The 144,179-nt window shown below is 43.8% G+C and overlaps 4 protein-coding genes across 4 annotated transcripts in view; all 4 read right to left on the bottom strand.

Moving 5' to 3' along the window:
- The window catches only part of LOC122931173 (matrix metalloproteinase-18-like), a 4,546-nt gene extending 3,832 nt beyond the window's left edge, over positions 1-714 (bottom strand). Inside the window, exons 1-2 of the mRNA XM_044285179.1 lie at positions 501-714; positions 1-129 (exon numbers count right to left, since the gene is read on the bottom strand). The exon at positions 1-129 is cut by the window's left edge and continues 113 nt beyond it. Of these exons, the coding sequence (XP_044141114.1) occupies positions 1-129; positions 501-605 (234 nt within the window). The 5' untranslated portion in view covers positions 606-714. The remainder of the gene's footprint in view (positions 130-500) is intronic.
- A 45,661-nt stretch (positions 715-46,375) lies between these two features.
- LOC122930997 (matrix metalloproteinase-18-like) lies at positions 46,376-54,449 on the bottom strand. The gene is made up of 10 exons (XM_044284832.1): positions 54,202-54,449; positions 52,299-52,543; positions 51,539-51,687; positions 51,326-51,451; positions 50,258-50,419; positions 50,040-50,157; positions 49,086-49,219; positions 48,827-48,983; positions 48,083-48,186; positions 46,376-46,718 (listed from the first exon to the last, which is right to left on the bottom strand). Exons 1-10 carry the CDS (start codon positions 54,304-54,306, stop codon positions 46,618-46,620), a joined length of 1,401 nt encoding a protein of 466 aa, XP_044140767.1. The 5' UTR covers positions 54,307-54,449; the 3' UTR covers positions 46,376-46,617.
- A 13,154-nt stretch (positions 54,450-67,603) lies between these two features.
- On the bottom strand, positions 67,604-116,479 carry LOC122931327 (matrix metalloproteinase-18-like). The gene is made up of 13 exons (XM_044285391.1): positions 116,467-116,479; positions 110,994-111,436; positions 110,427-110,901; positions 89,728-89,852; positions 88,226-88,407; positions 79,770-79,918; positions 78,988-79,113; positions 75,757-75,918; positions 74,092-74,212; positions 71,648-71,781; positions 70,944-71,097; positions 69,628-69,731; positions 67,604-67,735 (listed from the first exon to the last, which is right to left on the bottom strand). Exons 1-13 carry the CDS (start codon positions 116,477-116,479, stop codon positions 67,632-67,634), a joined length of 2,292 nt encoding a protein of 763 aa, XP_044141326.1. The 3' UTR covers positions 67,604-67,631.
- Positions 116,480-139,860: 23,381 nt separating this feature from the next.
- LOC122931167 (collagenase 3-like) overlaps positions 139,861-144,179 on the bottom strand; it is a 23,457-nt gene continuing 19,138 nt past the window's right edge. The window contains exons 9-10 of the mRNA XM_044285173.1: positions 142,777-142,880; positions 139,861-141,133 (exon numbers count right to left, since the gene is read on the bottom strand). Of these exons, the coding sequence (XP_044141108.1) occupies positions 141,033-141,133; positions 142,777-142,880 (205 nt within the window). The 3' untranslated portion in view covers positions 139,861-141,032. The remainder of the gene's footprint in view (positions 141,134-142,776; positions 142,881-144,179) is intronic.

Here is a 144,179-nt window from a genome sequence, read left to right as displayed (position 1 = left end):
AAGTTTTCCTGTCACTTTTAGACCAAGAAATTGCTGCATTTCCTTGATTTTTAGGGTCAATGGATTTTCGCCTTTTTTTCTTGACTGTCGTACATTGTTCTGAAGATTATAATATCTCTTCAAATATTCCTACAGATGAAATAATGGTAAAGCATTAAAAGAATATAAACATATAATACAAATTTCTAGCCAAAAAACAAAATTGGTTGAAGGAAATCAACTTGTTCTACATTGTCTATGTGAGGCACTGTAACTGAGTAAATATAAGGGACATACTGCACTTTATGATCCACTAATCCACCTTATTACACACCATCATATCTGAGATCTTAAAGAGGCTACCTGACTCTGTAAAGTGCCTACACTCCATCTGTGATCTAAACCTTGTGCTCACACACCTGGTAGATATCACCACTAGATATAATAGTAATACTATAAGAGCAACAACGTAAACGTCTAATGAGGGGTTATATTATAATACCCGGCATTGTAATACTTACTTCTGCAAACTTGGCATCATTCTCCTCGTTACCTCTTGGAGGTTCTGCAGGGAAAGCTGAAGTGTAAGCTACAGAAAGTAGCAGGACGAGAAGTAATTTCTTCATTGCTTGATCTCCTTAGGTCTATGTGACTTTAGGACTTTCTTCTGGTCTCTGAGTCTCTCAGTGCAGAGCGAGCCCTTTATATACTGTACCTGGTGCCTCATCCCGTCTACAGAAAGTGACTCACTGTTTACGACTTCCTACAATCACAGCAAAAAAGCTTGTGCTTTCACTGCCAGCATGTTATGACAAAGTGCAAACTAAGTAAAGCCCACACTTGTGCAACATTGCATGATTAATGATCAGGAAGAGGTTTTGGAGAGAATCAAAGAAAGACACTTTAATACCACATAACACGTGTGCTAGACGGCGTTTTTCTCAAGGTAAGTGCCGTGAAAATAATCAATGAAAAATAAAATATATATATTAATAAAGTTGAACTGTTAAAGTGGCCGGTATGGAAGCATTACAAATGGCATTACATATGGTACTACATCTGTATTGAGAGAAATAAGTAGGAGCAATGCTATTAGGGTACGGCCACACAGTCAGGGATTCTGGACGCAGTTTTGGAAGCCAAAACCAGCAGTGAATTCAAAAAAGAGGAGAAGTCATACCTGTCCTTTATACTTTCTCTCATTTTATGATCCACTACTGTTTTTTTATTCAAAAGCTGCATCAGGAAACAGACAGTGTGGCCGTACCCTTATGGAATATTCAGTGTCCCTACTGCCTTATAGGGGCTTCGTCAGCCTTCATAATCCACCTCTTTTAGGGAACCTGCACACGGGTGCGGGTAAACATGCAGAAAAACGACATGAACTTCTGTGCGGATTTCTGTGTGTTTCAGCAGCCAAACCAAATTTTTAATTGCCTTTTTTGGTTGCGATTAAATGCAGTTTTGCTGCAGACCTCACCCTTCATTTAAAAATTGGAAATCCGCAATAGGGAACATGAGAATGGTCTGTTCTGATACACTTGGCTGGTACTCCAATACGTTTTTTGTTTCTGCATGGGAATCCACACGGAAAAACAGTGTGTAATCGGCATTCTGTGCTAGTACCCCCTTAGGGTATTTGGATGCATGTAATAAATAGGGGGGCTCCACCCAGGACCGCTCCTTGTTAGCTGGAGCTATACAGGTACTCTCCCTATGAAGAGACCTCATCTGGACACATTTTTATTTATTTTATGCACTTATATAGCGCTACTATATTCCTCAGAGCTTTGTCTTTGAAGTGTGGGAGGAAACCAGAGAACCTGGAGGAAACCCACACAAACATCGGGAGAACGTACAAACTTCATGCAGATGTCCTTGGTCAGATTCAGACCCAGGACCCCGGTGCTAACCACTGAGGCACTGTTCTGCCCATTGAAACATTGTGATAATGGTGGATGGTTGGAGAGAAGGCCCCAGAAGCATCATTGTGGAACTCTTCTTTCACCTGGGTAGAGGTCCAAACTGGATAACCGATATTTTATCCTGTCGCTGCAGGAAAGGTAACAAGGAAGAAGTTACCTAACGGATCATTATCAGATCATTTCTGGTAATAGAAGAATTTTTGGGAATTGCTGTACATGCAGTTTCCTAATCTCTGGGTTCACTAAGGTTGTGGATTGGTATCCATGGAGCATTGTGCTAATAAGGCTGTCACCAAATGCAGAAAAGGGTTGAAGGGGTATTCCCATCTCAGAACGGGCCACACCCGAAACCTACTCCCGCCAGTTCTAGAGTAAGAAAACAGCGGGGAGGGTGGACAGTGCTGTTTTCATAGCTCCTATACAGAAACAACGTAGCAGAGTGAGCTACACTTTTTCCATAACTTGTGAGATTCACAAAAAGCAAAGCTCATTGAGCTGTTTCTGCAATGTCTAGTCACTTACATGGGGGCTACAAAAAAAAAAAAAAAGCAAAGCACAGTCTGTTCAGATGTTTAAGCAGTTCTGACCATCCGTGGCCATTGTAAACTGGATGGCGAAGTCTGAGATTATTAAAAAGTTGTTAAGAAAAGACCCACTCACTTCAATGGGAGAAGAGCTGCATCCCCTACACAATGGACAGAGCCAGAGGTGTAAATATAGCCATAGCACTTGTTATAGGGCTCAGAGGTTGGGGGCCCCAATCAGGTGCAAGGATATTGTACCTTTTTTGTGATGAATAACAATATGGAATTTTTTTTGCTATATTGTGGGTTTTCTCATATGTTGTGCTATTTTACAGTACCTAAAATTATTGCTACTTATGCTGCAGTTTTAGCTTTCTTACACTAGATGATGGGGCCCTATGAATTATAGTTACGCCCCTGGAAGGAGCTGTGTAGTTCTGGTGTTGGAGCTACTGAAAAACAGTTCATTACTGGGGATCAGACCCCTGACAATCAGATATTTGATGACTTATCCTAAGAATACATCCGACATCCTCCACCGTATGCAAACATTTTTTTTGCTGGGGATAGTCGTTTGCTGCGGTCCACATGCGGTGGGGCTGCTCCCCCAATGAAAAACACGCTACAGTGTTAGGGGTTGAGCAGCTCCCCCAGATTTGCCACTATATTTCTGTGTTTTTGTCTTGTTTTATATGTAGTGTATGTGCCTTTACCTGGCATTCAAACACTCTCCTTTGCACCTGGTAGCCTCCATCACATGGTCTGGTATGGGTGTGGCTCACAGTCTGGCTGTGTTCACATTGCACTAGTTGTCCTGCTAGGCGGTTGTGTGGAAGCTTGGCTGTGAGCTGGATTACATCACCTTCAGACCTTGTTCACACCATAGGTAGCGTAGTGGTAGGACCCCTTGCCATGCTGAGAGCCGTGACGTGGTGCATGTGGGCTCCGATATCTTCCTGACAGGAATATATTGGCAAAAGTCTCAGCTTTTAATATCTGCATTTATGACTAGCCAGTATAGTCAGTGGCATATCCGTGTGGTGCATTTCTTCTGTGATTTATATGATTATATTTTCATCCGCACAATGCTCCGTTTTGTGTAGGATGCCTTTGTGGTGCATGTGGACCGCGCCGACATCCTCCACCGTATGCAATTTTTTTTTTGCTGGGGATAGTCGTTTGCTGCGGTCCACATGCGTCCAATGAAAAACACGCTACAGTGTTAGGGGTTGAGCAGCTCCCCCAGATTTGCCACTATATTTCTGTGTTTTTATCCTAAGAATAGGTCATCAATATAAAAGTCCTGGAAAATGCCTTTAATGGTTATTAGTCTGTGCACTATACGAACAGCACAATTATTTAATTAATAATTGTGTAATGCTTAATTTATCCTGTGGGGGCTCTGCAGTGATACTAAACACTTCTTGTCAGGTCCCCACACAGATTATAGCTGATCGGTTTATCATTGAGAGATCCTTCTAGAAGAATGTATTGCCCAAATTGCAGAGTCAGACGACACAATGGTTGCTTGTAGTCTGTTACCATGGAGACCCATAGGTCTGCATTGGATTTGTATGCACTTTTAGCAATTTTACATTTTTGTAAAATTTATTTTAGATGCATTCATTAAATAAAATTGGTTCCAAAGGTGGATATATACGGTAAAGAGCAGGGCATAAACTGTAATATACATCCACATCAACACTCTAAAGGTAGATATCTGAGAAACTGCTGATTTCTGATATTTAACCCCTTGTATGCTGCAGTTATGCTTTTCACAGCATATATGAGCAGAAGTAAATTGTGGGGATGCCTCTGGTCATGTCACATGCGATTCCTGTGACATGATTGCTGTCTATACAATATATAGTCAGACAGCCTAGAATCTTTTAAAGGGAATGTGTCACCAAAACATTTTTCTGGCAGTTTCAACCAGATAGTGACACATCCTTTTTTTCTAATCTGTTTTAATTTTCTGATTGTAGATTTTTTTTATAGAGAACCTTTCAAGTTTTTTTTAGTTTAGATAAATACATTTACTGATGCTGTCACCCTGCCTGCTTTTTTCAATTATCGCTCCTACGCCCCGCAGTGTCCCCCTGCAGTTTTCCCGCTCCGTATGCTAATACTGAGCATCGGTTAAGGGAGAAGGAGACGCCAGGGTTTCTCAATGGGTGTCTCCTCCTCCCTGGCTGTGCCGCGATCCAGTCACAGCGGAGAGCGTCACAGCCAGGGAGAAAAAAAAGCTCACCTTCTTCCTGGCTGTGACGCTCTCCTTTATGATTGCACCTCGGCACAGCCAGGGAAAAGGAGATGCATGCCAGGATAAGAAATGAGCAATTTTCAGTCCAAAAGCCATTTTAAAAATCCCTGATAGTACAAAATTAAAAATTAAAAAACATAATTTATAGGCTCATATATGAGCTTCAAAATCATCACACAAAAAAAGAGCAATTTTGTAAAAATAATGGATCTAAAAGACCCATGATTGTTCAGAATTAAAATAAAAGAATATTCCAGGCTCAAATATGAGCTTTAAAATCATATAAAAACTTTTTTAAAAACCTTAAAAAATATATAAAAAATGTAAAAGTTTAAAATCACCCCCCTTTCCGTTTAATTAAAAAAGAAATGCCTAAATAACAATAAATATAAACATCATGGGTATCACCGTGACTGAAAACGCCTATACTATTAAAATATAAAAGAAACTTTCCAATATGATGAATGGCGTATTGGAAAAATGGGTCAAAATAGCTGATTTGCCATTTTTTCATTGCTTCTCTTACCCAATTCTTTTTTATAAAATGTGATCAAAAAGTCACGCACACTCCAAAATGATATCAATAAAATCTACGGATTGTCTCGGAAAAAATAAGCCCCTAAACAACTCAGTAGACATAAATATAAAAAAGTTATGGGGGTCAGAATATGGTGATGTAAAAAAAACATATTTTTAAATGTATTTTTACACTTCTTAGACATAAAAACCTATTTATATGGGGTATCGTTGTAATCATACTCACCCATAGAATGAAGGGCATGAGTCAGTTTTGCCGCAAACGAAACGCCGTGGGAACAAAACCCATAAAATGGTGGAGGAATTACGTTTTTTTTTCCAATTCCACCTTATTTGGAATTTTTTTTTACTGCTTCCCACTACATTTTATGCCATAATTATTGGTGGTATTTAAAAGCACACCTTGTCCCGCAAAAAATAAGCCCTTGTACAGCTATGTGAACGGAAATATAAAAAAGTTATGGCCCAAGGAAGATAGGGAAGAAAAATGAAAGCGCAAAAATGAAAAAACCTCCGGTATCCTAAGGGTTAAACATGTTTAACATAAAATATCATTTAGGCCCCTTTCACACGGGCGAGTTTTCCGTGCGGGAGCGATCCGTGCGGCGAACGTATGGCACCCGCACTAAATCCTGACCCATTCATTTCTATGGGGCTGTGCACATGAGCGTTGTTTTTAACGCATCACTTGTGCGTTCAGTTGAAATCGCAGCATGCTCTATATTGTCCGATTTTGACGTGACGCAGGCCCCATAGAAGTGAATGGGGTGTGTGAAAATCGGATGGCATCCGCAAGCAAGTACGGATGCCGTGCGATTTGCACGCACGGTTGCTAGGAGACGATCGGGATGGAGACCCGATCATTATTATTTTCCCTTATAACATGGTTATAAGGGAAAATAATAGCATTCTGAATACAGAATGCATAGTAAACCAGCGCTAGAGGGGTTAAAAAAAATAAAAAAGAATTTAACTCACCTTAGTCCACTTGATCACGAAGCCCGGCATCTCCTTGTGTCTCCTCTGCGCTGAACAGGACCTGGGGTGAGCTGCTCCATTAAATACCGGTTAAGGACCTTCGATGACGTCACTCCGGTCATCACATGGTCTTTTACCATAGTGAATCACCATGGTAAAAGATCATGTGAAGTACCATGTGATGACCGGAGTGACGTCATCGAAGGTCCTTAACCGGTATTTAATGGAGCAGCTCACCCCAGGTCCTGTTCAGCACAGAGGAGACACAAGGAGATGCCGGGCTTCGTGATCAAGTGGACTAAGGTGAGTTAAATTATTTTTTATTTTTTTAACCCCTCTAGCGCTGGTTTACTATGCATTCTGTATTCAGAATGCTATTATTTTCCCTTATAACCATGTTATAAGGGAAAATAATACAATCTTCAGAACATCAATCCCAAGCCCGAACTTCTGTGAAGAAGTTCGGGTTTGGGTACAAAACATGCGCGATTTTTCTTATATGCAACGCATGACAATGTTTTGCACTCGCGCAGAAAAATTGCGCATTTTCCCGCAACGCACACGCCTCTATTCCAGGCCAAAAATATGACGCCCGTGTGAAAGAGGCCTTAAACAATGTCATTTTCCGATGACACATTCCCTTGAAGGACCCCAGGTACATGTAGCTATGCTATGTAGTTATGCATAAATAAACAGTATGGCGATAAATAATAATAATAACAACCCCTTTGTGTTTATTTAAAAAGTATAAGTAAGTAAAATAAATGAAAAAGTATACTTTTTTCTATAAAAGTTTTCTCAAACTTTTGAGAGACACATACTAGAGATGAGCGAAGTTCTCTAAAATTTGATTCAGCTGCTTTGCCGACTTTTACCCAAAAATTGCTTTGTGACTAATTACTTCGTCACAAAGTGCATTTCTTTGTAAATAGCGGGTGCAATGACAGTGAACGGCGATTGCATCGCCCCTCCTTCATTGAACCCCTTAGATGCCACGTTCATCACTGATTGCATCGATAGATCGATATTAAAGCGTTATAGTTGTTTTTAATAAAAAATAAAATAATTGTGCTTACCTCATCAATTTGAGCGTGAAGAGGCTGCCACAGCCATCCTGCTTGAGGATCCAGTGTAAAATCTTGCGCTGCATGTGATGACGTTATAACATCGACCGGCATGGTGACGTGTTACGTCACCACGCACTAGTTTTTGCGTGGGATCTTCAAGCAGGATGGCCGCTGCAGCCCCTTTGCGCTCAAATGGATGAGGTGAGTATGATTTATTGCTTTGAGGTAAATTAAATTTTTTATAAAATTCGGATCAAATTGCACTTCGTAAACTTCGATTCGCTCCATACTAACACACAGAAACAAAAGGGTTTGCAGTTGATAGACCAGTCTACTCTTGTGAAATATCATCACGTTCCAATAGATGGGATTCTAACAGCTGGGTCCTCCACTTGTCCTGAGAACATGCTAGTCCAAGTTCCAGTCATCATTGAATTGAATGGAACTTGTAAACCTGTAAGTCAGAGGCAACCATAACTCCTATTCATAGTAATGACGGCTCACAATTAAAATTAGGGGCAAGGGAACTGTTTGGTCTTGTTCTTCTTCTGGGCCATGATCAACTTTTTGTAGAATGAGCTCTTCTGAGACTGAGGTGGGCTTGTGTTTCTACCCAGCAGCCATTCTAAAGAAGCAGAGCTGCAGTGGGATAAGAGAGCGGTATGAACCAATGATGAGACAGGAAGTGTGTTCCAGACTACCGGAGACTCCCTGTAGGCATTGCAGCTCAGTCGTAGTCACAGATCACAGCTCTGCCCTGAGGGAGCTGAACTAACGGATAGTCAAGCAGTAAGCACTGAGGAAATAAACAGCAGGTGACCATCACCTATAGATACTGACTTACTTATCATTCTAAGCTCACAAATGGACATCCCTTTTAAGTGTTAATACAGTAAATTGTAAGCATATTTACACAAGAATTGTATTTTTTTTACCATTGATGGATCAATAGGCAGTCCTATGTATACTGGGTTAACAATCGCACCAACTCTTCTTTTGCGGACATATCATATCCTATGAGCAACCTACGCATTTCATGTTACTCATGGTGTTTCATCACCTTCCCCCTCAAGCTGTATAAAACAAGCTATATTTTAATTATGAAACATCTTTGATGTAAATATTCTCAGTTCTCCTTTTTTATTTATTCAGTAGATTTTTTAACTGTCAAAACTAAGACAATCCTATATACTGGTTGGATGCTATCTTTTAACCTTCTAAGGTCACTAAAATGTTTTTTTTTTTGTTTTTTTCACGTAGCAGTGTGAGGTTTTATTGTTTTCCCAGGGTGGGTTGTATTTTTATGACACCATTTTAGGGGTAGACGTAAATTTTTAACATTTCATTTTTTATTGTGTTTATTCTTCTTTTACATTTGTGAAATTCTTATGTTAGCTTTCAAGGGGTTTGTTCAGTGTTTTTCCATTGATGGCCTTCAATATCAGATTGGTGGGGACCCAACAACCCACACCCCCACTGATCACTTATTCTACAGTAGCAAACAGTCCTCTGAACCCCACAAGTAAGTAACCAACTCCGTCCACTACACAATGGTTGATCTGATTAAAACACTGGTTTTCTTTTGTTGATCCGAGGCTCTGCTCCGGGGTTAGGATACTTTTTCTTAATACGCAAATTAAGCACTTTGGTGAAAGGAGGGCATCACTATTACTCTTGTTGCACCCAAGCCCCACCGCTTTCTGTGGCTAGCCCATTCCTGGCTTCTTTACCACTGCCTGGCACAAAGAAGACAGGAATGGGCTGGCCACCGAAAGGAGCGCAGCTTGGGTGCAACAAGAGAAATGGTGACGACCTCATTGCATCAAAGCCATATTTTGCATATTAAGAAAAAGTATCATAACTCGGGAATGGAGCCTTGGATAAACAAAAGAAAACAAGTGCTTTAATCAGATGAACCATAGCTGTGTGACTATGCAAACATTGGGACAGGGAGGTTGCTGGGGACAGATTCCCTTCAAGTTCGGTTCCGTAAAAGTCTTACATGTCTGTTGAAATGAATGAGTGTTACTGGTGTGCAAAAGCTGAGAATTTGGGGGGAAAGTCATCAGCTAACATGGCAGTTGAAGGATGGAACTGAGCATGTGTGTCCACTTTAACGAGGTGGACAGAAAAATAAGGAAAAGAGCAAACAGCTATACAGATACATCGTATTGAACAACTTAGTGGCTAAACAACATTTTTAATTACATGCAATTACAAAAGTATTCAGATCCAGGTGCTGGTTTGAAAACGACAGAATATTTTTCATGGGACATCCCCTTTAAAGTGCTACTGTCTTCGTATTATTAATTTAGTCAACTACAGGATCCCCCGGGAAAGCTCCTCTAGTGGATGTTTCAGAAGAGTATACAATGCTTGTCTTCATTAGAAATTTTGCTATAGGACCACATATTTTCCATATTCCTACCAAGTACTGGGTATAAAGCCCATAAGGCACCCCATACATAACAGTAGCTTGTGGTTTGCTAACAGGAGTCTGTGCCACATAATACATTTCTGTATTTTATTGCAAATTCATCAGGCAACGATAAAACTTCAATTATTTGCAAAACAGGAAATTTGGGAATTAACGTTTTGAAGAGCTTGTGAGAATTTATTTGGCAGCTGGTTCCCACTTCAGCCTTCACATAGTGTGCAGAATCCTGTGGTGGGATGGAAGGATGTTGTGGGCCACACACAGAACAATGAATCAAAGGCATGACCAGCGTATTGTCGAGTCGTTTCCCCTCCCAATCTCCCCATTCCCAACCCAATAAAGACACAACTTCGCAAGTGATTTTTATTGGCCACAGCAGCCATTTTATTAATAACATAAATACAGGGTGAGCCATTTATATGGATACACCTTAATAAAATGGGAATGGTTGGGGATATTAACTTCCTGTTTGTGGCACATTAGTATATGTGAGGGGGGAAACTTTTCAAGATGGGTGGTGACCATGGTGGCCATTTTGAAGTCAGCCATTTTGAATCCAACTTTTGTTTTTTCAATAGGAAGAGGGTCATGTGACACATTAAACTTATTGGGAATTTCACAAGAAAAACAATGGTGTGCTTGGTTTTAACGTAACTTTATTCTTTCATGAGTTATTTACAAGTTTCTGACCACTTATAAAATGTGTTCAATGTGCTGCCCATTGTGTTGGATTGTCAATGCAGCCCTCTTCTCCCACTCATCACACACTGATAGCAACACCGCAGGAGAAATGCTAGCACAGGCTTCCAGTATCCGTAGTTTCAGGTGCTGCACATCTTGTATCTTCACAGCATAGACAATTGCCTTCAGATGACCCCAAAGATAAAAGTCTAAGGGGGTCAGATCGGGAGACCTTGGGGGCCATTCAACTGGCCCACGATGACGAATCCACTTTCCAGGAAACTGTTCATCTAGGAATGCTCTGACCTGACACCCATAATGTGGTGGTGCACCATCTTGCTGGAAAAACTCAGGGAATGTGCCAGCTTCAGTGCATAAAGAGGGAAACACATCATCATGTAGCAATTTCGCATATCCAGTGGCCTTGAGGTTTCCATTGATGAAGAATGGCTCCACTATCTTTGTACCCCATATACCACACCATACCATCAATTTTTTGGTTCCAACAGTCTTGGAGGGATCTATCCAATGTGGGTTAGTGTCAGACCAATAGCGGTGGTTTTGTTTGTTAACTTCACCATTCACATAAAAGTTTGCCTCATCACTGAACAAAATCTTCTGCGCAAACTGAGGGTCCTGTTCCAATTTTTGTTTTGCCCATTCTGCAAATTCAGTGCGCCGATCTGGGTCATCCTCGTTGAGATGCTGCAGTAGCTGGAGTTTGTAAGGGTGCCATTTGTGAGTAGCTAATATCCGCCGAAGGGATGTTCGACTAATGCCACTCTCCAGTAACATGCGGCGAGTGCTACGCTGTGGGCTCTTGCTGAATGAAGCTAGGACAGCCACTGATGTTTCTTCATTAGTGACAGATTTCATGCGTCCACATTTTGGCAAATCCAACACTGAACCAGTTTCACGAAACTTAGCAAGCAGTTTGCTAACTGTAGCATGGGAGATGGGTGATCTCGTAGGCTGTCTTGCATTGAAATCTGCTGCAATGACCCGGTTACTGCGTTCACAAGACATCAACACAATTTCTATCCGCTCCGCACGTGTTAACCTCGGCGACATGTCAATGGCTGTAAACAAAGAGAAACTTGTAAATAACTCATGAAAGAATAAAGTTACGTTAAAACCAAGCACACCATTGTTTTTCTTGTGAAATTCCCAATAAGTTTGATGTGTTACATGACCCTCTTCCTATTGAAAAAACAAAAGTTGGATTCAAAATGGCCGACTTCAAAATGGCCGCCATGGTCACCACCCATCTTGAAAAGTTTCCCCCCTCACATATACTAATGTGCCACGAACAGGAAGTTAATATCACCAACCATTCCCATTTTATTAAGGTGTATCCATATAAATGGCCCACCCTGTACAATAAATAACATAAATAATAATAAACCAAAGGCCTTTCCACCTGAAGGCCCGCCCAAGAACCTTCCCAAGAACACTGAAAACCCTGAGAAAACATGACAGCACGGAGAAGGTCCTTGGAGCCCCGTAAATCTGACGGGTAACTGGCCTCTAGCCAATAAACGCCAGCTCAGAAGCAGAAACCGGTAACCATGGGCACCAAACGTGGGCAGATACACGCCATATCACACCCCAAAATCCAACACCTGGGGAGTCCACAGCCCCCTTAGCTCCCTCCCCACCACGCCAGAGCTACCATAACCACCAACACCAAGGACCCACGACGAAAGGGGGGAAACCTCACCTCCTTGCGTCCTGCCACACCCGCAAAGCCAACTTAATCCCATCCTGTAAACCCGGACACCTTAAGTCAATATCCACCGCATTCAGATGTACCCCATCCCCCCTCCAGAAAGCCCCCTCTCCCGCTTCCAGTTCCCTATGACGAACCGCAATACCCTCATTCCTCACCACAAAATGACCTAACTTTTATCCTCGCTTTGTTCAGCCTCCCCACTGACCCACCATATCCGACCAGACCGTCACCATTCCTGGAAACTGAGCCCACAAGCGCAGCAAATCAAATTTAATATCCTTTGTAAGCTCTCGAAAGGCGCGCGCCCCCAAATCATGACTCTCTACATGCACCCCCGGGGACATATCTACCCTCGCAAACTTGTGAAACTCCGGAAGAACCCGACTCCACAGCATTCCTCTCATCCCCAATCAGCGAATCACCGCCACCTCTCTTGGAAAACCCAGTTGTCTTCCGTCTAGCCTGACAGCCGCTCGCAATGCTCCCCAGAACACGTAAGAGTGCCCCATAATCCACACCAGGCATGCTGAACCACCTGCAAGGCACACAAAATACAACACAACAACAAAAAATGGCCCTCAACATGCCCCCTTTATAACAATGTAGGTCTAACATAGGACCAGAACCGGATAGACTCCCATCGACCAATGCGACGAATGACATCCTCCCCCAACCCCCTTCTAGCCGCTTCAGTGACCGCGCCGATCCAAAAAGAATAACCCCCAAACAACAAGGGGTCCCTATCCAACTCTTTTAAACAAGCTCGCAGTACCACGATAAACTGGAAACGAGAAAGAAACTACCCATCCTCATGAACCAACAACGGTCCATCTTCTCCCAAGCTCTCGCCCCCCAAACTCCCTAAGACACCGAACCTGGCACGCGGCCGACCCAACCACCTGATATAAAACCACAGGACAGCCCTGACCCAACTGATCCGTTTTTGACCCACTAATACAAAATTTCACTCTATCAGACTAACCAATTCCCCAATGCGCAACGCACCAAAGAAAGCAAAAGAAAAGGCCAACTTAAACAACCTAACCTCACCAACTGACACACAAACCCGCCCCAACTGTTCCATCATATCTACCAACAACGCAAAAGAAACAGACCTAGGCTGATCCACCCCCGGTGACCGCCTTCTCCAACCCTTTAATGCCTGCAACACCAAAAATGATTTTGTCACATCCGATGTAGCCCGACACTTACAACCAAAAGCCACCCCTGCCATAAACGTATTACTTCTGGACATTAACCATCCCTCGTCTTTGCAGTGCCCCACAAAAAACAACATCAAAGTCCCTTCCTCTAACCCACACCCCTGAAAACGCTGCTTCCATTCTTCCCATAACCCCCGTGCCTTCTCATACATCGCCCAGGTCCCTGCCGACAAAGATCCCCTCACCAACTCTCCAACCGACCAAATGGCAGATTCCCCAGCTCCTGGGGAAAGCTCGCTCCCAGCTCGACCGCCTCCGGTGCCAGCACCCGAAACCCGTCCCACTGAAAATGACACAAAGCATCCGCAATTGAGTTACTCACCCCAGGAACGTGGGACGCTACTGTCCAAGCATTCAATGATAAACAACTCAAAACCAAATGCTGAAGCAAGCACACAACTTGCGGTGACGAAGCCAAAATGCGATTAATGGCCTCCACCACACCCAAATTGTTACAATGGAATCGCACCTTCCTATTTCGGAAAAAATCCCCCTAAATAGACACCACCACCACAATGGAAAAGAGCTCCAGCAACACCAAATTCTTCACCCAGCCTTCTTTCTGCCATCGCATTGGCCACTCCCCTACACACCAACGACCTTGTAAATATGCCCCAAAGCTGTACCCCCCGCCGCATCCATAAACAAGTCCAGATCTGCCGCCAACACCCCATCCTCCATCCATAGGGACCGACCATTAGACCTTTCCATAAAGGACGCCCACACCCTCAAATCGCCTCTTAGTTACCGATTAAGCCGCACAAAGTGATGAGGAGCCTACATTAAATCTGCCCCATGGGCATAATACGGCACGCAAAATTACGTTTACCCAATAAGGACTGCAACTCGTGAAGCCGCATTTTTTGTCGCCCACACGCTGCCAACACCCCCCACCGTAGATCCTCAACTTTGTCCTCAGGCAAACTGCACTCCATAGCCACAGTATCTATGACTATCCCCAAAAAACTCAACACCGTCGTAGGGCCCTCCGTTTTTTCCAACACTAAGGGAACCCTAAAAAGTTGTGACATGGCTTCAGAATAATGCAACATCACGGAGCATCCCTTCGAACTCGGCGGCCCAATGAACAAAAAATCATCCAAAAAATGGATAATAGAACCCCAATCCGACCACTCTCGCGCCACCCACTCCAAAAATGTACTGAACGTCGCACGAACCGAACAACCCATGGGCAAACACTGATCAACCAAAAAAAAACATCCCAAAAACAACCCAGCAAGTGCTGACAATCTCTGTGCACCAGCAAAAGATGAAATGCCGCCTCAATATCCACCTTAGCCAACAAAGCTCCCTGCCCATAATTCTGAACCAAAGGAACCACCTCATCGAACAATGTGTACACCACCGAACACAACTCCGGCGCAATCCCGTCATTAACCAAACCCCTTTTTGGAAATGAAAGGTGATGGATAAGGCAAAATTTATTAGGCTCCCTCTTCGGCACGACCCCCAACGGTGACACCCGCAAGTCCCAAAAGGGCCCTGCCATGTGACCCAACTCCACCTCTTTCCTCAATTTTTCAGTAACCACCACTGGAAGCTCCCTTGCTGACCTCAAATTCTTTTTCCCTTGCCAAAACTCGTCCTCAACGCACGGGATATGAAAACCCTCTCTAAAACCTGTCAATAGACACTCCGCCTCCTCCGCATTCGGGTACCTATTTAGAAAGGGCTCCATCTCTGTTACCCGAATTGGCGTCCTCCCCTTTTCCAGCTGCATTACCCCAACCCTTTCCTTTACTACCTTTGAAGCCCCTCTGCGCTCCATGATTCCCACCACATGAGGAACACTCGTGCTTAAATTTGCACTTGTCTCCATACTTGCATCCACCCTCGTTAAACAGGAAACATAACCCCTTTTGCGAGGCCGCCGAGCACTCTGATATCCCCGGTGCCCCCTGGAAAGGACTGCCCCGTCCTGACCAGAGCCATCACCTTCATCCACAAGCCAATGTCCTTATGATCCCACCGAATTTTTTTTCTTCACCTCCAGCCGCAAGTGAGCCCCCAGAGCCCCTTCAAAACAAACATATACCTCCCCTCTTGCCGCATCATCCAAACGCGGCTCCCCCCCGTCTTTTTCCTTAACCCCCTCCCTCTCCTTAAACCTGTCTTTATCCACCGACCCTTGTGGCGATGCCCCTGATGACCCGCTGGCCCCCGTACCCACAAGCCCACTATCCCCTGACCCTTCTGCCACCACTGCCCCGCTACTACCCATTTCTCCTGACCCTTGTAAACCCCAAGCCGCCAACGGTGACCTCGTCCCTGACCCCGTTCTTACCAGCCCTTTTACTAACTCTCATAACCCCAATAACAACTACCCCAGCCCGCCTGCAACAGACACCACTGGGACTCCCCCAACCCCCAACCCCGGGAGCCCCCCCAAGACAAGCAACTGTTAATGAGGACTCCCTGCATGTTTCACCTCGCTGCATGGACGCTGTGATTCCACCAGCCGAATCGTGAGGTAATGGAACTTGACTGGCGCTGGTCTCTCCTCTGGCTGTCCTCCGATCTTCAGCACCGACTGTGCCCCCTCTTGCTGCTGCCAGAGCCTGCATTTCTGCAGCTTCACCACTAGAGGCCGCCATTGCCAAAAATGGATGCCGACACTGAGCCAGCCATTCGCTACCCGATAACTTAACCCAGCACAGGGCCGCCATCTTGACCCCACCGTCCTGAAGAAGGAGACTGGACCTCTCTCCTACTCCGGGCAAGGTGAGCCCGGCCTGGCCCACCTGCCGATCCTGGTCCCGCCGACTGTATCTGAGGAGAGGGTGTCCCATCTCCCCCACCCAGGGTCCCGCCTTACTACAGGATTCCTCCCGGCACGCGACCGCCTGGTTACCTTGTTCCTATCTGCGGCGCATGCTGGAGGGTCCTCGGAGGGGTTCCTCACCCTGTGTGCCGGAGGCCTAGTCCTTCGTGGCCAACAAATGGGAGAAGCCGTGGAGGCCGAGTCCCCTGACCCCGGAAGCAAGCCCTGCACTGAAGCCTGCAGCCATTCGGATCCCCTGCTCTCCGCTGCCGCCCGAAGCTGCGCCAGCAGCACTTCCACTGAAGACATCTGGGGAGAGAAATCTGCTGTCCCCACAAAAAGGCCCCTTTCCCATCCTTGCCACCTCTTTATAAACCCCATACCCCTCCCCTAGCGCACCGCCCCCCACCATCAATTAACCCCATAGGTCCCGAAAACTCCACTCCCTCTAAGACTCTGTCATGCCAGGCCTACCCCCAGGCTTGCAGCCCTAAGTCCGGCCTGTAAACCTACGTGAGGACTGATTACAAAAGAAAACCAGTATGGAGCTCGGAGAGTGAGAACTTGATCATAATGGTAAAAGGAGTGTTAGGGTACAACCAGGCAGCCTAGTCATGACACGGTTGCGATGTTGAGGTCAAGTACCGCATTGCCGTTCGAGCCACAGAAGGTTCTATTTAACTAATTAGGACTGCATTGATTAGTCATTGCGCATTATTATTGGCCACGCGGTATTGTGGGTGCCACATGGCCATTAACAATGTAGAACCATTAAACAGTGCAGTCCTAATTAGATTAATGGAACCCTCTATGGCTTGTAAAGCCATGCGGTACTTGTCTGCAGTGCAGCCACACCGCAACCACATCACAAGTGCGCCATGTGGCCGTACCCTCACAGGGGTTGCCATTAGTGTTGAGCCGAATTTCAGGATAAATTTGATTTGCTGCGAAGCAGAATTTCCTCATGCTTCGTGGTAGCGAATCAATTTAACCTGAAATGGTACAAAAAACAAAACAAAACAAAAACCATACAGTACCTGCCCCATTTGCTCGTGACGGGCCGGCCGCCGCCATTTGGCTTGCAGATCTCGCACAAATCCCATGCGCGATGGCGTATGACGTTACCAAGCCGGCCGGCATGATGACGTCATCTAGGGCCGCACAAGATTTCACGCCAGATCTTCAAGCAATATGGCGGCGGCCGGCCCGTCGCGAGCAAATGGAGCAGGTAAGTATTATTTTAAAATGTTTTCAAAATTTTACACCGTGTTATGTATATCAGATGCCGCGATCATATATGAATGTGCCATCTGAGGGGTACAATGATGGGGAGTGGTGCAATCGCGGCTCCCTGTCATTGCACCCACTACCTACAAAGAAATGACCTTTGTGACTAAGTAATTCGTCACAAAGTGATTTTGTTTTGTAAAATTCGGCGAAGCAGCTGAATCAAATTTTCCAATACTTTGCTGATCTCTGGTTGCCATCCATAAGTCAAAGTTAGTCACCTCAGACAGCCCCATTCACTGAGGGGGCAGCATTTTGGTAGCGGTACAGACCACCAAGCACTTTTACTTCTTCAGTTATTGTGCCACATGCTTCCTTGTACATTGTAAGCTCTCACCAGCAGGGCAGCCAATCGGAGGAGGCAGAGCTCCAGAAGGGAAAGACGAAGAACCAGTCTGAGCCAATGGTAAGGCAGGAGGCATGTCTCAGACTACCTCAGAATCCCTGCAGGCACTGTAGTTAGCTGTAGTCACAGCTCAGCCCTAAGGCCTCATGCACACGACCGTGCCATTTTTTGTGGTCCGCAAACCGCGGATCCGCAAAAAACGGAAGGTGCCCGTGTTGCCTTTCGCAATTTGCGGAACGGGCACCGGCAATATAAATGCCTATTCTTGTCCACAAATCGCGGACAAGAATATGACATGTTATTTTTTTTTGCGGGGCCACGCATGCGGACAGCACACGGAGTGCTGTCCGCATCTTTTGCGGCTCCATTGAAGCGAATGGTCCGCATCCGAGCCGTCAAACAACGGCCGTGTGCATGAGGCCTTACCGAGCAGCAAGCACTGCAAAAATAAACAGCAGGTAAACATCACCTACAGATACTGACTTACATATCATTTACAAGCACATGACTATAGAGTCCCTTTAAGTGCAATTACAGCAAATTGTACACATTTTCAGCAACTGACCAATAAACAGTCCCATGCATATTTCTGTGATATTCACACACCAATCACTCTTCTTCCGCTGATATAACCTATCATATCCTATGAGCCACTTACACAACCCATGTTACTCACCGTGTTTCACCACCTTCCCCCTCAAGCTGTATACAAGCAGCTATTTTAATTGCGAGGCATCTTCGTTGTAAATATTCCCGGTTCTCCTTTTTTAGAAGATGCCAGCATGAGAAGTCTCATTATTCATACAGACGGTGAAGGAAGTCCTGTGAGAAAAACCACAAAAATGTTGCTTATGGCAGATTTGCATTTATTTACAACACTGTCCAAGAAGTTTTTTTCATTTATGTATTCAGTAGATTTATTGCCAGCTTTAAGATGATATCTGTTAACTTCTTAAAGGGGCGGTCTCACTTCAGTAAATAGCATTTATCATGTAGAGAAAGACACAGCTCACTTCCAGGGGTTATGACCACCCTGCAATCCAGCAACGATGGACGTGCTTGGACAATATAGGAAAAAGCGTTGGGCTATGCACACTCCTGCAGGTCCCGGCTACCAGAGACGCCAGTGCTTTTTTCCTACAGTGTGCAAGCACGACCACCGCTGCAGGAGTGCAGGTGGTCGTGACCCCTAGATACAAGCAGTGTATAACGTGATTGAAAAATTAATCCTGCCAGGGAAGGAAACATTATGGATAATAACAATAAATTAATAAGTGCCTCGTATTAACTTTCTCTACATAATAAATACTATTTGCTGAAGTGAGACAACCCCTTTAAGGCGGCATTGCAGCAGTACCAACTGTTTTCCATGACGACTAATGCTTTTTATGTCACCCTTGTAGCGTTCACATAACTTTAGTTTTAATTCACGTTTAATTTTTTTGAGTGAATGTGGCATGGGCTATATTCGAATTCGCAATATTTCACAAATATTTTGTAGAATATTCGTCATATATTCATGAATTTCGAGAATTCAAGATTATTTTATTGAATGCGATAAATCGGCAATGTAAAAATCGCGTAATGCGAATTTGTAACGCAATGTACAGGCGTGGGTCACTGTGGCTACATTTATCAAGCTGGTATAAGTTTCCTGAGACTGGGGAAAATGGACGGCACGGCAGAACATTACAATAGCTCTATATGCAGATAGAGTCAAGTGCTCCAATATATTCGCGATTGCGCTTATTGGCAGTAAATAGAATATTTTTTCGCACTACGTGCAACTTCACATTGTAGCAGGTCTGACTACAGATTACTGATTGGTGCACTAAGTATTGTTGTGAACTTGACATTGCTTCCTTCTCATTGGCCCACAAGCAAGAAGCAGAGAGGAATCATGTGTTCAGATGGGAAAAAAATGCTGAATATTCGATATAACTAATATATAGCACTTTATTCTAAATATTTGTGATAAATATCTTATGTTTTTACCATGTTCACTGTGTACTGCTTACAGGTTATTACGGTTATGAGGACACTATTCATGTACATTTGAAACATTTTGGAACTTTTATTAATTTATTTGTTTATTTATTTAGCATTTAATAAAAAATCTGTCCATTCTTCTCCTTTTTATGTTAAAGAGTAGAGGATGTCTCCAAGTGTTTAATACTGATAACTTATCCTCAGGATAGGACATCGGTATCTGATCAGTGGGGGTCTGACTTCCAGCACCCCTGCGGATTAGCTGTTTGAGGAGGCTACAGCGATTCATTTGCATCCTCCTCGTAGCAGACCAAACACATGGCCATCCTTAGCCATCCTTAGCCCCATTTACTTGAAAGAGACTGTGCCATTTACTTGATATCACTGGCCTGGAAAGATGCCACAGTGCTCACTGGTCGTTTCAAACAGCTGAAGGGGAAGTCGGACCCCCACTAATCAGATACTGATGGCCTAGCCTGTGGATAGGTCATCAGTATTAAATACTTGGAAAACCCCTTTAGCTTTTAATTCCAACTAGGGGCATTATACATTCAAACCAGAATGCATTGGCGTTATGTATGTATGATGTATGTATTCCTAGGCATCTGTTAGCAGGGGCAAACACGAATGCGGCATAGGGCCCCTGTGCAGGAATAGTATATTGGTCCCATACTTAGGGTACTTTCACACTAGCGTTTTTCTTTTCCGGCGCTGAGTTTCGTCCTAGGGGCTCAAATCCGGAAAAGAACTGATCAGTTTTATACTAATGCATTCTGAATGGAGAGTCCGTCCCTCAGGATGCATCAGGATGTCTTATGTTCAGTCTTTTTGACTGATCAGGCTTTTCAGAAAACCGTAGCATGTTGTATTTTTACCTCCGGCCAAAAATCCTGAACACTTTGACTGAATGCCGGATCAGGCCTTTTTCCCATTGACTTGCATTAACGCCGGATCCGGCGCCGTGTGTTCCGTCAGAACGGATCCGGCTTTTGCATGTTAAACCCGAAGAATAGGAAAAGAAAGTTAACGTCCATAAATGGCGGATCAGTTTTTTCCAATGCATTTTTCCATTGTGATCAAAATCCTGATCAGGATTCAAATGTAATCAGTTTTCACACGTTTTTCCGGATCCGGCGGGCAGTTCCGGTGTCGGAATTGAAAGCCGGATTCAAACAACGCTAGTGTGAAAGTAGCCTAACAATAGCAAAGAACCCTTTCATCTAATAGGCCCACAGGCAGCTGCAAAGGCTGCACATAAGGTCCTTCCACCGTTGTCTGCTAGGACTTACTTAAAGGGGTTTTCCAAGTTTAGAGCTGAACCCAGACATGTCCCCATTTTCACCCAGGCAACCCCTACACGGCCCCACACCCCCATCTGTGAGTGTGTTTGTGTGTGACCTAATGCCCGCCCCCAGTCTTCTCAGTGCCAGGCCAAGCAGCCAGATTCATCAGACCGCAGGCTGGGTCTATGGGGGCGGCAAGAAGTGGTGCAGCAAGCAAGTAGGACCTGCTTCCAGCTCCATAGTAACTTTTAATGAATGTTAATGGTGGACAGCAGGGCAGTGGGCACTCAGAGCAGCAGTGGCAGAGAGACTCACTAAGGCCAGCAGCAGCCATTTTAGTCCGATTACAGCCACTCTGCAGCTTTGGCTCTAATCTGACTGAAATGGCTGCTGCTGGCCCCAGTCTCTCTGTCACTGCTGCTCTGCCTTTTTCCTTTTTTTTTTTCACAGGTGCAACTGCCCAGCACACCAAGTGTGTTTGAGCATATGGGCGGTCGTCTAAGCATGGGGCGGTCATCTGAGCATGGGGCGGTCATCTGAGCATGGGACGGTCATCTGAGCATGGGACGGTCATCTGAGCATGGGCGGTCATCTGAGCATGGTGCGGTCATCTGAGCATAGAGCGGTCACCTGAGCATGGGGCAGTTATCTGAGCATGGGGCGGTCATCTGAGCATGGGGCGGTCATCTGAGCATGGGGCGGTCATCTGAGCATGGGGCGGTCATCTGAGCATGGGGCGGTCATCTGAGCATAGATAGGTTATCTGAGCATGGGGCGGTCATCTGAGCATGGGGCGGTCATCTGAGCATGGGGCGGTCATCTGAGCATGGGGCGGACATCTGAGCATGGGGCGGACATCTGAGCATGGGGCGGACATCTGAGCATGGGGCGGACATCTGAGCATGGGGCGGACATCTGAGCATGGGGCGGTCATCTGAGCATGGGGCGGTCATCTGAGCATGGGGCGGTCATCTGTGCATGGGGTGTCATCTGTGCATGGGGTGTCATCTGTGCATGGGGTGTCATCTGTGCATGGGGTGTCATCTGTGCATGGGGTGTCATCTGTGCATGGGGTGTCATCTGAGAAATCTTGAAACACATTGTGAAAAACAAAGATTGCCAGAATCCTCACTAAACTGATCTACATTACAGGTAGGAAAGGTGGTTTAAATGCACTTTTAAATGTTTGATAACTCAATTGCAGTAATACTGTCGTGTGCACGCATATTTGTGTAAACGGATCGCTTGTGGCTCCTGGCAGTCATCCGATTTTTTTTTCTGGCTCTTTGTGTCTGTAAGGTTGGCCACCCCTGCCCTATGACATGCGCTGAAACACAGGGAAAATGCTTTTTTGGCGATCCAGTGACGTACCGGGCTCTCCATGGGTAAAGCTAGGTGGATGCTTCTGCCTAGCAGTGAGTCCGGTGATGTCACCGGCACTAATGGGCAAGCTGAAGCCCACCCATTAGTGCCGGTGACTTCTCTGGCAACACTGCTAGGCAGAAGCCTCTGCCTAGAAGTGTAAGAAATATAATCAAAAAGTCCTTGCCCTGCGCTGTATCCGATGCTTATATCAGAGGGGCTGCCTTGGTGAAGATGGGGAAATGTCCGGGTTCAGTTCTGAATCCGGACAACCCCTTTGGCCTTTCACAGGACTCAAGCTGTTCATTTAATATAATATTCCCTGACATTCACAGTATTGATTCCAGGAATAGACCTAACAGACGGAATTCCAGCCATTGCTGCAGGTGGTAAATAACAGATGCCTCCCAAGCTGAACTGCTGCGCCAAAGAGACCACTCTGACGCACTGTATGTACAGTAACCCTTAGCTGGAACATACCTGAGTGGGGAAGGATAGGAAATGTATTTATACCCAAATGAATTTTCTGAAAACGACATTTGCATTTATGGCTATATTCCAAAGAGAAGTAGTTTTGACTTTAGAAAAGCTGCAGAATTAAAGGGGTTGTTTCACTTCAGCAAATTGCATTTATCATGTAGACAAAGTTAAATGGGTTGTAAATATTCTACATTTTTCAAACCAGCACCTGGCTCTGAATACTTTTGTAATTGCATGCAATTAAAAATGTAGTATAGCCACTGACGCTGGGTTCAGACCTGAGCGTACTCGAACGTACGCTCTGTATGCGCGATTGTACGGAGCGTTTGCAATCGCGCATACAGAGACAAGCGAATGCCCATTGTCGCGCGTTCCCGCTGAAGTCTATGTACGGGAACGTGCGACAAGACGCCCCAAAGAAGCTCCTGTACTTCTTGGGGCGTCGGGCGTTTTACAGCGTGATCGTACGCGCTGTAAAACGCTCAGGTGAGAACCATTCCCATAGGGAATCATTGGTTCTTGCCTGTTGAGCGTTTTACAGCACGTAGGAACGCGCAGTAAAACGCTCAGGTCTGAACCCAGCCTGAGTGATCAATCTACTCAAAAGCCCTAATAGAGACCCTCGGGATGTAAATACAAACACTCATCGGTCGATGAACCGAAAAATATCCCTTTAGGGGTCTCTACTGAATAAGTATAGGATAAAAAATGTATTTCTTCACTTAATGTCAGTGTTTTAAATGAAGAAATAAAGATATAATTTTTTATCCTATACTTATTCAGTAGAGACCCCTAAAGGGATATTTTTCGGTCCATTGACTGATGAGTGTTTATAGCCATTGAGTTATTTAATAAAATGTACCTGTATAACGCCACCTGCTGTTTGCTCTTTTCCTTATTTCTTGTCCACCTGACTGAGATGGTCACACATGCTCAGTTTTAAATCTTCAACTACCACCATCCCTATCTCCTGTTAGAGCCTGTGGTAGTTTGTCACAAACTTACCTGTCTGGGCTCTAGCGGTGAGATCGCCAGCTTTAGCACGACTCCAGCTTTAGCACGACCACGCCAGGAGAGATGCGCTGCTAAGCCACGCCCCCTGGTGGTGCAACAGCATCCTTAGCAACAGGATACAATGCTTTATTTCTTCCGACAGCAGGCTTGTGCTAGAGGAGACTAGCAGGGGGCTAATTGCTCAGCTGCTCTATTCCTGTGTGCTTGTGCTCTGACTAATGGAGCGCCTGATCCTGGAACTCAGTGCTCTATCTAAATCCCTTCCTGGCCATATACCAGTGCCAGTGATACTCTTGTTTGGGCTCACTAGCTAGGCTCCTGGGTCTTGGATTCATTTGGATTAGTTTTTTCTTCGGCTTGTCTTTTCTCTGTCTCATGTGATTTGTACTGTGCATCCCGTCTGGTATTTCATGTCAGCTTGTCTATTGGCTACTCTCTGTCTCTCATTTTTGCACTGCGTTGTCCGTCTGGTTCTGACCCATTCATGTACGACTATTCCTTTGTGTTGTTTTTTCTGTTGGTGTTTTTCTGTCTCGGCACCTTAGTAGCTTAGGGACCGTCGACCAGTTGCAGTCTTGCTACCTAGGGCTTGAAGTGCAAGTAGATATGGAAAGTGGGCTGGATTCCTGGTCTGGGCTCACTGTACGTGTCTGTCCCTATCTCCAAGCATTACACAGTTACAGGGAAAGGGATACAACAGAAAGGACATGCCCCCAGAGAAAGGAAAAACACTCCCTGAGCTGCCAGCCTGAAATAAATCTGACGGGGAGATCTCTATTTCTATGTGAGGTACAGGGCTGGTTCTAGCTTTGTTGTCATGTATTATATAAAGTCTGATTTCCATTTTTTACATCAATCAGGGCATAACCCCTTTAATACAAGACACTTACTAATGTATTGTGATTGTCCATAGTGCCTACTTTGCTGGCTTGATTCATTAACCCATCACTTTATACACTACTTGTATCCAGGGGTTATGGCCACCACTGCAGCACAGATACGAGGTGTGTGGGAGAGGCGCTGCTGTGCATGCGTGCCTATGTGGGCTCCTATGTTCTGGCCACCAGAGAGGCTGGTGCCTTTTCCTGTAATGTGCAAGCACGGCCACCTCTGCTGGATTGCAGGGTGGTCGTAATCCTTGGATATGAGCAGTTTATAATGTGATAGAAAAATTAATCCAGCCAGTAAAGAAGGCAATATGGACAATCACAATACATTAGTAAGTGTCTTGTATTAACTTTCTCTACATGATAAATGCCATTTGCTGAAGCGAGACAACCCTTTTAAGTTCGGTGCAGAAAGCTGTGTGTCGAGTCTTGCACATTTCCTATCTAGATAAGGGGCAAAAACATAGAAAGCAGAGAATACTACAATGCCGGGCAGCATGACCTTTCTCCTTGTGTTCCTCCACCCCACCCCTTATCACAGGGACCACGAAAGGGTAAATATCCACCGCCAACTCCATACTGCTCATAGGCATCATTATTTAAAGTGCTACCATCTCATCATTATTTCAGTAATTAGGCCACCTACAAGATGCCCTGGGAAATCTAAGAATTACAGATGGATGGCCCAGATAACGCATGCCATTCCTTATAAACACTTTCAGCCTCACATGACTCCTGAGGAACACTAGTTATGACTTGCACATGATCCATCTCGGTATCTAGCTGGAATGTCTTCTATTGCACTAAGCATTGGATGCCACATTATTTTTGGGAGAGAATGAATAGGTTACCAGAGCCCACTCTACCGACGGTGCACTATAAATGAATACAATTCGGGGTTATAAACTTTTCTGGTATCGTCAGTATGTCCAGGAGTCAGCTAATCAGTCGATCTTCCTCCAGAGTCGCTGTAAGGGGTGCAGAGGAAGAAGTTGCTACCAGGCTCTGCCTAGGGCGACCAAAAGACCCCCCTGCACATAAGAAAATACCAGTATTATAAACCTGGTCAGTGGGGGTCCTGTTACAGATTTTGGCAATGCTAATTTCACTTGCAATTTTGAAGTTACCACCCAATGTTGGTGTCCAGAATTTCCCTGTGATTGACAGTTGTTTGGAGAAAGAAGAATCAATTCTTTTGTTCTAAAGGAGATAATTCATTAAAGTAATCCGGCAGCGGCTTTATCCCCTTTCCGCATTCAGAACATACAGTATACGTGCTTAGCCAAGCCAAAGAACTGAATGCAAATAGCCGCACATTTGTGGCCACCTCTCCGTTTACAGCAAGTACACGACAGAGCCCCATTTTCAAGATAGGTGTAGGTTCCAGCAATGGAACTCCCACCAATCAGACCTTTATATGGCATGCCATAAATGTCTAGATGGGAATAATCCTTCAAGTTCTTCTCAAATGCAATTTATTAAAGGGATTATCCAATCATAAATAAAGCTCCCCTATATGCCGGGTCCCCCATGCTGAATATACTTACCTGACTCCCCGCTCCCTGCGCCACTCCTGGTCCCCGCACCTCCACTGCTGCTTCTCCCCGTGCACAGATAAAAACATCCATTGTCGGATGGGGGGCAGCCAATGGCATACGGGAACGAGCCTCCCTAGTATCCCGTCCCCGCCTGCCATTGGCTGCCCCCCAGCCAACACTGGATGTTTTCATCCAAGCACGGGGAGAAGCAGCAGCGGAGGTGCGGGGACCAGGGATGGCTCAGGGAGCGGGGAGCCAGGTAAGTATATTCAGCGTGGGGAGTCTGGCATATGGGTTGGCTTTTTTTTAGGATTGGATAACCCTTTTAAATTAAATGTATCAAGAATATAGTAGTTGACATGGATCTCTACCAGAGGGCACAGATCACTCTCAGTATCTCCTTGCATGAAACCCATCAAATGGGCTTGCAGGATTTTACTATTGAAGGCCTATCTAAAGTATAGGTCATCAATATCTGATTGGCAGGGGTCCAAAACCCCATTTTTTAAAATCTGTTTTTGATTATCTCCAGTGCCAGAACTACACTGAAGTGGAAGGAGCTGGGTGACCTCAACACTGCTCCCATTCACTTCAATAAGAGCAGCACTACAGTAACCAGCTCTATCCACTACACAGCGAACGGAGATGTGTCGTTTTGGCACTGATTTCCTGCACTGGAGCTACCCTGAAACAGCTGAGTCATAGGATAACCCATTTAAGTATGTCTCCAATCTCGGGGTCATCATCTAAAATGGGAAGATACATATGAACCAGTTGGACAACTTCTCCATATTCCAAGGAGAAATTGGTAGAAAAAGTAACCAAATTGGTGTCGTTAGTGATCTTATGATCTTATGATTATTCTGTAGAAGAAACTGTCTGCTAAGATGGTATTACGTGATGTCGGATTGTTGGTTCTTACCTGAAACGCGTAATCTTTTTTTTTTGTTATGTTCTGGGTATTAATAAAGGCTTTTAGATTTTTTTTTAACAAGTGATGAACAAACTAACATTTTCCCTACCAATACATAATTATGCTAAGTCCTTCAGAGCAAGAACTGTTCCTTCTGGTGACTCTCTCTTCTTCCCAATAGTGGAGGACACCCATGATGTTCATATCATATGTCGTAGTAGAGCATATAGTCAGTCGTTACCGCGATGGGGCAACCATATTAAAATTAATCTTTTATTGAGCTGTATTGGTTTGGCCTTGAACCTATTTCCCCCAGATATGTCTGTTTTAGGTTACCAGGTTTGCATTTCGTATCATACTTTCCAATCTTCCATCACATGTCTTAGAGTTTGCATTCTTCCCTATTCCAGTTGAAGTACGTGTTTGTGTTGGGTAATTTACAGTATATACATTGACAGAGACAAGCCCTGAGGCACACATTGACTAGATCTACTCTGCTCAGTCTGTAGGGATTTCCTAGAGAACTTGTATACCTTGAAGCAAGGGATGGATAATGTTACTGGCAATGAGTCTTAGCTATGAGCAAAGCGGGAATTTTTCCTACTGAGGGTTTACAGAAATGTAACGCTTGTCTTTGCCAAACACAATAGTGCACTCTCTACCGAGCTTTACAAGCAAATGAACACCATACTTTACTGTGAATTTATCCACGGGAAAACACCGCTGGCAAGCACAAAGAAAATGACTAATTAAGTTTTAAACTAAATTTGAGTTATTTTTTCCGTATTCTGTTAATCAATCCTAATGCTCCAACTGCACATTTTGGATGTTGCTAACACATTTTAAAACTTCACAAAGCTGTAATTTCAAGCTACTGGGCCCCAGTGCAAAATCTGTAACAGGCCCCCACCTACCATGTGCCATTTATATTACTGGGGTCTTCTATGTGGTCGTTATTAGGCTCCCAATCTGCTGTGACAACCCGTCAGCACTCCAAGGTTATATTGTGAAAGCACTGGTGGGGTAACAGAGGGAGCCCCCTCCTTAGATACCACAGACATAGCTCCTGAGCAAAGTGGTTAAAGTATATATGTTCCTCAAGGTAACATTTCATAATAAGCTGCCATGTGTGTGTACATGAGTGTGCACTATATCTGGCCATTATATGACTGCATTTTTAGCAGTGTCCCCCCTGTTGGCTGTATCGCTAATTCTCATTTATCTCTCAGCTACTGGCTGGAGATTAGCTACTATGATGTCTCCGATAGACTCCACAAGGAGAAAAGAGGAGATTCTGCTTCTTACATGTCTCTTGCTCACTCAAAATCACTCAGAAGCGTCATATAGGACAAAAAAAATGCATGGAGTAAAACAGTTATCAATAAAGCACTTGGGGAGAGATGGAAGACTAGCAATAAGCTGCAACAGCCTTCCCCTCTGTGTCTTTCTGCTGGTATGCCTGTAGCCCATCATGATCTCTCAGTATGGATTTCTCACAAATGTTTCAGATGCTTGTGTTTGAAGAACTTGAATGGGAAAATATTTTTGAAAAGAAATGCAGGCCTCAAAGTGGATGGGAAGCAGAAGGGAGCGGGATGTCCAATAAAACTCTGCACTATTTAAAGGGATTCTCTGGGCATTTGGTCTAATCGCAAGATTATGGCGCTCTAGCTTTGTGACGTTGGGGAGCAAGGAGAAGATTCGGAGGATGCAGGGCGGTGCTGGGCTCCTGCATGCTGGACTCATCTCAGGGACAGGACTAATCTAAGGTTAATTAGCATATGTATCAATTATAATTTTTTTTGACACAATAAAAGCACAGAGAGCTACTGGGACTGCATATTGAGGATGTGCTAGCGGCGATCTAGCAGCCCATAGGACCCCAGGACCAGCTCTATTCACAAAATCCAGGTGACAGGTTCCCTTTAAAATAGCAGTCAGCACCCTGTGCTACATTGTAAGGAGGAATGGCCGCCACCACTTACAGAGCTGCTTAGAGGAGTGAGGAGAAGGAGCCTCAATACACACTACACTGCTCTACAATATATGGTAATAATGGATCCTACCTACGATATGCCATCATGGCTGAGCAGCCTGACAGGAACACTAACCAATGTGCATTATATGCCAGAGTGTAGTGCAGCTCGGCACCCTCACCCCCATAGGCAGCTCTGCAGGTGAAGGCAGCCAGCCCTGCTCATATTCTAGGACAGGTTGTTCGTATCCATTTTAAATCATTCCCGGAGGAGGCCTTTAAAGGCTGTGAACATGCAACATTTTTTATTGCATAAGTGTATTTTAAAATATAAAAAATAGGCTTACTTATTGATGATTGCGAAGGTTCTGTTAGTATTCTTTTAAGGTTGCCATACACATAGATGGTGAATGTTCATTTCGTACACATACCCATATACATTTTAGTCCATATTGGCCGTTACAGTTGTTCAGACTGCCCATAACATGTTCAGTGAAGTTAGGTGATGGACGAATGGTCTTTCAATAAAGAATGATCTTTCTTTGAATGAAAGATCTTTCGTCCAACTATCTTACAGAAATCTTAAACACGGCCGACTTCTTTTCAAACGATAATAGCCTGTCATCAGTTGGCTAAAATCATTGTTGTTGTTTAATTTCAACTGACCGTTCATTTGGTTAAAATAATCTATTTTGATCAACTTTAGACTAATATGCATAGCAACCTTCAGACCATGTGGCCAGTGATGATAAATTCATAGGTGATCTTATCTTTTTTGGTAATTTTCTTATTTTGTTAAGTTATCTTCCCCCGCATAATTGTTGTAACCATATTAGGTCACATTGGTAGATATCGGTACGAATATGCAGCTGTCAGAGACGTCTGACTAATCTGGAAGTGATATCAGTCACTTTTGACAGTTTTATGCCAACCATAAATTTAAGGGAAGTTTCATCACTCGTCCTCCTTTATATTACTGTACTACAAAAATGTGTGTAAAGGCTTGTATCCAATGCAGCGACATCTCTTCCCCATAGTGTTCACTACACTGATTCATTACATCTACATGCAACGAATAAAAAAAAAACTAAAATGAATATAATCTTTATCAAGTCTCTCTTTATTGTCAACTGGCCCACCAGAGTAACACAATATGGTCCAGCAGAAGACAGTCTATTTTACATCGCTATGTATTTATTTTGGATTGATTCACAAGCACGCTATTAAAAGTAGTCATGCATATGTTCTGGGTCCTTGGAAATATTTCCACTCATGGTCCTAAAAACACTAGTCTGACATTGGTTTCTTCCCCTTCCGTCAATATAGTGCATGTGCAAATCTCAATGCAGGGATGGCCCCCTGTATCCTCTTGTCCTGCTGCTCCTCTCCTGGCTCCAATCTTTAAAGGGGTTTTCCAACATTTTTATACTGATGACCTGTCCTCAGGAAAGGTCAACAGTATCAGATCGTGGGAGTCCGACACCTGGGACCACTGCGGATCAGCTGTTTGAGAACGGAGTGGTGCTCCTGTGAGCCTTCTGCTTTTTTTAGGCCAGTGACATCACGTTCTTCGTTTATGTGGCCTAGGAGCCACTCAATGCCATACACATAACATTATGGTAGGTAAAACAGTCTTGCTTGAGCAAAGTAGCTGAATTAAATGATCATGGCATACACTAGTAGTTTCAGCTGCCAATGGGTAAAATGACTTTTAGCAGGCAATAGGTCTAATTTTTGGTAAAAAAGTGTCTGCTGTTGGAATATAACTTTGAAATTTTGAGCACCTGAAATGGCCAAGATCTGTCATTTCGGGCCAACTTTTATGTTACTATTATTCTTCTCATTATTTTGCATAATTATGTTATGTGCATGGGCAGTTTAATAGGTTGACTGCAATGGCGTAATTCATAATTGCCATTGATTTCAATGGAGTGATGGGATTGTTATTACTGACACTGGTGGCCCCCTCCACGGATGTAGCCCTTCTACCTGTCTGATTGCCATGTCATTAAACTTGTATAATAGTGGGCAGGATATGGAATGTACTGAATGCTGCGTCTAGGGGCTCATGCACATGGTAGTGACACGCATGCAGGCTCTAGGATACGGTAGGTTGTCTTGCTTTCATACCTATGGAGTACAGTGGAGCAATGCACATTCGTATTGAGTATTGTCCTCACTTACAGGAATACTAGAATAATATTGTAAAGATGCAATGTTTGCCACATTGCATTTCATTCAAACCTTTTTGCAACACAGACCACCCTCAGATAACTCAATACGTTTTTATAGAAAACAACCCCAGGCTTTTGATACACGGATTTTCAGTGCGCAATGGACATTACGGGGCTTGTCAGGAATGTAGCGGAGCCTTTACATGGCTCTTGTTTAAACATCAAAATCCTTTAATAACTATGTTAAGCCTTTGTAAAAAAAAACATATCGTTGATACTTGCCTGTTTTCATGAACTGCATACAGCATATTATTATCAAAATGGGGGAAGGGTGAAAAAGGCATATTTAAAGGGGTGCTATAGGCTGTAGCTAATAAACACCAGGCATTTATAACAAGCCATCTCCCCTTACGTCATGACAAATGGTCACAGGACACAAGGAGATCCAGTCACGGCGGCCAGTGATTGGCTACGGCAAAGTCAAACCAGATGTTGAGATTGAAGGAGTCCAGTGGAGCCTCTCAGGCCTGCACGAGAAGGAGTGGGAGCTGGCACTGGGAAGCACGTAAGTCATCTTCCCTTTACAGGTATAGGAGGAATTTTCCCAACCAACCCCCCTCCCCCCCCCATTCTTTCACAACCCCATTAAGGCTGCATAAACCTCATTGGGGTGGCATCGTGGGAGGCAATGTCACACCCTGGAGGTGTTAGCACTGGACACATCATACACTGGGAAAGGTTGTCAGGGACATAGACTGATGGTTCCCCTGTATGGCACTAATGTATGTGATGATGTCACAGGGTTAAAGATATAATGGGGTGGTAATGTGACAGGTTGTGACATCAGAATGGACACTGAAAAAAGATGAAGGCAGGACAAATAGACCCTCGCCTACCCACGTCACACCCACTATTTTAGACCTGGAGCGAGTGGGGAAAAATTGCAGATTGTGGCGCAACTACGTCCTTGATATTTCTTAACATGTCCACTTTAAAAATCCAGAATGGATGGTGATGGCAATGACATGACGAAGGATGCCTTTTTCTATCAATTAAGCTATTGTATCCCCTGTAATGCTTCAAAGTGGGTGATTATGCCATGAATGTGATTTCACAGGTCCTGACATCATTACTGATGATGCTATCAGAGGGGTTGTCAGGGACATGGGCAGGTGTGAACACCCGCAGTGGTTTTCTTCCAGTTGATTCTCAGCACATTTGCCAGAATGAGGCCAGATCTCCGCCAGTCCCCATTATAGTTAATGGGGCCGTACGGAGACTTACAAGCGTCCGTCAATGCGGGAATGTAACGAGATCCGTCAGGCTGTTCCCTGTTGGAACAGTGTGCTAGATCTCTAGCGCTAGTGTGAACCTAACCTTAATGATGTCACAAGGAATACCGACTATATTAATTGAATAGACGTAGATGGCTACTTGAGAAACCTTGACGTGGTGCCCGGGCTTAGACATGTTCTACACCGTAGGACATGTTGACTAATCTCTCAATTTTTAGGCAAAATCTGTTGTACCATTCCAGTGAAAAAAAGAGTTTATTATATGCAAATTAGGGCTTCAGTGCACCAAGGAATGGGCCCTAGCCCTTGGTGCATCTCAACTCCTCCTCTTTCCATCATTTACCACAATTTCCTCCCCTTGACTTAAAGGGCCAGGCATTCAGGCAACATCATTGTCCTCTTGCCTTACCTTACCCTATAATAGTTTGTATGATAAGCACATGCGCAGTAGATCTCCCTCTCTGCCAAGATGATTACTGTGCATGTGTAAGGGTGTAAGCAAGATTTACCAATGTTATTGAATGTAGAGTGTGAATTGCCTGCTATAATTCGTTTGGTCAGTAGATGGCAGCAAAGGACTAATCTACACTGAAGTTTACTATACAGAAAATTCATATATACCTTGTATACCTTGCAAAGTCAAAATACCGATAATTTAGGGGCAGGCTAGGACTCTCAGAAGGGTTATGGCGAACTGTAATTGCAGTTTTGAGACTGCACTTGGCAAATCACTTGCTGCATCACACTCTCCCCAGGAAAGTGAGGAGTTCCGGTACAGAGCAGGAAGGAGAGTGAGTCTCTGCCTGTGTAATGCTGAGGGCGTCAGGAGGGACTTGCTGTGGAGCTTGAAAGAGGAATTTTGGCTTACAGTGGATTCTCACTACAGCCCCAAGGGAAGATTCACCGCTACGAATGGAGTGGACCAGGGCATCAAGGAAAAGTACCAAGTACCAAGAACTTACCAAACTACCCAAGGAAGTGTAAGTGCGGCTCTGCCGTGTCACACCTCGTTGTACTGCACCAGTGACACTTTGGGGACATGTAAGAAAGCAGCAAGATACAGACTTCACTTTGTTGGATTACAAATAGTATTAAGGGTGCACCCCAAAGACAAAGCTCGCTCAGGAACATTCAGGCGCAGCCAGGCTGTTGTATGGACTGTGGGCAGATGTTCGTCCATCACTACTGCTGGGTAAGAACCATTGTCTGTGTGGCATCATGTACACTCTGTACCTGTGGACCTAGCCCTCAGTCTTCTTTCACAATCTACAGCGTATATGAATGCAATAGATGACCGGGTATAATAACATGTCAACCTCTTAATTGCTTACGCATCAGGGCCACTAATGCAGACTCACAGTAAATGTCATATTAATGTAATTATATTAGGGACCAAAAATTGAGGGGGACAAAATTTGATTAAAAATATAAATTTTCAAGTTTAATAAAAAAAATATATATTTATTTAGGCACACACCAACGAGTTAAAATCTCCACAAAACACAAGACAGAACGAGGGAGACACCTGGTGGACAGGAAAATCGTGCAGCATCCACAACTAAACGAGTGCTATATACAGTACAGACCAAAAGTTTGGACACGCCTTCTCATTCACAGAGTTTTCTTTATTTTTTCCTGACTATGAAAGCATCAAAACTATGAATTAACACATGTGGAATTATATACATAACAAACAAGTGTGAAACAACTGAAAATATGTCATATTCTAGGTTCTTGAAAGTAGCCACCTTTTGCTTTGATTACTGCTTTGCACACTCTTGGCATTCTCTTGATGAGCTTCAAGAGGTAGTCACCTGAAATGGTCTTCCAACAGTCTTGAAGGAGTTCCCAGAGATGCTTAGCACTTGTTGGCCCTTTTGCCTTAACTCTGCGGTCCAGCTCACCCCAAACCATCTCGATTGGGTTCAGGTCCGGTGACTGTGGAGGCCAGGTCATCTGGCACAGCACCCCATCACTCTCCTTCATGGTCAAATAGCCCTTACTTTGAAAGTTTTCCCAATTTTTCGGCTGACTGACTGACCTTCATTTCTTAAAGTAATGATGGCCACTCGTTTTTCTTTACTTAGCTGCTTTTTTCTTGCCATAATACAAATTCTAACAGTCTATTCAGTAGGACTATCAGCTGTGTATCCACCTGACTTCTCCACAACGCAACTGATGGTCCCAACCTCATTTATAAGGCAAGAAATCCCACTTATTAAACCTGACAGGGCACACCTGTGAAGTGAAAACCATTGCAGATGACTACCTCTTGAAGCTCATCAAGAGAATGCCAAGAGTGTGCAAAGCAGTAATCAAAGCAAAAGGTGGCTACTTTGAAGAACCTAGAATATGACATATTTGCAGTTGTTTCACACTTTTTTGTTATGTATATAATTCCACACATGTGTTAATTCATAGTTTTGATGCCTTCAGTGTGAATCTACAATTTTCATAGTCATGAAAATAAAGAAAACTCTTTGAATGAGAAGGTGTGTCCAAACTTTTGGTCTGTACTGTATATACACGTAATAGTAAAACGTCAGTGAGGTCCCAAAGTAAAATGCATACAATATATTACAAGTAGAGATGGGCGAATCTATTTAAAGTTTTAGATTTTGGTATATATCACAATTTTTGTGATTCTTCCCTCACAAATCTCTCAAAATGGCGGGCACCATTTTACAGATCAGATGACAGAAAAGATGGGGAAAGATGATAGGACCTCAGGTGGTGGCCTCGCAGCTCGTCCATAATGCCTTGCAGCCAATCATGAGGGACTACAGGTGTGAGTCAGGGATGACTGAGTGGATGAGTTATAGCCACCATAGAACATCGCAACCAGGAAATTCTGGTGTTTAGTGGGGATACACATAGGAGAGAGAGGACGTCAGATAGAGAGAGACGGTAAAACACAAAATACAGATAGTTTAGTATCAGAGAGAGTGTTTCACAGTGAGAAGAAAACAGATTTACAATTAAATGATAGACGCTGGGAGAGATTTATCAAACTGGTGTAAAGTAGAACTGGCTTAGTTGCCCATAGCAACCAATCAGATTCCACCTTTCATTTTCCAAAGGAGCTGTGAAAAATGAAAGGTGGAATCTGATTGGTTGCTATGGGCAAATAAGCCAGTTCTACTTTACACCAGTTTGATAAATCTCCTCCAGTGTCTCCACCATGTCCTTTCTCTGTCTGGAACTCAATTTTTGAAAAACTGAGCTACTTGTTGTTTCCTCCATCTACTAACCTACCTCAACCTGATATCTCCATCTCAGTGTGTGACACTTCCATCACATCTGGGCAGTGATATGTGCGACACTGATCTTTCCTTCACCCCCTATATTCAATCTCTCGCCCGCTCATGTCGCCTGCACCTTAGAATCTGCCCCTTCCTTACTGTGGAAACAACAAAAACTCTCATTGTTGCCCTGATCCATTCCCATCTTGATTAGTGTTACTCATTATTAATTGGTCTCAGTGGTGTCCCCAAGGTGCACCCAGGGCAGGTCCTTTATCTGGCACCTCTCCCTTATTTTAAGACATTGTGCCCCCTAAGGCCTCTTTTACACAGGCGTCAGTTTTTTTGCCCGGATAAGAGCCGGGTGCGTTGCGGGAAAATGCGCGATTTTCCCGCGCGAGTGCAAAACATTGTCATGCGTTGCACTCGCGTGAGAAAAATCGCGCATGTTTGGTACCCAAACCCGAACTTCTTCACAGAAGTTCGGGCTTGGGATTGATGTTCTGAAGATTGTATTATTTTCCCTTATAACATGGTTATAAGGGAAAATAATAGCATTCTGAATACAGAATGCATAGTAAAACAGCGCTAGAGGGGTTAAAAAAAAAAAAAATTATGTAACTCACCTTAGTCCACTTGATCACGAAGCCCGGCATCTCCTTGTGTCTCCTCTGCGCTGAACAGGACCTGGGGTGAGCTGCTCCATTAAATACCGGTTAAGGACCTGCGATGACGTCACTCCGGTCATCACATGGTACGTCACATGATCTTTTACCATGGTGATTCACCATGGTAAAAGACCATGTGATGACCGGAGTGACGTCATCGAAGGTCCTTAACCGGTATTTAATGGAGCAGCTCACCCCAGGTCCTGTTCAGCGCAGAGGAGACACAAGGAGATGTCGGGCTTCGTGATCAAGTGGACTAAGGTGAGTTAAATTATTTATTTATTTTAACCCCTCTAGCGCTGTTTTACTATGCATTTTGTATTCAGAATGCTATTATTTTCCCTTATAACCATGTTATAAGGGAAAATAATAATGATCGGGTCTCCATCCCGATCGTCTCCTAGCAACCGTGCGTGAAAATCGCACCGCATCCGTACTTGCTTGCGGATGCTATGCGATTTTTTACGCATCCCATTCACTTCTATGGGGCCTGCGTCACGTCAAAATCGGACAATATAGAGCATGCTGCGATTTCCACTGAACGCACAAGTGATGCGTGAAAAACAACGCTCATGTGCACAGCCCCATAGAAATGAATGGGTCAGGATTTAGTGCGGGTGCTATACGTTCGCCGCACGGATCGCACCCGCACGGAAAACTCGCCCGTGTGAAAGGGGCCTAACAGTTCTTATGCCTTCATTTTTCACCTAACAGTAATTATGTTCTAATTGTGAACCCCCTCACAGTAATAATGCCCTCATTGTGCCCCTTCACAATAGTTATGTCCACACAGTGTCCTCTCACAGTAGTTATGCCCACATTGTGCCCCTCATGGTGGTTATGCCCACACTGTGCCCCCTCACAGCAGTTATGCCCTACCTGCACCCCTTCACAGTAGTTATGCTCACAGTGTGCCCCCATCACAGTAGTTATACCCCGTCACAGTAGTTAAGCCCTCCCTGTGCCCCTTCACAGTAGTCATACCCACATTGTGCCCATCACAGTAGTTATGCCCACATTGGTCCCCCGTCACAGTAGTTATGTCCCTTCACAGTAGTTATGACCTCCCTGTGCCCCTTAAAAGTAGTTGTGCCCATATTATTCACCCGTCACAGTAGTTATGCCCACATAGTGCTCTCTCACAGTAGTTATGCCCACATTATGCCCTGTCACAGTAGTTATGCCTGTATTGTGCACCCGTCACAGTAGTTATGCCCACATTGTGCCCTCTCACAGTAGTTATGCCCACATTATGCCCCGTCACAGTAGTTATCCCTTCATTGTGCCCCTTCACAGTTGTTATGCTCACATTGTGCCCCCTCACAGTAGTTATGCTCACATTGTGTCCCCTTACACTAGTAATGGCCTCATTGAACCCCTTCACAGTAGTTATGCCTACATTGTGCCCCTTCACAGTAGTTATACCCTCATTGTGCCCCCCTCACAGTAGTTATGCCCCCATTGTGCCGCCTCTCACAGTAGTTATGCTCTCTTTGTGCCCTCCCGCACAGTAGTTATGTCCTCTCTGTGCCACCTTCAGAGTAGCAATGCCTTCTCTATGTCCCTCAGCGCTAATAAAATTTTAATAAAAAAAAAAAAATGTAAATACTTGCCTTGTCCCATTCCTGGTTATCAGATCAGCTTCAGGACTCCCCAGCAGGCACAGGGCTGACTGTGCCTGCAGGGCTGAATGGTGAAGCAGGGAGCAGACAGTTGGAGGAGGGAAGGAGTGTGGGGAGCTGAGAAGTCAGTAAGTGAAAGGATCACCTGCTCCCCGGCACTCTAGCAATCAGCTCTTCCATCTGAAGCGCTCATAGCATCCATCATCCCCCTGATAGCTGGCACCCGGGGCGGACCGCACCCCGCATTCCCCTTGGCATGCCATTAATTGGCCTCCCCCTGACCAGACTCTCCCCTCTCCAATCTATCTTGAATGTAGCAGCCAGACTCATCTACTCATCTCTCGTATCTGTCTAACCGCTACTCTGATACCTCTGCCTGTGCTAGTCATTGCTCTGATTGCCCATACAGTGCAGAATTCAATTTAAACTGCTCATTCTCACCCACAAAGCTCTCCACAGTGCTGTATCCCCCTACATCTCCTTGCTCATTTCTGTCATTACTATCCTACCTGTGTTCTATACCCTACAAATGATCTATAACTAACATCCACTATAATCCGAACCTCTCACTCCTATCTCCAAGACTTCTCCTGAGCTGCACCAGTTCTCTGGAATGCTCGACCCCAAGAAATTAGGTTAATTCACAACATCCACAGTATTAGGCACACATCTTTTCAGGGTAGCCTATCACATACCCTAAGCTAACTCTTCCCCATTCACCCCCCACCCCAACCTCATTCTACTGAACCTCATCCATCATCAAACACTATCTACCACACCCCATGCACTCAGAAGCACTACAGATATTGGCTCGTAACCGGTTCATGCAGCTTTATATCTACACCCCTATTGTGTTAAGATGGCCGGACCATTATACAAATCAAGCCCTTATTATCTACTCTGTCACCCCTATCTCCTCATAGATTGTAAGCTCTTGTGAGCAGTGCCCTCACTGCTCTCTTCTTAATTTTTGACCTGTTTATTGCTATGTAATGTATGGTTTTGTTTGTACATGAACCCCCTGATTGTAAAGCGCTGCGGAATATGTCAGCATTATAAAAAATAATATTTTTATTATTAGATGATGATAACGATCACGAGGACTGTGTGTTGGCCAGGACCTTGGATGTGGATCAGGGTGATGAGGAAGTAATGATGACATCAGAGGTAGAGGCTGGTGGCATAGACAAAGAGTGGAGCTGACGTACGGCGAAAACATAAAAAAAAAAACATTGCCAGGGTTAGATCTGCTTCTACTGTGGTCAGTTAATGAACAGGAGGTGTCACTGTTTTGTAGGCTCAAAAGCTATCAGACCTAGACCAAACCTGAGTGATAGTTTTCGTGGAAGAAATGTTTGAGCATTGGCAGTGGTGGCTCTGTGCAGGTGTTCCGTGAAAATTTGGTACCTGTAAAAAGTTGGTACCCTCCTCACTTCCGGTAGTGACGTAGAGGCATCGGAAGGCTCAGAAGGAGGTGTGTCGCCGAGCTCGCCACCTCAGTGGCTGAAAAGAAGGTGTGTTAGCACCTGCGCAGAACTAACTATGGTACCAAAATTTCACGAATGTGAATGTGAATGTGAACGCGCCGACGGGGGGGCGTTAGGTTAGATTTATGGCCCACGCGCATGCGTCGGAAGCCTAAGCAGAGAGGGTAGGCAAAAATTATGGACCAGTGTGCACGCGCGAGTTGGGTACCAAAATTTCACGGCCAGTGCAGGTTAGATTTATGGCCCATCGCGCATGCGCCGGGAGCCTCAGCAGAGTTGGGGTAGGCAAAAATGACGGGCCAGTGCGCACGCGCAGCGGACAGAGAGATCTATCATAACGAAAATGTTTTATTAAATCTCACTACCGCTCACCTGATCATCGAGCATGCTGACTGTTTTATCAGGTCAGTCTCTCCCTGCTTCCAACACTCTCAGACATGTGGGGTCTGCACAGTATATGGGGGGCTGCCTGCGCACATTATATTGGGGGGGTCTGCGCAGTATATGGGGTGCTGTCTGTGCAGTATATGGGGTGCTGTCTGCGCAATATATTGAGGGTGTCTGCACAGTATATTGGGGGTCTGTCTGTGCAGTATATGGGGGGCTGCCTGCGCACATTATATTGGGGGGGTCTGCGCAGTATATGGGGTGCTGTCTGCGCAGTATATTGGGGGTGTCTGCACAGTATATTGGGGGGCTGTCTGTGCAGTATATGGGGTGCTGTCTGCGCAATATATTGGGGGTGTCTGCACAGTATATTGGGGGTGTCTGCGCAGTATATTGGGGGTGTCTGTGCAGTATATTGGTGGTGTCTGTGCAGTATTGACCTGATAGAACAGTCAGCATGCTCGATGATCAGGTGAGCGGTAGTGAGATTTAATAAAACATTTTCGTTATGATAGATCTCCCTGTCCGCCGCGCGTGCGCACTGGCCCGTAATTTTTGCCTACCCCAACTCTGCTGAGGCTCCCGGCGCATGCGCGATGGGTCATAAATCTAACCTGCACTGGCCGTGAAATTTTGGTACCCAACTCGTGCGTGCGCACTGGTCCATAATTTTTGCCTATCCTCTCTGCTTAGGCTCCCGGCACATGCGCGTGGGCCATAAATCTAACCTAGCCCCCCCCCCCCCCCCCGTCGGCGCGTTCACATTCGCTTGCCGTGAAATGTTGGTACCATAGTTAGTTCTGCGCAGGCGCTAACACACCTTCTTTTCAGCCACTGAGGTGGCGAGCTCGGCGACACACCTCCTTCTGAGCCTTCCGATGCCTCTACGTCACTACCGGAAGTGACGAGGGTACCAACTTTTTACAGGTACCAACTTTTCACGAAACACAGGCATCTCCCGTGTAGTGATTTTACTCTGCACTGCCAGGAGACAAAACCATGACATTGTGCAAGCTCTGCAGGTAGAGGGTAAGATATGGCATGAGTTGTGTTATTTTGGGTTTAGGCAGTTGCAGCTCATCAAAGACACCTGTCATCTGTCAGGCCCTTCAAAAGGTTACCAGATTTGTAGGGACAACAGCGGCATTGAGGATAGCATCTCTTGATATTTATATTCAAGCAAACACACTGATGCTATAAGGGATGGTGGAAGAAGAACAGCTTCCACATCTTGATCGCTGCCCTGTGGCTGTTGAGGACCTGCAAGGATGATGATGCATGAGGAAGTGGAAGAGGATGATAAGCTGAGACTTCATGAGGAAAATGACAATAAGTTGGTGGTGCAGGAGGACATGGATTTTTCACAGGCACAGGTAGGGGATAAGGTTGATACTCATTATGGCAGACATGATGATGATAATGACCATGACACTGGCTATGAAAACCGTTACAGTGGCGGAGAGCAAATCAACTGGATCCTCTGACACTCTGGAGAGCATGGCAAGCTGTGTGTTTGGTTGCTTATATGCTGACAAGTGTATTGTTAGCAGCAAGCATATGGATGACTATTTAATAGCCATGCTTTTAGACCCCTGCTATCAACGCAAAAAAGGGGAATCTTTTGCTGCTTGTGAGTCAAAATTGATGTAGCACCAGGATATGCTCTGTACCCAGCTTCCGCAGCTTTTTCCAGGCAGATGCCTGCCCATCTCCACTCACTGCTGAGTCGCTGCTGCTCTGCCTCTGCCAGCTCTACTATAGAAGCGCAGAAACCACAGCAGCAGCCAATACAATCTGCAGAACATGATGGAACAGCTTTTTCATCTGCTGTGCCAACCTGATGCATATCAGCAAATGGATACACAGATTGGAAAAGTGTCAGGAACAAGCCCGGTTTGCCATGGGTGTACAGTCTTATCCACCTCAAGTGTACTGTCAGAGAGGGTACTCAGCACAGCAGGTGGCATCATCTCAAACAAAATTGTCTTATACAAGAGTGAAGAACATTTGTGAAAATGAATCAGGCATGGATCCATGAGGATTTTCACACACCTCAGCCTGATGCCAATGAATAGATCTGCAATTGCCAATAGTGGGGACTGGCTAGTTATCACAAGCCCAAAGAGGTCACTGCTGCTGTTTGCCTATCATGTTCCATACTGTACTGCTGTTGCTGGCACAGCTACTGCCCCCGCTTCTACTGCTACCAATATCCCTACACAACCACACATCTCCATCATGTTCTATACTGTACTGCTGCCGCCGCTGCTGCAGCCACTGCTGCCCCTGCTGCTGCTACCTCCATTCCTACACAACCACACATCTCCTGTCTTATCCATCATGTTCTATGCTGTACTGCTGCTGCTGCAGCCAATTCTGCCCCTGCTACTGCTACCGCCTACCGCTATCCATACACAACCACACATCTCCTGTCTTATCCATCATGTTCTATGCTGTACTGCTGCTGCCCCTGCTACTGCTACCTTTATTCCTACGTGATACATTTCCTCCTTAGTGCCCAATGAAAATACAACATTAGATATGTGCACTGTATATCCTGTGGCTTCAAGTATGTACAGCCATGCTGGTTAAGGAATGTGATGATGTTATTGTGTCACGAGCAAACATGGGATTGTGTGATGTCAGTGGGGTAAAACATGATAGGGGGCAGGGGCGTAACTAGAAGTGACTGGGCCCCCCAGCAAATATTTGTAAGGGGCCCCCCCAGCGCGCTTCGCACCTCCCTCCTCCTGTGTAAACCCCACTCCTTTGGCACAGTGTAGAGGTATACTGTATATTGTGGGGCACAGTGTAGCGGTATACTGTATACTGTGGGGCACAGTGTAGAGGTATACTGTATATTGTGTGGCACAGTGTAGCAGTATACTGTATATTGTGTGGCACAGTGTAGCAGTATACTGTATATTGGGGGGCACAGTGTAGCGGTATACTGTATATTGGGTGGCACAGTGTAGCGGTATACTGTATATTGGGTGGCACAGTGTAGCGGTATACTGTATATTGTGTCGCACAGTGTAGCGGTATACTGTATATTGGGTGGCACAGTGTAGAGGTATACTGTATATTGTGTGGCACAGTGTAGAGGTATACTGTGTATTGTGTGGCACAGTGTAGCAGTATACTGTATATTGTGTGGCACAGTGTAGAGGTATACTGTATATTGTGTGACACAGTGTAGAGGTATACTGTATATTGTGTGGCACAGTGTAGAGGTATACTGTATATTGGGGGGCACAGTGTAGCGGTATACTGTATATTGGGGGGCACAGTGTAGCGGTATACTGTATATTGGGTGGCACAGTGTAGCAGTATACTGTATATTGGGTGGCACAGTGTAGCGGTAAACTGTATATTGTGTCGCACAGTGTAGCTGTATACTGTATATTGTGTGGCACAGTGTAGAGGTATACTGTATATTGTGTGGCACAGTGTAGAGGTATACTGTGTATTGTGTGGCACAGTGTAGCGGTATACTGTATATTGTGTGGCACAGTGTATGCTATATGTGTATAACATAAACATATTTCATATGAAAACTTACAGTTACTTGGCTTGGCCCTTGGGGGACTCGGCGGAGCTGATGTTGTGCTTTATCCTAATGAGAAAGATTTCATAATAAGGATTTGGAGAAGGGGCAGAGGGATAGCAGAGCAGGGAGAGGCTGGTGCTGCTACTAGGGGGCTCATACCATGGGGAGTAATAAAGCCCACCATAATGCCCCCCCAGTAGAAATAATTCTCCTTATAATGTGACAGTGCAAAAAATACCCCCTTGTAATGCCCCCATTGAGCTAATGTCCCCATAGTGCCCCCATAATGTGCCAGTATAAAATACCCCTATATAGTGCCCCCAGTAAATGCCCCCATAGTGCACCTCTCCCCCCTCCCTGCTAGTGCCCCCCATAATGTACCAGTATAAAATGCCCCATATATAGTGCCCCAGTAGATGCCCCTCAGTGTCCGGCCTCTGATAGGCTGCCGGCCTAGTGTCCCCCATAATGCCCCCCAATAATGTGCCAATAAGTGTCCCCATAGATGCCCCCCATCATGTGCCAGTATCAAGTGCCTCTCCCCCCCCCATGTGCCAGTATCATAGTGCCAAACCCACCCATGTGCCAGTATCAAGTGCCAACCCCCCCCCCCACATGCCAGTATCAAGTGCCTCTCTCCTCACCCCCCTTGTGCCAGTATCATAGTGCCAAACCCACCCATGTCCCAGTATCAATTGCCAACCCCCCCACATGCCAGTATCAAGTGCCTGTCTCTTCCCCCCCATGTCACAGTATCATAGTGCCATCTCCCCCCCCCAAAAAAAAGTGCCAGTATTAAGTGTCTCTCTCCCCCCATGTGCCAGTATCATAGTGCCTGCCAAACCCACCCATGTGCCAGTATCAAGTGCCAAACCCCCTCCCACGTGCCAGTATCAAGTGCCTCTCACCTCCCCCCATGTCCCAGTATCATAGTGCCATCTCCCCCTTTCCCCCCCAAAAAAAAGTGCCAGTATCAAGTGCCTCTCCCCCCCATGTGCCAGTATCAGGTGCCAACCCCTCCCCCCTCCCCCCATGTGCCAGTATCAAGTGCCTCCCGCTCCCCCCATGGCAGTAACAGTCGGGTATTAAAAAAAAATAAAAAAACACTTCTACTTACCTTCATGTCAGCGATGTGATGCAGCCTCTTCCTGTATGTCCATATATGGAGTCAGTGCTTGTAGTTCAGAAAAGTTTCAGCTGGGATTCGAACCCACGACCTTCTGTATCAGAGGCAGAGCACCTAACCACAAGACCATAAAAGCTGCCTTGCTGCTGACTGAAAAAATATGAGACTTCTACTGTTATAGCTGGCTAACCGTACATCTATACACATGACAGCTGCCCTAACACACCCATCACTGCTATATCTCTATATGACAGCTGTCCCAGCATACTCAGCTCTGCTATATCTCTATATATGACAGCTGCCCCAGCAAACCCAGCTCTGCTACATCTATGCATATGACAGCTGCCCAAACACACCCAGCACTGCTATATCTCTATATGACAGCTGTCCCAGCACACTCAGCTCTGCTATATCTCTATATATGACAGCTGCCCCAGCAAACCCAGCTCTGCTACATCTATACACATGACAGCTGCCCAAACACACCCAGCTCTGCTATATCTCTATATGACAGTTGTCCCAGCACACTCAGCTCTGCTATATCTCTATATATGATAGCTGCCCCAGCACACCCAGCTCTGCTACATCTATATATCTCTAAGTATTGCTATACAGTAGAAAGATATATAGAGATATAGCAGCGCTGAGTGTGCTGGGGCAGCTGTCATGTGTATAGATGTAGTAGAGCTGGGTTTGCTGGGGCAGCTGTCATATATAGAGATATAGTAGAGCTGAGTATGCTGGGAAAGCTGTCATGGTGTATAGATGTAGCAGAGCTGGGTGTGTTTGGGCAGCTGTCATGTGTATAGATGTAGTAGAGCTGGGTTTGCTGGGACAGCTGTCATATATAGAGATATAGCAGAGCTGAGTGTGCTGGGACAGCTGTCATATAGCAGTGATATAGCAGTGCTGGGTGTGTTGGGGCAGCTGTCATGTGTATAGATCATGTACACATATTTTTTCAACCAGTTGCAATGCAGCCTTTATGGCTGTGAGGGTAAATGCTTTGCCACTGATACATTATTTTTTCAACCAGTTGCAATGCAGCCTTTATGGCTGTGGTTGTGGGTTCAAATCCCAGACACATCAGGAGACAGTAAGATAAGATCACATTAGCGAGAGGGGCCCTGAACTGAGACAAGAATCGATCATATTTAACTAACTTGAAAATAACTAACTTCCTGCAACCACCACTAGGGCTGCTGGGGCGCCGGTATTTACGGCTGCCTGTGTGTAGTGTGTGTCAACAGAAGGCGGCCCGGACAGGCCCCCAGTGGCGTAGGGCCCCATAGCCACTGCTATGGTTGCTATGGCGATCCCTACGCCACTGATAGGGGGTATTGGCCATCAACAGTCCCCAAATGTAGAGCATACCAAGGGTGACACTGTGTTTACATGTCTGGTAGACCGTAACGTAACCTATAACAAAAATGGCAAGCTTACAAATATAACCTGTAAGGGTAGGTTCTGCCAACCCTTACAAGCCTAGTGATTTCAATAAGAAAGGTGTAATGTTTCCTGCCTCCCCTTGTGTGATCAGTTTATAAATGGGGCCTTTCAAACATAAATAATTATTGTAAGTTAAGAACCCCCAAATTACCAAAAACCTCAACAAACAGTATAAAAAACACACTTTATTATCATGTCAGTATAAAATATGTAAACTATATATTTCAGAATGTCTATAAATACGTTGCTACATACAGCTGCACAGTTGTCTTGATGGCTAATGTCCGGAATACTTTATAAGGCTTACGTAGGCTCTTTCACAGTTGGAAATATCTGCACTGGCTAAATCACATGTAAATAGTTACGTGACGTGGAGCGGACGCTACAATATACAAGTATTAGGCAAAACATGTTTCTAGCACCCGAGCCAGCTGTTACTTCTGAGAACTTGCTTGATTCTCTTGGCCTCAATGCTATATTCATACTGGACGTTTTCTTGGAAGAAGTAAAGAAGACCTGAAAGAAAACAAAAAAACAATATAATGAATGTGGTAGTTTTTTTATGTGCATTAGTAATAATATACACAATTGTTCCAGCTAGATCATGGGCAGAGTCTGAGTCGGGGGATGATCAGGATCAGGGGTTTTCTGGGACTAAGCCCGTTCAATGTGTTTATTGTCAATTGGAGCTCATTCTGCCCAAAAATGGGACAGTCTAATAGGGCCCTTATCTAGTTTTACAACCCTCCTACCACAAAAAAGTAGGAAACAAACACTGTAATATGCTTATAATCAATGTTCCTTAAAGGTTCTTCACCAACGGTCCTCAACCCTGATGTGACTACTAGGTCCCAATGATGCTGCATCGTCCACAGTGAACAGAAGGTGTGATTTTATGTCACTATGGGTTCATTTTTACTGAACTGATGAGAATGTTCACAGTATTAGAATTTTTTCATAATTTTTAAAGGTGTGCACCATAGAGGTTTGGGGCTTGGTTCCTTGTTAAAGAGCTTCAAATCCTATACCTTCTTTTACTTAACCATGATGGCTTCCTGCAACCACCACTAGGGCGGAGCTTATTACATAAAAACATATAGAAATGGGTTGGCCAGGATTCGAAAAACATGGCTGCTTACTTCAAAAAACAATCCCCGACCAGTCCATAGGTTGCACCTGGCATTGTAACTCAACTCCATTAGTTTCCATGGAGCTTAGCTGCAACATCAGGCAAAGCCTGTAGACAAGTTTGGGGGTGTTTCTGTAAAGAAAAAATAGAGACTTTTTTTTAACACCACACAACTCTTTTAATAGGAGCTCTATAAAGCTGTGTAAAGTGAGGTAATGGAGGAGCCAGGCAGGCAAAATTTATCTTTTAACTAATGTTGGGCTTTTGGGAAGTGCCTGACTGGCCAAGTGGTGAGACCATGCTGGACAGAAAAACTACCGTATATTGATCAATATTAATACAGATGGTTAATATTTGGATCATTGTATTTGATGATCCAAATCATCATAATCTGAGTCTCACTTCCTTCTGGGATTCGCGTCCCCACCTACCCCTTGGTTGAACTTGATGGACTTATGTCTTTTTTCAACCGTATTAACTATGTAACTATGTAAGTATTTTTGAGCAACTTTAGTTGCCGACTGTCTGTAAAATAATGACCTTCTATAAAAACTGTGGACAGTTCCTGTAATATAAATTAGATACTGTATGTCTGCCGCAGTAAATGCTGATAATTAATATAGTATCTCAGATATAGGAAATATATTAATTTATCATTCAGTTTTGGTTTTCAAAAATGTTGCTGTGATTTTTTACTAAGTTGTCTAGAAAAAAAACTAAGTTGGCAACCAAAATTGGTAGCTATATTTACCTTTGTAATAAAATGCTGCATCAATGTTTGGTCTCATTCCCGGGAAGTCTTTGGCAATAAACTTTGGAAATCCTTTATCCATGGCTTGCTTGTCTTCATCATAGCTGAAAGGGAAAATGATACCAGTTTTACATTGCGGTCAAGAGTAAGCAGTTGCTATGAAGCTTACCAAATATGAGGATCAGCTCACAACCATGTAAGTGCTTGTGGCAGCCATAATAATGAAATGATTGTATGGTGTAATTTTTATCCATAATACAGTACAAGTCATTTAATCTGCCAATAGCCCATAAATTCAGACTTTTTTCTTTCCAGCACGGAAATGAAAATAATTTGGAATATGAGCAAACCGGAAGAAGACTGAGCAGGGACACACTAGTAAGACTATATATGTTGCTATGGCTGTCCAATAATACAAAACATTTGATAATTTGGCTTCTTTCCATGACAGGCTCCTTTAAGTAAGAGCATCTCTTAGATGGTCTACATGGAATAGCTCACTGGATGCTTTTGCACTCATTAGTACCCTAACTCCCAAAAAAGCCATCAGATTTATGAGTGTCTTGAATGGGGTCACAGTGGGCCAATTTATATATGGCTCATGTTACAAATGAGTGGTTCTAACATGAGTCAAAACTGCTCCAATTTACAAAGATAGATTTGATTAACCATTTCCATCCATTTTAAGACAATTATGTCCAACACACATGCTAGCCTCCTATTGATCACTGCTGTAATTCTTACCTATAGTACTTATTATTCACAAAGAAGTATGTCTTGCCCAGAGTCTCAAAATGAACGGCGGCGTCAATCTTTTTAACATTTCTAGGAAATCCAAGTTCAGTAATGCTTCTGGGTCCTTGGGACACATCAAAGCCGTCAAGAGTCCAATATTTCTTTTCTGGAGTCAAAAAAGAACATTGCAGTCTCATAAATCACATAACTTCAAACACATTTTCAATTTTTTACCAATTTTAGTAATCTAGTAAAACATTTATGTTACCTTTAAAAACAAGAATTTCCCCAGTAATTGGATTCTCATAGGCAGAATCAATGTCACTTGGCAAAGTTGGCCACAGTTCCTGGATGAAAAGAAGGTCAGATTCACCACCTCGAGGATGTTTGCGAAATACAAACCTATCAAATAAAGATAAGGAAAATTCAGTCTCAAAAACAAAAGCCAAGGTCAAGAACCCATAACTGATTCTAGTGGAAAGATAATTGTACGCATGCAATATAATTCATTCCCAGTTCCTGACACCCTATAAAATCCTAAAGTCTTTTATGAAAAATCACTTTACAATGGTTATGACCTTGACCTATGAAACATTTGCAACTCAACAAGTAGTCTTTCAGGGACCTTTAGGCTTCTACTTTCCTTTAATACTCAACAGAGTGTTTTTGGTTCTCTTGATCCCACATAGTATTTAACACCCAAAGTTATAACATAAGGGGTTCTTATCATTTAAATATTTTCTGTCTCTGTGGTATGAAGGCTACATTATAAACAATAGAGTTAACCTATGTGCCTGGCTCCCGAACACCCATTACAAAACCCAGTTAGGGAACTTTGAATCAATAAAATGGGATCAAACTTTAGGACCTTCTCTCTGGAGGACCCAGCATGTCCATGCTTTACACAGGCAACCAATTGATTTAATTAGAATCGGTGTAATGCTTCATGAGTCCTGACAGATTACAGCTGATTGCTGGGGGGAGGGGTTCTGTAACAGGGCACCCTGTGATCAGAACCCTAAAGGCTTGCCTAAACAAGGCAACCCCTTTAAAATCAGACATGTTCTATAAAACATGTTCTTCCTACTAAATAAAATGTTTTAGCTATATTCATTTGTTCCATTTTGGCCGGTCCAATAGTTGCAGACCTGGTAGTCCTGTTTTGCAATACTATTATAGTCCAGTAAAAGAAATGACTATAGAAGAAGGATTTACCACTTACCTGTTTAAAAAGAAGAACAGTTCTCCTCGAAGAGTGGTGACAGCATTAAATACAATGTTGGGGTCACATTTCGAAGGTGTGGTAGGCCCAGTTGGCTGAATGGAATTTGAACTCATTCCTAAAAAAAATATATATATTTAATAAATAATCTATAGAACCACAACTAAAATAATGATATCTTTGGCCCAGTATAGATAAATCAATGACCTCCTCCTTACCATAGAGAGATTGTATGGCATCAATATCGTCTTGAGGGAGTCGGAAATTATCCGGGTCTGTGCTTGGGTAAGTGGGATACATTAGGGCTCCCTGGTCCGTGGAGTGATGAAGGCCAAGAGCGTGGCCAAATTCATGAGCAGCCACCAGAAATAAATTGTACTCTAGAATGAAATGATGAGAAAATGATTACTACTGACACTTACAATAGAATAGCTCAATACCCCAACTGAACCAGTTTTCCCAACATATAACATGATGGGTTGTTGCTAGTATAAGACATCAATATCTGCTTGAGAGGGTGCCTTAAAAAATGCAAAAAAGACAACTGGTCTGCAGCACTAGGTAAAGCACGGCAATGTTTTTGACTGTCCTACACATTGCCAATTTTAGCCAGTGCCACAGCCGCTTCATTCTAGGCATCATTGGGTGCAACATTGTTGACTTTTCCTAGTTCTGTCCTTCCTTACCTTTCCTCTGGTTTGAAGATGAGAGGCATGAAATGGAATAAAAAAGCGTTTGCATTACTACTCTGTTGGGCGTTAAGAATAGCTCTAACGTTTTCTTTTTCAAAGCTGGTCATCCCATGACACTCATCTTGGGATATCTCAAGCCAAAAGGAAATGTATGGAAGGACACATCTGTAGGTCATCAATATATGTGTTGTTTAAATCCCTGTAATGGATAGCAGGCTTTGAACTAAAGGGATCTTTTTGTTTGCTTGATAATGGTCCTTCCTCAGGGACCCCTGCTGAACTACAGAATGAAAGACCAGGGTGCTACTTAGGCCCTTCTACAGCGGCTTATCCACATGAGCTGCTGTGCCAATCACATAAATTGGACTAATCTGCGCTGCCACCCATGTGGATATGATGCTGTGCCCGTGTAGACAATGAACTGGACAGAGGACCAACAAAAGTTCCACAGCCCTTTTATACTGCTTAACCCCAGTGATCAAGCATAGATAGCCTACCCAAAGAATATACCTCAGCGTTTAAGACTCAGAATCTTTGTTTAACCTTCAGTAGTGAGATGTTACATGTGTCTATAAAATAAGGCCCATTACTTACGTTGGCTGTTTTTTGTAAATGTTTCAGCATCATCAAAATGAGTATCACCCCCAATAAGAGGCCCAGGCTGGAAAGCATGTGCTAAAATTCCATCAGGTCCATCAAATGGACTGTTATCACCGTGATCTATAGAATGAAGAAGACAGTCATTAGCGTTGGGGATCATAGCGCACAGTAATTGTTGGCAATCATATTATAAATATTTCTTGTTACCTCCAGAAACAAATTGGATTTCAATATCACAATCTCCTTCATAGACCCTGGTGAAAGTCAGTGGGGTCACATCACTCCAGACTTTGAACGCTCTTCTGATGGAGGACTCCACATCAGCTCTTGGAATGTCGGGTGTGAAATTCACAATTCTTGGATAGAAAAAATAATTATTTGGATAAGAATGAGTTGTAAACTTTTAGTTCTGATCAGATATATACATAAACAGCGTAACAGAACATACACTATATAAAATTATAAAATACAGTTCAAAAATATTGCTATGGGGACTTAACATCTTTGAAAAATACTGGATAATATTAAACATCTATGTGCCTTTGTAGAGACCAGCTGCAAAGAGTGCCTGCTGCTTTGAAGGACTCGATGTGTCTGTGCATTACAATATCAATTAGAATTGTGTAATGCTTTATTTCACCTGTGGTGGCGCTGCAGGGAAAGTAAACACTTCTTGCCAGTTTCCCCCACAAATTAAAGGGGTTGTCCGCTTTTTACAATTGATGATCTAGCCTCAGGATAGGTCATCAATATAAGATTGGCGGGGATCTGACTCCCGGCACTGCCAGTCACTGCATTCTCTGCTCTGTTTACCTCGTATGAGTGCTGCTTCCTCTTTAAACAGGTGATCGTCGGGGGTGCCGGGAGTCAGATCCTCGCCAATTTGATATTGATGACCTATCCTGAAGATAGGTCATCAATAGTGAAAAGCGGATCACACAACACACGGCATAAAGGAAATGCTTACTTGTAGGTGATGTCATTTTTCTGCCAGGCAGAACTTTTATCCACTGTGCTGTACTCCCCAATGTCATGGACACCACAACGAGGTTTTTCCATCATTTTTACAGTCTTTTGGTCCAGTTTTCCTGTCACTTCCAGACCAAAGAATGCTTGCATTTCTTGAAGCTTCTTAACAAATGGATTATTTTTGGTATTTCTTCCAACTGGCCTTCCAGTAGTTTTCATGTCATAGAACTTCTCCAGATATTTCTTGGGAATTAGAAAAATGTGAACCATTTAGAACATATACATCAAAAGACAGGGGTTTACTATGAGATTATATATGCATAGTGTTGCTTGTCAGTCTAAGGGCTCATTCACACGACCGTGGTTTTGGTGCCTGGTTTTGCACCTCGGGTGCGGACCCATTCACTTCAATGGGGCTGCAAAAGACTCTGTGTGCTGTCCGCATCCGTTGCTCTGTTCCGTGGCCCCACTGTCGTATCCTATTCTTGTCCGTTTTGCAGACAGAAATAGGCATTTCTATAAAGGGCCGCAAAACAGGGCACGGTCGTGTGAACAAGCCCTAAGGCTGAGTTTATATCACTGTTATTTTTCTGTTCTTCAGATCCATCCGAACAGAAAAATAAAGGAAAAAAATCAGTTATGTTCGTTATGCACATCTGGCAAATGTTTTTGCCGTTTTCGTCAGAGATCTGTTATTTTAGACAGAAAAAAAAGTCCTGGATGCAGTACTTTTATCTATATAAAAAAACGGATCTCAGACAGAAATGGGTAAAGCAGTAGCCAAATGTGCAGACTTTTCTTACAGGATACTTTTTTATTTATTTTTCTGTTCTAAAAGATCAGAAGAACGGAAAAATAACGGTGATGTGAACTCAGCCTTAGTCTAGCACTTTCTCTGTTGTGTTAAATCTGTTAACCCTTTTTAAACATGATAAAATTATAGATAGATAGTCACAGCCACTATGTGAGTAGTGTAGAGAAAGTAATAGACAATTGTACCTCTGGATAGGTTATCAGTATCTGATCGGTGGTATTCCACCACCCTGGACCCCCGCAGATCAGCTGTTTGAGAAGGCAGCGGCGCATGCACTAGTGCTCATCAAGCACAGTTCTGTACATTGTATAGTGACTGTGCTTGGTATCGCGGTTCAGCCCCATTTACTTCAATGGGGCTGAGCTGCGTCAAGGCCACGTGGCCTTGGCAAAGCTATACGCACCAGTGCCTTCTCAAACAGCTGATCTGCGGGAATCGTGGGTGTCGGACCCCCATCGATAAGATACTGATGCTCTATTCAGAGGATAGGTCATCAGTTAAAAAATCTCAGAAAAACCCTTTAAAGTGAAGAAATAAAATGGTATATAAGATAACAATAGAATATAACATGAGAATATAACATAATAAAATATAACACAATAAAGTAATAATATAATAAAATAATAACAAAATAGAATATAAAATAATTATAGTAAAATCTAACAGAATAATAACATAATAGCAGAATATTACAAAAGAATATAACATAATAAAATATAACACAATAAAGTAATAACATAATAAAATAATAACAAAATAGAATATAAAATAACTATAATAAAATATAACACAATAATAACATAAGAATATAACATAAGAGCCTAATAAAATAATAACATAAAATAATAAAATAGAATATGAAATCATTATAATAGAATATAACATAAAATAAAATAGACTTAACATAAAAAGAGAATATAACATAAGAGCCTAATAAAGTAATAACATAATAAAATAATAAAATAGAATATGAAATAATTATAATATAACATAAAATAGACTTAACATAAAAAGAGAATATAACATCATACAATATAACATGATAATAGAATATAACATAACAATAAGCCGTCTTCTGCATATTTACCTGTGCCATTTTTCCATATTTGCCTTCCAGATCTTCCTCAGATGCTGCTGGGAAGGCAGCAGACAGCGTAGCCCAAGACAGCAGTAGGACAGGGAGGCAGTACATTATTGCTGTAGCTCAGGTTGTTGTGGGATACTCACCAGGCATTGAGTCTTGTCTTTATATAGCCCCAGGACCTCTCATAAAACATGAGTCATATTAACATATGTGGATCCGTTCCAGCAATGTGACACAACAGCAGTTAAGTAATACCACACAATCCCTGTGTACAGACAGGAAACTCACTGCCCCAAGCCTTCCAGGTACTTATGTCAGGAGGACTATTAACCAAGCTGAGGTTACTAGGATCCACGTGCTTAGCTATGGCAGCAGGGGGGGGGGGGGGGGGGGGCCGTGGATTGCCAAATCACTTGGGAAAACCCTTGGATGGACATTACCCAATTAAAATAAAAAAAACTGTGGTTATCTTAATCACTGAAAAGTCATGTTAGATGGAAAAAAGGATAAATTAGTTTGGTTTCAAAGGGATGTCTCACATCAGCTGATGGCATTTATCACGTAGACAAAATGAATACAAGGCACCTACTAACGTATAGTGTAATATGCAAAGGAAAAATGAATCAAGCCAGCAAAGGAGGCAATTTGGACAATCACAATACATTAGTAAATGCAGGGGTAACTTAAAATAGCCCTGGAAAAAAACTAGAAGTGGCCCCATGTTGTAGGCAGGACTAAATTGACAGAAGCAGGACCAATACAAATAGACGGAGCCAACATTACCAAATTGCGGGACATAATACCACCCCAGTAGAGCCAAATACCACAGTGCAGCACAATATAATGCCTGAGCAACACAAAATACCCCCCCAGTATCTACCTCTTTGTGGTGGCCAGCACCAGCTGCCATGTTCTGTCCTCCTACTCCACTTTCTTCAGGATGGCAATACAGTTGAATTCAGGAGTGAGGAGGGAAGTGTTAGATCATTACTTATCTGACCGGTGGCCCCCTGGACCTCGGCCCACCAGGAAGTTTCATTGTAAGCTATTTGGCCAATCCGCCCCTGAGTAACTTTGCATTAACTTTCTACACATGATAAATGCCGTTTGGTGAAGTGAGACAACTCCTTGAAGGAAAGAATACATTTAATATATTTAAATGAAAATAACTTCTAAGGAGAAATTCAAAATTATATATTCTCATTTGTACCACAGAGGGAGGGACACACAGCTGCCATGGTAGCCCAGCCCTAGAGGAACCCATGTCATTGCTTTTGGATGGAGAATACCCACACAAGACTCCCCTCTCCAGAGGAACTGCATTTCTCTCAACCAAAGGGGTAGGGAATTGACCCAAGGGTCCTAGAAGCAGAAAGAAACACCAGACCTTTCTGTCCTCGGTAGCTCTTTTTGCAATGAGGTCTCCTTGTGTTCACCACTCAATCTAGCTACACCTTGGGTTATCCTATTACAATATTTTACAGGGCTATTCCCATCATGTAATGTTATAACATTCTGCCAGTGCTGGGTATAAAGGGGTAGAAGCCTCTTTGGGTTTATCTCTGTTCAGGAGAACTCCCAGCCAACCAATGCTGGGAACTATAACACACCATCATTGGAGTGGATGGGGCTGTGAGTATTATAGTTACCTGCAAAAATGGTAATCTGGAGCAGAAAATGAGGTAGGAGGAGGGTTACTTGGTTTTCGATAGCAGCTACCGTAATGTCCCTATGCCGGCGTGGTGCTTTCCTGCAGCACTTCCGGTGTCTAGTTGTTAAAAGACAGGTCAGGAATGCAGGAGAGAGAGCGCCGATCACAGGCGGTATGCACTCACTGGCCACAGGTTGCCCGTGACTGGTCTTATCCTCTGCATTACCACACTACTGTTTTTCTGTTTGAAGTTGCTGCTGGATTCCAGACATCAGCTTGTACCCTGACTCTGACTTGGGTTTGACACTCTTGGATTTGACATGATCTCCTGGTTTGGATCTCTGGCTACCCCTGGTTTATGCTACTGGTTCTGATTCTGGTTTGGACTCTCCTGGTATTGACCTCGGCTTGGTACGTTTATGGTTCTGTCTTCTGTGTCATTCTGTCATTAGTCATCTTTTACTTTGTATCACGACCGGTGTGCCGATTAAATACGTGACGCAAAGGAAGGGAAAAGGAAGGCCCTGTCTAAGGGAGAGGGAAAGATGGTGACCCCTAACTCACCTTGAGGCTAGCACCTTACTGCCCTGACGTCCTTAGATGGGTTTCTCACCCGTACGCCGATCACGTACCTAAACCCTGCCTTTCCCTAAGATGAGCCCTACGTAGTGAATAGGGCGATGGGAACACTAGTCCGCACCACTAACACTAAAGGGAAACACTAGGGAGAGGACAGACTATACTGACAAAACATATAGTCCCAGATGGGCGACAACAAACAACCAACAGGGATCCGGAGGGTAATGCTCTGGTACGACAACCAGGAATCACAGCTACACAGCTCCAGTGGGTCAGTATAGAAGTCCAGGCAGGAAGCTCTATATCTGGCAACCAGAGTGGGAGAGGGGAATATAAGGAGGTTGGGATTGCTGGACAAGAAACAGCTGAGGAGAAGAAGCTACGGATCCCTGAGTGAGACAAAAAGGATTGCAAGGCAAACACAGAAAACTATCATTAAGTAACAGCGCTATCTTTAGACATAGAACGCGCAGCCACCCGCTGCGATTTCCTGACCCCGGGTATAACAGAGTCAGACGTGGCTCTTGACACCCTCGTGACAGTACCCCCCTTTCCACGAGGGGCCTCCGGACACTCAGGATCAGGTCTCTCAGGATGAGAGGCATGAAAAGCCCGAACTAACCTGTCGGCGTTTACCTCTGACGCTGGAACCCACATTCTTTCCTCGGGACCGTAACCCCTCCAATGCACCAGATATTGAAGAGAGCGGCGGACCCGACGAGAATCAAGAAATTTGGATATTTGAAACTCTAGATTACCATCAACAATAACAGGAGGGGGTGGCAGCAGTGATGGTTTTAGAGGTGGAACATACTTTTTGAGTAACAACTTATGGAAGACGTTATGGATTTTAAAAGTTTGAGGTAGCTCCAGGCGAAAAGCCTTACTATTTTGTAAGGACCAATGAACCTAGGACCCAGTTTCCAAGAGGGAACTTTAACTTAATATTCCTAGTAGATAACCACACATAGTCATTCACTCCTAGGTCTGGACCTGGCGACCGTTTATTATCAGCCATGCATTTATATTTACCTCCCATATTTTTTAAGTTAGCTTGCACTTTCTGCCATACAGATGAAAGAGATGACGAAAACCGTTCCTCTTCGGGAACCCCAGAAGACCCACCCTCTTTGAAAGTACAGAATTGGGGATGAAAACCATATGCACCAAGAAATGGTGACTTGCCAGCGGATTCCTGACGGCGATTATTTATAGCAAACCCGGCTAATGGCAAATATGATGACCACACCTCTTGGTTTTCAGACACAAAACACCTTAGGTATGTCTCAAGGTTTTGGTTGGTACACTCAGTCCAGTGGCATAACTACCGGGGAAGCAGCTGCTTCGGGGCCCGGCGCCTGGGCAGCGTGTGTGACAGTTTATTTTCAAGCTAGCTAAATATCGATTCTTGTCTTAATGTTCCAGGCCCCCTCGCTAATGTGATCTAATCTTACTGTCTCCTAAAATCTCCTGATGTGTCTGGGATTCGAACCCCCCACATTTTTTTCTTTGTAGTATATATTGGAGGCGTGGCGATCTCCAAGCAGTCATGCACACCTGACCAGTTAATCTGCCCTGGAGGCTGGTTTTAAAGTCAGTATAAAACTGAGTCTGCTTATATAGCACCTACCAGTAGCCATTTGGCTCCAGGAGAAGTTTATAGTGGGCTCAGCATGCATGTTGGTACTTGCATCCCTGGATCCGATGAAAGCTGTAATGGCACCGGATGGGGTTAAAAGCAGAGTGTGCTTGGCGTGCATGCTGTACCTGCGCTCCCTGGACTTTGTGTGGCTGTCGTGGCCCATAACAGGTAGGAACTAGTGTTAGGGACCACTCATGAAGGCGACCTTGACGTGGTGAGTGGCTTATTACGCTTTGGCCAAAATGTACACCAATGCCTTATTCAACATCCAGCATAAAGGCAGGGCAGAGTGCTGGTTTGCAGAGTGCGATTGCATTAGTGTTTTTGCGTTTGTAAGTGTACATCTATACACATGACAGCTGCCCCAACATTTACCCACACAACCATAAAGGCTGCATTGCAACTGATTGAAAAAATATGAGACTTCTACTGTTATAGCTGGCTAAGTGTACATCTATACACATGACAGCTGCTCATATATAGAGATATAGCAGAGCTGAGTGTGCTGGGACAGCTGTCATATAGAGATATAGCAGTGCTGGGTGTGTTGGGGCAGCTGTCATGTGTATAGATGTACACTTAGCCAGCTATAACAGTAGAAATCTCTTATTTTTTCAGTCAGCAGCGAGGCATCTATTATGGTCTTGTGGTTAGCTGCTTTGCCTCTGATACAGAAGGTTGTGGGTTCAAATCCAAGCAGAAACTTTTCTGAAATACCAGCACTGACTCCATATATGGACATACAGGGCGGGACACAGGAAGAGGCTGCATCGCATCGCTGACATGGAGGTAAGTAGAAGTGTTTTTTTTAATACCTGACTGTTACTGCCATGGTGGGAGCAGGAGGCACTTGATACTGGCACATGGGGGGAGGAGGGTTGGCACCTGATACTGGCACCTATGGGGGGGAGGGGGGTTGGCACCTGATACTGGCACATGGGGGGGAGGCACCTGATACTGGCACAAGGGGGGGAGGGGTTGGCACCTGATACTGGCACATGGGGGGGAGAGGCACTTGATACTGGCACTTTTTTTGTGGGGGGAGGGGGGAGATGGCACTATGATACTGGGACATGGGGGGGAGGAGAGAGGCACTTGATACTGGCATGTGGGGTTGGGGTTGGCACTTGATACTGGCACATGGGTGGGTTTGGCACTATGATACTGGCACATGGGGGGGAGAGAGGCACTTGATACTGGCACTTTTTGGGGGGCAAGATGGCACTATGATACAGGGACATGGGGGGGAGAGAGAGGCACTTGATACTGGCATGTGGGGGGGGGGTTTGGCACTTGATACTGGCACATGGGTGGGTTTGGCACTATGATACTGGCAAATGCGGGGGAGGCACTTGATACTGCCACTTTTTTGGGGGGGAGATGGCACTATGATACTGGGACATGGGGGGAGAGAGAGGCACTTGATACTGGTGCATGGGGGGTTTGGCACTATGATACTGGCACATGGGGGGTGGGAAGGAGAGAGGCACTTGATACTGGCACATTGGGGGGGAGATGGCACTATGATACTGGGACATGTGGGGGGGAGGAGAGAGGCACTTGATACTGGCACATGATGGGGGGCATCTATAGGGACACTTACTGGCACATTATTGGGGGGCATTATGGGGGACACTAGGCCGGCAGCCTATCAGAGGCCGGACACTGAGGGGCATCTACTGGGGCACTATATATGGGGCATTTTATACTGGTACATTATGGGGGGCACTAGCAGGAAGGGGGGAGAGGAGCACTATGGGGGAATTTACTGGGGGCACTATATAGGGGTATTTTATACTGGCACATTATGGGGGCACTATGGGGACATTAGCTCAACTGGGGGCATTACAAGGGGGTATTTTTGCACTGTCACATTATAAGGAGAATTATTACTACTGGGCGGGGCATTATAGTGGGCTTTATTACTCCCCCATGGTATGACCCCCTAGTAGCAGCACCAGCCTCTCCCTGCTCTGCTATTCCTCTGCCCCTTCTCCAAATCCTTATTATGAAATCTTTCTCATTAGGATAAAGCACAACATCAGCTCCGCGGCCAAAGTGGTGAAGTGGTGTCCGAGATCCCAAGGGCCAAGCCAAGTAATTGTAAGTTTTCATATGAAATTTGTTTATGTTATACACATATAGCCTACACTGTGCCACACAATATACAGTATACCGCTACACTGTGCCAAAGGAGTGGGGTTTACACAGGAGGAGGGAGGTGCGAAGCGCGCTGGAGGGCCCTTACAAATATTTGCTGTGGGGCCCAGTCACTTCTAGTTACGCACCTGGCTCAGTCTGTCCATTCGACTGAGGATAAAAAGCTGAGGAAAAGGACAAGTGTACCCCCAAACGGGAACAAAAATCTTTCCAAAACTTAGAAATAAACTGGGTTCCCCGATCCGAAACAACATCGGAAGGGACCCCGTGAAGTGTCACGATTTCACTGATGAATACCTGAGCAAGAGTCTTAGCATTAGGTAGTGCGGGTAACGCAATAAAGTGTACCATTTTGCTAAACCTGTCCACTACTACCAAGATAACTGTTTTACCCGCAGACAAAGGTAAGTCAGTGATGAAATCCATTGACAGATGTGTCCATGGCCTATTGGGAATGACAATTGGCAATAAAGACCCTGCAGGACGTGTATGAGAGACCTTAGCGCGTGCACAAGTAGAACAAGTAGACACTAAATCCATACATCCTGACGCAACCTTGGCCACCAAAAATATTTCTCTGAGGGACAAGAGACCGGGGCGTCCCCCTGGGCCTCTAAGGCCCCTTTCACACGGGCGAGTTTTCCGTGCGGGTGCGATACGTGCGGTGAACGCACTGCACCCGCACTGAATCCTGACCCATTCATTTCTATGGGGCTGTGCACACGAGCGGTGATTTTCACGCATCACTTGTGCGTTGCGTGAAAATCGCAGCATGCTCCTCTTTGTGCGTTTTTCACGTAACGCAGGCCCTATAGAAATGAATGGGGTTGCGTGAAAATCGCATGCATCCGCAAGCAAGTGCGGATGCGGTGCGATTTTCACGCATGGGTTCTAGGTGACAGTCTATTCACTGTATTATTTTCCCTTATAACATGGTTATAAGGGAAAATAATAGCATTCTGAATACAGAATGCTTAGTATAATAGTGCTGGAAGGGTTAAAAATAATAAAAAAGTTAACTCACCTTCTCCTCTTGTTCGCGTAGATCCCGGTCTGTTCTTTAGCTGTGGGCTAAAGGACCTGTGGTGATGTCAGATCACATGCTCCATCACCATGGTGATGGACCATGTGATTGGAGCATGTGATCTGACGTCACCTCAGGTCATTCAGCCCACAGCTAAAGAACAGACCGGGATCTACGCGAACAAGAGGAGAAGGTGAGTTAACTTTTTTATTATTTTTAACCCTTCCAGCACTATTATACTAAGCATTCTGTATTCAGAATGCTATTATTTTCCCTTATAACCATGTTATAAGGGAAAATAATACAATCTTCAGAACATCAATCCCAAGCCCGAACTTCTGTGAAGAAGTTCAGGTTTGGGTACCAAACATGCGCGATTTTTCTCACGCAAGTGCAAAACGCATGACAATGTTTTGCACTCGCGCGGAAAAATCGCGCATTTTCCCGCAACGCACCCGCCTCTTTTCCGGGCAAAAAACATGACGCCCGTGTGAAAGAGGCCTAACACCTTCCCCTCGAGAACAGAGTGTACAGCGGAGACAACCACTCCTCTTTGTAGAATGGGTACTGGATCACCCACATTACCCCCTCCAGGGAAACTACGAGATAATGCGTCTGCCTTGGTATTTTTTGCCCCAGGACGATAGGTGATGAAAAAGTTAAACCTGGTAAAAAATAGCGACCACCTAGCTTGTCTAGGGGTGAGACGCTTAGCTGATTCGAGGTACAAAAGGTTTTTGTGGTCCGTAATCACAGTGACGGGGTGGATTGCCCCCTCTAAAAAGTGACGACATTCTTCAAACGCTAGTTTAATAGCTAATAGTTCCCTATTGCCAATATCATAGTTCTTCTCTGCTGCAGATAGTTTTTTAGAAAAGAAAGCACAAGGACGCCATTTGCCAGGAGACGGACCCTGAGACAGCACAGCCCCCACTCCCACCTCTGACGCATCGACTTCAACAATAAAAGGCTGGGAGACATCAGGTTGGATTATTACAGGTGCCGAGGTAAACCTCTCTGTTAGAGAGAAAAATGCAATTTTGGCAGCGTCAGACCATATAGAAAAATCAGTCCCCTTCCTAGTCATGTCAGTAAGGGGTTTAACGATCACAGAATAGTTTTTAATGAATTTTCTATAGAAATTTGCGAAACCCAAAAACCATTGCAGTGCTTTAAGATTCTCAGGAAGATCCCAATCTAAAATTGCCTGGACCTTCCTAGGATCCATACGGAAACCTGAAGCAGATAATAGATATCCCAGGAACTGTATTTCCTGAACGGCGAAAACACACTTCTCAATTTTCGCATATAATTTATTCGTCCGTAGGACCTGCAGTACCTGTCTGACATGTACCTCGTGTGTCTTCAGATCAGACGAATAAATTAAAATATCATCTAGGTATATTACCACAAACCTGCCGATAAGATGACTAAAAATATCATTAACGAAATGTTGGAAGACAGCAGGAGCATTGGTCAGACCGAAAGGCATGACTAGATTTTCATAATGCCCCTCCGGGGTGTTAAAGGCTGTCTTCCACTCATCCCCTTCCTTGATGCGAATCAGATTGTAGGCCCCCCTAAGATCAAGTTTGGAGAACCACTTAGCACCCACAATCTGATTAAACAGGTCAGGAATGAGAGGAAGAGGGTATGGGTCTCGGATGGTTATCCGGTTTAGTTTGCGGAAATCTAGGCAAGGACGCAGGCCCCCATCTTTCTTTTTAACAAAGAAAAACCCTGCAGCCACAGGTGATGAAGAGGGTCTGATGTGTCCCTTAGCCAGACTCTCGGAGATATAATCTTTCATGACTTGTCTCTCGGGACCCAAAAGATTAAATAACCTGGTCTTGGGTAATTTCGCACCGGGAATCAGTTTAACCGGGCAATCATAAGGACGGTGAGGTGGTAACATCTGACACCCCTTTTCAGAGAAAACGTCCTCAAAGTCCGAAACAAAAGTAGGTAGCATAGCTTTGGAGGCGACTAAGCAATTGCTATTTAAGCAATTTTCTCTCCAATGCTCACTCCACTCCAATATCTCCCTGACCTGCCAATCCACCACTGGATTGTGCACTACAAACCAGGGAAGACCCAATACCAGAGGAGTGGGAAGCCCCTCCAGAACATAACATAAAAGACACGCGTTATGGTGGTCCCCTACCCGAAGGTGTAAGTTATGGACAATATGAGTAAGGTTTCTCTGAGACAGAGGAGCAGAGTCGATAGCAAAAATGGGAATAGGTCTCTGTAGTGTACAGAGAGACAAACCCATAGGGCCAGATTTGTCATGACTCTGACAGCTCACTCCATTTTAACATATGGCTAAAGTCAGTTTTAGCCAAGTCAGATTTATGATCGGCCCTTTAAGACTGTAATAAATGTGGTTTGGCGGTAGCAGTTTATCTGTCAGTAAGCAGCTTTACAAAAGTCGCACATCTTTACGAAAAAGTCGCAAGTTTTTTTTAAAAAGTCGCATGTTCTATTAAAAAGTCTCATAAGATAAGCATGGTCCTCACTGGAGTGAAATTGCGACTTTTTAGCGACTTTCTTGGGACTTTTTAAATAGTCCCAGTAGTAAATCTGTCTAGAGATTCATTTACATAAGAAAACACGCCCACTTTCAGAAAACTGGCGAGCATAGTGCAGAGCAGAAAAAAGTCGCAAATTTGTGCGCAGTTTCAGCGTTTGGGACTTTTTTGGGGACTTTTTCACTCCATTATTCTGACCTGAGCTAATGATAAATCTGGCCCATAGTCTGGGCAAACTGGGCATCTATCAAATTTACTCCTGCTCCACTGTCTAGGAAGAAAGAAATAGTCTCTGTCTTAACACCAAAAACAACAACCGCTGGCTTGGATTGCGGGTCCCCCTAAAGCAGGGAAATAACAATCTCCACCCGCTGTTCTTCATTACCAGAGGAGTAGGGGCGCAGCCTAAAATATAACTTACAGGCCTCACGGAACGTCACAAATTTGTCCCTTCCCCCAGAAAATCTGTCAGGAAGAACAACCTAGGGTTCCGGAGCAACCTGGTTACCCATAGCAACCGCTGGGCTTGCGGTCTGCTGCAATTGCTGCTGTTGCTGGAGGACCGACGCCTTCAATCCTGCCACCTCCAAAGACAGGCCTTGAAGTTGCTTTGTCAAAGCAGCAATAGGATCCATACTGGATTCTAAATAGGCAGAATCTAGCAAAATAAGGGCCAGATATAATATCACGACCGGCGTGCTGATCACATACGTGACGCAAAGGGAGGGAAAAGGAAGGCCCTGTCCAAGGGAGAGGGAAAGATGGTGACCGCTAACCCACCTTGAGGCTGGCACCTGACTGCCCTGACGTCCCTAGACGGGTTTCTCACCCATACGCCGATCACGTCCCTAAACCCTGGCCTTCTCTAAGATGCCGTACGTAGTGAATAGGGCGGTGGGAACACTAGTCCGCACCACTAACACTACAGGGAAACACTAGGGAGGTGGGCGACAACAAACAACCAACAGGGATCCGGAGGGTAATGCTCTGGTACGACAACCAGGGATAACAGCAACTCAGCTCCAGTGGGTCAGTATACAATTCCAGGCAGGAAGCTCTATATCTGGCAACCAGAGAAGTGGGAGAGGGGAATATAAGGAGGTTGGGAGTGCTGGACAAGAAATAGCTGAGGAGAAGAAGCTACGGATCCCTGAGTGAGCCAAAAAGGATTGCAAGGCAAACACAGAAAGCTACCATTAAGTAACAGCGCTATCTTTAGACATAGAGCGCGCAGCCACCCACTGCGACTTCCTGACCCCGGGTATAACAGAGTCAGACGTGGCTCGTGACACTTTGTCTGCCAGCATTCCCTTTCCCCATTCGGGCTCTGCACTTATTTAGGAAGGGACTGCTGTCCAGTTGTGGGCCGCCATTTAGGCCGTTTTGTTCAATTAGGTAGGGGCAGTGGTAGGCAGAAGTACAGGGCTCACTGTTCTCTACCATGACAGCTACATCCCCCTCTTCCTTCTCCTTCGTGACTTCATTTACTTCATTAAACAGAGTATTTCTGAGAACTTACATACGGTAAGCTCTGTCCATTTTCAGCACAGGACAGCCTGAATTTGCCAGGACTGGCTCTGAAATTAGGGATAGCCCTTGCAAATTTTGGACTGTTGGCAACTATGTGACAGTATGATGGGAGTGTTCAGTCACTATGTAGTGGTAATTGTAGTGGTCCTGGTGTGGTGGTATTTTTTGGGCCTTGTATTGTGGTATTATTAGTAATATCCGTCTATTGTATGGTGAGTATTGTTTCGTTACAGCATGAAGGTAATAAGAAATCACTGTATGGTAATATTTGGCTAAGGCATACTCTGATAACGATCTACATATATACTTTCTTTTTTTTATGGATGGGGGGCATATACATTGAGGCTTGTGCCCCTGATTGTATAAGACCCTAGGAACACCCCTGAAAGTGAAACTGAATGAATGTGATTGTTAGTATGATATTTTAACGTTTAGGGCCCCACTTTTCATTTAGCCCAGGGCCACAATTTGTCTAAAGCTGGCCCAGCCAAGATGCAAGCGGTACGATAATAATGACATAGAAGGACGGGCATTATTGAGATAAGTGTGGATCCCAGAGGTGAGACCTGCAAAGGGGAATACCCCTTTAATATGTAACGTAATTAGAGTTATTACATTGTTTTATGTAAAGTGTATATCTTATATTATTATAAACATGGCTGTGTTTTCTAGGTAGGGAACTTGGTGTTGAAAATTTGAGCCTCGTCCCAGGGAGCACCATATGCCAGACTATATAGTTTACAGCCATGGGGCAGCACTATGCCACCACACAGGCTCCATGCACATGGTTATATACTATATACTGAGTTAAGACATTAGGGGTATGTCTGTCAACAGGAACTGGCAACATTGTGAATGCAGCTCTGGAGTATAATACAATCTGTCCCTCAGGATCTGCATAAAATTAGTGATGTAATGTACACTCACTGACAAAAAAAAATAACACACCCAGATAGAAATGTCAGATTGGTGCAAAACTTGGCATGCAGTTATGTAAATGATAACAGGTGTGATATGATTGCACTCTGGGTCTTGCCACAAAAGGGCTTTAAACTGCTTCCCTTATGACCTATAAAAAGGCCTTCAGAGGCTACTTTAGAGTAGTGGACCTCTTGTTGAGAGATCATTGTTTGCAAGACATTCCTTTACGATGCACTTGAAGACATTTTGCTCAATTGACAGATTTTGAGAGGGGGTGCATCATTGGACTGAGAGAAGCAGGATGGTCATTTTGATGAATTGCCCGCCATCTAGACTGTTCTGACCTAGCTTTTAGGAGGTGTTGGGAGCAGTAGTTATGTAAGGGACCATTTTCAGGCAATTAGCAGAAGGAAAGTTGATGTCACAGCACACATTATGTGTCCTGCCATTCACGCCCAGCCAAGGTCGCCTTCGTTTGCAGTAGTGCCGTGAAAGAGAACCCTGGACTGCTATGAACTAGAACCATAAAGTCTATAATGACAAATCCAGGTTCTGTTTGGGATGTGATGATGTTTTGGTTCAAGTATGGAGACTTCGTGGTGAGCCCTTCAATCCTGCCTTTCTGTGCAGCAACATACTGCCCCAACTGCTGGTCTGATGATTTGGGGAGCCATCGCATATGACAGTCAGTCATCCCTAGTAGTAATACGAAGGACACCAACAACTCAGAGATATGTGCAGGACATCCTGCGGACACAAGTGTTGCCTCTCACGTTAGGGCTTCCTGGCATTTTTCAGCAGGATAATGTTTTCCCACACACAGCAAGGGTTTCCCATGAGCATCTCCACCAGATTTCAACACTTCCTTGGCCTGCTCGGGCACCAGCTTTATCACCTATTGAGCAATTATGTGACCATCTGGGGCACCAGCATTGGCAAGCTACAAGAGTGCAGGATCTACAAGCCCAGCTGTGACACATGTGGGGAAATGTGCTGCAGAATAAAATGCGGAACCTGTAACCCTCCATGTCCAACCGTACCTCATCTTGTATCCAGGCTAGAGGTGACCCAACGGTCAAAGAGCCTCCTTTCAATTGTACAGTTTTCCCCAATAAACTTCTCCCTTTCTCTAATATTGTAATCACAGTATATCATCATTACATCACACATTAAAAGTTTCATTTGATTCTAACAACTACTTCTTGGTGCATTTTTTGTCAATGGGCGTATTCTATAGCTCTACAGAAGATGTAGAAAGTGAACCCAGGTTCAAAAACAAGACACTAGACATAACAAAAAATAAATATGGTCGTGTTATAACAATAAGAAATCTGGATTTACAGTGTTTAGAGGAACTCAATAAATTACAGTGATTTATATGAAGGCCTTTCATTTTCATTTGCATCCCATCCAGCTGGTAATACTTGTAACCTGCTTAATTCTCCTTGTATCCAGACAGAACTCATATTGCAGATGGTCTTTAAACAAGTGCAATCCACCTGGAAAAAAAGAGCAATCGGTGTCTATGGAAGTCAACATGAAGCAGAATATTTCTACCATCATAATTTGTAAGGTCTCAAACACATGGTGAAGCTGTCTCAATAGAGTACATGCGAATGCGCAGTTAAGTGCACCGAGGGTGGCCTCGAGCCACTCTGTGCACCATTGTTTCTTCTGCTTCCTCGACCAGCCCCTCCCTCTCCTTCTTGATTGACAAGGTCAGGGAGATGACTATGCAGGAACCTGGCCTTTTCCATCAAGAAGAAGGGGTTTATAGAGAGAGCAGTAGGAATAAGGATGCACAGAGTGTCATGGGCCCACCCTCATTTGTATATGGGTTAAAATAGCTTTTTCTCCAAAATGAAGCAACAGATCGCTAAGTGAAAGGTATCATTGCATTCAGCTAAGTTAGCCCTACAAAGCAGTGTGCCTGGGTAATCAGTGAATTTCCTGGTGACTGATTAGACAATAAAATTCTTTCTGTTTGCAACGACCACCAGGGGGCACTCTCTGTATATATATATAGTCATACAGCTTGCATCACATTGGGAACAGTGAAAGTGTCAAAGCACTCGACAATAATTCTGTTGAGCGTCCCATTTATTTGTGACATATATTCATACAGCTATCAAGAAAGGCAACCTGAGCAAATAAACACAAGTGCTGCACGCCCCCACTAGTGGTCCCACAGGCAGCCTCTCTGCAGGGAGACTCCCAGACAATTCAATAAAATCTATCTGTATAGCGCCACCTGCTGTTTTCTTCTTTTTTTATCTCTTTGTCCGGGTCACTGAGAAGGTCGCACATGCTCAGTTTCATCCATTAACTGCCTCCTGAGCTGTGATAGGGAGAGAGATGCAGCAGAATGGACACGCCCCCTGAGCTGTGATAGGGAGAGAGCTGCAGCAGAATGGACACGCCCCCTGAGCTGCAGCAGAAAATACACGCCCCCTGAGCTGCCAGCTTGATATTGAATGTGGAGCTCTCTGGATCCATGTGAGGTACAGGGCTGGTTATAGCTTTGTTAGAAATAGATTGCCATGTACTATATGATGTCGGATTTTAATTTTTTACCTTAATCATGGGAAAACCCCTTTAAATAATTTCAGGTGGGTGAGAATTTTTTTTTTTTTCTTTAGAATATTAGACTTAATATCAGAATTATAAACTATTTTATAGTCATCATGTCAAATTTAAAGAAGATCGTTTTCTCTCCTGACACGTCTGTTTTAGTAAATACTTGTATTCACCTGTAATAATAATGCTGGAGGATCTTTTCGAATAAGAGAACATTTATCATTTGCGGTTGTTTTTGTGTCACTTTTAAACTTCTCTTTGCTTTGTGTGTCTACTCTGCACCAAATTTAGTAAATGGACCTTAGGCAATAGTGTATTGTGGTTTACACCTACAGTATACTGTATGTGTAAAAGGAGACCAAGGGGTTGCCTGCCGTACAGTAGGTTGCGACTGTTTTTTTTTTTTTTCTAAAAGTCACACATAGTAAATGAGCCAGGTCACTGTTAGCCCTTAAACATAGACCACTTTGATCAAATGTCTCCGAAAACAGCGAAATCACCAAGACTTGGGACCTTATTAAGCCACAAAACTGACTTGAGTGAATTTGCTAAAATAGTGAGTTGATTGGTCTTCTTCAAAGGAGCCGTCTAGTCCAATCTAATCTGTTTAACAAGATCTTTTATATGTAGGGGTCAGAATGAGCCCATAAACCTGGTGCAGTTACCATCACCACCACACGAGTGTTCTGCAAATTCTCACGCCCCGTATAAAAATCACTTTTCTCACCAGAAATGTGACTTCTGCATGAGTAGCTGGCAGAAATATTACACAGATTGTAGATACAGTGTGTATCTAATAAGCAGATACCCTCACCTTTGTAGAACACTGCGCCATTGATTCTTGGTTGAATTCCTGGGAAATCATCTTCTATATTCCTGGGGAATCCTTTATCCATAACCTGGGTATCTTCATCATATCTATAAGTGGAGTGCCATCAGTCAATATAAGCAATGAAAATATAGGGGCCATAGGTGGCAAGGATAGAAGTATTATTGGCCTGATGGGAGATGATAACATAACAGGTAACCAAGGGCCGTAGTGTATGATATGTGTATAGTATTCTTATGCTTGATCCAGGTTTGGACTAGCCCATCGGAGGGTCCAGGTGGTCTCAGGTTCTAACCCAATATTAAGGCCCAGCCACGAGAGCATCCATAGAATTCATCACTAGGGTCTATCACTTTTTTTGATATTTCATTAAAAGAAATCTGTCGGCAGATTTGTACCTATGACACTGGCTGACCTGTTACATGGGCGCTTGGCAGCTGAAGGCATCTGTGTTGGTCCCATGTTCATATGGCCCGCATTGCTGAAAAAAATGATCCTCTAGAAGCAACGGGGCGTTGCTGTTACACCTGGAAGCTCAGCTCTCTCTGCAACTACGGCGCCATCTCCATTTGGACAAGGCAATTGCTGAAAAAGCCGAGCCTCTCAGTGTAACGGCAATGCCCCTATTGCTCCTAGAGGCCTATTTGCACATATTAAAACTTCATTTTTCTCAGTAAGCATTGAACATTGGACCAACATAGATGCCTTCAGCTGCCAAGTGCACATGTAACAGGTCAGCCAGTGTCATAGGTACAAAACTGCTGACAGATGCCTTTTAATACATCTGTTTTTGCTCCTATGACCTCTGTGTGTAATGCAATGAACAGTGAATAAAAACTTGTACTGACTAGCTAATGGTTGAGTCGTTATAATAATTTAGTCTGGTGGACCCAATCTGACTCTGGCACTGGCTTGATCTCATAGAGTTGAATGGAGGGGCAGCATGCATGTCTGACCATCAGAGCGATGGTTCAAATGGGGGAACATACGGGTCCCATTCTTGTAACTGGCATGGACCCCAGCGATCAAACGGGGATACGTCTTTGAAATGGATCAACCATTTTAATGAGGATCCCAGAGCAATGCTGCATTGAGAAGGTTGCACTGACGCTGGCACCAATATACAAAGTTGTGATAAGTCAGTACATTAAGAGGGTGGACAATACCTTGATATTTTTACAGTTTATCGGGGTTTATATTGGTTGAGTATAATTTAAAATTAGAGTCATTAGATGGTATAGGCCACATTAATACCTGCAGCTCAACTAGAACATATTGTCCTCTACCAGTGCCCAACTTACCTCCAGTACTTATCATTCACAAAGAAGTAAGTTTTGTCCTTGTCTTGAACATAGGCCGCTGCGTGAATTGACTTGACGCTCTTGGGGAACCCAAATTCATAGATACTGCCTTCCTTTTGAACATTTAACTCAGAAAAACTCCAGAATTTGGTTCCTAGTAAGAAAATATTTAATGTCATTTTAAGTGGCCAATCATCTACATTGCAGGAAAAGCAAGAAAAGAGGTTAATGTGTATTAAAGGGATTGTCCTATGAGACATATTCTACATTTTGTTGTATAGTCAGTGAGTTATGGCCATCTCCACTGTATTTAATGGAAGAAAACTAAAACAGAGATTGCTGTGGCTCAGTGGTCAGCACTGGGCTCCTAGGTTCAAATCCAACCATGGACAACATCTGCATGGAGTTTGTATGTTCTCCCAGTGTTTGTGTGGGTTTCCTCCAGGTACTTGGGTTTCCTCCCACACTCCAAAGACATACTGATACTGAAGTTACATTGTGAGCATAAAATAAATAAAAAATAAATGAAATATGAGGCTTCCTATTCACCTGCAAACATGGAACCACTAGTCTCCCAATAGGGGTCTCAGAGATAAAGCCCCAAACAATGAGACATTTATGGCATATCCTGTCCCCCTGACATAAAGTAGATGCTATGTTATCTTAGACAGTCCATGGTGACCTAAAATTCCCAACAAACCTACCTTTGAAAACAATAACACTATCCATATAAGGGTTTTCATAGGCGGCATCAACATCATTCGGAAGGAACGGCCAAAAGGTCTGGATGAATTCTAGTTCCACTTGTTCCATTTCAGAAACTTTTCGTAACACAAATCTGCAATATTAATATCAAGACATGTAAGACAGAATAATACAATGAGGGTCTCCATTCGGTATCACATTAAGATGGTTCGTTCCAGGGTTTCCTTGACCAAGGTTCTGTTGAGCCCTGGTATTTTTTGGAATCTGGCCAATAGTTCAGAGGGCATTAGCGGCAAACTTTACCCATAGTGGTGACAAATAGATTTCAGTCAGAAAAGCTTGGCATGATGGCACTGGACATAGTGGACAAACCACGTCTTATGCAATATCTGCCTGCCCATGTATTGAACTTTTAAAGTTAAACAATTGGAGGCAGATTCTGTAAGGTTGAAGAATCCGCACCAAATTCTGCAACCCAAAGACCCCATGTGAGCAACTCCTTAAACTGACTTGCTGTGGACTGAAAAATTGGCTTTGCAGGTCAATTTATGCTCAGACAGTTTCATCTCATCTACTTAGTTTGTACTGTATTAAGGCGGGTTTACACCACACAATGATACAGTTGATTGTTGGGAAGGAAGCTCTCCTTCCTGACAGTCGGCTGCTCGTTCGGTGAAGGAGACCACTGCATTTACTGTATATGCAGCAATCTCCTTCACAGTATGACGATACACCAGGACTGGGATTCAAATTTTTAACAACAGATTCCCTACTCAACGGCAGACTTGCGGCTTCACAAAACATGTTTACACATACATATACCATATATATGCAACACACATAAATACACCATATACATGGTACACATACATTAATACACCATATATACACTACACACATACTACCCAACTTTTAAAAAGCCTAGGAGCTAAACTATGAAATGGTAGTGCTCATCTCCAGCTGCTGCTGTAATTTTAACAACCGGATCTGGAGAACCAGAGGGAACTGGCTGAATCCAATGCCTGGGATACACAATAGTGATGCCTCGTCCTCATACAAAGCCATTGTTTCTGGGCAGCAGATAGCTGTTTAGACGGCACGATCTGCTGCCCAGAAATGATGATTGATGTGCCTGCACGAACGACAGGATCACCCAATGAACGTTTTGCTTGTTCATCGGGTGATCGGCATGCACATTTAGATGGGCAGATTGTCAGGGACGAGCGTTCACAGGAACAGTCGTTCCCAATAACCTGCCCGAAAATCGTGCAGTCTAAATCCACGTTTAGAGCTCATGCCGCATTTTTTGTGTGCAGATTTCCACTCTGTCTCCTTGCTGAAAACGAGGGTTATCAATATGAGTCTCTGTCACTGTTCATATCGCCACAGATTTCCAAGCGGCTTTTCGGAACACGTCCTTTCCTTGCACAGTTCCTGTGCCTACACTGTGCTGATTAGCCCCATTGAATGGGAATAAAGCCAGCGACAGATCTGCTGCATTCAAACTGCAAAGTTACAGCAGAAACCCAACCAAGTGAAGGCGGTGGCACCATTACGCTGTGGATTTCCCCCCAAAAATCAATGTGGAAAATCAACGCATAATATACACATACACACAGGTAATAGTCTATAAATAGTCGATAGTCAATGGGCCATTTCTCATGTGTGATGTCTGTGAAGAAAAATTCAGGCATGCACCATCCAGCTCCAATTTTCAAGCAACATTCACCCATCTGATTGAATGGGCGCTCAATAAAAATGGGCAGCACACAGATGCAGTCCATGTGTGCTTCGTTTAAAAACTCGTCCATTTTTAGCAATCCAGAACATGGACAAGTTAACATTACATTTCTGAGATATTATGTTCATGTGCGAGGATGGGGAATATGCTTTTAAAGCCCAATGGGGCATCTCTAAAGAACTGGCCTAACATGGTTTAGAAGACTTGTCGGTAGTGCTTACCAAATTGATAAAGTTTTGCAAAATTTTACAGCTATCAATAGCTGTAGTTCTGTTTGTCCATGTATTGGTGAATGCATAATCTATAGATGAAAGTTTTTAAAAGGGAGCCCGTAAGGAGTCTGGAAACATCTCATTTAGGAGGAACCTGTCACTTTGTACATGGAGTCCTATCTATGGGCAGCAGATTATAGAGCAGGAGGATCTGAGCAGATTGATATATAGCTTTGTAGGAAAGATTGAGGAGTCCGGTGGTCAGTCCTATCAGTGCTTGACAGCCATCTTGGTATGCAGCCTTATCACTGATTAGAACCGCCCACTTGACTCCTTCGCAAAGAAAGAACAGAGACTTACATGAAAAATTAAGGTATAATGAACTATTTCCCATAAAACTATATCAATCTGGTCAGTTCCTTCTGCTCTATAACATGATGTCTGCAAATCAGAAAAAAACACATCAGGTCCCTATAATTTTAGCAGTTACCTCTGTGTGAAGTAAAAGAGATCCTGGCGAAGAGTAGTGACAGCATCAATCACAGTGTTGTTATCACAAATAGATGGGGTTGTCGGACCGGTCAGCTGAACTGTACGCTCTGGAGAAGGACCTAAGACGAGTTATACGATAGAGATACATTTTTAAGTTAAACGTAGAATAATAATCAGTGCATACTGTATGTATAATATTCTGTGGAATTTACTGTATCACAGAATCGAAGGCTTGTCTTATAGAAGGTATTATGTCAATGATGTGTTAAAGATCAGCCAAAATGGCTGCCTAAAGTTTAGCCTACAATATGGCTGCTCAGGGACATTGTATACAACCTGTATTACCAAAACTCGTGGCCCAACCTGTGGCCCTCCAGCTGTTGCAAAACGACATAAGTTTTCTCCCTTTCTATCCCTCTTGGCTTGACATATCTCAAAATGTGTGGCACTAGGTGACTGGTTTTGAAAAAAAATATATGATTTTGCCATAATCATGTCAGGAGATGTTTATGCTATTGGGGTCATTTATCAAACTGGTGTAAAGTAGAACTGGCTTAGTTTCCCATAGCAACCAATCAGATTCCACCTTTCATCTTTGACTGCTCCTTGAAAGGTGGAATCTGATTGGTGGCTATGGGCAACTAAGCCAGTTCTACTTTACACCAGTTTGATAAATGACCCCATGTGTGGCCACCTAGTGGTTGTGATATGAGCTGCAGCCTGTTGAGGGTTTCGCTTAAAGGGAACCTGTCACCGGGATTTTGTGTATAGAGCAGAGGACATGGGTTGCTAGATGGCCGCTAGCACATCCGCAATATCCAGTCCCCATAGCTCTGTGTGCTTTTATTGTGTTAAAAAAAAAACGATTTTATACATATGCAAATTAACCTGAGATGAGTCCTGTCCCTGACTCATCTCACAGACAGGACTCATCTCAGGTTAATTTGCATATGTATCAAATCAGATTTTTTACACAATAAAAGCACACAGAGCTATGGGGACTGGGTATTGCGGCTGTGCTAGCGGCCATCTAGCAGCCCATGTCCTCAGCTCTATACACAAAATCCTGGTGACAGGTTCCCTTTAAACCCTTGATAAAAAAAAGATGGAGACTCCTCAGTGGTTGACACCTTTTAATGGCTAACTGAAAAGATAATGACAAATAATTGAAAGTTAAGGATAGACACAACAGTATATGGTGTCCTGGGTAGGAGAGGAGCTGATGGTCTCCCTAGAGCACTAGGGCCCATGTCTGGCTGCGGCCTCTACTCCCCTATTGCTAAATCTGCTGTTACGTCATCTTTTGTGCTAGGTCAACATGAGAGTGTGATGAGATGTGATGAGAGGTCGCTTGGTACTGCTGGAGGCCTAAGAGGGATCCCATAGGGTGTGAACATCTGTGACAAACTATTTTCCTGCCCCGATTGACATTTTTAGAGTCACAATTTCAGCTCTGATAGGACTTTGTACTGAGATGAAGACACTAGTCATTTTTATTAAAGCAAGTCCTCTATGGTTGGTATGGAAGGATTCCTATCTGTATGGTCACCAGCCCTGGATCTACCAGTTTTCTAGTCTTGATGACAGGGGGGTGCATACAGATATTTATTTTATGTCATTGGCTGTAATCACCAGATTAGTATGTTCAAAGGCCGGTTCTTACCATAGAGAAGCTGTATTGCGTTTATGTCGTTTTGTGGAAGAAGGAAGTCTGAGGCATCAGTGTTCTGGTATTCTCCGTACATTAGATCTCCGTAAGTACCAGAATGGCTTAAACCAAGGGAATGTCCAATTTCATGAGCAACCATCAGAAACAAGTTGTATCCTGAAAGAAAATACACAAGCAGATGATGTGATATGGTATTCAATGAATGAATTTGTTTACATGCGCGAGCTAGCCATGTCGCACAGCTGTAACCCAGCTCTAACGGCCAGGATTGGAGATAACTCCAATCCCGATCATTTAACCCCTTAGATGCCACAGTCAATGCTGACCTCAGCATGCAAGTATTTATACAGAGGGTGGGGGGTTCACTCTCTCACTCCACCATCCTCTTCTTCCGAGATGTTATTACAGAGTGCCTAGGGGTTTTTATGGCAGAATGAAGACTGACTATTGCAGGTTTAAATCCCCTAATGGGAAAAAAAAGAAAAAAAAAAGGTGCTTGGAGTTTTTCGTTGGGCTGAATCCTCTTATAGTCAATGGGACCAACGGCATTAAGGTAACACCCGGCTATGCTATAACGCTAGTGTGAAACTAACCTAATAAAATACAACTTGTCCTGCAAAAAAACAAGCCCCAATACGACTAGGTTGATGGAGAAAAATATGATTAAAACACAAAAAAATTCAGAATACAAAAAGTCCAAAATAGGCCCAGTCCTAAGGGGGTTAAAACCACCTGACTATTATTTACACCTTTCTACAGGGTGGCCCGCCTCCAATGTCTCTAAATCAAACTGCCTAATAGTAAATCTGTCTTAGTTGTCCATAGCAACCAATCAGAGCTCAGTTTACATTTTTTCAGAGCCCTTTAGAAACTGAAAGCTGAGCTCTGATTGGTTGCTATAGACAGCTAAGACTGATTTAGTATACAGTTTGATAAAAGTGGCCTATTGTGTCAGAAACATGGTGTTTTCCCTGGAACAGTAGTGATTGTGGAAGGCTATGTGCAAAGCAGATCGAGAGACCTTTGCCACCAAGTACCCAGGAACGAAACCTCCAGCTGAACATTGTATTTAAAGTCTGAATAGTATTATAATAATGTATTCACTTCCCAGTTCATCTTGTCATGCTATCACTGGAGGCGGGCTACTTTTCCGTGGGCTACCCTGTATCATAGCCAGCAGTCAGCAATTCGTGGTATAGTAGCTCTGATGTTTTGGAGACCTTATGGAGATCCAGTCATCTAGTCACTCAGATCTTTGCGCTTGCCCATTTTCCCTGCTTCCAACACATCAATTTTAATAACGGACTGTTGTCTTACCGCCTAATGTATTCCCACCCCTTGACAGACGCCATTGTAATAAGATGATTAATGTTATTCACTTCACTTGGATGATTGGTATATACGCATATGTGTATGGGTAAGTCTAAAAAATGCTGCCAAGTCGATAGACAGAGGAGAGCCTTAGTCTGACTTGAAGTCTGACCGGGTGCTGGTCTGGGGTCTGATAAAGAATGAGTCCTGGATGCTGAAGTCTCTCTATGTCCTGGGTGCTGGAAACCATCTAGCTGAGTGGTTCTTAAAAAGTTTGTGTGCAGTGACCCGAGGATCTTTGCTAAAGAGGTAAATGTTGTAATTTGTTGCCTGAACTGTTATGTTAATTTGTTCTCGTTATACTTGTGTACTATGTATCCCTAATGGTTGTCTATGAGCAGCAATTAGTTAAAAGGGTTGTCCAAGACTTTACAACTGATGTCCTATCCTCAGTATCTGATTGTGTGGGTCCAATACCCCGGACATCCGCCAATCAGCTGTTTGGCAGAGAAAGATAGAGAGGAGAAGGCGCTCATAGGGTAAGTATGTACAGATGAAAGGACCCTTGTGGGGTATGTAGCCAGCTCACCTGTATTTGTTGTGCGTGACTGGGCACAACTCCAGTGAAGGCTTTATAATAATGGAGGGTCGGTGCAGCCAATGTTATATGGAAGCCCAGTGGCGGTGGCCAAGTAGGGGGAAGAATTGCACAAGAATGAGCAGCAGTTTGGTATCTGCCACGTCTCTGGATGGATAGTCAGTAGGAGCCAGACACAACCCGAGGCACAGATGAAGTGTTGTCCTTTTATTGGTCAATAAAAAAATCAATACTTTATCTGTGCCTCAGGTCGTGTCTCGCACCTACTATCCATCCAGAGACATGGAAGATACCAAACTGCTGCTCATTCTGTGCAAATCCGCTGTTTGAGAAGGCATTGGCGCTCCTGTAAGCACCATGGCCTTCTCTCAGCTTACCAAGCACAGCACCATACATTTGATAGTGGCTGTGCTTGCTATTGTGCTCAGCCCCATTCACTTCTATGGCGCTGAGCTGCGCCTAAGTCACATGACTGATGAACATGTCGTCACTGGCCTAGGAAAAGCTGAAGAGAAGTCTGTTGTGCTTCTGTGAGTGCTAATGCTTTCTCAAACAGCTGAGTGTCTGACCCCACCGATCAGATACTGATGACCTACTGTATCCTGAGAAGTCTCAGAAGACCCCTTTAACACCGGCAGCCTTAGTCCAGTTACCTGAGTGATGGGCTGGTCCCACCCCCCTGGTTAGTAAGTATTAGGGAAGCAGGCCTAGAGGAAGGACGTGTATTTGAGAGCTTCTGAAAGTAGGCCAAACGAGAAGCTTAGTACAGGGAACCTTCTAGGAGGGCCACTTGATTCACCCTAAAAAGGAGGACACTTCAGACTATATCCCAACTTCACTATGCCATGCCACCTCCCAGGAGTGGTGCTGGGCAAAAATAGAAAAAGAAATCATGTGAAGACCTGAAGCTGAGCTGCGCACGGGCCATGGCACCTTTAAACCCCATGGTACCCTTGCAGTACCACAGAGCGGGCATTACCATTCCTACAAACTGCAGCTGTATCTAATGGGGCCACTGAAAAGGAGGACACCCCAGCATCTGTTCAGGCCCTGTGCCAGACAGGGTGCCAAGAAACTGGACTGTCTGGCCTAAAGCCTGACGCCTGGCCACCCTAGAATTTTCATCCCTGAAACTGAAAACTGCCAAAGAACAGCTGAACCGAAAGACTACCCACTTATGGAAGGTAATGAACCAGTAAGGCCATGCTGGAAAGATCAGTAAGGTACTTGGCCAAATATATAGACATACCCCATATATCTAGGGGGCTTCACCAGTACAAAGTAATGTACATAGGAATGTACAGTATATAACTTACGCTGGTTAGTTGTAGTAAAGTTATTAGCATCGTTTATATGGATGTTCCCACCAATATCAGGACCGGGTCCAAACGCATGGGCCAACTGCTCATCAGTGTCATTAAATGGGGAGTTGTCCTTGTGATCTCAAAGAAACAAAAAACAAAATAAGACATTAATTAAAGAAAATATGTCATCAAAAATGTTATCAACCATTTTAAACCAGATAGTAGCACATCTCCTTTTTTCTAATCAGTTTTTATTTTCATGGTCTTTTTTTTTCCTGTTTCCTGAACATGATTATGGGGGCGGCCATCTTGCTTTAGCTGTTCTTAACAGCATTTACACAGCATTAAGAAAATTGCTTTATGGCAGCCCCATGGGTCATAGACACAATGGTCAGGAGGGTACCCTATTTTTCTAGGCATGCTCTGTGACCAGACATCACTGTACACGGAAGGAATAGATAAGCTGTGGCAATTACCTATAGTGAATGGTGGATCCTTATCTATACACAGAGGTGATATCATTACAGGCAGGATTAGAATGACAGATAAGCAGGTAACTGGAGTAAAGTGATCTGAACAGACCAAGAAGTAGTGCCTATTATTAAGCTTAGTGGCCAGTGCAGCATTTATAGGGTTTTGTTTAAATATAGATAGTGACAAGGAAAATTTAAAATAACATCATCAAAAATTCTCCAAAAACGTGATTTTAACAATAGGTCATTTTCTGATGACACATTCCCTTTAAAGTAAAGAAATTACTATAAAACTAAAGTGATATCAAGTGACAAAATTACCTCCAGTGACAAATTCTATTTCAATATCACTTATTCCTTTGGGGACCCTTTTGAAGGTCAATGGGGTCACATCGCTCCAGATTTTGAAAGCTCTTTTGATGGCAGAAACCACATCAGCTTTAGGAAGGTCAGGCGTGAAGTTTACAATTCTAAGGAGAAAAAAAAGAAAGTTTGCTTAATATTCACTATTATTACTCCAACGAAAAATATTCAACGAAAAGTCCAACGAAAAATATTCTACAGTTTTTAAACCAGCACTTGGATCTGTAATAAAAAATTTAGCATAGCCACAGAGTTATTCAATAAAATGTATTTGTATCTGTTGTGAAGGTATTGTTAGTAGGGATGAGCGAACACCTGGAAGTTCAGGTTCACCGGGTTCTGCCGAACTTTGGCTCAAAGTTTGGGTTCAGGACCCAAACTTGACCCCGAACCCCATTGAAGTCAATGGTTAACCGAACTTTGGGTCACTAAAATGCCTGTAAAATAGACATAGTAAGGGCTAGAGGGCTGCAAAAGGAAGCAAAATGCAAACAAATGTGGATAGGGAAATTACTTAAAATAACATAGAATAGAAAAAATATATAATGATCTTGAACTAGGAGGCGGAGGTCAAAGTGGAGTAGGAGGTTGAGAAGGCGGTGGACGTGGCGGTGTACGGTGGAAGCAGCAGGGGTGGAGAAGGAAGCCTACACTGTTTTTGCATTTTTTTTTAATTTTACATTTTTTCCTTTTTTATTTATTTTTTACATTTTTTTTTTTATAAATCTGGGAAGACCCTAAAACATTGGGAAATAGAAAAGAGAATGCAAAGAGAAAGTGCGCTGGAGTATAACAATGGCTGGGTAAGGCCGGTATACATGTCTATCCTGCACAAGGTACGGACAAGTCCTGTGGGATCCATGCCTGGTTCATTTTAATGAACGTGAGCTTGTCCACATTGGCTGTAGACAGACGGCTGCGCTTGTCTGTGATGACGCCCCCTACCGTGCTAAACACACGTTCGGACAATACACTTGCTGCAGGGCAGACCAGCACCTCCAAGGCGTAAAGGAGAAGCTCAGGCCATGTTCCCAATTTGGAGACCCAGAAGTTGAATGGGGCAGACTCGTCAGTCAGTACGTGTAGGCATGTGCACACATACTGCTCCACCATGTTGCTGAAATGCTGCCTCCTGCTAAGCCGTTCCATAACAGCTGGTGGTGCTGGTTGTTGTGGCGTGCTGACAAAGCTGTTCCACATTTCGGCCATGCTAACCCTCCCTACTGAGGTGCTGGCAATCCCCAAGCTGCGTTGGCAACTTCTTCCTTCTCCTCTGCCTTCGCTTTGTGCTTATACTGTGCCCTCGCTGTCAGGTGGGAATGCCACCAGCAGCGCGTCTACCACCATGCGCTTGTACTCGTGCAATTTTCTTATCACGCTCCAGTGATGGAATTAAGTATGGCATGTTGTCCTTGTAGCGGGATCTAGCAGGGTGGCCACCCAGTAATCAGCACAAGTTAGAATGTGGGCAACTCGGCGGTCGTTGCGCAGGCACTGCAGCATGTAATTGCTTATGTGTGCCAGGCTGCCCAGAGGCAACGACAAGCTGTCTTCTGTGTAAGCTGTATCGTCTGTGTCCTCTGTATCCCCCCAGCCACACTCCAGTAATGCCTATGAGCTGCTTTGGGTGCCACCCTGCTGTGAACATGGTTCCTCCTCATCATCATCCTCTTCCTCCAGATCCTCTTCCATCATCGCCTGAAGTGTTTTTTCAAGGACACATAGAAGTGGGATAGTAATGCTGAGGACGGCGTCATCGGCACTGGCCGTGTTGGTGGAGTACTCAAAACAGCGCAACACGGCACACATGTCCCGCATGGAGGCCCAGTCATTGGTGGTGAAGTGGTGCTGTTCTTCAGAGCGACTCACCCGTGCGTGCTGCAGCTGAAACTCCACTATGGCCTGCTGCTGCTCGCACAGTCTGGCCAGCATGTGCAAGGTGGAGTTCCACCTTGTGGGTACATCGCATATGAGGTAGTGGGCTGGAAGGCCAAAGTTATGCTGCAGCGCAGACAGGTGAACAGCAGCAGGTGAGAACGCAGAAAGAGCGCAGAGAGGGCCCGCACTTTCTGCAACAGCTCTGACATATCAGGGTAATTTTTCAGGAACCTCTGCACCACCAAATTCAGCACATGCGCCAGGCAAGGGATGTGCGTCAAACCGGCTAGGCCCAGAGCTGCTACAAGATTTTGCCCATTATCGCACACCACCAGGCCGGGCTTGAGGCTCAGTGGCACCAACCACTCATCGGTCTGATGTTCCATGCCCGTCCACAGCTCCTGCGCGGTGTGGGTTTTTTCCCCCAAACAGATGAGTTTAAAAAATGCCTGCTGTCGTTTCCCCCTGGCTGTGCTGAAAGTTGGTGGTGAAGGTGTTATGCTGACCGGATGAGGAGGTGGTAGAGGATGAGGAGGTGGTAGAGGAGGAAGTGGAGTAGGAGGAGCAGGCAACAGGAGGCAAATAGAAACGTCCTGCAATCCTCGGTGGCGGAAGGACATGTACCAAACTGCTATCCGCCTCAGGCCAGCTGCCACTGCATTTACCCAGTGTGCAGTTAGGGAGATATAACATCCCTGCCCGTGCTTACTGGTTCATGTATCAGTGGTTATGTGGACCTTGCCACAGATAGCGTTGCGCAGTGCAAACCTAATTTTGTCCGCCACTTGCTTGTGCAGGGCAGGGATGGCTCGCCTGGAAAAGTAGTGGCGGCTGGGAACCACGTACTGTTGGACAGCCACTGCCATAAGGTTTTTAAAAGTCTCCACCAGACGGAATGACAGCATTTTAAAGCCCAGGAATTTTTAAATACTGGCATTCAGGGCCATAGATCGCGGGTGGGTAGGTTGGTACTTCATCTTTCTCTCCAGTGTTTGGGAGATGAACAGCTGAACGCTTCCATGTGACAGTTTGGAGATGCTTGGTGATGGTGACGGAGGTGGTGGCATTGCTGCCACATCCTCTGTTTGCGGGATGGCAGGTGTCACTCCAGAGGGGGAGGAAGAGACGGGACTGCAGCAGAAGAGGAAGCAGGAGGAGCCTGAGATCTTTTGTGGTTTTTGAGGTGTTTTCTCAACTGCAGCTCGTGCTTTGCATTTAGTTTCCTGGTCATGCAGGTTGTGGTCAGGTTTAGAACATTTATGCCTCGCTTCAGGATCTGATTGCACAGTGTGCAAACCACTCGCGTCTTGTCGTCAGCACATTGTCTGAAGAACTGCCACGCCAGGGAACTCCTTGGAGCTGGCTTTGGTGTGCTCAGTCCCTGGGTGTGGTGGGCAGTAGAAGGTGTACTGGCTAGGGGACGGCCACTCTTTTGCACCCTGCTCCCTCTTTTGCTATGTGGCTGGCGCTGTCTGACCACCACCTCTTCCTCCGAGCTGCACACGTTACTCGCATGACCTTGATTCCATGTGGGGTCTAGGACCTCATCGTCCTCCACATCATCTTCCACCCACTCTTCACCCCTGCCCTATTTGCCGGTCTGCACACTGCAGAAAGCCGCAGCAGTTGGCACCTGTGTTTCGTCATCATCAGAGACGTGCTGCGGTGGTCCTCCCATGTCTACTTCCTGAAACATAAGTGGTTGGGCATCAGTGCACTCAATCTCTTCCACTTCTGGGGCAGGTCTAGGTGGATGGCCCACGGAAACTCCGCCAGCAGAGTCATCAAAAAGCAGAAGAGACTGCTGCATGACTTGGGGCTCAGACTGCTTGGCTGATTTGCAAGGGGGTGAGGTAAAGGACTGATGGACTTCGACTGCAGGTGCCAACTCTGCGCTTTCAGCAGGGGACCAGGTGGGAGACAATGTGAATGAACTGGAGGCACTGTCAGCCACCCAATCTACTACCGCCTCTACTTGTTCTGGCCTCACCATTCGTACACCGGTATTCGGGCCTACAAAATAACGCTGAAGTTTTTGTCGTCCACGTGCACCTGAGGAAGGTGTATCATTTGTAGGCCCTTTAAACAGTAATGAGGGGGGAGTCGCAGAGAGCGACGAGGAGAAAGCAAAGCTGTTAATGTAAAAATGCTGAATGTAAAAATAAATTCCCTATTAAAAGTGTCCTGTCTGTCCCAGGAAGAAGTACAACAGCGACTTAAAAAGATTAAAATAGACAAATTGCCAGGACCGGATGGCATACACCCCCGTATCCTAAGGGAATTAAGTAATGTCATAGCCAGACCCTTATTTCTGATATTTGCAGACTCTATACTGACAGGGAATATCCCTACAAGATTGGCGCATGGCAAATGTGGTGCCAATATTCAAAAAGGGTCCAAAAACAGAGCCTGTAAACTATAGGCCGGTAAGTTTAACATCTATTGTGGGTAAACTGAAGGTTTTCTAAGAGATGCTATCTTGGAGGATCTCAATGAAAACAAGCAAATAACATCACATCAGCATGGCTTCATGAGGGATCAGTCATGCCAAACTAATTTAAAGGGATCCTGTCATCAGATTTGTGCCCTATAAGCTAAACATATGGCCATGTCGGTGCTAATAACATGAATCCTAAACTGCCCTTATTAAACCTGCTTGTGGCTCTATTAGCCCAAAAAACAGGTTTTTATAAGCTGTCACTCACCTACCTAAGGTGCCCAAGGGGTTTTACGTTAATCCAGGATGCCCGCCCGGACCCCTCGCCGTCTGGTGCCCAGCGCCGCCTTCCTCACCTCAGCGCCGCCTCCTCAATCCACCCGTCCCTCTGCCAGATCTGGCGCCTGTGCACTAGGCTCAGCCTGATGCGCCGCGGACTCCTGGCAGCGGCTTCGTTGAGCGAAGTGCGCATGCACATCAGGCCGGCGCATGCGCGTAAAACCCCTTGGGCACCTTAGGTAGGTGAGTGACAGCTTATAAAAACTTGTTTTTTGGGCTAATAGGGCCACAAGCAGGTTTAAAAAGGGCAGTTTAGGATTCATGTTATTAGCACCGACATGGCCATATGTTTAGTTTATAGGGCACAAATCTGATGACAGGATCCCTTTAATCAGTTTCTATGAGGAGGTAAGTTCTAGACCTGACAGTGGCGAATCAATGGATGTCGTATATCTGGACTTCTCCAAAGCATTTGACACTGTACCACATAAAAGGTTAGTATATAAAATGAGAATGCTCGGACTGGGAGAAAACGTCTGTATGTGGGTAACTGGCTGAGTGATAGAAAACAGAGGGTGGTTATTAACAGTACACACTCATATTGGGTCACTGTCACTAGTGGGGTACCTCGGGGGTCAGTATTGGGCCCTATTCTCTTCAATATATTTATTAATGATCTTGTAGAAGGCTTGCATAGTAAAGTATCAATTTTCGCAGATGACACTAAACTGTGTAAAGTAATTAACACTGAAGAGGACAGTATACTACTACAGATGGATCTGGATAGATTGGAGGTTTGGGCAGATAAGTGGCAGATGAGGTTTAACACTGACAAATGTAAAGTTATGCACATGGGAAGGAATAATGCAAGTCACCCGTACATACTAAATGGTTAAACACTCGGTAACACTGACATGGAAAAGGATCTAGGAATTTTAATAAACAGCAAACTAAGCTGCAAAAACCAGTGTCAGGCAGCTGCTGCCAATGCCAATAAGATAATGGGTTGCATCAAAAGGGGCATAGATGCCCGTGATGACAACATAGTCCTACCACTTTACAAATCACTGGTCAGACCACACATGTAGTACTGTGTATAGTTCTGGGCTCCTGTGAACAAGGCAGACATAGCAGAGCTGGAGAGGGTCCAGAGGAGGGCAACTAAAGTAATAACTGGAATGGGGGGGACTACAGTACCCTGAAAGATTATCAAAATTAGGGTTATTCACTTTAGAAAAAAGACGACTGAGGGGAGATCTAATTAATATGTATAAATATATCAGGGGTCAGTACAGAGATCTCTCCCATCATCTATTTATCCCCAGGACGGTGACTGTGACGAGGGGACATCCTCTGCATCTGGAGGAAAGAAGGTTTGTACACAAACATAGAAGAGGATTCTTTACGGTAAGAGCAGTGAGACTGTGGAACTCTCTGCCTGAGGAGGTGGTGATGGTGAGTACAATAAAGGAATTCAAGAGGGGCCTGGATGTATTCCTGGAGTGTAATAATATTACAGGCTATAGCTACTAGAGAGGGGTCGTTGATCCAGGGAGTTATTCTGATTGCCTGATTGGAGTACAGAAGGAATTTTTTATTCCCCTAAAGTGGGGAAAATTGGCTTCCACCTTACAGGTTTTTTTTTTTTGCCTTCCTCTGGATCAACTTGCTGGATGACAAGCCGCACTAGATGGACAAATGTCTTTTTTCAGGCCTTATGTACTGTGTTACTATGTTATTTGGGCTTGTAGCTGGTACAGATCGACCACGTCCTTTCCCTGCAACAGGAGCTCCACCAACACCAGCAGCACCACGACCAGGGCCACGTCCCTTATTTGATGCTCTCCTCGTTCTTTGAGGTCACTCACAGAACTAACAGACAGATTGACTATATCAATTTCCCTGTCACGTATGCAATGCAGGTGCACCTCTGACAAAAAATGGGTATATGTCACCCACTGAACTAACAGACGGATTAACTATTATATTTTTGTGTCAGGGGTACAAAGATGGTGGATAGCACCCACACAAAAAATCGCTTTAGGTCACCCACAGAATTAACAGCCAGATTTAGTATTATATTTCTGTGTCAGGGGTGCAAAGCTGGTGTATTGCACCCACAAAAAAATCTTTATACTGTAGGTCACCCACAAAGCAAATTGCCAGATTCCTAACTCTCTCCCTCAGTTCAGCTGCCTGCTTCCTGTCCCTGCAATATTCAGAGCTGATGGGTGGGCTTACAAGTGATCCAGCTTTAATAGAAGCTGGGTCACATGATGCACCGGCCAATCACAGCCATGCCATTAAATGCCCAAACACCAAACTTGAACCCAAACTTTTCCAGCAAAGTTCAGGTTTGGGTACGGGTACCTGAACTCGCAAAGTTCGGTACGGACCCGAACTTTACAGTTCGGGTTCGCTTAACACTGATTGTTAGCAATTTACTATTAAGGTCCATCTCGGTGTTATCAGTTCATAGTCCCTGACACAATAGAATTGTAACACCCCAGAGTTGTGTAACGAAACTCTTTCACCCCGCTACAACCTGTTAAGGGCATTAACTTTGTCATCTAATGTAATTTCACATCATGTTCTCACACATGTGCATTCAAATCCTTGTTAAATGTATATTGCTGTAATTTCCATGTTCACCAGCAGGTGGCAGCAATGTGTTCAGCAATGACTTAGCTACAGTTTAGTGTTTATGAACTGGAATAGTTCATTCCAGTTCAGCTCCCCCTCTATGAGCAGAAGTGGGCTGGCCCATATGCTGCCTCATGGGTGGGAAAGGAAGTTAAGTTAGTGTGCCTGCCACCCCTGCTAGGGGAAGGCTGTGCGTGTAGGAGCTCACAGATATAGGGATCCAAAGCCAGGATCTTGTCTCGGCTGAGACACTGATCATCATCCTCAGTCTGAGCCTTGCAGCCTCAGCTGGAAATAAGCAAGCAGCCACTTCCAGTTACAGGAAGAAGCATACCCTGAGTCAATAACTGTGAGTACCATCCAGAGACCCCAGGAGAAGCCAAATTCCTCCTTAGCAAGTCAGTCTCACTACAGCAGAAGATAGTAAGCGCAGAAGCCAAATTCCTGTCACATTACAGAGCTACTAAGCAGACTTCCCTTTCCTGCAAAAGCTCCAGGCACATGATAGAGCAGAAGATAGATTCCTGCCACACATTGCCAATACCTGCTGGGACTTCAGACTAATGCTGTATCTCACTTGGATGAAAGCTGCATCTAGTAAAGACACGTTTGAACTTTATTCCAAGTCTGGATCTCAATTACTGCTGCAAATCCCTCTATTACTCCTACTAGCAACACACTCATTTTATTGCAAGTAAGCCAGGATCCAGGAGTCCAGCTGTACCCAGGTAGGAGACACCGTTGACATCATTGCTATTACCACACAGAGACATTACACCACTTTGGCATTCCTAGCCTGGTACGTGAGTTACAACACCTTAAAGGGCCCTGTGTTAGTACCCTGTGCACGCTGCAATTGGCATCACGAACAAAACCATAGACTATTATACCCATATCCTGACCCACTGCATTTTTGGCGTCCGTTTAACCATACCCGGTCCTGCTCATTGCAGAATCAGTCCCCAAGCTGGTAACATACAGATGGACCTTCAGCTTCGCTGCAAACATCTAGCAATTCATTTCTTAATGTCTAGCACCAGGAGATGATAGCTTTACCAAACAGTTATTGATAGTCATGTGACTGCTATGTCCCCACCACAGCAGGGGCACTTATAAAAATGACTGATCTGCTTCTCCATCCAAAGAGAACATGGTATTATACTGTACAGTGATTTACCTGTATGTTAGGTTGGTGTTTTTCCATACACGTATTTGTGACTCCTGGACAGCATCACGTTTAGTTTGGTTTAATGTAATATCTGGATCCATTTCAATTTTTTTCTTCAGATAGACAAATGGTTTTGGAACAGGCCTGATGATCCTTCCAGTGGCAGCAGATGCTTCAGAGGTTTTAACATTCTAAAAAAGGGAGTGTTAGCTGTTTTGATCATACAATCACAATGACAGCACTGGGAGGAGTGGGGAAAGCCGTAGGAACATACCCTTTGTGGAGCTCTTATGATCAGGAGTGGTGTCAATATGAACATTTATTCTGCCAGATTCTGCATCTGCAGGTGCCCTGCATTGAGCTGCTTCACAGCCTCTCCCCCTAAGTGTCACGGAAGGTGTACAGAAAACTAGAAGACACAAAATGAAGATCCGACTGACTGGATCCAAAACTAAGGAACAAAAGGGAGAGCCCTGCAACAGACCTGGCTCTCTCCCTAACTGCTCAGCCTATGCAAAAATCTCAATGGTAGATGATCGCATATCCTCGTTCCTCGACTGAATAACACCTGAACACCCTATAATAGTGAGGGGACACAACCACCGGCTCCCTACACTTGATATGGAGGGAGTCAGGGTCACCTGGGATCCAGCAAACAGGAAAACACAAATGAATGAACAAAACTTATCTGTATAAGATTCAGTAGTAGCATCCAGCATGCACACACTCCAGGAAGTGGATGCAGTATGGGAAGGGATTTAAAGGGATGCAATCAGTGCAACTACATGACAGCTGAGAGAGGCTAACGAGATGAGAAAACGAAAGCAAAACAAAAGGAACCTCAAGGAAGGAGGTTCTGAAGAATGTCTGTCAGAGCTTCTCAGATGACTGGTGGTGACACTCAGCTCTGAACGACAACTGTATCATCCAACCAGGAGAAAACTACAGCTGTTAGTCAGTGAAGAGGGGAAGCAATTCAATGTAAAGAGCATTTCACAGTAAAGCTCCACCAGGGCACTTGCAAGAGCAGAATATTACAGAATACAAGTTGATATTCTCACTACTCCTGATTATAAACCACCACAATAGATAAGTTTATCTTGCTCTCCCTAAACCCTACATAGTGCCATAGTGCTGTCCACCGTACTGCATGATCAAAACTGCTGATAGTATAAAAAATAATAGTATAAAATGCAGATATTTATTGGTTTCTCATAAAACAATATAATTATAAAATACAGCATGCCACTCAGTCAACTTGTTATCCACTACTAGAGGGAGCTAAGTGTTGACAGAATATATATTGTTCACAATAGTAGTTGTACATACTGCTGTGTAGTTAGCCCCACCTAGTGGTGGTTGCCAGAAATCTGTTATTAAAATTTAATACATTTTATAGAAACATACATACATATACAATCTGTATAGAGATACACAAAAAGAGGGAGAGGCATTTCCCAGGTAAAGTCTGGGTATATTAGGAAAGGTCAGTATATAGAAGGTCGCTGTACCTTTGCAAGTTCCAGGTCTTCTTTTTGCTTGGCAGGGAAGGCCAAAATTGATGCAGCAAAGCAGATCAGCACGGATGTGATAAGAGACATTCTGGTGCTGGAGCTGAGATTTCTTGGTCTCAGACCTGAATGATAACCCTGGGACATGTGTCAACTTATATACCCTAAATAATATGCATGGCTCGTTATCTGAATCATGATGTGTCGCTCTTATACCATGAAAAATAAGGATTACTGCTTCCTTGAAGTATGTGATCAATAAAGTGTTTGTCAACGCAGGAAGACTTTCTCATTTCCTGAAAAAATTATGATATGTAACCAATTACAGATGTGGATTTTAATGGCTTTACGCTTCCTAGGATTTCACCATGAGTGCAAGTGCCAGGGTAGCAGGTATAGCAGGTGTTCCAAGGGACCAACTACTAAGAGGACCCATTTCCATTCACACATAAGGTCCGTTAGGGATGAGTATGGATGTGCCCCATGATTACTCCTGTTGAGTGCATTATCCATTACCTAGCATTATTCCTGTGTTAAAATGACAGAGAATTATCCCTGCACTATGACATCATATGTGCATTATGCCTGCATGTAACTTTATATTTGATTTCCTGTGCTGTGACATCACTGTGTGCATTATTCCTGTACCATAACATCACTGAAAATTATTCTTCAGTTGTGACATCACCACTTATATTTTTCATGTACCATGACATCATGGCAAACCTCAATCATCTATGGTGACATCACTGCTTGTATTATTAATGTTCTGTGACATCACAGTGTGCATTATTCTTCTATTGTGACACCAATGTGCACATCATCCTTCTATTGTGACATCACTGTTTACATGGACATCTTTACAAGATCGTAAATACCCTAACTAAATAAATAAACAACAAAATAACTATATTAAAGAGAATAGGACCCCTGTGGTGCCCCACTAGTAATGTGACCCCTCCAAAACTAAACCCTGTGGCACTCTACTTGTAATGGTGACTCCTCCAATACTGACCCATGTGGCACCCTATTAGTAACAGTCCAAACATGACCTCTGTGTTATGCCACTATTAACGGTGACTTCTCCCTGTGTGTGGTAACCCACTTGTACTGGTGACCCCTTCAAAATCTGAACATTGTGGTACCCCACTAGTAACAGTGATGCCTCCAATACTGAACCCTATGGTACCCCACTAGTAATGGTAACCCCTACAATACTGGTTCTGTGGTACCCCCACTAGTAATGATGGCCCCCTCCAATACTAGCTCCTGTGGAAACCCACTAATAATGGTAACCCTCCTATACTGAACCCTATGGTACCCCACTAGTAATGGTAACCCCTTCACTATTGGTTTTGTGGTACCCCCACTAGTAATGGTCACCCCTCCAAACCAAATCTGTCCATTATGGTACTCCACAAGTAACAGTGACCCCTCCAATACTGACCCCTGTGTTATCCCACTAATAACAGTAAGCACTCCAATACTGACCCCTTTGGTACTCAACAAGTAACTGTGACTACTGCAATACTGAACCCAATGGCACCCCACTAGTAATGGTGACATCTCCAATACTGACCCCTGTGGCATCTCACTAGTAACAGTGACCTCTCCAATACTGACCCGTGTGTTATTCCACTAGTAATGGTGACCCTTCAATACTGAAGCCTGTGATAACCAGGGTTGTATTAATAGCTAGTGCCGCAATAGGCACCAAGTCTGAATACTTCCTATCAGGGCCCAAATTGACCGAAGATGGGGCCAACATGGGTAGGTGGTGTCAACCCAAGTAGGGGGCCAGCAATACTATAGATGGGCAGTATATTATGCTACATTCTGATATTTGTTTCTGCAGAAAATATAACACAATATAGTGCCCCAGCAGCACCAAATACCACAGCGCTGAATAATATACCGCCCCAAGGACAACCAAATAGCAGAGTGCAGCACAAAATACTACCCAAACATACTACTTGTATGTTTGGTAGGTCTGGCAGGCAATATGCTGTTGGTAGAGTTGGCTCACTGTTGTGACCCACGACTTACTTCTTCAGCTTCCTCCTCCATATCTTAGAGATAACTGGAGGAGGATAGAATGTGGTAGCTGATGCTGGCCACCAAAGAGGGGAAGCATCTGAGGAGGTATGCTTTGCTTCTGGAACAGTATTTTGTGCTGTATTGTGGCATTTGTTTCTGCTGTGGCAGTATTTTGTTCTGCACTGTGGTATTTGGTTCTGCTGAGGAAGTATATTGTGCTGCACTATGGTATTTGGTTCTGCTGCAGAACCAAATACCACAGTGCAGGCCAAAATACTAACTTAGCAGAAACAAATGCCACAATACAGCACAAAATACTGTTCCAGAAGCAAAGCATACCTCCTCAGAAGCTCCCCCTCTTTGGTGGCCAGCATCAGCTACCACATTCTATCCTCCTCCTCCAGTTATCTCTAAGATATGGAGGACGAAGCTGAAGAAGTGAGTCGTGGGTCACAACAGTGAGCCAACTCTACCAACAGCATATTGCCTGCCAGCCCTACCAAACATACAAGAGAATACAGTGCTGCATGCCTCTTACATCTAATAATGCCTCCTCTAATGTAGACGTACTCTTTTCTCATCCTCTCCATTCAGCCCAGGCCACCATTAAAACTTTTATCAGCCACATCTTGTCTCTGCAGAGTTTGCCACACAAATATCTTAGATTCCTCACTTTCTATCATCTTCTCCACCTTCTAAACACAAACTCCCCATTCTGGTGCCCCAACAGTGTCATCCTAGTGCCACGCCCAATATTGAGTCCACTGTGCTCCCCAGTGCCCCCAACTTCTTTACTGTTGAAAAAATAGTACCCCTAGTATAATAATGCCCCTAAAATGCTTCCATTAAAAATACCTATACAGCGCCCCCCCCATAGTAATAATACCTATATAGTACTTCCAGCAATAATGCCACCCAGTAATAATGTCCCGTAAAATGCCCCAGTAATAATAATGCCCCCATTGTGTTTCCAGTAATAATAATGTCTGTGTATTGCACCCAGAAATAATGACCTCTAAAATGACCCTATTAATAGAAATGTCCTTACAGTCCTTTCATTGCCTCCAGCAATAATATCCCCCTTTTTTACTCCCAGTAAAATTTACATTATAGTGCCCCCTCTAGTGCCCCCAGTAATACTGTCCCCATTACAAAAAATGCTCCTATAGTGTCCGTATAAAAAAAAATGCCCTGATAATCTCCCCAAGCATTAAAAGTCCCCAGTGCCTCCAGTAATGCCCCTTATACTTTCCCCAGTATAAAAAATTCCCATTTAGTGCCCCCAGTATTTCCTCCTATAGTGCTCCCAGTAATGTTCACCACAGTGTCCCCAGTAGTATTGTCTGCCAAAGTATCACTCCAGTGGTAATGTCCCCCACAGTGCCCCCCTTCCCCCCCGAAGTAATGTGATCTACAGTGCCTCCCAGTAGTAATGTGCCCTATAGTGCCGCTCCAGTAGTAATTTCCCCTAGTGCCCACAGTAATATCCACCCAGTAGTAATGTCCCCCAGTGGACCCCCAGTAGTAATGTCCCCCATAGTGCAAAAAATATGTGGTGTCTTTCCAGGGTAGATGACTGCGGGTGCAGTTCTCCTGGATACCGCTCAAAGGAGTGAAGCACAAATGGAGAAGGGGAGCAGTAACAAATAAAACTTAACTTTTAATATGTCTATTCTCCCTGGGTAGGGAATAAAAGACCCCTTACAAACATAAAAACACACAATGACAGACTTGGATCCTGGATTGGTGTGCCACAGCAAATCAGGTGTCGTCCTCCCTAGGCCTGTGACAAACGTCACATAGGCCCATGGGGGATAGACCGTAAGATCCCTCAATCGTGATCCCAAAATAGGGTATTGGGACCAAGATGAATAACAATGGAAAGGTCTTACCAATTCTTAAAAAGGCCTCACTTGTTAACCACGTATAGTGGGTTAGTACAGGAGGTGGTCACGTGCATCAGGCTGGTCGTTCATCAGATGTCCATGGGTAAAGAGGATATCTAAAATTTCAGTTAGACCTGGTATTAGAGTAGCCTCAGCAGAGAAACTTACCCTAGTACCACCCTGCTTGACCTGTCTGGCCCTAGTGACCTAACACGGGGTCCGTGCCCCGCAAGGGGTGGCCCCGTCCGGAACTTTGCCCTGATAAGGAGTCCCTATGTGACCCTAATACAGGGTGACCAGGGGCAGCAGGGTGGTACTAGGGTAAGTTTCTCTGCTGAGGCTACTCTAATATCAGGTCTGACTGAAATTTCGGATAACCTCTTTACCCATGGACATCTGATGGACGACCAGCCTGCTGCACGTGACCACCTCCTGTACTAACCCACTATACGTGGTTAACAAGTGAGGCCTTTTTAAGAATTGGTAAGACCTTTCCATTGTTATTCATCTTGGTCCAAATACCCTATTTTGGGATCACGATTGAGGGATCTTACGGTCTATCCCCCGTGGGCCTTTGTGACGTTTGTCACAGGCCTAGGGAGGACGACACCTGATTTGGTGTGCAGACAATACCTGTGGCACACCAATCCAGGATCCACGTCTGTCATTGTGTGTTTTTATGTTTGTAAGGGGTCTTTTATTCTCTACCCAGGGAGAATAGACATATTAAAAGTTAAGTTTTATTTGTTACTGCTCCCCGTCCCCCATAGTGCCCCTCCACTAGTTATTACTACTTAATGGAACATCATTTTTAGCATATGCAATGAAGGCTACCGCATAAAATTGACCGATTAGAAAGTTAACATAAAAATATACAATAATGCTAAATATTGTTAGCATTAAAGAAAATAAACTAAAAGTTCTAATAAATAATTTGCTAAATTTACATGTGCATATATACTATAACGTCTACTGGATATTCTAAAACTAACTGATCTTTGGGGTCTGACCACTGAGACCCCCACTGATCCCAAGAAAAGTGTTCCGATATCCCTATTCTGATAAGGCGGCAGGTTGAGCATGCTTCCTGTCGTTCCATTCATTCTCTATGGGAAGTAACCAAGTACTCTACTCTGCTATTTCTGCTTGTCCTATAGAGAGTGAATAGAATGCCAGGGCATATGGTCGACATGCCGCTACATAAAGACAGGGGTATGCTCTCGGGTCTGCTAGGACCCTTCACTGATCAGTTGGGTATGTCCTATCCAGTGGATGTCTTGAAGTCACCAGAATTCCCCTTTAAGAATAGGTCATCAATATCAAGACCCCGGAAATCCCTTTTACTGAAAATTAGCGTCCCAGTATGTTTCGCGGAATAGTTCATGCAAAAATCTGATTGTTATAGTCAAGCTGCAACACATCTTAGCTTAGCTAGATTTACGGTCCAGAGATTGTGCAACATATGTGGTAATGCTCAGCTTCCGTCATTATTAAAGGAACATGTCTGTCAGAAAACATTTTGTTATTCAATATTCATGGAAAACTATTTTTTCAAAGAATTTTTGACAGTTTTTCTTTATTTTGGCAGTATTATGCCATTAATAATTAAATACAAAAAAGTCCACCTGTAGCACACAGCAATAAAAGATAGATAAATATATGGATATGAGATAAATAGATAGATAGATAGCAGGGACGTAGCTAAAGGCTCGTGGGTCCTTGTCCAAGAGTTCAGCTTGGGCCCCCCTTCCCTCAGTGCTTTGTTACCAGGGGCAGGGAAGCACATAGCCTTCGTGCTGCCTGAGGCAAAAATTTAAACAGCATCCCCACCCCTCCCCCCACCATGCCAAATTCTTGAGATAACCCCTTCCCTCCAGCCAGAGGTATAAATTGACCTGCATGCACTTTCTATAATACCTTCTTATGCGGCACAAGGGCCTTTGGGCCCCCTCAGGCTCCTGGGCCCGGTGGCAACTGCTACCTCTGCACCCCCTATAGCTACGCCCCAGATAGATAGATAAATGGAAAAAAAAACTGAGAAAAAACAGCAGCGATGTAAGTGGGTGCAAATCCTCAGGGATTTCAGGCAATAAATCCGTAAATGATATCCAGAAAGGCAAATGATGAGGCAGCACTCCAATGTAGTGAAGGGTTAACACCCTCCTCAACAGTATTATAAAATTAAATTATATACGGTGACACTGTAGGAAACAGATGGAGCAGCTGCCGCTCCTCGCCTCAGGGAGCGATTTTGACTAGCCACAAGAGTGGGGGTTGCACGGGAGGAGGGAGTTGCAAAGAAGTTGCTGAGGTAGGGCTCCATTCAAAAATTCACTATGGGGCCCGGTCATTTCTAACTACGCCACTGGATAGATACTTAGGGATCCCAATGTTATTTTACTGCTGCTAATTATCTGTTAGTATTATAGTTTTCTGCTATTTGCTAGTTTAATAATTGATTAGTAGAATTAGGATAACAGTAGGACAGCTCTATTATTCTCTTGATAGGCCTAGATAAAGATGCCCACAGAAGAGCAGTGCACTCGGTGTAATGTGTGGTGCTCTAATTGAGTCACTTATCTTCCCTCCCTCTCTAGCTGCAGTGACTGAGGAATTTAAAGGAAATGTGTCACCAAAAATATTATCTGACAGTTAAAACCAGATAGCAGCACATATCCTTTTCTTCTAATCTTTTTTTATTTTCTGATTACAGATTTTTTTTTTCCATTTCCTGATCATGATTATAGGGGCGGCCATCTTGCCTGAGCTGTTCTTCTTTCTTTCAAATTTATGTTTATTAAGCAGAATAAATCAAGAAATACATTCATAAACAATAAAGGGGCAAACATACCCCTGGAACATACAGCAGAGAGCATGGCAAAAAAAAAAAAAAATCACATCATTACAGAGACCTTAACCACCTCCCGTCACACTAACGCCGAAAGGCGTCATTGCTGCGGCGCTCCCAGGTCACACTAACGTCGATTGGCGTCATCTCGCGTGAGCCGAGATTTCCTGTGAACGCGCGCTCACAGGAGCGCGCGTTCACAGGATCGCGTAGTTCACAAGTTCATCTGCAGCCTGCCGGCCGCGATCATTGGCTGGCAGGCTGTGGATTTTTGAATCGACCAATGAAATGGTTATGTCAGACGCTATTTTGAAAATAGCGTCTGATATAACTGCTGCCTGGTCCTCTGGTGGTCCCTTTTGCTTGGATCGACCACCAGAGGACACAGGCAGCTCTGTAAGTAGCACCAAATCACCACACTACACATTAGATATTACCCTGTCATTTATTAACCCCTTATTTAGCACCTGATCACCCATATTAGACTCCCTGATCACCCCCTTATCCACCCCCCTGTGATTGATCACCCCCCCTGTAAGGGTCCCTCATCCCTGCCAGGTAGTTAGCTACTGCTAGGTAGTTTAGCGCCCAGCCCACCGCACCGCAGTCACTGATTAGTCGCTGATTAGCGTCATCGCTGTCGCTAATCAGCAGTAGTACTATATAGTATCTGTAAGTGATCAAGACTGATCGCAATTAGATCTATATAAGTACATTAGGGTCACCTTAGGTTCTACAAAACGCAGTGTTCGCCCCGATCAGGCCTGATCTTGTGCGCACACTTGCGTTCAGTCCGCCCCACCGCAGTGACAGAATTAATTTTTTTCTGATCACTGCAAAAACACAGCAAAATCGCTGCGCCGCTATAAAAGATTACTTTTGAGCTTTTTGGATCTTTATTAGCGATCGCAGCTTTACTTCGCAAGCACTCCTTTTTACTAGGTAGGTTTGCTCTTTTTCCCGGGTAGTCTCAGAGGAATACCCCCTAAATTTTGTGAACCCAAAATGTCAAACAAGGGGTATTCCGCTGAAGAGGCCTACAGGATTCTGACCGTGATGGATGAAAGCGATGGGGACGCCTCATCCGCTGAATCCAGTGGTTCAGAATATGAACCTGTAGACAGCAGTGGCACTCTAACCGCTAGCGAATATGACGAGGTAGAGGTCCCTGCTACGGTCAGGCGTACCCGACCCCATGTCAGGGTTCTGCATACCCCGCATGATGATCCTCATTTGCAGCAGAGTGGTGCTAGCGCTGATCTTGTTTATGGTGCGGCATACACCAGCAGCGCAGCACACCCTGGACCTTCTACCAGCACTGCCGTATTCCATGGTGAAGTGGCGAGCACCAGAAGGACAGTTCCAGCTGGTACGGTGGCACGTGCAATAACTCCCCCGTCGCAGCCACCGCGTTCACAGGCCCGTAGAACCCTTAGTCTCCCAGAGGTGCTGGCAAATCCTAATTGGCAAACCCCTGATTCCGCACCCGTATTGCCCCCTTTCACCGCCCAGTCTGGAGTTCGCGTGGAGACGGCTCATTTAGGATCGGCCCTTCAGTTTTTTTAGCTGTTCTTCACCGCGGATCTCTATGACCTAGTTGTGGCAGAAACCAACCGCTACGCCACTCAGTTAACTACCGCCAATCCGGAAAGCTACTATGCCCAGCCTTTCCGGTGGAAACCAGTCACCGTTTCAGAGTTTAAAATTTTTTGGGGCCTTATCCTCAGCATGGGTCTAACTAAAAAAAATGTATTGTGGTCATATTGGTCTAAAGACCCAATACATTACATGCCCATGTTCTCTGCTGCAATGTCCAGGGCACGTTTTGAGGTCATCATGTGCTTTATGTATTTCGCTGACAATAGCACCTGTCATCCAAGAGGCCACCCTGCTTATGACCGGCTCCACAAAATTCGGCCCCTCATAGACCATTTGTCATCCAGATTTGCAGATGCGTATACCCCTAATCAAAACATCTGCATAGTCGAGTCCCTAGTACATTTTACCGGGCGCCTTGGCATAAAACAGTACATCCCCAGCAAGCGCGCCCGGTATGGGGTCAAACTGTATAAGCTCTGTTAAAGGGCCACAGGCTATACATATCGTTTTAGGGTCTATGAGGGAAAAGACTCAAAACTGGAGCCGGTCGGATGTCCTGACTACCTGGGGAGCAGTGGCAAGATTGTCTGGGACTTGGTGTCACCCTTATTCCACAAGGGGTACCACTTATACGTGGACAATTTTCACTCAAGCGTGGCCCTCTTTCGGCACTTACATATAGTCGGAATTCAATGCTGTGGCACCGCGCGACCTAGTCGCCGGGGCTTCCCCCAACGGCTCGTTAGTACCCGACTTGCATGGGGGGAGAGGGCTGCCTTGTGTGACCAAGAACTGCTCGCGGTGAAGTGGCGGGACAAGAGGGACGTTTACCTTCTGTCCACCATTCACGCAGACACGACTGTACAAATTGAAAGGGCAACTGGAGTCATTGTGAAACCCCTCTCTGTCCACGACTATAACCTTCACATGGGAGGGGTGGACTTCAATGACCAGATGTTGGCTCCTTATTTAGTTTCCCGCAGAACCAGACGCTGGTATAAGAAGGTGTCTGTTTATTTTAGCCAATTGGCGATGTACAATAGTTTTGTTCTCTACAGTAAGACTGGGAGAACAGGATCCTTCCTAAAATTCCAGGAAGAGATCATTTCGGAAATCCTGTATCCAGGAGGGTCCGTGCCCCAAGGCCCTGATGTAGTGAGCCGGCTACATGGCAGACACTTCCCGTCTGTCTATCCTGGTACCCCAACTCAACATTCCCCAAGAAAAAGATGTTGTGTCTGTAGCAGGGGTGGAATAAGGCGTGACACCACCTTTTTTTGTCCTGACTGTCCTGACCAGCCTGCAATATGCATAGGGGAGTGTTTCCGCAAGTTCCACACTCAGGTACACTATTAGCATAGGGATTGCGTACACAGGACAGGCACACAGGGGTCTTAGGGCCCTTTCACACAAAGCTGCCACAAACCTCTCCTTTCACCTGGGACAAAGTGCATAATGTACTAATGCCACATCTCTGGGCGATTTGCGCTTTGCACATTGTCCCATGGGGAAGGAGAGGTTTGTCCAATAAAGGTAAAAAAAAATAAAAAATTAAAAAATCACCGGTAAGCAAAAAAGTTATTGTTCTGTTTCAAAAGTTTATAAAAGTTAATGTTTTCTAAAGTTAATGTTAATAAATTTATTGCGTTGCGGCCTGTTTTTTTTGTTTTTTTTTACCTTCCAGGTGGACCAAGCGATCAAGCAGCTGCAGCACTGATGTGCATTCTGACAGAAGCATTGCGCTGCTGTCCGATTACACAAAAGTCAGTGTATGCGGCGCTGCAATACGAGATTTCTCCTCTGCAGTAAAAGATACGTTTGCCGAGGCATATGAGCTGAGGAGGCGGCGGTGTTCATATGCTTTGGCAAACACTTTGTATATATAAAAAAAATATAAAAAATCCCGGCAATGATTTATTCATCCACATCGATTGATGTGAATGGAGAAATCGGGTTTGCCAGGGCATACGAGCTAAGTGGGTATGGGTGTTGGGCGGAGCTCCTATGTCCTGGCAGACGCCTTTCCCCTCCTTTTTTTTTTTTGGCAGAGATTTTTTCATCCACATTGATCGATGCGAATGAAGAAATCTGTGCCGTTCATTTTTTTCTTTCAGCCCAGAGGCTGAACGGAAAAAAAAATCTCATTGCCTGTATGCTCAATATAACGAGAATAGCAGAAACTCCTAATGCTGGCCATACATGTAATGATTGCGGAGACCCTCAAATGCCAGGGCAGTACAAACACCCCACAAATGACCCCATTTTGGAAAGAAGACACCCCAAGGTATTCGCTGAGGGGCATATTGAGTCCATCAAAGTTTTAAATTTTTGACCCAAGTTAGCGGAAATTGAGACTTTGTGAGAAAAAACTAAAAAAAAATTAATTTCCGCTAACTTATGCCAAAAAAAAAAAATTCTATGAACTCGCCATGCCCCTCATTGAATACCTTGGGGTGTCTTCTTTCCAAAATGGGGTCACATGTGGGGTATTTATACTGCCCTGGCTTTTTAGGGGCCCTAAAGCGTGAGAAGAAGTCTGGGATCCAAATGTCTAAAAATGCCCTCCTAAAAGGAATTTGGGCACCTTTGCGCATCTAGGCTGCAAAAAAGTGTCACACATGTGGTATCACCGTACTCAGGAGAAGTTGGGGAATGTGTTTTGGGGTGTCATTTTACATATACCCATGCTGGGTGAGATAAATATCTTGGTCAAATGCCAACTTTGTATAAAAAAATGGGAAATGTTGTCTTTTGCCAAGATATTTCTCTCACCCAGCATGGGTATATGTAAAATGACACCCCAAAACACATTCCCCAACTTCTCCTGAGTACGGCGATACCACATGTGTGACACTGTTTTGCAGCCTAGGTGGGCAAAGGGGCACACATTCCAAAGAGCACCTTTCGGATTTCACCGGTCATTTTTTACAGATTTTGATTTCAAACTTCTTCTCACGCATCTGGGCCCCTAAAATGCCAGGGCAGTATAGCTACCCCACAAGTGACCCCATTTTGGAAAGAAGACACCCCATGGTATTTTGTGATGGGCATAGTGAGTTCATGGAAGTTTTTATTTTTTGTCACAAGTTAGTGGAATATGAGACTTTGTAATAAAAAAAAAATCATAATTTTCCGCTAACTTGTGACAAAAAATAAAAAGTTTTATGAACTCACTATGCCCATCAGTGAATACCTTAGGTTGTCTACTTTACGAAATGGGGTCATTTGTGGGGGTTTTCTACTGTCTGGGCATTGTAGAACCTCAGGAAACATGACAGGTGCTCAGAAAGTCAGAGCTGTTTCAAAAAGCGGAAATTCACATTTTTGTACCATAGTTTGTAAACGCTATAACTTTTACCCAAACCATTTTTTTTTTGACCCAAACCTTTTTTTTTATCAAAGACATGTAGAACAATAAATTTAGCGAAAAATTTATATATGGATGTCGTTTTTTTTGCAAAATTTTACAACTGAAAGTGAAAAATGTCATTTTTCTGCAAAAAAAATTAAATTTCGATTAATAACAAATAAAGTAAAAATGTCAGCAGCAATGAAATACCACCAAATGAAAGCTCTATTAGTGAGAAGAAAAGGAGGTAAAATTCATTTGGGTGGTAAGTTGCATGACCGAGCAATAAACCGCTAAAGTTGTGGAGTGCCGATTTGTAAAAAAGGGCCTGGTCACTAGGGGGGTATAAACCTGTGGTCCTTAAGTGGTTAATTATGAATCTGATGATGAATCAAAGATGAATTAGGACATTGGTTGAGATGTAAGAAAGAAAGGTGACCAAACCTTCAAATTTTTTAGAAAATAATAAAGTGAGGTAAAGGGGGGGGGGGGGTTAGGAACCTCCTTGAGATCTTTCAAGCCACTTGGCCCACGTTGTCAAGTATCTGTCATGAGATAGCGACTCCCAACTAGACAGTTCCTCAACCTGAGCTGTTCTTAACAGCATTTAGAAAGCATTAAGAAGATTGCTTTACGGCAGCCCCATGGTACATAGACACAATGGTCGGGGGGGGACTATACTGACTTTTATAGGAGAGGTTTCTGGGCATGCTCTGTGACCTGTGCAGAGGTCGGGGGGAGCAGATAAGCTGTGATATCACCTATTGTGAATGGCGGATCCTGTCTTATCTGTCATTCTAACCCTGCCTGTAATGATATCACCTCTGTGTATAGCTAAGCAGGTAAGTCCAGTAAAGCAATCTGTACAGACCAAGAAGTGACGCCAATTATTATTCTTAGTGGCCAGTACAAAAACAGTAGGATTTTATGGTTATTGTTTAGATAAAGACATGGAAAATTAAAAATATCATCACCAAAAATGATTTAAAAATATTTAAAAATATGTTAAATAAAAACATGATTTAAATAATAGATCATTTTCTGATGACACATTCCTTTTCAGAGAGGCTGCCTACCATACTAAAAGCCCAAACAAAGGAGAAGGTTAACAAGTCAGGACAACAACTAAAATACATAAAGTGACTTCAAAAATTATATCAAGAAAATCATTGCATACACAATTTACATGTAGGCTGTAATTATGTGAGACAAAAAAGTTGATGGCAGTGTCCCTTTAAGAAGATGAGTCAGGAAATGTAATGATGTTGTCTCATCCTGGACAGTTGCATGTATTGAAAATACTGTACTTAGGGGGAGTTCAAACCTCTGTTCCAATTTTATGGAGTAGAAAAGTCGCTGATCTTGGCGCAGGTCCCTGTTTGCACCAAAATGTTGGACTTTTCCCCCTTTCTGACACTCTTGCCACTAGCTTAACAGTACAAAAACTTTGATAAAAAGCTACAAACATTTGTTAGGCCTAAATACATGTAAATCAATAATACTAGCCATCAATCACTGAGTTGGACCACCTATTCGCCCAAAATGAGCAGAGGTTTAAATGAATAAATTAGTAGTTATGCTGAATCATTTCCCACAAATATGTATATCTGTATGTGTATACCAGCGCCTTCAGATTGGACTGCATTTATCCTAATCCTCTGTGGTGCTGCCAGGGTCTCCTACTGGTTACAGCTGATCGCTGCTGATCTAAGCAACTGGATTGCCTATGATCGGCTTATATTCAACAAAAAAGTGGTCACTCTCAAGTCTCAAGTAGTCAGAAACTCTGGGTCAGAAGCAGAGAGTCACAGACTATATAAAATAATCCTATTTGTATGTTCTACATCCACTATGTCTATTGCCACTGACAGGATGCTCTATTTTTTTTATTCCATTTTCCTATCTGTGCTCATTGACTTAACTATGTTACAGGACCACACCATGTTCAGCAACTATAGTAACTGATTTTTAAGCATGCTTAAAGGGGTTGTCTGGGTTCAGAGCTGAACCCGGACATACCTCCATTTTCACCCAGGCACCCCCCCCCCCCCCCCCCCTGACTTGAGCATCGGAGCAGTTGATGCTCCGATGCTCTCCTTTTCCCTGCACAAAGGCATTTTCAAGAATTCCGGTGACGTACCGGGCTCTCCATGGGGCTGCCAGGAAGCCAGTAAAATGGCTAGAGCAGCGCTAAAGCACGCCCATCTGAGCCGGTGACATCACCGAACACACTTCCGCCCGGCAGTGTGTTATTGGAAACAAAAGAGCCCGTGCCCTGCGCGATCCAGCGCAGGGCAAGGGAGCACATCGGAGCATAAGATGCTCCGATGCCAACATCACGGGGGCTGCCTGGGTGAAACTAAGGGTAGGTCCGGGTTCAGCTCTGAACCCGGACAACCTCTTTAAAAATCACAATTGCCTGTTCATCTGGTAATTGGAGGTAGCATTACATTGCCAGATCATCGCTAACGAGCGTCCCTATGAATGCCCATTAGCGATGATCTGGCAGACAATCTGCCAGTGTAATGTAAGCTTTACTGCAGGTACTCCCCACAGATTACAGCTGATATCCGGAGGTCACAGCAGTGGGGCACTTTGTAATCATCTTTTGTTAAGGGACCCTTTTAGCAGGTAAGGATTATCCAAATCAGTCAAACCATTTAAAGGGATTTTCTGAGATTATAAAAAGGGGTCCGATTTACTCCCAGAAGCAGCGTCACTCTTGTATTTGCGCAATGCCTGGTATTAGGCTACTTTCACACTAGCGTTTTGGCTTTCTGTTTGCGAGATCCGTTCAGGGCTCTCAAAAGCCGTCCAAAACTGATCAGCTTTGTCCTAATGCATTCTGAATGGAAAAGGATCCGCCCAGAATGCATCAGTTTGCCTCCGTTCCGCCTCCATTCCACTCTGGAGGCTGCTTTCAGCGTGTTGCTGTCCGTCTGACGAAACTGAGCCAAACTGATCCGTCCTGGCACACAATGTTAGTCAATGGGGACGGATCCGCTTTCTCTGACACAATCTGGCACAATAGAAAACGCATCCGTCCCCCATTGACAGTCTATAAATGGGCACTATCCTGTGTTTTTCTTCATGGTAACATCTAGACATCCATCTTTGCCCAAATCTTGAGTGCCATATTGTTAATCTGCGTAACATTTTATAAAAATAGATGTGTCTTTCCGGGTCTGTGGAAAAATGGGTGCCAGTAGTGGTTGCCACCTATGGGTAGATTGAATATTTTACATCACATATTGACCTTCTTTTAAGTTTTATTAACTGCTATAAAGCCACATAGATAAGTCTATTGCTTCAGAATCATATCAGCAATTAAATTGGTAAAGTGGGGTCGTAAGGGTTAAAACATAACCGATCCTCCACCATTGCTGTTCCAGAACCGCCCCAGTACCCACTGCTCTCCACTTCCTGGTTTGGGGCATGACAAACAGGAAATGGCTTGGTCCAAGCTGTGACTGGCCCACAGGGAAACAGGTGACTTTTCCTATAATTAATCATATTGAAGCATCTTGCTGCTGCTGCCGCAGTGTGAGAAGATGATATTTGCATGTTGCTTGGGCAGCCCACTAAGCCAACGCCTGACTGAGGGGGGTCACTGCTGTGGCCAGTCTTTGGCTGACCAGGAAGTCCAGCGTTATAATGGAATATAACGGAAATTTAAGACAGAATGTAAAACGGAAGCCTTTGGGTATCTTTCTGATTTGCTCCATCCTAATGCATGTCTATGGGGCCAAATAACTCTGTTATAACGGAATTCCATAACGCCAATGCAAACCCGGTAGGTAGATAACATTTCCTTGATACACCTATTTAAGGGAACTATGCCTATAGTGAGCACCAAGCTAGAGACATATATTGAACAAATAGGGCCCATAGCGAATTCAAAATTGGGCCCTATTGCTAGTGCTGGTTCATGATGGATTCGGCTTTGCTAGGCTCCCTTTCTCTCCAACACTGACAAGCAAAAGGTTAACAATGTTTTAAACTTTTGACTTTCAGGTTCCATATCTCACCATCTACTACTGCTTCGAACGTGAGACTACCATAATTTTATAGACATCATCTTGGCTATCTCATACATAAATTGGACTTGCAACTACGGTATTTAGCATATGAATAATTATGCAGATTCTTGTCATGTAACTGCATTGTTAATGTTTTGCTCCTGGTGGTGGAACAATCTTTTACTTTACTTAAGGTTTATTCCCAAGCGAAAGGTCACTGGTTCGAATCCAGGAGCAGCCATGAAGAAGATTTCCCAAGAAAAGAGAAACAGCGTCATCCAGCTCATCGATAGCGGTATCTCGGCCAAGAAAATTGCCAAATTGCATCTTGTGAGTGCCATGACAGTTGGAAGAATACGAAATGAAGTATGTCCATCCATTCCAAAGCCAAGAGGTGGACGTCCAGGCAAAATATCGTAGTCAACAAGTTGGCTCATCACAAGGTCTATCAGTTCTGGCGCGACAAACACAGCAGTGGAGGTGACTCGTATGCATCGTAATAGTGAGATCACAGACGTCCATGCAAGCACCGTGCAACGTGCATTACACAAGTCTGGAATAGTGGCCCTAAAAAATTGAAGAAGCGTTGACTTCAATATCGTCATAAGAATCATCGGCTCTAGTTGAACAGTGGACAGTAGAAGATTGGAAATGAGTGTTTTGGAGCAAAAGACGAAAGACAATAGACTGGGCTCTTATGGGTGCAAATGGGTCTGGAAGAAACAAGGGAAAAGGGGGCTAACGGACTGAGAAATTAAAGGAACTGTCAAGTTCTGTGGAGGAAGCCTGATAATATGGGATTGTTTCACATCCAAAGGCATTGGATACTTGATCAGGATCGATGGTGGTCTCAATGCTGAGCTGTATGTGAGTATCCTACAAGATGAGTTACTTTGTACCCTTGAGTACTATGGGTACAAAAGTATGACAGGACAACGACCCGAAGCATACGTCGAGATTGGCAAAGAAATGGTTCAATGACAATGAAGTAGAGGTGCTGGATTGGCCCCCACAGTCCCCAGACCTCAACCCAATTGAACACTTGTGGGTAGAGTTGAAGAAAAAGTTATATTCTTACCGAAGTGAGTCAACCAGTATGCACCAACATTGGGAACGTGTAGAAGAGACCTGGGAACAGATTTCGGATGAGACATGCTTTAATGTCATCAAGAGGCTGTCCAGAGGGATTTAGTGTTAAAAGCCAAAGGTGGATTTACAAAATACTAACAAAATAATACAAATTTTAATTTAGAATTTTAGCAAAACAGTAATAATGCAGTTACATGACAAGAATCTGCATAACTAATCGTATGCTGAATAGCTGCAAGTCCAATTTATGTATGAGATAGCCAAGACGATTGTCTATAAAGTGATGGCAGTCTCACGTTCGAAGCTGTAGTGGATGATGAGATATGGAGCCTGAAAGTCAAAAGTTCAAAACATTGTTACCCTTTTGCTCGTTAATGTATATCCTGCCTCGCCCCACAGCCCATCAGCAACATATCCGATAATTCGTTTTTTGTTACCTTGCTGATGGGAAGCTGGACTTAATCTTAGATTTACCTTGAAAAGGTACTCAGGACAAAGAAGGCAGCGAGTTTAAAGAAATATTACTGCATTCGACTTGTCCTGGCATGTGCACAGACAATCTGTGGTTTAAGGTGATTTACAGTACAGAACCTAATGTTGTAGTGGTCTGTATTACAAGGGCATACACACCATACAGACTGCAGGGGGGCCTGGAGACAGGGGGCCCAGCTCAGGTTGGCAATGTTTTAATGGGTGGTCATTCCAGGGCCGATCTTAGGTTCTCTGCTGCCTGAGGCGAAAATATAAATGCTAAACACATATTTTTATGGACAATGCATTCCGTACTACCAAACATACAGGAGAACACAGAGCTACATACCTCTTACATCCAGTGATGTCTCCTCTTCATTTTCTGCACTGGTAACAGACCACTATGAGGAGTTTCAGCCATGTCTCATCTCTGCCACACAAATTAATCCTCCCAATCTTAGTGCCCCAACAGTGTCATCCTGCTGCTACCCCCCCCCCTGTAGTGCCAGTATGTGTAATGCCCCTCTGCCCCCCCATAGTGTCAGAATATATAAAGCTCCCCCTATACCCCCTTTAATGCCAGTATATAATGCTCCAACATCCCCCTCGTAGCACCAGTATAAAGCTCTTCTATACCCCCCTGTGGTGTCAGCTTATAATGCTCCCCAATCCAATTGGAAATCCAATAGAGTTTAGCATTTTCAGGAACACTTTATTGGCGCTGTACGGAGGGGCACACTGTGGCTGTGAAGCTTCTTTCAGGCTTTCTCCCACTTGCTTTACATCTTCTTTCAGCTCACTGGCACGCTCCTCGGAGGCCGGACCTAGCCTATTCTGTTCTCATTGGCTCCTCCTACACCTTATAGGGTTGCACGGCACGCACTCACTGACACCAACACACATAGTTATAGACTATAGACGTCCCTCTGACCCGCCTACCGGTGAAGTGAATCAGTGGTCAGCATTATAACGCTCACCATTTTGTTTTAAAGTAACATACACACCATGGAGGGTATAAGGTGTGACCCCTTATAAGTGACTGAAATGATAATTTTCACATGAATACATTGTGACACATAGCAAAGATTTTTTGTTGTACTGTGTTTTTTCCCAATACTTAGGTGACCACAAGTGCGTCATATGTGTGCAAGTAACTGGTCTGTCATTCCCTCTTCCTTACAAGCTTGATTTATAGAGTCGTTAAGGAGGCAGTAAGATCCAGTATGACAAAATTTTAGCCTGGAGAAATAGAGTTGGATTCAGATCTTTCACATGTCAGGAGCTTGATGATAAGACGTCAACATCTGAGATACCTTCCAGATAATGAAGAACATCAGATAAAAAGAGCAGGGAGGACCCGAGGGGAGCGCAGATCCCACCCTGAGATATCCGCATTCTTTAGCAGAATATGTTAAATGGCAGAACAACATATACGACCTGCAGTGTCTCCTATAAATGCATGTTTGACGGCTCAGTCAGGAGCCATGTAATTGTAATGGCCTCGAAGCAACAACATTTTCTTAGCATTCCACGATAACAATCGTTTCACTCCAAGCTACACACACGTGAATAATTAGCTCTGGTTTGCGGCCAAGAGATTTTCATTGGTGTTTCGAAAAAACAAACCCTGGCCCTCATTTATCAAAACTGTCTAAGGCTACTTTCACACTCGCGTTTTGGGCGGATCCGTGATAGATCTTCAAAAATGGTTCCGTTACAATAATACAACAGTATGCATCTGGAAAGGATCCGTCTGTATCTTAGCCAAGACGGATCAGTCATGAACCCCATTGAAAGTCAAGAGGAGACGGATCCGTTTTCTATTGTGCCAGATTGTGTCAGAGAAAACGGATCCGTCCCCATTGACTTACATTGTGTGCCAGGACGTTTGGCTCAGTTTCGTCAAGCGGACAGCAAAACGCTGCAGGCGGCCTCCAGAGTGGAATGGAGACGGATCGGAGGCAAACTGATGCATTCTGAGCGGATCCTTTCCCATTCAGAATGCAATAGGGCAAAACTGATACGTTTTGGACCGTTTCTGAGAGCCCATGACGGATCTCACAAACGGAAAGCCAATACGCGAGTGTGAAAGTAGCCTAACAGGAAAACCAATTCAACCAGTCAGAGCTCACCTTTCATTTTTCCTGAACTGGTTTCTGTGGGCAACTAATGGTAGGTTCACATCTGCGTTCTGGATTCCGTTATGGCTTTCCATTATATCATGGTTATAACGGAAAATAACGGAATCCATAAGACGGAAGGACGGATCAGTTATACTGCCTATAGACTTGTATTATGACAGAATGCAAAACGGAAGCCTTTAAAAGGCATTCCATCTTAATAGAAGTCTAAGGGAGTCATAACGGATCCGTCCCGTTTCCGCTATGCAGAACGGAGAAAAAAGACTTTGTTTTTCGTCTTGCATAACGGGAACCTGACGGATCCGTTATGATTCCCATAGACTTCTGTGAAGACGGATCAAAACAGAATGCCTCTTAAAGGCTTCCGTTTTGACTTCTGTCTTATGGATTCCGTTATTTTCCTTTATAACCATATAACCAAATTTAAAGGACCTCACCAGGAGGCCCCTTATTGCACAGGATGTTAGCAGTTTATGTGCGAACTCCATAGATGTTAAAGGGGTTATCCCATAATTGATGTAGAAAATTTAAATTATATATACCCTAGTACATGACAGTCTATTTCTAACAAAGCTAGAACCAGCTTCACATGGATCCAGAGATCTCCACATTCATTGCTCCAATTGTTCTGCTAAATGTATTTCATGATGGCAGCTTAGGTGGCGTGTCCTTTATCAGGGGACATGTCCTGTCTGCTGCAGCTAGTGGCAGTTGAAGAATGGATATGAGAAATTAGAAACAAAAAATACAGCAGTTTGTGCTATACAGATAGATTTAATTGAATAACTCAATAGCTAAAATACATTTTTAATTACATGCAATTACAAACGTATTCAGATCCAGTTGATTTGAAAACTGTACAATGTTTTTCATGGGACAACTTCTTTCTGTCATTTTTTTTTCTTCCTTTTCATCTTTAAGTGTTGCTTTGTTACACCAATACAATTAACTTGGGCCAACGTGGAGAGATGGATGGGCAAGTGCACTACCCTCTCCATGGTAGTTCATGTGAGTAGCGCCCAGGGAAGGAGAATCAGTGCGGACTGGAAATAGATGCACAGAGTTGTTCCAGTCAGTGCATGTGAGGGCAGAACTGTTCCTGGAGGAGCACATGTGAGCTGTGTGCAGAGAAGCTGTATGTAAGGGGGTTGATTAGTCTCAGCCCTTATACTTGATCTTTTTAGACAGTAAATGATGGCAGAAGGAATCGGTTAGACACAGCTGTAACTTAAAACCAATTTATTTTTATTTTTTTCATACTTAACTCATATGGGGGAACAAGTTTGCTGCTTACAAAAGTCTCACAAGTGGGAACTGGCTTAATGGTTATAGCAGTCTCCTTAGAGGCAACTGGGTTAATGGTTACAGCAGTCTCTTTAGAGGCAACTGGCTTAATGGTTACAGCAGTTTCTTTAGAAGCAACTGACTTAATGGTTACAGAAGTCTCATTAGAGGCTACTGGGTTAATGGTTACAGCAGTCTCTTTAGAGGCAACTGGCTTAATGGTTACAGCAGTCTCTTTAGAGGCAACTGTCTTAATGGTTACAGCAGTCTCTTTAGAGGCAACTGTCTTAATGGTTACAGCAGTCTCTTTAGAGGCAACTGGCTTGATGGTTACAGCAGTCTCTTTAGAGGCAACTGGCTTAATGGTTACAGCAGTCTCTTTAGAGGCAACTGTCTTAATGGTTACAGCAGTCTCTTTAGAGGCAACTGGCTTGATGGTTACAGCAGTCTCCTTAAAGATAACTGGTTTAAAGGTTATAGCATTATAGCAGTTTCTTTAGAGGCAACTGGCTTGATGGTTATAGCAGTCTCCTTAAAGATAACTGGTTTAAAGGTTATAGCAGTTTCTTTAGAGGAAACTGGCTTAGTGGTTACAGTAGTCTCTTTATAGACAAATGGCTTAGTGATAATAGCAGTCTCTATAGAGGCAACTGGCTTAGTGGTTACAGTAATTTCATTAGAGATAACTGGCTTAAAGGTTATAGCAGTTTCTTTAGAGGCAACTGGCTTAGTGGTTACAGTAGTCTCTTTATAGGCAACTGGCTTAGTAATAATAGCAGTCTCTATAGAGGCAACTGGCTTAGTGGTTACAGTAATCTCATTAGAGATAACTGGCTTAAAGGTTATAGCAGTTTCTTTAGAGGCAACTGGCTTAGTGGTTATAGCAGTCTCTATAGAGGCAACTGGCTTAGTGGTTATGAAAGTCTCCTGAGAGGTGACAGGCGTTCTCACTCCTCCGGCAGCAGCAGCTTTGTCCGGCAGTGTCCCTTTTAGTAAGATGAAGATAGCTCATTGCATGAAAACCTTTTATAAACTTTGTCACTAAACAACTATCTATTATGTGCACAGGAAAATGTGTCCATGCCTCTATAATCATGTTGGCTGATACCCAGATAAGATTTCCGGTTTACACTCCTCTCCAGCCCCTACCTGTATCTTGTGCAGTGTTATGACGAGTCATACAATAGGTGACAGTAATGTAGTTATTGAAGTTATTATACTCTTGAGTCTATACGTAGATAAGCGGCTGTCTGGAAGGGTTCAGGAATACACGTAAACAACATGACGTGAAGTGAAGGTGCAGCTGTCATATCACAAAGACGGATATAATACTAAACCAGGTGTAACTCTGGTGTAGGTGTAGGACGGGCGATCGTGTCCATGCTGGTTGTGAAAAATTTAATTAGTCACTGCTGACCTGATTCTGGGGATGACGTATCAATATATCTACAACAGTGCAATGGAGCACGTAATGACTGATGGCATATTGCCATCAGTATATGATCATACAGATCTGATTGCCAGGATATCCATCGATCAGGAGTGCAGCCGCCTGTTCAGCTTTTATTAGACGCATCACTGTCAGGGGTGGATTTGACCACCATAAGGACAATACAATTGCACAGGGTCCCAGAGTTCACGGGGCTCCCTGTTGCACCTGGCAGCTGGGTTCCCACAGCCTCCAGGCATCAGCACCACTATTAGCTGCATCCCTGTCCTTAGGAAGCACATACAGTTGAACATTGTGGTTAGGCGGGGAACTAATGGCCGAACATTCATCCTGCGATCAACGGTTTGGTGCTGGCAGGTAACTAGGCAGTGTAGGCACATCATCACTGCGTCTACCAGTGAGACAGACTGAAAAAGATCTGCAGTGAGAGACATGATCTTCGGGCTAGGGGAGTATTCATTTTCGAGACACTAAAGGGCAGTGTCGGACTGGGGTACCTAGGGCCCACCAGTAAAATTTATTTTGGGGTCCCACAGTACAGATACATTCAAATACATTGCCTGTCCCAAAAAAAAGTTGCCACCCAAAAAAAGCCTTTAGCTTTGATCACGGCACGAATTCTCTGTGGCATTGTTTCGATAAGCTTCTGCAATGTCACAAGATTTATTTCCATCCAGTGTTGCATTAATTTTTCACCAAGATCTTGCATTGATGATGGCAGAGTCTGACCGCTGTGCAAAGCCTTCTCCAGCACATCCCAAAGATTCTCAATAGGGTTAAGGTCTGGACTCTGTGGTGGCCAATCCATGTGTGAAAATGATGTCTCATGCTCCCTGAACCATTCTTTCACAATTTGAGCCCGATGAATCCTGGCATTGTCATCTTGGAATATGCCCGTGCCATCAGGGAAGAAAAGATCCATTGATGTAATGCCCTGGTCATTCAGTATGTTCAGGTAGTCGCTGACCTCATTCTTGGAGCACATACTGTTGCTGAAACTAGACCTGACCAACTACAGCAACCCCAGATCATAGCACTGCCCCCACAGGCTGGTACAGTAGGCACTAGGCATGATGGGTGCATCACTTCATTTGCCTCTCTTCTTACCCTGATGCGCCCATCACTCTGGAGCAGGGTAAATCTGGGCTCATCAGACCACATGACCTTCTTCCATTGCTCCAGAGTCCAATCTTTATGCTCCCCAGCAAATTGAAGCCTTTTTTTCTGGTTTGCCTCACTGATTAGTGGGTTTCTTACGGCTACACAGCTGTTCAGTCCCAATCCTTTAAGGTCCCTTCGCATTGTGATTGTAGAAATGCTCTTACTTTCACTATTAAACATAGCCCTGAGTTCTACTGTTGTTTTTCTTCAATTTGATTTCACCAAACGTTTACGTGATCGCCGATCACGATCATTCAGGATATTTTTTCCGCCACATTTCTTCCTCGAATACAATGGGTCCCCACTATCCTTCCAGTTTTTAATAATGCATTGGACAGTTCTTAACCCAATTTTAGTAGTTTCTGCAATCTCCTTAGATGTTTTCTCTGCTTGATGCATGACAATGATTTGACCCTTCTCAAACAGACTTACATCTTTTCCACGACCACGAGATGTGTCTTTCGACATGGTTGTTTAAGAAAGGAAAAGCAACTCATTGCACCAGTTGGGGTTAAATAACTTGTTGCCAGCTGAAAGATAATCGCCCATGCAGTAATTATCCAATAGGAGGCTCATAACTATTTGCTTAGTTAAATCCAGGTGGCGACTTTTCTTTTGGACAGGCAGTGTATAATAAATATTTTTTATATGAACATAGGTTGAGGTGCTGTACATTGAATATATGTATGTAGTGCAGTAAGTCTACTGTGTTATGTGCCACTTGTGCAGGGGGTGGGAGAATAGTGGGCCACCTTGCTCAGGGGCCCACCGGGGGATACCCCTGTACCACTGTGGGCCAGTCCGAGCCTGCTAAAAGGGCACCCTATTGTGTTGGGGGCACCATGTTGTGTTGGGGGTACATAAGGATATATCATACTGTATAAGGGGCACATAAGGAGGTTTCATATTGTGTGGGGTTACACAAAGGGTAAACATATTATCCATGTGAGGGAGTAGAGCTTAGCAGTGCAACATGGAGGAGCTTAGTGGTGCAACAGGAGCACCCAGACATAACTTTGCTTGGGGCCCAAGAAATGCCAACTCCGCCCCTGATTGCCTCCCCAAGTCCATGAGTATTTTATTACAGCTCAGGTCATTCAATTAAATGGAGAAAAGCTGCAACTCAGATACAGACCATGAACAGAGGTGGCGCCATGTCTGATAAAAGCTCCTGTTATTGTGAAGGTCAGAGAGGTCATACCTGAATTAATCACATATCAATAACTCATTTTGGCGACATATTACCGATTATTATCATTTCACTCTGAATAATAATTAGTATTACATAAAGATTATGTCACAGACTTTGGCCTCCTGCACACGACCGTTGTGGGTTTTACGGTCCGCAAAATGCGGATCCACAAAACACAGATGGCGTCCATGTGCGTTCCACGATTTGCAGAACGGCATGGACAGCCATTGATAGAACTGCCTATTGTCAGCAAAACGGACAAGAATAGGACAGGTTATATATTTTTTGCGGACCACAGAACGGAACAACGGATGCGGACAGCACACGGAGTGCTGTCCGCATCTTTTGATGCCCTATTGAAGTGAATGAGTCCGCATCCAAGCCACAAAAACTGCGCCTCGGATGTGTACCAAAACAACGGTCTTGTGCATGAGGCCTTTGCTGCACATTTGCTGGGAATTTTACCCTTTTGCATTCCACAACATTGAAATCTACTATCTGGTATTTAATGAGTTGTCCATAAATATAATATGGAGTCAATAAATTGATAAAAGTTTGCAGGTTTCATCAACGTGCTGTATTTAAAGGGCATCTGTCAGCAGATTTGTACCTATAAAACTGTCTGACCTTTTACATGTGAACTTGTGGTTTTTGTCTCCCCCGTTTGCTAATATTGTGATGTCTTTGGAAAGGAATAGCACAGCACAGTTTTAGCCCGCCCATGAGGGACAAATGTGAGCTTTGAAGTCTTTTCAGCTGGGACGGCCCTCTTTACAACCTCAGTAATAAGCTAAATTAAATGAACAATTCCATTTTAATACAACTTAAAATGAAATCTGGCACCCCTAAATTATTCCCAGGGAGATGACACAAAACTTGCTCCATAGACGGAAATTATAACTCATGGCATTTAGACAAATAGTCACATGATGTGGTGACTAAATCGGGAGGACAACATGAGGCAAGTGAACGCCATGGATCCGACAATGACTGTCTATGAACTATCCCTTTATACATTGAAACCAGATTGTGTTTGTAATGTTATTAGAACCAGAGTGCGCTTTGTACTTGTGTGTAGATTGTTATCCAGTTTGCTATTGATTATAAGCATAAGACTAAACAGGACATGGAAGTGTCTCAAACTTTGCGAAATTCCATGATCGGTATCTTCTGTCATTGGTGCCCGGAAATGTTGCAAGTAGTTAGCATCTGCGCAGCTTCTGAGCGTTAAAAATAGACAAGCAGTCGGTCAATGTCCAGTTAGCGGACACTCCAAAGAGGATAGAAAATTGTATCCACTCATACTAGTTGGCATGGGTTGACATGGGAAACCTAGAAGACGTTAGTAAGCTGGAAGAGAAATTGTGATATGCCGAGAATCGACTCTGGTCTGATGCAGGATAAAAATCCCTCTCATGGAATTAGCTTCTGGCAGCCTTCATGAGGACGTGCGGCTCACACAGCTGTAAATACTGAAGTAAACACATCTTGAAAAAATAACTATTATGTCATGCAAAGACAGACACTCAAACATTCAACATTTTTCATGGCCTTTGAGTTACAGTCTTTTCTGCATCAACCATCTTGTCCACCTCCATACACCCCAGAGTGCCACTACTACCTCACCCACCTACAGAACCAACCATCACTCATTCATTGTGCCACCACCATAAGGCCTCATGCACATGACCGTATTTACGGTCAGCATCCGATCCACATTTTTTAGTGGCTCAAATGTGGACCCATTCATTTGGGCTGTCCACATCCATTTGTCCATTCCATTGGCCCACAAAAAATAGAACATGTCCTTTTCTTGTCTGCTTTGCGGACAGGGATAGTATATTTCTACAGTTAAAATGGTGGCATGCACGTGGCCAGGATAGGCATTTTGCCGATTGCAAAGCACTTATGGACATGTGCATGAGGCTGTAAGGAACAATCGTTAGATAGGAGTTAATATTCTTCAACGGTGTTTTACAGGTCTACGTGAGATTACGAGACTATAAAGTTCTCAGTTTGAAACACCTTTCTACTACAGTCTTTGCTGCCATTGCTTTTATCAATTTTACTTAATCTCTCCACATTATGAGAAGGCCTTCCGCAGGTGCTGTAATAGCCCTGAGAATGGGCTCTATTGCACCGGCATACTTGAAATTCTGAGGCATCAATTGCCTACTTGATACTTACGCTGTCAATCCTTTCATTGACTTTACCTCTTTTTCCCATGATGGAATATCCCTCAGTGTGAAAAGCACCAATGGTCTACTTGAAACTGTGATTCACTGAGAATGCAGTACCTACCCCAGCTTAATTGGTTTTGCTTCCCCTTCTCATGGTGGATATATGTGCACTCTCTCTTACAAGAAAACATATCCATTTCAGTTTGGCACTGGTGATTTGGCACTGTTGCAGTGGCCATTCCACATAGTAGAACTGTTGGAATAACGTAAGAGAAGCCTGCATAATTATGCCAATATTTAATAATATTTTTTCAATATAATTGAAAGTGTCACCTGTCTTGGATAAATGTATAATATTCCATGTTGAATGTGCATTAATGTAATAGTAGTGCTATGTCGACCACATGTCAATAGCAGGTGGCAAGATTGAAGAGTGAGCTTGGAAGCTGCTGCTGGAAACCAAGCAAGCAATACTCCTGTGTGTAACCAGCTAGCGAGTGGAGGTGATTATTAGTCATAAAGGTAAAACATGGCAATCATGGCAGAGAAGTTGAAGCTAGAGCAGAGGGTTACAAATAGGTTGCCAAGTTCGTAGAGAACTATTCTTGTCTGCAAAATGGATAGGAATAGGACATGTTACATTTTTTTTGTGGGGCCGCGGAAAAGAAATATGTATGTGCGGTCTGCATCTTTTGCAGACCCATTGAAATGAATGGGTCGCATTCGATCTGCAAAAAATGTGGACCAAAAATACGGTCCTGTGAATGGGCCTTAGGATATGGCGACACTGTCAGGTTTCCTGATGCAGTTTTGGACACCAAAATCCGGAGTGAATCATAAAAGGGGAGAAAGTATTAAGCTCAGGTATAATTTCTCCTCTTTGAATTTATCCCTGGTTTTCGCTTCCAAAACTGCATCAGGAAACCTGACCGTGTGGTCTTACTCTTACACTGCCAATACTTTCATGGGTCTCACTTCTCTTTCCAATGAATGGGATCTTTTACCCCATGTGGGCCTAGAGTCAGTTAGTCGACTGCACTAGTAGTAACTGGTTAAATCAGTTAAGAACATGGATAATCAGGGTCCTACTGGAACATGCAAGAACCCATCATCAATGGCTTTGACCCAACAGCATCAGCAAATTTCCCGCTCCATGAATAATCACTAGTATCAGTGAGGATAACTCCTCCGATAACTTCTCTGTGAGGTGCGTGGAAGTGAAAGGAGACGTAAGAACATGAGTTATGTTTGCAGAGTAAATCCCCGCAGATAACTGGGTAAACAAAGCGTTTTATTATCTTTTATTGACATGTTGCTCATTGCTTCCCATCTAATTCTTCAGACTGAGTGCTGAAGTCCATGCATGCAGCTGTATTGATTTAAGAAGAAATGCTGAATTATGGGCTCCAAAAAGTGAGGTGCACTGAAGCTTGAGAAAGTTTTGTAAAGATGGCTTTTTTTCCGCGATACATTCCCCAGCAAGAAAATCATGTTTCCGCAGGCTGCTTTGGCATAAAATGCTGGCTATTGGCTGGACAAAAACTGCTGCGCACAGCGGTATTCGTTCAGCCGTTTCTCATCATATTTGCCGGATCACCACAGGGGCCCCCATTATAGTTAATAGGGACGGATGGTATTCTGTCTGCGTCTGGCAATGTCGTATCCGGCAGGCTTTTCCCAGCTGGAACAGCCTGCCGGATCGGCAGATGCAAGTGTGAAACAATACATTGAACACTAAGGGTGCAACCACATGGTCAGGTTTCCTGATAACTTTTTGGAAGCCAAAACAGATTGACAGGGCCAGGCAGCGGCAAAGCAGCCAGGGAGGGCCCGGCCACAGAAAGGAGCTGAGCTTGGGTGCAACTAAAGCAATGGTGACGCCCTCATTGAACCAAAGGCCTAGTTTGTATATTAAGAAAAATATCGTAACTTGGATCAACAGCTTTTTAATCAGGTGAACCACAGCTATGTGCCAACAGTTGGATAGGGAGGTCGATGGAAACTCTATAAGTAAGGGTACTTGGAATAAAAAACACCACTCTAGGGCGATGGACACCCTTTGTGAATAACAGTGGGGGTCCCAGAGCAAGGCAGTCCCCATCTATTACACCCATATGCCTGCAGCTTGAATACATGATGACTGTCTAGCCTGATGGTAATTACAGACGATTGAGTAATGAATCCCCAGCAAACCACAAAAATAATGCAAATGATGCAACGAGTTTTGGAAACAGCGATCTCTGCGGATAAGCATCCGTTACACTTGTTAACCTTATATGTTCTGCTGCAGGAACCACTTGTGTCATTGACTTCCTCCCTGGGAAACGTTTACCGCAGGTTTCCCGTCAGGTTTCTGACAACGAAGTCTGGGAGATCCAGCGCCCCAGTGGACCTCTTTTAGTCCCTACTTTTGACTCAAATCCTTCTGTAACTATTTGACTTCAAAATATCTGTCTGCATATTAGACCCTAACTATATTAGTTCATCATTTTATGCCAACTGGAACTTGAAGCGATATTCCATTTAGAACAAGTCACACCCTATATGCAGGCATGAAATCCGCAAGACCACTGAAAGTGTGCTGTGGTTTCTAGCACCGAGACCTATCAGCAGATCCTTTATGGAGAATCTGTCACCACACATATGTCAAACGTAATCCAAAAGACTTCTGATGTGCGCTTGTCTGCTGATTCAAACACAGTTTTTTCCATCCCAATCAGTGGCCCCATTCCATAGAAACTGAGGTTTTATTCCATGGGAATGATCTGCTTGGTGCAACAGGGGCATCACCATTGCTCCTCATTGCACCTAAAGCTCTAAAGGTTGTAGGCTGCAACGCCTCAGTTTTCAGTGGCAGGGCTAGACTGGCAATGTAACGGTTCTATATTCTTGCGTGTGCGCCAGTGATTTAGGAATCTGCACATAAACAGCATGGCCCTGAAGCTTGCAGACAGCACTGGAAAGCATCAGGGCTTTATTGCACATGCTCCAATTCCCAAGGTGCTGGCACAAGCAGGAGAACACAGAATTTACATCTCCCCTGCCTGATCTGTCACTCAAAGTTAAGCAAGTGCAGCCAGCAGTCCAAGAGAGTGGAGCATTAAGTGCAACAAGGTACAACGGTGACGCCCTCGTTGCACCAAGCAGGTCATTTTTATACAAACCGGATTCAAAAAAAGTTGGGACACTATACAAATCGTGAATAAAAACTGAATGCAATGATGTGGAGGTGCCAACTTCTAATATTTTATTCAGAATAGAACATAAATCACGGAACAAAAGTTTAAACTGAGAAAATTTAAAATTTTAAGGGAAAAATATGTTGACAAAAAAATCACAGAAAAAACTAAGATAAAAACATCCTGCACGATATGATACAAATTTGTATCATATCGTGCAGGATGTTTTTATCTTAGTTTTTTCTGTGATTTTTTTGTTTATGTAGTGTTTGCTTGAGGGAGTGGCACCTTCAAGTGTGAATGCGCACCTAGTATCTTGGGAGTAGCATTCCTCTGCACTTTTGCCCCCCTCCTCTATCCAATGAGCGCCTTAATTAGGTGGTACATATGGCTGTGCTTGCTCCTCCTCCCATTGGTTGCTTGATGCACATGGAGGTTACTAGGAGCAGCACACCATATGTGCGGGGTCTGCGCTCCTGAACATAGAAGCCCAACGGCTTAGGTAGGTTTAGCGTAGGACCCGCCTGACCTGAGACCACCTTGACGCTTGGTGGCGGGCTTAGATGTGTTTTGATCAAAATATATTGACTAAGTGTCTCAGACATTATCATATCAGGGTGAGGACTTAGTCCATATATAGTGCTTGCATCTGCTTTAATAAGTGCATTATTATCTTGTTTCTGTGGTTTTCTTCAATAATATGGCCAGGGACATCCGCAATTTGTATCATATCGTGCAGGATGTTTTTATCTTAGTTTTTTCTGTGATTTTTTTGTTTATGTAGTGTTTGCTTGAGGGAGTGGCACCTTCAAGTGTGAATGCGCACCTAGTATCTTGGGAGTAGCATTCCTCTGCACTTTTGCCCCCCTCCTCTATCCAATGAGCGCCTTAATTAGGTGGTACATATGGCTGTGCTTGCTCCTCCTCCCATTGGTTGCTTGATGCACATGGAGGTTACTAGGAGCAGCACACCATATGTGCGGGGTCTGCGCTCCTGAACATAGAAGCCCAACGGCTTAGGTAGGTTTAGCGTAGGACCCGCCTGACCTGAGACCACCTTGACGCTTGGTGGCGGGCTTAGATGTGTTTTGATCAAAATATATTGACTAAGTGTCTCAGACATTATCATATCAGGGTGAGGACTTAGTCCATATATAGTGCTTGCATCTGCTTTAATAAGTGCATTATTATCTTGTTTCTGTGGTTTTCTTCAATAATATGGCCAGGGACATCCGCAAATTTGTATCATATCGTGCAGGATGTTTTTATCTTAGTTTTTTCTGTGATTTTTTTGTTTATGTAGTGTTTGCTTGAGGGAGTGGCACCTTCAAGTGTGAATGCGCACCTAGTATCTTGGGAGTAGCATTCCTCTGCACTTTTGCCCCCCTCCTCTATCCAATGAGCGCCTTAATTAGGTGGTACATATGGCTGTGCTTGCTCCTCCTCCCATTGGTTGCTTGATGCACATGGAGGTTACTAGGAGCAGCACACCATATGTGCGGGGTCTGCGCTCCTGAACATAGAAGCCCAACGGCTTAGGTAGGTTTAGCGTAGGACCCGCCTGACCTGAGACCACCTTGACGCTTGGTGGCGGGCTTAGATGTGTTTTGATCAAAATATATTGACTAAGTGTCTCAGACATTATCATATCAGGGTGAGGACTTAGTCCATATATAGTGCTTGCATCTGCTTTAATAAGTGCATTATTATCTTGTTTCTGTGGTTTTCTTCAATAATATGGCCAGGGACATCCGCAAATTTGTATCATATCGTGCAGGATGTTTTTATCTTAGTTTTTTCTGTGATTTTTTTGTTTATGTAGTGTTTGCTTGAGGGAGTGGCACCTTCAAGTGTGAATGCGCACCTAGTATCTTGGGAGTAGCATTCCTCTGCACTTTTGCCCCCCTCCTCTATCCAATGAGCGCCTTAATTAGGTGGTACATATGGCTGTGCTTGCTCCTCCTCCCATTGGTTGCTTGATGCACATGGAGGTTACTAGGAGCAGCACACCATATGTGCGGGGTCTGCGCTCCTGAACATAGAAGCCCAACGGCTTAGGTAGGTTTAGCGTAGGACCCGCCTGACCTGAGACCACCTTGACGCTTGGTGGCGGGCTTAGATGTGTTTTGATCAAAATATATTGACTAAGTGTCTCAGACATTATCATATCAGGGTGAGGACTTAGTCCATATATAGTGCTTGCATCTGCTTTAATAAGTGCATTATTATCTTGTTTCTGTGGTTTTCTTGAAAAATATGTTGAATCAGAATTTCATGGTGTCAACAAATCCCAAAAAAGTTGGGACAAGGCCATTTTCACCACTGTGTGGCATCCCCCCTTCTTCTTACAACACTCAACAGACGTCTGGGGACCGAGGAGACCAGTTTCTCAAGTTTAGAAATCGGAATGCTCTCCCATTCTTGTCTAATACAGGCCTCTAACTGTTCAATCGTCTTGGGCCTTCTTTGTTGCACCTTCCTCTTTATGATGCGCCAAATGTTCTCTATAGGTGAAAGATCTGGACTGCAGACTGGCCATTTCAGTACCCGGATCCTTCTCCTACGCAGCCATGATGTTGTGATTGATGCAGAATGTGGTCTGGCATTATCTTGTTGAAAAATGCAGGGTCTTCCCTGAAAGAGATGACGTCTGGATGGGAGCATATGTTGTTCTAGAACCTGAATATATTTTTCTGCATTGATGGTGCCTTTCCAGACATGCAAGCTGCCCATGCCATGCCACACTCAAGCTGCCCATGCCAAGAACTTCGAATCGTGACTCGTCTGACCACAGAACAGTCTTCCATTTTGCCACACTCCATTTTAAATGGTCCCTGGCCCAGTGAAAACGCCTGAGCTTGTGGATCTTGCTTAGAAATGGCTTCTTCTTTGCACTGTAGAGTTTCAGCTGGCAACGGCAGATGGCACGGTGGATTGTGTTCACTGACAATGGTTTCTGGAAGTATTCCTGAGCCCATTCTGTGATCTCCTTTACAGTAGCATTCCTGTTTGTGGTGCAGTGTAGTTTAAGGGCCCGGAGATCACGGGCATCCAGTATGGTTTTACGGCCTTGACCCTTACGCACAGAGATTGTTCCAGATTCTCTGAATCTTCGGATGATGTTATGCACAGTTGATGATGATAGATGCAAAGTCTTTGCAATTTTTCGCTGGGTAACACCTTTCTGATATTGCTCCACTATCTTTCTGCGCAGCATTGTGGGAATTGGTGATCCCCTACCCATCTTGGCTTCTGAGAGACACTGCCACTCTGAGAAGCTCTTTTTATCCCCAATCATGTTGCCAATTGACCTAATTAGTGTTAATCGGTCTTCCAGCTCTTCGTTATGCTCAAATTTACTTTTTCCAGCCTCTTATTGCTACTTGTCCCAACTTTTTGGGGATTTGTTGACACCGTGAAAATTTGAATCAACGTATTTTTCCTTTAAAATGATACCTTTACTCGGATTAAACGTTTGATCTGTCATCTACGTTCTATTACAAATAAAATATTGACATTTGCCATCTCCACATCATTGCATTCAGTTTTTATTCACAATTTGTTTAGTGTCCCAACTTTTTTGGAATCCGGTTTGTATAATAAACGCATCAATTTCTCTGTAATGGCGCCACCAATCGAGTTGGAGAATCATCAGGTGCACCGGGCGCACTACTAAGGGCTTCTTAAAGTACATATTTGTCGTGACACCAGTTGCAGTGAAGCAAGAAGGGCACAGGGCCCCTTTTAGTGATACTGTAGTTGATGGTACACAGGTGTAGGAATGCCAGAGTGGTATAGGATGGCCTAAATGTCTCTTAATGGTTTTGCACATGTCACGGTGCTCCTACCTGGATACGCTGGAACCCCAGGCATGGCCGTCCGGAAACGCAGAAAATGAAGATGAAGAAATAAATTTGAGTCCAGACCTTGTAAATAGGTGATAACAGCTTTACTCAAATAAACTTTTCTCCAAACAATTACAGGTTTCATCTTTGTTTCTAGCAGGCTTTGGCTTTAACAGTGGCAGGCAAACTCCTCTATGCTACGTCTGTTGCTCTCCGGCGTTGCTGTGCTAACAGGCTGGCTATGGAACTCAGCTTCTTCTTTATGCTGTACTTCACTTTCTGTTGTCTGTCTCTAAACTGTCGAGGGAACTTTCCTCCTGGTCTCTGAGGCTCTTTGCTTTGGCCTCCAGATCCAGCTGAGCTTAAGGTGCTCAAGCTGGTCCAGACAAGGCTTGTCTAGCAGGGACGAGCTCCTGCTTCCTCCCCAAGCAGGGGGTACTCTAGACTGACCTCTCACTAACTAGTCCCTCCTTCTCTTGGAGAGAGCTAGAATGGAAAGAAGGGTTCCATTCTAGGTAAAATAGCTCTGCCATGTTTGCCGCCATCTGCTGGTGAACCAGGCTCATTACATGCAAACAGTTACAATAACATAGGTATGCACAGTGTGACTGTCCTGCAATAAATAAATATAATGACATGAGGGTTACCATAGGAGACAGTAGCAAGGCACAGAAGTGGGTACGGCACTTTGGGGCTTTACACAGGCAAGTGCACATGAGAAAAATCATTTGGATTACTATGGAGGTACGGGGGACAGATTCCCTGAAGGGGGTACCTAGTCTGTACAATGTTTAGGTAGGCAGTATAATGCATTAAATAAGGAACATGTTCACGCTGATGAAGGTAATGGTCCGTCACCGAAACACGTAGCTTTGTTTTCCTTATTTTTTAGTTTTTTTAATAAATAAAAAAATTGTGGAATCCCTCAGTGCAGCACGCTTTTTACTTTGGCTCCCTGAGCAAACTTGTTTCTGCATGGCTATTGCGGTGTCCTGAGAGGCCTGTCCAGCACACAAGCGCAGCAGCCTGGGATCTCTACCGCACGGGAGCAATCTTGCCTTCATCTAGTGTTTAGGATGCACAACATCATTTGGTAAGGTGCTAATACCTTTATCATTAGGTATTACAACAGGGGGTGCCCCCTCTATGTTTCTCTTTTGCTGTACATTTTGTTATCCAACCCTTATAATGACACCCTCAATGCCTAGGCCCCTCATATAGGTTATACTTACCCCGCTTCTGGGCACCCGCGTCACTCCTGATCCCCGCACGGCTACCACAGAATCAAAACATCCGGTGACGAGGGGGGGGGGGTTGCCAATAGCAGCCCGCGACAGGGACAAGCCTCCCTAGCATCACGGGTGACGAGGCTGTGCGGGGATCATGAGCGATGCGGGTGCTGGGGAGCGGGATACATATCACCTATATGCGGTGCCCGGGCATTGAGGGCCTGACCTTCACTACACTTATAGGGGTTTTCCAAATATCTTTAACTGAGGTCATCAGTATCTGATCGGTGGGCATCTGACTCCCGGAGTCCCAGCCGATCAGCTGATTGAGACGGCACCAGGGCTCGCAGTAGCACTGCGTCGTACATTGTATAGCGGTTGTGCTTGGTATCACAGCTCAGCCCCATTTACTTCTATAGGGCTGAGCTGTGCCTAGGCCACATAACCGATGAACGTGACGTCACTGGCCTAGGAAAAGCTGCGAGAAGGCTGTGGCGCTGCTGGCTTCCCAAACAGCTGACCAGCGGGGGTCCCAATCGGATACTAATGACCTATCGAGAGGATACGTCATCAGTATAAAACACTTGGAAAACACCTTTAACAGTTCATCAGCATATTGAATGCAAGTGGTTTTTCACCAGATTACAGCGGTGATCCTGGCACATATAGGTAGGTGTATAGTATGGGGGGCCCTGCCTGGCATTATAGCCAGTTTTCAATTGATTTTCTTGATGGCAGACTCCCCATGTCCCGTTACCCTGATTTTTCACAGATTTGCTAAAATTCATCAGGAGGTATTATTCCGAGACAATCTCCTCAGTAAAACAGGTTTTCGGACTGCAGTACGTGTACCACAGGGGTATGAGCCAGGTCTCCAGAGGATACTCGCCCTGTGCACAGGGCAACACAGTGTATTGTCATAGCCTTGGTGGTACTAGGGGTTCATTTATTTGAGTAGGGGATACTTGGCATAGGACCATTGAGAAGCACCGCTGTAGAGAACATATGAAGTTATACAGGGGAGACCTCTTGTGGCGGTAATATATAATGTTATACCACAGCGACCTCTGCTGGTCAAACAGCAGAACTTACATTTATTAGACTGATTTGCTATGGATTGAGGGTATTATATTGGTATAGGGGCAAATGGAAGAATTAGCCCCGGCTTTAGCAGATTACGAGTTTAAAAGTAAAAAAAATATAAGCAGGTGCAAAACTTTTGCAAAATAAAGATTTCTCAGACGTCCCTGTGATCTTGTGGTGCATGCATCCGTAGGTCAACTTACCCTTGCCATGTGTATTGGTCACATCCAGACCCCTTTGCCACATAAGAAGACACCTGAATTATAAATGGTAGATGTGCTTCCTGTTATAGATGGTGGCTTGGGCTAAGGAGCTTCAAGTTTTCTTTTATGTATGTATATAAGTAATATAAACCTGTGCCGCCGTTTGCGTCTTCCTAAACCAATCAGGCTGTGTTGTGCTATTTTTCCGGTAAAATGACGGCCCCACCCAGTGAACTCCATTATAGTGCAATGGGTGCCGCTGGCATACTTACCCACATTGTAGTCGCTAAATTTGAGGCATATAAGCCCCACCCCAGGAATGCCCCAAACCCAACTGGAAGCACCTACATATAGGCTGGGCTTACGTAAGCCCAGCCAAATTTCTGCTCTGGACATCCCAAAATTTCCTGGATTTTCCCTAAAAATTAGAAAAAGTCCCTCTAAGTTTGGGACCGCTGGCAACCATGGCATCTATGGAGGTATCTATGTGAACATAAGGGTGATCAGTCATCCCTGGCTTCATCGTTGGAGTCCCCAGGGTCTTGGAGACAGTAATAGAAGTGTAAAACAACAGTACTAATGGTTCTAAGAACGGATAAAAAGATGTGAGACTGTGCTCCACCATCATTACATTACAGCACAGTGGCTACAGACCTCTTGCATCAGCTTATGCTTCAGTTCACATTACAGGTTTATTAAACTGACAGCTCGCAGCAGTTGTGTTGTGACTGCGCTGTACATCCAAACAAAACTACAATAAATGGGTGAGTAATACCTATGTGATGCTATAATATACCGTGTATGAGTGTGTAATACCTATGTGATGCTATAATATACCGTGTATGAGTGTGTAATACCTATGTGATGCTATAATATACTGTGTATGAGTGTGTAATACCTATGTGATGCTATAATATACTGTGTATGAGTGTGTAATACCTATGTGATGCTATAATATACTGTGTATGAGTGTGTAATACCTATGTGATGCTATAATATACCGTGTATGAGTGTGTAATACCTATGTGATGCTATAATATACTGTGTATGAGTGTGTAAAACCTATGTGATGCTATAATATACTGTGTATGGGTGAGTAATACCTATGTGATGCTATAATATACTGTGTATGAGTGTGTAAAACCTATGTGATGCTATAATATACTGTGTATGGGTGAGTAATACCTATGTGATGCTATAATATACCGTGTATGAGTGTGTAAAACCTATGTGATGCTATAATATACTGTGTATGAGTGAGTAATACCTATGTGATGCTATAATATACTGTGTATGAGTGTGTAATACCTATGTGATGCTATAATATACCGTGTATGAGTGTGTAATACCTATGTGATGCTATAATATACTGTGTATGAGTGTGTAATACCTATGTGATGCTATAATATACCGTGTATGAGTGTGTAATACCTATGTGATGCTATAATATACCGTGTATGAGTGTGTAATACCTATGTGATGCTATAATATACCGTGTATAAGTGTGTAATACCTATGTGATGCTATAATATACTGTGTATGAGTGTGTAATACCTATGTGATGCTATAATATACTGTGTATGAGTGAGTAATACCTATGTGATGCTATAATATACTGTGTATGAGTGAGTAATACCTATGTGATGCTATAATATACTGTGTATGAGTGTGTAATACCTATGTGATGCTATAATATACCGTGTATGAGTGTGTAATACCTATGTGATGCTATAATATACTGTGTATGAGTGTGTAATACCTATGTGATGCTATAATATACCGTGTATGAGTGTGTAATACCTATGTGATGCTATAATATACTGTGTATGGGTGAGTAATACCTATGTGATGCTATAATATACTGTGTATGAGTGTGTAAAACCTATGTGATGCTATAATATACTGTGTATGGGTGAGTAATACCTATGTGATGCTATAATATACCGTGTATGAGTGTGTAAAACCTATGTGATGCTATAATATACTGTGTATGAGTGAGTAATACCTATGTGATGCTATAATATACTGTGTATGAGTGTGTAATACCTATGTGATGCCATAATATATCGTGTATGAGTGTGTAATACCTATGTGATGCTATAATATACTGTGTATGAGTGTGTAATACCTATGTGATGCTATAATATACCGTGTATGAGTGTGTAATACCTATGTGATGCTATAATATACTGTGTATGAGTGTGTAATACCTATGTGATGCTATAATATACCGTGTATGAGTGTGTAATACCTATGTGATGCTATAATATACTGTGTATGAGTGTGTAATACCTATGTGATGCTATAATATACCGTGTATGAGTGTGTAATACCTATGTGATGCTATAATATACCGTGTATGAGTGTGTAATACCTATGTGATGCTATAATATACTGTGTATGAGTGTGTAAAACCTATGTGATGCTATAATATACTGTGTATGGGTGAGTAATACCTATGTGATGCTATAATATACCGTGTATGAGTGAGTAATACCTATGTGATGCTATAATATACTGTGTATGGGTAAGTAATACCTATGTGATGCTATAATATACCGTGTATGAGTGTGTAATACCTATGTGATGCTATAATATACTGTGTATGAGTGAGTAATACCTATGTGATGCTATAATATACTGTGTATGAGTGTGTAATACCTATGTGATGCTATAATATACCGTGTATGAGTGTGTAATACCTATGTGATGCTAATATATACTGTGTATGAGTGTGTAATACCTATGTGATGCTATAATATACCGTGTATGAGTGTGTAATACCTATGTGATGCTATAATATACTGTGTATGAGTGTGTAATACCTATGTGATGCTATAATATACTGTGTATGAGTGTGTAATACCTATGTGATGCTATAATATACCGTGTATGAGTGTGTAATACCTATGTGATGCTATAATATACTGTGTATGAGTGTGTAAAACCTATGTGATGCTATAATATACTGTGTATGGGTGAGTAATACCTATGTGATGCTATAATATACCGTGTATGAGTGAGTAATACCTATGTGATGCTATAATATACTGTGTATGGGTGAGTAATACCTATGTGATGCTATAATATACCGTGTATGAGTGTGTAATACCTATGTGATGCTATAATATACTGTGTATGAGTGAGTAATACCTATGTGATGCTATAATATACGGTGTATGAGTGTGTAATACCTATGTGATGCTATAATATACTGTGTATGGGTGAGTAATACCTATGTGATGCTATAATATACCGTGTATGAGTGAGTAATACCTATGTGATGCTATAATATACTGTGTATGAGTGTGTAATACCTATGTGATGCTATAATATACTGTGTATGAGTGTGTAATACCTATGTGATGCTATAATATACTGTGTATGAGTGTGTAATACCTATGTGATGCTATAATATACTGTGTATGAGTGAGTAATACCTATGTGATGCTATAATATACTGTGTATGAGTGTGTAATACCTATGTGATGCAATAATATACTGTGTATGAGAATTTAATACCTACGTGATGTCATAATATCCTATGTATGGGTGAGTAATACCTACTGTATGTGATGCTATAATATGCTATATATGAGTGTGTAATACCTATGTGATGTCATAACACCCTATGTATGAGTGGGTAATACCTATGTGATGTCATAACACCCTATGTATGAGTGGGTAATACCTATGTGATGTCATAATACCCTATGTATGAGTGTGTGATACCTATGTGATGCCATAATACCCTATGTATGAGTGCGTAATACCTATCTTTCTATAATACCCTATGTATGAGTGGTGCGTAATACCTATGTGATGTCATAATACCCTATGTATGAGTGCGTAATACCTATGTGATGTCATAATACCCTATGTATGAGTGTGTGATACCTATGTGATGCCATAATACCCTATGTATGAGTGTGTGATACCTATGTGATGCCATAATACCCTATGTATGAGTGTGTGATACCTATGTGATGCCATAATACCCTATGTATGAGTGTGTAATATCTATGTTTTTATAATACCCTATGTATGAGTGGTGTGTAATACCTATGTGATGTCATAATACCCTATGTATGAGTGTGTGATACCTATGTGATGTCATAATACCCTATGTATGAGTGCGTAATACCTATCTTTCTATAATACCCTATGTATGAGTGGTGCGTAATACCTATGTGATGCTATAATATACTGTGTATGAGTGTGTAATACCTATGTGATGCTATAATATACTGTGTATGAGTGAGTAATACCTATGTGATGCTATAATATACTGTGTATGAGTGTGTAATACCTATGTGATGCTATAATATACCGTGTATGAGTGTGTAATACCTATGTGATGCTATAATATACTGTGTATGAGTGTGTAAAACCTATGTGATGCTATAATATACTGTGTATGGGTGAGTAATACCTATGTGATGCTATAATATACCGTGTATGAGTGAGTAATACCTATGTGATGCTATAATATACTGTGTATGGGTGAGTAATACCTATGTGATGCTATAATATACCGTGTATGAGTGTGTAATACCTATGTGATGCTATAATATACCGTGTATGAGTGTGTAATACCTATGTGATGCTATAATATACTGTGTATGAGTGAGTAATACCTATGTGATGCTATAATATACGGTGTATGAGTGTGTAATACCTATGTGATGCTATAATATACGGTGTATGGGTGAGTAATACCTATGTGATGCTATAATATACCGTGTATGAGTGAGTAATACCTATGTGATGCTATAATATACTGTGTATGAGTGTGTAATACCTATGTGATGCTATAATATACTGTGTATGAGTGTGTAATACCTATGTGATGCTATAATATACTGTGTATGAGTGTGTAATACCTATGTGATGCTATAATATACTGTGTATGAGTGAGTAATACCTATGTGATGCTATAATATACTGTGTATGAGTGTGTAATACCTATGTGATGCTATAATATACTGTGTATGAGAATTTAATACCTACGTGATGTCATAATATCCTATGTATGGGTGAGTAATACCTACTGTATGTGATGCTATAATATGCTATATATGAGTGTGTAATACCTATGTGATGTCATAACACCCTATGTATGAGTGGGTAATACCTATGTGATGTCATAACACCCTATGTATGAGTGGGTAATACCTATGTGATGTCATAATACCCTATGTATGAGTGTGTGATACCTATGTGATGCCATAATACCCTATGTATGAGTGCGTAATACCTATCTTTCTATAATACCCTATGTATGAGTGGTGCGTAATACCTATGTGATGTCATAATACCCTATGTATGAGTGCGTAATACCTATGTGATGTCATAATACCCTATGTATGAGTGTGTGATACCTATGTGATGCCATAATACCCTATGTATGAGTGTGTGATACCTATGTGATGCCATAATACCCTATGTATGAGTGTGTGATACCTATGTGATGCCATAATACCCTATGTATGAGTGTGTAATATCTATGTTTTTATAATACCCTATGTATGAGTGGTGTGTAATACCTATGTGATGTCATAATACCCTATGTATGAGTGTGTGATACCTATGTGATGTCATAATACCCTATGTATGAGTGCGTAATACCTATCTTTCTATAATACCCTATGTATGAGTGGTGCGTAATACCTATGTGATGCTATAATATACTGTGTATGAGTGTGTAATACCTATGTGATGCTATAATATACCGTGTATGAGTGTGTAATACCTATGTGATGCTATAATATACTGTGTATGAGTGTGTAATACCTATGTGATGCTATAATATACCGTGTATGAGTGTGTAATACCTATGTGATGCTATAATATACTGTGTATGAGTGTGTAATACCTATGTGATGCTATAATATACTGTGTATGAGTGTGTAATACCTATGTGATGCTATAATATACCGTGTATGAGTGTGTAATACCTATGTGATGCTATAATATACTGTGTATGAGTGTGTAAAACCTATGTGATGCTATAATATACTGTGTATGGGTGAGTAATACCTATGTGATGCTATAATATACCGTGTATGAGTGAGTAATACCTATGTGATGCTATAATATACTGTGTATGAGTGTGTAATACCTATGTGATGCTATAATATACTGTGTATGAGTGTGTAATACCTATGTGATGCTATAATATACTGTGTATGAGTGTGTAATACCTATGTGATGCTATAATATACTGTGTATGAGTGAGTAATACCTATGTGATGCTATAATATACTGTGTATGAGTGTGTAATACCTATGTGATGCTATAATATACTGTGTATGAGAATTTAATACCTACGTGATGTCATAATATCCTATGTATGGGTGAGTAATACCTACTGTATGTGATGCTATAATATGCTATATATGAGTGTGTAATACCTATGTGATGTCATAACACCCTATGTATGAGTGGGTAATACCTATGTGATGTCATAACACCCTATGTATGAGTGGGTAATACCTATGTGATGTCATAATACCCTATGTATGAGTGTGTGATACCTATGTGATGCCATAATACCCTATGTATGAGTGCGTAATACCTATCTTTCTATAATACCCTATGTATGAGTGGTGCGTAATACCTATGTGATGTCATAATACCCTATGTATGAGTGCGTAATACCTATGTGATGTCATAATACCCTATGTATGAGTGTGTGATACCTATGTGATGCCATAATACCCTATGTATGAGTGTGTGATACCTATGTGATGCCATAATACCCTATGTATGAGTGTGTAATATCTATGTTTTTATAATACCCTATGTATGAGTGGTGTGTAATACCTATGTGATGTCATAATACCCTATGTATGAGTGTGTGATACCTATGTGATGTCATAATACCCTATGTATGAGTGCGTAATACCTATCTTTCTATAATACCCTATGTATGAGTGGTGCGTAATACCTATGTGATGTCATAATACTCTATGTATGAGTGCATAATACCTATGTGATGTCATAATACCCTATGTATGAGTGTATAATATCCTCTGGATTGGTCATCAGTATCTGATCGGTGGGGGTCCAACACCCGAGCCTCTCGCCAATCATCTGTCCGAGAAGGCAGCGGCACTTGTAGTAGCACTGTGGCCTTCTCGCTGCTTTCCCTAGGCCGAGTGTTGACACGTTTATCGGTTCCGTGGCCTAGGCACATCTCAGTCTCATAGAAGTGAATGGGGCTGAGCTGCAATACCAAGCACAGCCGCTATACAATGTACGGCGCTGTGCTTGGTGAGCCGAGAGAAGGCCGCAGAGCTCACAGGAGCACAGCTGCCTTCTCAAACAGCTGATCGGTGGGGATCCAGGGTGCCAGATACTGATGACCTACCCAAAGGATTAGGCCATCACTGATCAGTATAAAAATCTTGGAAACCCCTTTTAAGCTTTTAGGCAACATATTATTTAATAAAGGAGCTTACTACAAAAAAGGTAAGTAACCAGATATGGACATTAACCTAAATAGTTAGAACTTGGAGTGTAAAGAATATAAACGATACAATTAGGCACCTAGGCAACCCTCTATTCAATTAAGAAACTTGCTACAAGAAACAGGTAATTAACCATATATGGGCAGTGACAGTGGTGTAGAAATGGGTGACTATTGGAAAATACTGTACATAAAATAGAAAGATAAAAAAATGACATTCATAGGTTCAAAAATAGAGATCTAACGAAATATAAATTAATAGCTTAATTAGTTCATTTACATTCCTCACGCTCCACCTTCCTATCCCATTCATACTGCTTTGCTCATGATATTTTGACCTTATTATAATTTGTATTGATTTCTTTTGATATGTATTGTAACGCAAACAAGTCCTCTGTTTTCACACATGTAATATCACATTCATGGAGTAATACAGTACGTGTGATTCTTCCTGATGTCGGAATTAGAGAAATTCCTTCACACTTCATTTGGCGGTAAAAGCAGAATTGCGTTATGGATTCCGTTACTACGGACAATAACGCAATTCTATGACGGAATGCATAACGGAATGCCTTTAGAAGCATTCCGTTATTCATTCTGTCATAATAGAAGTCTATGGGATGCAAATCAGATCCGTTCCGTTTCCGTTATGCAGGGGAGTCCAACAAACGAAGCGTGAACGAATTTCATAGCATGAAAATCACTCATCTCTAGTTGGAATCTTATGCAACATTTTAATTCCTGTGTACTATTGAACACTTCCGGGTTAGGCTACTTTCACACTAGCGTTCGATCGGATCCGTTCTGAACGGATCCGCTCATATTAATGCAGGAGGCATATGGTGTCATCTTCAAGCGGATCCGTCCCCATTGACTTCCATTATAAGTCGGAACGGATCCGCTCGCCTCCGCACGGCCACTGAGCGGAGCGGAGGCTGAGCGCTGGCAGGCGGATGCATTCTCAGTGGATCCGCCTCCACTGAGAATGCATTAGGGCCAGACGGCTGCGTTCAGGGCCGCTTGTGAGCCCCTTCAAACGGAGCTCACGAGCGGACACCTGAACGCAGGTGTGAAAGGAGCCTTACCAGCAGGGGCGTACCTAGAGCATTTGGCACCCGGGGCGAACCCTTTGTTTGGCACCCCCCCCCCCCCAAGAAAGTTAAGAAAACACATGCACAAACTTTTTTCAATGTTTTCAATAATATTTATTACAAATTACACCCCCTCCCTTAATAACACCCCCCCTTAATTACACCCCCTCCCTCCCCACCTTAATTACACCCCCCCCCTTAATTACACACCCCCCCCTTAATTACACCCCCTCTCTTCTCCCCTTAATTACACCTCCTCCCTTAATTACACCCCCCCCTTAATTACACCCCCTCCCTCCCCACCTTAATTACACCCCCTCCCTTAATTACACCCCCCCTTAATTACACACTCCCCCCCTTAATTACACCCCCTCCCTCCCCACCTTACCCCTCCCTTAATTACACACACACATCCCTTAATTACACCCCCCCCCTTAATTACAAACCCCCACTTAATTACGCACACACACACCCCTTAATTACACAATTATTTACTCACATTTTGATGATGCCTCAGGCTCCGTCCGACCGCTGGTAATGGATCCTTCCGCTTCTTTAAAAGATCTGTGAAGGCGGCGCGGCGTCAGCGTCGTGACGTCATGTTGCGCGCCGCCGCAATAATCCTTCCACAGAAGCCGGCGCCTGGCGGAGTCGCGTCGCGGTGCAGCAGTGGATGGAGGGGTGACTCCGTCATGGCACCCCCCTTGTGAGTGGCACCCGGGGCGGGCCGCCCCCCCCCCCCCTTGGTACGCCACTGCTTACCAGTATAAATACTGGCGGGAAGATATTATTTTCAATATGTTTTTGAGGAAGACTATGGTCTGTTGTCAAAACACGTTGTGCCCCTTATAGTTCTTTTATACTATACTTTTATAGTTCTCCTGTCCAGCAGGAAGGTGCAGCAGCCTGGTCCTCTTTTAGTTAATGAGATATATTTTTTGTCCCAGTGTTGTGTCTGGTATTGTACAACATAATTTGGTAAGAAGCTGTCTATTTCATAGCAGGAGATTTATCACCTTTCTCTTCACTTATACCTATATGATATCATAATATCCTATGTATGAGTGTATAATACCTATACGATATCATGATATCCTATGTATGGTGTGTGATATCTGTGTGATGTCATAATATCCTATGTATAAATGTATAATACCTATATGATGTCATAATATCCTATGTGTGAATGTATAATGCTTGTGTGATGTCATAATATCCTATGTATTAGTATATAATACCTGTGTGATGTCATAATTAATTAGTGATGAGCGGCATAGGCAATATTCAAATTTGAGATATGTCGAAAAATTTTGGCCGAATATTCGAGAATTCGTGATCTCCAGTCATTATTTCCTTGATTGCGAAAAGCGGCAATGTAATATATTCGCAATAAAAAATCGCGATTAGAATATTCGTGATCAACACTAAGGGGTAGGCAACTTTCCTATTGGTTGCTAGGGATGTTGCTAAGTGCCGATATTCGTGATAAATCCGCGATTAGAATATTCGCGATCAACACTATTCGTGAATATGAAAATATAGCACTTTATTCTAAATATTCGCGAATTCTCAAAGTGGCAATATTCGCGATTCGAATATTCTGTTTTTATCCATAATATATCACATATATTATTATATATTTAGAATATATAATAATATATGTAAATATATTATGGCTAAAAACATCAGTAGTTGTTTCCCACATATTATGAATTCATATATATCAGAAAAATTATTTTATCTATATATATTGTGGGGATTCGCTCTGGTAGTTAGGACTAGCAGATGCAGTATGGAGGCAAAGTACACAGTTCTGGAATCAAACAGCGATGTTTATTCACACATGGGGGTATAACAAAATGCAGATAAGGTGTATCACAAAACGCAGGTGGCTTGGTGTTTGTTCACACACAAGGAAAGTCCATAAACAATAAGTCACCTTTTCTCCTGGGTGTTAATTCACACCCTGTTAGAAGTTCAGCCTCATCAAGTCCATAGGCGGCCTGTTCGCCTTTAGAGGGGCCTGAGTCCTCCAGCTCGGCTCAAACCTCAAATCCCAGCACAGCCCTCAGTTCACAGCACACAGACTCCTGAGCTCCACTGTCAGAGGGAGGTAAATCCACCACACCTGGCAGTGCTGGCTGGTTTTTATGCCTGGCAAAACCCAGCCTGGAACATGGGGAGTAGTCACCCACCCAGCACTTTGACTACTCCCAGTAAAAGCCGTCCCGGATCAGCTATGACAGCCATGCTAAATCTCACGGTGTCAATTAGCAATAGCTGCTGCTGACACATAAAATACCGTCTCTTACTTCACCGAGGCCAGGAACCTTGGTGACACATACCTTCCATCCACGATAATTCCAAGTACCTTCTTACAGAATATATATATATATATCGGTATATATTCATGGATAAGACATGCCGTAGCAGCCTCTGAGCAATTCCTTCTGAGGAACCAGCGTTTTGCTTTATCAGCTTTCCTCATACTGGGTTAAGGAAGGACACAAGACCTGGTGCCAGCCAAGGAGTCGTATTTCTGTGTTGTGCTTTCATCAGAACTTGGCGAAGAACACAAAGGTTCCGTAACGTCTTGTAATCATTTCTTTATCCTGTGACGTTCACCTCAAGAATTTACGAGAAAACATTTTTTAAAAATGTGGTGTCTTTATTTCTCAATTGCAAAAATACAAACACATTTATAGCGGACATGCAAGTCATTGTGGTGGATCTGCCGCCTGCCCACAGACAAGAATTAAAGGGCATCTGTCAGCAGTTCTGTACCTATGACACTGGCTGACCTGTTACATATGCACTTGGCAGCTGAAAGCATCTGTGTTGGTCCCATGTTCATATGTGTCCGCATTGCTGAGAAAAATTATGTTTTAATATAGGCAAATGAGCGTCTGGGAGCAACAGGGGCGCTACCATTACACCTAGAGGCTCTGCTCTCTCTGCACCTGCACAGGGCCAGGCAGAGAAAACGTCATCATGCCTGGCCCTGTCAGTCAAAATGCAGAGGGCGCAACAGTTGCAGAGAGAGCTGAGTCTCTAGGTGTAATGGTAACGCCCCCAGTTGCTCTTAGAGTCTCATTTGCATATAGTAAAACATCATTTTCACAGCAATGCGGGCACATATGAACATGGGACCAACACAGATGCCTTCAGCTGCCAAGCGCACATGTAACAGGTCAGCCAGTGTCATAGGGTACAGAACTGCTGACAGATGTCCTTTAATGGAACGGCCACATCGGCGGCATTTTTATACAAAACTGTATAAACACAATATAATAATGCATCACAAAATGAAACTAGCGGCCACAAAATCAATTTTTGTACCATAAGTGGTGAGCTGTTTATTGAAAAATATAGTAAAATTTTTCATGAATATTTGTGTACAGCACAGATTCATATTTTGTGACATCCATGCGTTTGTGACACCAAATTCATTTTTGTGAAATCTGGCTTTCGTTATATGCAGTTCATTCATTTTATGATTACACAATGAAGAGGATTTATCAAAACTGGTGTGAAGGAAAACTGGCCTAACATAGCTGCCAACTGTCCCAAATTTGCAGATTTTCAAGTGGATATTTCCCGGCAGGTTTAGGGCATTCCTAGGACTTACTAAAATGTCGGTAAGTATGGCTTAGTTGCCCATAGCAACCAATCAGATTCCACCTTTCATTTTCCAGAGGAGCTGTGAAAAATGAAAGGTGGAATCTGATTGGTTGCTCTACTTGACACCAGTTTTGATAAATCTTCCCCAATGTCTTTTCTGCTCTCAGTGGCAACCGATGGTGTATAGTGAATAGACACAGAGGTCCTAATAGCCAGAGACACTGCGTCCTGGTTCACACTTGGCGGTTACTTCCAGTCTCTGGCCAGTAGCCAGATGTTGGATACGGGTGGACAGGATACATACATTGTACAGTTAGGTAGCGGTGCGGCTTTGTGCCACACGACTACCACCTAGTGCAAACTTAGTCTAAGGGCTCGTGCACATGGAGGGGTCCTGCCGTGCACAGAGATCATAGGGGTCAATCAGGAAAAATCAGAAGAGGCCTCATGCACCTCCACAGCGGCCTCAGATCACACATCATCTGTTACTCGATGCCGTCACCATGCCGCTATAATACTACTAACAGAAAGGATCATTCTACATGAAAACACAAGCAAAATTATGGATATAATAAACCTAACAAGAAACCCCATACTGCACAAAACACGGTATAATAAATAGCTAAAAAAATATATCATCCAAAATTAAACAGTAGTCCATGGTAATGATTATAAAATCCATGGTCACGGCTCGTTCTCTGCCAGCAGTATGGTCGGTAGGAAGGGCACAGCCCTATTATTTCATAGGTTGCTATAGGGGGAGGCTGGGCATGCACTGATAGGGGGAGGCTGGGCATGCACTGATAGGGGGAGGGTGGGCATGCACTGATAGGGGGAGGGTGGGCATGCACTGATAGGGGGAGGTTGGGCATGCACTGATAGGGGGAGGCTGGGCATGCACTGATAGGGGGAGGCTGGGCATGCACTGATAGGGGGAGGCTGGGCATGCACTGATAGGGGGAGGTTGGGCATGCACTGATAGGGGGAGGCTGGGCATGCACTGATAGGGGGAGGCTGGGCATGCACTGATAGGGGGAGGCTGGGCATGCACTGATAGGGGGAGGCTGGGCATGCACTGATAGGGGGAGGCTGGGCATGCACTGATAGGGGGAGGCTGGGCATGCACTGATAGGGGGAGGCTGGGCATGCACTGATAGGGGGAGGGTGGGCATGCACTGATAGGGGGAGGGTGGGCATGCACTGATAGGGGAGGCTGGGCATGCACTGATAGGGGGAGGTTGGGCATGCACTGATAGGGGGAGGGTGGGCATGCACTGATGGAGGGAGGCTGGGCATGCACTGATAGGGGAGGGTGGGCATGTACTAATAGGGGAGGCTGGGCATGCACTGATAGGGGAGGGTGGGCATGCACTGATAGAGGGGGCTGGGCATGCACTGATAGGGGAGGGTGGGCATGTGCTGATAGGGGAGGCTGGGCATGCGCTGATAGGGGAGGCTGGGCATGCACTGATAGGGGAGGCTGGGCATGCACTGATAGGTGAGGCTGGGCATGCACTGATAGGGGAGGGTGGGCATGCACTGATAGGGGAGGGTGGGCATGCACTGATAGAGGGGGGCTGGGCATGCACTGATAGGGGAGGCTGGGCATGCACTGATAGGGGAGGCTGGGCATGCACTGATAGGGGAGGCTGGGCATGCACTGATAGGGGAGGCTGGGCATGCACTGATAGGGGGAGCCTGGGCATGCACTGATAGGGGGAGGCTGGGCATGCACTGATAGGGGAGGCTGGGCATGCACTGATGGGGGGAAGGTGGGCATGCACTGACTTTAAAGACCATCCTACTTTTAGGTCCACAATTCTGAGTTGATTAAAATGGGTTTTCTCTGGAAAATTATAACAAAATGGGTCAGAAAAGGTTCAAAATAAATAAAATAAAAATTAAACCTTACTTATCAACCTCACTGATCCTTCCAGCTGAATTTGTGTTGCTGGTCTGGTCCCCACAGCAGGCCTTTCTTGGCATGTCAAGCCGGGACCAGGAAGTGAAAAGTAGCAGGGACCAGACCACCACCGGTACAGTTTATTTTTTTATTTTTAACTGTATGGGCCCTTTTAGTATATCTTTATGGCAGCCTGAAGCTACCACTAGAGGGAGCCTAGGTGTTTACTGCACACACTGTTGCTTTTGAGGTCAATGTATAAGAAATATGCAGTTAGCTCCCTCTAGTGGTGGCTGCAGGTCGCAGGAATGTAATCATTCCCTATTTTCTGATTCAGCTCTGGCTGTTGTCCAGCCATTAATATTGATGACCGATCGTCAGGGTAGATCATCGATATCGGCGCTGTCCGACACCAGCTGTGAGACGAGGAGGCGGCACTCCATGCTAGTTCTGCTTCCTCGTCATTACTACTATGCCTCGTCTCCAGTGGAGCGGATGTAGTGTAATTAAAAGTACCCACTCCGTTCACTTGAATTGAGCGAGTACTTATCATTACACTGCACTTCCGAGATGAAGATCAGTGTAATGAACAGAAAGAAACGCTGGCATGGAGCGCCTGTCTCCTCTTCAGGAGGTCATCCATAATACTTCTTTCATTTTTAACCTATTCTGTCTCTTTTCTAAAAAGTTTTATCCCACTGGACAACCACTTTACATTTTAGTGTTTACCCTTCATTGTCAAGGTCAAGACACAGAATGGTGGAAATTATAAAACCATAACAGGACTGATGCCAACAGCACAAGACATAGCGAAGAAGGGATTCATGTAGTGTCTGTGCAGTTACCATTGTACAAAGTGATGATACAGACGTGTGATATTCTCAATATATCCCCAGCTTTATGTATGATAGGAGTAAGGCAGCGGTTCAGACTCTGCCATGATGGATGGCGATCATGGAGTGCTATCTTCAGGATTAGCACCACAAGATGGAGTTGGTCTTCAATAATCGGGTGACTTTCTTACTCCAAATGCTATATTCAAACTGAACGGGTCCATTGAAGAAGTAGATATAACCTAGGAGAGATAAGATGTATTTGATGATGAGAATTCTGGCTTCAGAAAGTTACTAAATAGGGCTTTGTGACTTTTCGGTCTCTTTTACGGAAACTGTTTTGTGACATTTTGCATTTCTACTCACTCAATTGGGTATTACTAAAAATTGGTTACTTATGTTAATTGCATCCCCACCAGATTTATCAACTGTGACTTTTTTTTTTTTTTAAGTTACAAAAATTGTTGCAGAAAGTGGACTAACATCTCAAGACAAAAGTGTTAGACTTAGGACTCATGCCCACAAATGTAAGGGCTCCATGCCTGTGCTGTGGACCGCAAATAGGGGTCTGCAATGCACGGGCACCGCCTGTGTGCACTCCTAGTGCGGATGCGGGCCCATTGATTTGAATGGGTCTGTGATCTGCAAAATACAACAAAAGATAGGACATCTCTTGTCTTTTGCGGTGCAGAGGCAGAAACCCGAAATCACGATAGGAGATTACCAATCTTTGGCCGTATCTGGAGAATCGCAGACCTGTTCAAGTCAACAGAGTGCACACAGCCAGTGCCTGTATAGTGCAGACCTGCTGTTTTACGGTCCGCAATACGGGCAGGGAGGCCTTACATTGGTCTGCATGAGCCCTTAGGCCTACAATAGTTCACACATCAGTAAGGCCTCATGCACACGACCGTTGTTTGGGTCCGCATCCGACCCGCCGTTTTGGCGGCTCGGATGCGGACCTATTCACTTCAATGGGGCCGCAAAAGATGCGGACAGCATTCATTGCTCCGTTCCGAGGCCCCGCAAAAAAAATATAGCATGTCCTATTCTTGTCCGTTTTGTGGACAAGAATAGGCATTTTTACAATGGGCCGCCCGTTCCGTTCCGCAAATTGCGGACCGCAAAAAACGGAACGGTCGTGTGCATGAGGCCTTACTGTGAGCCAAAATCAGGAGTGAAGCCTACTCAGAGATAAGGTATAAGGGAAAGATCTGCACCTGTTCAGTGTTTGTGTCCCGCACCTGGTTTTGACTCACAATCACTGATGGAAATCACTGACAAATTCACTGACGTGTGAATAGGTTTCCAGGACTAGAAAAACATGGCTGATTTCTTCCAAAATACCTCACACAACCTGTGGACAGGTGTGGTTCTGTTTTTGGAAGAAAGCCCTCATCTTTTACTAGTCTTACAGAACTCCTTTAATGTTGCCCCAAATTTATCAAACGTGTGACATTTAATAAATTTGGCACAAATTATGACAGCGCACAGTCCTGCAAAACTGACTGCCAAAAATTTCCCTCAGGATAGATCTCCCCGCCTTCTCACAGCTTTGCCTAAGCCATATGATGTCACGTTCATCGGTCACGTGACCTAGGCAAAGCGAATGGGACTGAACTGCAATACCCAGCACAGCCACTATACAATGTACGGAGCTGTGCTTGGTGAGCACAGAGAGGCTGCGGTGGTACTGCAGGCACTGGTGCCTTCTCAAACAGCTGATCAGTGGGGGTCCCGGGTGTCAGACTCTCACCAATCAGATACTGAAGACCTATCCAGAGGATAGGTGACCAAAGTCTCAAAAAAAACTTTCACTTGGTAAAGAAACTAGCCCTATAAAAAAAAGGTATTTTATATTAAGAAAATCCAATTAAATATTTACCATTTCTTCGATAAGCCGCATCAACCTTTTCCCCAATACCCAAAAAGTCATCTGCAATCAGCCTGGGGAAGCCTTTATCCATAGTCATGCTTTCTTCATCATAGCTGGAACAGAGGAGAATTTATTTTAGAGCCTGCCTTCTCTCTTACCCCTTGAACCTTAGAAGTTTGGCACATGCGATTCGCCAAGTTTAGCTTGTAATTGCCCTTTAGGCTATGGTGGCATCTCCTGTGACCACAGAAGCTGATGTATTACACAGTTTTAGTTTTTACTTAAAAAACTCTTATTATTAATTCTTTAAACCAGCACTGAAATAAAAAGTAGAAATCAGTGGCCTGCTGCCATCACTGGGGGGGAATCTTTACTTATAGGCTATGGACACCTTCAGGCAATTTTGTTATGATCGCCTTTTACTCATTTTGGAATTAAAATCATTTTTCAATTGGTAATAAAAAGGTTTAGCCGTTTCTCAGATAAAGAGTTCAAAAATCTATCTGTTTTGCCTGTCATCTGATGGCTCATGTGTAGCTCTTATCCCTGATGTCCTTACTTCATACATACTTATTTAAGCCATATTCTTATCAGTTTGAGAAGAATTGAGCTATAATTAGTGCCCATAGCCTTTAAGTTGCTTAAAGGGGTTTTCTAGGACCCAGAAGCTCCTGTAAACCCACCTTAATTGCATGCATGTATAAGAAAGTTTGCAATAAAGCTACAGTCCTGAAGTTGTGTGGATCGGCTGCCCAGGAACCTGGTCATATGACATGTTCCTAGAAATCTGCTTCTAGCCTGGGGTATGGACAGGACATCACTTTTACTGTGGACAGGGAAGAAGTATTCCTCTCCCTGGCGCATTCGCTAACTCCTGAATCCACCTCAACGGTGCATGTGCCAGGGAGTGGAATAGTTCTGACCAGTCCACATCCATAGCCCAGTCCTGAAACCTGGTAAAGGCTGTGACGTCAGTGGAAGCTGTTTTTTAGGAAGAGGAACGTCACATGACTGGGTTTCAGAGGGGTGATCCATGCAACTTTGGAATGTATATTGCAAATTTACATAGTTACATAGTTAATATGGTTGAAATAAGTCCATCAAGTCCAACCAAAAGTCCATCAAGTAGAAGGCTTGCATACTAAAGTCTCAATTTTCGCAGATGACACTAAACTGTGTAAAGTAATTTACACTGAAGAGGACAGTATACAGCTACAGAGGGATCTGGATAGATTGGAGGTTTGGGCAGATAAGTGGCAGATGAGGTTTAACACTGACAAATGTAAGGTTATGCACATGGGAAGGAATAATGCAAGTCACCCGTACATACTAAATGGTAAAACACTCGGTAACACTGACATGGAAAAGGATCTGTCAGGTTGTCACTAGCTCCTTACCCCCCTGAAGAAGCC

This window comes from Bufo gargarizans, chromosome 3 (genome assembly GCF_014858855.1).
Source record: "Bufo gargarizans isolate SCDJY-AF-19 chromosome 3, ASM1485885v1, whole genome shotgun sequence".
NCBI lineage: Eukaryota > Metazoa > Chordata > Amphibia > Anura > Bufonidae > Bufo > Bufo gargarizans.
The sequence above is the reverse complement of the archived record's forward strand: the minus strand, read 5'-3'. Positions and strand labels throughout refer to the sequence as shown.

Bases quoted from the DNA above. Each gene is read 5' to 3' on its own strand.
- LOC122930997 (XM_044284832.1), bottom strand. From the start codon at position 54,306: ATGTACTGCCTCCCTGTCCTACTGCTGTCTTGGGCTACGCTGTCTGCT. The intron at 50,420-51,325 runs GTAAGTAATGGG...ATTTCATTCTAG, and splicing joins ATTTACAAAAAACAGCCAAC to AGTACAATTTATTTCTGGTG. The intron at 50,158-50,257 runs GTAAGGAGGAGG...TATTTTTTTTAG, and splicing joins TGCCATACAATCTCTCTATG to GAATGAGTTCAAATTCCATT.
- LOC122931327 (XM_044285391.1), bottom strand. The intron at 89,853-110,426 runs GTATGAAAAAAA...GTTATCATTCAG, and splicing joins TGTTCCCCCATATGAGTTAA to GTCTGAGACCAAGAAATCTC. The intron at 69,732-70,943 runs GTAAGTTGGGCA...CTCCACTTATAG, and splicing joins GTGAATGATAAGTACTGGAG to ATATGATGAAGATACCCAGG.